The sequence below is a fragment of the Camelina sativa genome, chromosome 11 (genome assembly GCF_030686135.1).
Source record: "Camelina sativa cultivar CO46 ecotype springtype chromosome 11, ASM3068613v1".
In the NCBI taxonomy this organism is placed as follows: domain Eukaryota; kingdom Viridiplantae; phylum Streptophyta; class Magnoliopsida; order Brassicales; family Brassicaceae; genus Camelina; species Camelina sativa.
Window position 1 is genome coordinate 2,455,084 of NC_141890.1, and position 124,675 is coordinate 2,579,758.

The 124,675-nt window shown below is 36.7% G+C and overlaps 20 protein-coding genes, 6 long non-coding RNA genes and 4 pseudogenes across 52 annotated transcripts; 14 read left to right on the plus strand and 16 right to left on the minus strand.

The window, feature by feature from the left end:
- Positions 1-3,078: 3,078 nt before the first annotated feature.
- LOC104721232 (plant intracellular Ras-group-related LRR protein 4) lies at positions 3,079-6,032 on the minus strand. Its single transcript, XM_010439165.3, has 4 exons — positions 4,912-6,032; positions 3,820-4,733; positions 3,547-3,719; positions 3,079-3,445 (listed from the first exon to the last, which is right to left on the minus strand). The coding sequence occupies exons 1-3, from the start codon at positions 5,498-5,500 to the stop codon at positions 3,579-3,581; spliced, it is 1,644 nt and encodes a 547-aa protein (XP_010437467.2). The 5' UTR covers positions 5,501-6,032; the 3' UTR covers positions 3,079-3,445; positions 3,547-3,578.
- Positions 6,033-6,464: 432 nt separating this feature from the next.
- Positions 6,465-7,454, minus strand: LOC147933560 (uncharacterized). The gene is made up of 2 exons (XR_015572450.1): positions 7,227-7,454; positions 6,465-6,753 (listed from the first exon to the last, which is right to left on the minus strand). It is a non-coding gene; the product is annotated as an uncharacterized LOC147933560 (long non-coding RNA).
- Positions 7,455-9,146: 1,692 nt separating this feature from the next.
- LOC104721233 (thioredoxin reductase 1, mitochondrial) lies at positions 9,147-11,127 on the minus strand. Of its 2 annotated transcripts, XM_010439167.3 has the most exons (3): positions 9,899-11,127; positions 9,478-9,534; positions 9,147-9,333 (listed from the first exon to the last, which is right to left on the minus strand). In XM_010439167.3, exons 1-3 carry the CDS (start codon positions 10,977-10,979, stop codon positions 9,299-9,301), a joined length of 1,173 nt encoding a protein of 390 aa, XP_010437469.1. In that variant the 5' UTR covers positions 10,980-11,127; the 3' UTR covers positions 9,147-9,298. The 2 variants fall into 2 exon arrangements, with proteins under 2 accessions (XP_010437469.1, XP_010437470.1); XM_010439168.3 differs by having other exon boundaries at positions 9,250-9,534; positions 9,899-11,078.
- A 165-nt stretch (positions 11,128-11,292) lies between these two features.
- Positions 11,293-13,767, minus strand: LOC104721234 (ankyrin repeat domain-containing protein 2A). 2 transcript variants are annotated; one of them, XM_010439169.3, is made up of 9 exons: positions 13,627-13,767; positions 13,421-13,474; positions 13,110-13,243; positions 12,798-13,013; positions 12,534-12,682; positions 12,277-12,442; positions 12,008-12,100; positions 11,667-11,806; positions 11,293-11,563 (listed from the first exon to the last, which is right to left on the minus strand). In XM_010439169.3, exons 2-9 carry the CDS (start codon positions 13,455-13,457, stop codon positions 11,464-11,466), a joined length of 1,035 nt encoding a protein of 344 aa, XP_010437471.1. In that variant the 5' UTR covers positions 13,458-13,474; positions 13,627-13,767; the 3' UTR covers positions 11,293-11,463. The 2 variants fall into 2 exon arrangements, with proteins under 2 accessions (XP_010437471.1, XP_010437472.1); XM_010439170.3 differs by having other exon boundaries at positions 13,567-13,703.
- LOC104721235 (chloride channel protein CLC-e) lies at positions 13,674-17,491 on the plus strand. Of its 2 annotated transcripts, none has more exons than XM_010439171.3 (6): positions 13,674-14,720; positions 14,808-15,011; positions 15,089-15,552; positions 15,713-16,234; positions 16,332-16,540; positions 16,964-17,491. In XM_010439171.3, exons 1-6 carry the CDS (start codon positions 14,039-14,041, stop codon positions 17,007-17,009), a joined length of 2,127 nt encoding a protein of 708 aa, XP_010437473.2. In that variant the 5' UTR covers positions 13,674-14,038; the 3' UTR covers positions 17,010-17,491. The 2 variants fall into 2 exon arrangements, 1 of the variants encoding a protein (XP_010437473.2); XR_015572451.1 differs by having other exon boundaries at positions 13,966-14,720; positions 15,089-15,547.
- Positions 17,022-17,205, plus strand: LOC109127628 (uncharacterized; annotated as a pseudogene).
- Positions 17,409-19,275, plus strand: LOC104721236 (tetraketide alpha-pyrone reductase 1). Its single transcript, XM_010439172.3, has 6 exons — positions 17,409-17,884; positions 17,964-18,133; positions 18,213-18,401; positions 18,504-18,666; positions 18,754-18,946; positions 19,039-19,275. The coding sequence occupies exons 2-6, from the start codon at positions 18,041-18,043 to the stop codon at positions 19,184-19,186; spliced, it is 786 nt and encodes a 261-aa protein (XP_010437474.2). The 5' UTR covers positions 17,409-17,884; positions 17,964-18,040; the 3' UTR covers positions 19,187-19,275.
- Positions 19,248-21,031, minus strand: LOC104721237 (AP-1 complex subunit sigma-2). Of its 2 annotated transcripts, XM_010439173.3 has the most exons (7): positions 20,827-20,975; positions 20,636-20,674; positions 20,266-20,352; positions 19,979-20,179; positions 19,835-19,870; positions 19,636-19,722; positions 19,248-19,541 (listed from the first exon to the last, which is right to left on the minus strand). In XM_010439173.3, the coding sequence occupies exons 1-7, from the start codon at positions 20,827-20,829 to the stop codon at positions 19,470-19,472; spliced, it is 525 nt and encodes a 174-aa protein (XP_010437475.1). In that variant the 5' UTR covers positions 20,830-20,975; the 3' UTR covers positions 19,248-19,469. The 2 variants fall into 2 exon arrangements, with proteins under 2 accessions (XP_010437475.1, XP_010437477.1); XM_010439175.3 differs by lacking the exon at positions 20,636-20,674 and having other exon boundaries at positions 20,827-21,031.
- A 1,010-nt stretch (positions 21,032-22,041) lies between these two features.
- On the minus strand, positions 22,042-23,992 carry LOC104721240 (AT-hook motif nuclear-localized protein 25 pseudogene; annotated as a pseudogene). Its single transcript, XR_015572452.1, has one exon. The product of XR_015572452.1 is annotated as an AT-hook motif nuclear-localized protein 25 pseudogene (transcript).
- A 2,662-nt stretch (positions 23,993-26,654) lies between these two features.
- On the minus strand, positions 26,655-32,898 carry LOC104721242 (brefeldin A-inhibited guanine nucleotide-exchange protein 4-like). Of its 2 annotated transcripts, none has more exons than XM_087470996.1 (10): positions 31,431-32,898; positions 30,983-31,332; positions 30,480-30,902; positions 30,043-30,335; positions 29,649-29,922; positions 29,064-29,560; positions 28,661-28,982; positions 28,224-28,578; positions 27,473-28,134; positions 26,655-27,390 (listed from the first exon to the last, which is right to left on the minus strand). In XM_087470996.1, the coding sequence occupies exons 1-10, from the start codon at positions 31,456-31,458 to the stop codon at positions 26,800-26,802; spliced, it is 3,795 nt and encodes a 1,264-aa protein (XP_087327122.1). In that variant the 5' UTR covers positions 31,459-32,898; the 3' UTR covers positions 26,655-26,799. The 2 variants fall into 2 exon arrangements, with proteins under 2 accessions (XP_087327122.1, XP_087327121.1); XM_087470995.1 differs by having other exon boundaries at positions 30,983-31,322; positions 31,431-32,886.
- A 2,284-nt stretch (positions 32,899-35,182) lies between these two features.
- On the plus strand, positions 35,183-37,970 carry LOC104721243 (damage-control phosphatase At2g17340). The gene is made up of 12 exons (XM_087475328.1): positions 35,183-35,550; positions 35,820-35,885; positions 36,013-36,079; positions 36,172-36,240; positions 36,322-36,462; positions 36,569-36,697; positions 36,810-36,896; positions 37,046-37,120; positions 37,205-37,282; positions 37,402-37,479; positions 37,577-37,639; positions 37,742-37,970. Exons 1-12 carry the CDS (start codon positions 35,381-35,383, stop codon positions 37,820-37,822), a joined length of 1,104 nt encoding a protein of 367 aa, XP_087331454.1. The 5' UTR covers positions 35,183-35,380; the 3' UTR covers positions 37,823-37,970.
- Positions 37,971-39,007: 1,037 nt separating this feature from the next.
- LOC147933561 (uncharacterized) lies at positions 39,008-39,826 on the minus strand. The gene is made up of 2 exons (XR_015570557.1): positions 39,718-39,826; positions 39,008-39,546 (listed from the first exon to the last, which is right to left on the minus strand). It is a non-coding gene; the product is annotated as an uncharacterized LOC147933561 (long non-coding RNA).
- Positions 39,827-40,208: 382 nt separating this feature from the next.
- LOC147933562 (cysteine protease XCP1-like) lies at positions 40,209-41,828 on the minus strand. The gene is made up of 4 exons (XM_087475331.1): positions 41,254-41,828; positions 40,911-41,146; positions 40,675-40,812; positions 40,209-40,568 (listed from the first exon to the last, which is right to left on the minus strand). The coding sequence occupies exons 1-4, from the start codon at positions 41,714-41,716 to the stop codon at positions 40,353-40,355; spliced, it is 1,053 nt and encodes a 350-aa protein (XP_087331457.1). The 5' UTR covers positions 41,717-41,828; the 3' UTR covers positions 40,209-40,352.
- A 212-nt stretch (positions 41,829-42,040) lies between these two features.
- Positions 42,041-45,080, minus strand: LOC104721246 (CMP-sialic acid transporter 4). Of its 4 annotated transcripts, none has more exons than XM_087475330.1 (16): positions 44,962-45,080; positions 44,811-44,865; positions 44,652-44,721; positions 44,462-44,573; positions 44,235-44,314; positions 43,999-44,074; positions 43,802-43,902; positions 43,578-43,649; positions 43,438-43,486; positions 43,296-43,337; positions 43,013-43,134; positions 42,774-42,833; positions 42,629-42,677; positions 42,440-42,534; positions 42,246-42,293; positions 42,041-42,149 (listed from the first exon to the last, which is right to left on the minus strand). In XM_087475330.1, coding segments are annotated over exons 1-16 (1,059 nt in total). In that variant the 5' UTR covers positions 44,989-45,080; the 3' UTR covers positions 42,041-42,148. The 4 variants fall into 4 exon arrangements, with proteins under 4 accessions (XP_087331456.1, XP_087331455.1, XP_010437486.1 ...); XM_087475329.1 differs by having other exon boundaries at positions 44,811-44,871; positions 44,962-45,061; XM_010439184.3 differs by having other exon boundaries at positions 42,041-42,293.
- Positions 45,081-45,672: 592 nt separating this feature from the next.
- Positions 45,673-46,490, plus strand: LOC104721247 (uncharacterized). The gene has a single exon (XM_010439185.3). It carries the CDS (start codon positions 45,768-45,770, stop codon positions 46,209-46,211), a length of 444 nt encoding a protein of 147 aa, XP_010437487.1. The 5' UTR covers positions 45,673-45,767; the 3' UTR covers positions 46,212-46,490.
- Positions 46,491-47,380: 890 nt separating this feature from the next.
- Positions 47,381-50,779, minus strand: LOC104721249 (calcium-dependent protein kinase 5). 2 transcript variants are annotated; one of them, XM_087475339.1, is made up of 8 exons: positions 50,314-50,779; positions 49,205-50,049; positions 48,963-49,106; positions 48,721-48,873; positions 48,516-48,631; positions 48,253-48,420; positions 47,945-48,169; positions 47,381-47,843 (listed from the first exon to the last, which is right to left on the minus strand). In XM_087475339.1, the coding sequence occupies exons 2-8, from the start codon at positions 49,944-49,946 to the stop codon at positions 47,733-47,735; spliced, it is 1,659 nt and encodes a 552-aa protein (XP_087331465.1). In that variant the 5' UTR covers positions 49,947-50,049; positions 50,314-50,779; the 3' UTR covers positions 47,381-47,732. The 2 variants fall into 2 exon arrangements, with proteins under 2 accessions (XP_087331465.1, XP_087331466.1); XM_087475340.1 differs by having other exon boundaries at positions 49,205-50,020; positions 50,314-50,728.
- A 1,920-nt stretch (positions 50,780-52,699) lies between these two features.
- On the plus strand, positions 52,700-56,315 carry LOC147933563 (monosaccharide-sensing protein 2-like). 7 transcript variants are annotated; one of them, XM_087475334.1, is made up of 7 exons: positions 52,726-52,960; positions 53,083-53,141; positions 53,466-53,616; positions 53,800-54,366; positions 54,451-55,391; positions 55,483-55,670; positions 55,763-56,315. In XM_087475334.1, exons 3-7 carry the CDS (start codon positions 53,538-53,540, stop codon positions 56,205-56,207), a joined length of 2,220 nt encoding a protein of 739 aa, XP_087331460.1. In that variant the 5' UTR covers positions 52,726-52,960; positions 53,083-53,141; positions 53,466-53,537; the 3' UTR covers positions 56,208-56,315. The 7 variants fall into 7 exon arrangements, with proteins under 7 accessions (XP_087331463.1, XP_087331460.1, XP_087331464.1 ...); XM_087475338.1 differs by having other exon boundaries at positions 52,786-52,960; positions 53,083-53,255; XM_087475335.1 differs by having other exon boundaries at positions 52,796-52,983.
- Positions 55,675-57,348, minus strand: LOC104721250 (homoserine kinase pseudogene; annotated as a pseudogene). Its single transcript, XR_015572453.1, has one exon. The product of XR_015572453.1 is annotated as a homoserine kinase pseudogene (transcript).
- Positions 57,349-58,213: 865 nt separating this feature from the next.
- Positions 58,214-59,470, plus strand: LOC104721252 (uncharacterized). Its single transcript, XR_756953.2, has 3 exons — positions 58,214-58,347; positions 58,597-58,727; positions 58,827-59,470. It is a non-coding gene; the product is annotated as an uncharacterized LOC104721252 (long non-coding RNA).
- A 62-nt stretch (positions 59,471-59,532) lies between these two features.
- On the minus strand, positions 59,533-63,806 carry LOC104721253 (glutamate receptor 3.2). Of its 2 annotated transcripts, XM_010439192.3 has the most exons (7): positions 63,213-63,806; positions 62,727-62,972; positions 61,282-62,630; positions 60,907-61,184; positions 60,795-60,826; positions 60,315-60,709; positions 59,533-60,210 (listed from the first exon to the last, which is right to left on the minus strand). In XM_010439192.3, the coding sequence occupies exons 2-7, from the start codon at positions 62,965-62,967 to the stop codon at positions 59,761-59,763; spliced, it is 2,745 nt and encodes a 914-aa protein (XP_010437494.2). In that variant the 5' UTR covers positions 62,968-62,972; positions 63,213-63,806; the 3' UTR covers positions 59,533-59,760. The 2 variants fall into 2 exon arrangements, with proteins under 2 accessions (XP_010437494.2, XP_087331467.1); XM_087475341.1 differs by lacking the exon at positions 63,213-63,806 and having other exon boundaries at positions 62,727-63,187.
- Positions 63,807-65,097: 1,291 nt separating this feature from the next.
- LOC104727563 (zinc finger protein ZAT3-like) lies at positions 65,098-65,969 on the plus strand. Its single transcript, XM_010446658.2, has one exon. The coding sequence runs from the start codon at positions 65,112-65,114 to the stop codon at positions 65,967-65,969; it is 858 nt and encodes a 285-aa protein (XP_010444960.1). The 5' UTR covers positions 65,098-65,111.
- Positions 65,970-71,608: 5,639 nt separating this feature from the next.
- Positions 71,609-76,398, plus strand: LOC104721254 (protein NLP2). 3 transcript variants are annotated; one of them, XM_087475342.1, is made up of 5 exons: positions 71,609-71,811; positions 72,748-73,828; positions 73,950-73,997; positions 74,097-75,117; positions 75,207-76,398. In XM_087475342.1, exons 2-5 carry the CDS (start codon positions 72,902-72,904, stop codon positions 76,106-76,108), a joined length of 2,898 nt encoding a protein of 965 aa, XP_087331468.1. In that variant the 5' UTR covers positions 71,609-71,811; positions 72,748-72,901; the 3' UTR covers positions 76,109-76,398. The 3 variants fall into 3 exon arrangements, with proteins under 3 accessions (XP_087331468.1, XP_010437497.1, XP_010437496.1); XM_010439195.3 differs by having other exon boundaries at positions 71,682-72,513; XM_010439194.3 differs by having other exon boundaries at positions 71,682-72,200.
- Positions 76,399-76,937: 539 nt separating this feature from the next.
- Positions 76,938-79,554, plus strand: LOC104721255 (isocitrate dehydrogenase [NAD] regulatory subunit 1, mitochondrial). Its single transcript, XM_019233257.2, has 4 exons — positions 76,938-77,595; positions 77,945-78,184; positions 78,850-78,928; positions 79,031-79,554. Exons 1-4 carry the CDS (start codon positions 77,086-77,088, stop codon positions 79,303-79,305), a joined length of 1,104 nt encoding a protein of 367 aa, XP_019088802.2. The 5' UTR covers positions 76,938-77,085; the 3' UTR covers positions 79,306-79,554.
- Positions 79,555-83,624: 4,070 nt separating this feature from the next.
- On the plus strand, positions 83,625-85,273 carry LOC104721256 (uncharacterized). 3 transcript variants are annotated; one of them, XR_756956.3, is made up of 6 exons: positions 83,625-83,770; positions 83,851-83,896; positions 83,999-84,077; positions 84,182-84,231; positions 84,322-84,374; positions 84,944-85,273. It is a non-coding gene; the product is annotated as an uncharacterized LOC104721256 (long non-coding RNA). The 3 variants fall into 3 exon arrangements; XR_015571065.1 differs by having other exon boundaries at positions 83,647-83,770; positions 84,994-85,273; XR_015571066.1 differs by lacking the exon at positions 84,944-85,273 and adding an exon at positions 84,853-84,942 and having other exon boundaries at positions 83,647-83,770.
- A 2,691-nt stretch (positions 85,274-87,964) lies between these two features.
- On the minus strand, positions 87,965-88,903 carry LOC109127217 (uncharacterized). Its single transcript, XM_019231740.2, has 4 exons — positions 88,812-88,903; positions 88,571-88,703; positions 88,327-88,430; positions 87,965-88,201 (listed from the first exon to the last, which is right to left on the minus strand). Exons 1-4 carry the CDS (start codon positions 88,842-88,844, stop codon positions 88,166-88,168), a joined length of 306 nt encoding a protein of 101 aa, XP_019087285.1. The 5' UTR covers positions 88,845-88,903; the 3' UTR covers positions 87,965-88,165.
- A 16,423-nt stretch (positions 88,904-105,326) lies between these two features.
- On the plus strand, positions 105,327-107,022 carry LOC104721257 (uncharacterized). Of its 3 annotated transcripts, none has more exons than XR_756957.3 (3): positions 105,327-105,944; positions 106,142-106,531; positions 106,666-107,022. It is a non-coding gene; the product is annotated as an uncharacterized LOC104721257 (long non-coding RNA). The 3 variants fall into 3 exon arrangements; XR_015572455.1 differs by having other exon boundaries at positions 105,434-106,256; positions 106,371-106,531; XR_015572454.1 differs by having other exon boundaries at positions 105,348-106,531.
- A 1,962-nt stretch (positions 107,023-108,984) lies between these two features.
- On the plus strand, positions 108,985-110,130 carry LOC147933564 (uncharacterized). 2 transcript variants are annotated; one of them, XR_015572456.1, is made up of 5 exons: positions 108,985-109,360; positions 109,445-109,496; positions 109,606-109,689; positions 109,785-109,834; positions 109,938-110,130. It is a non-coding gene; the product is annotated as an uncharacterized LOC147933564 (long non-coding RNA). The 2 variants fall into 2 exon arrangements; XR_015572457.1 differs by having other exon boundaries at positions 109,211-109,360; positions 109,448-109,496.
- A 927-nt stretch (positions 110,131-111,057) lies between these two features.
- On the minus strand, positions 111,058-111,877 carry LOC104721258 (uncharacterized). The gene is made up of 4 exons (XM_010439197.3): positions 111,745-111,877; positions 111,514-111,646; positions 111,327-111,430; positions 111,058-111,224 (listed from the first exon to the last, which is right to left on the minus strand). Exons 1-4 carry the CDS (start codon positions 111,769-111,771, stop codon positions 111,174-111,176), a joined length of 315 nt encoding a protein of 104 aa, XP_010437499.2. The 5' UTR covers positions 111,772-111,877; the 3' UTR covers positions 111,058-111,173.
- A 108-nt stretch (positions 111,878-111,985) lies between these two features.
- Positions 111,986-114,341, plus strand: LOC104721260 (protein HIGH CHLOROPHYLL FLUORESCENCE PHENOTYPE 244, chloroplastic). Its single transcript, XM_010439198.3, has 7 exons — positions 111,986-112,484; positions 112,568-112,666; positions 112,946-113,140; positions 113,308-113,400; positions 113,493-113,588; positions 113,684-113,824; positions 113,935-114,341. Exons 1-7 carry the CDS (start codon positions 112,104-112,106, stop codon positions 114,109-114,111), a joined length of 1,182 nt encoding a protein of 393 aa, XP_010437500.1. The 5' UTR covers positions 111,986-112,103; the 3' UTR covers positions 114,112-114,341.
- Positions 114,342-116,241: 1,900 nt separating this feature from the next.
- Positions 116,242-119,220, minus strand: LOC109127218 (uncharacterized; annotated as a pseudogene). Its single transcript, XR_015570426.1, has 3 exons — positions 119,215-119,220; positions 117,874-119,094; positions 116,242-117,776 (listed from the first exon to the last, which is right to left on the minus strand). The product of XR_015570426.1 is annotated as an uncharacterized LOC109127218 (transcript).
- Positions 119,221-124,675: the final 5,455 nt, after the last annotated feature.

Here is a 124,675-nt window from a genome sequence, read left to right on the forward strand (position 1 = left end):
ATATATATATATAATATAAGTAGCAAATTCTTTTGTTACTGTCACACTGTAAGTCCAACTTATATACTGTGTTGTTACAACAAGTTTTGTTACATGTAAATTAAACAAAATAAATAATATCACTAATCATCATGATATATGTGTGTTGTATGTGTGCGTAATTTAGAAGTCTCCCTTATTTTTCTCAGTCATCGTAAGTCAAAGAAAGCATGTAATGAATGTATGGTCCTCTCATCTCCTTTACCCGTAAGCAAGGATGACTCGGTCCTCATTTTCATCCAAACCATATCCGAATGATATTATTATGCATGATTTATGCGTTGCCTCCATATTACATGTTTTCTTTTCTGAAATATAAATATTGTGATGATGATTTATATATATATATATGGGTTTTATACTTTATAATAGCCTTAGCAAATATGTATTGTCAAAACACATGTCATTAAAATCATATACGAAATTAAATTACTCAACGATTAAGATTTAACAAAGACGACACTATAAAAATGAACTATTATATTATATGTTAGGTCTCTCTTTCATCATAATAGCACTTCAGTTTATTTTCCTACATTTACACATATATGGTATCAGTGTATCACCTATTCATTAGAGGGGCTTTTTTGTTATTTGTAATGCAAGTTGGCGATCGAGGATAAACTTATGAATATAGATGGATTTAATTAACAAAATATCTCCCAAGATATCTAAAAAGTACTCCATGTTAGTTAAACAAACGTAATTTATTTTGCTAGATCCCTTTTTTTTTTTTGTAGTATGAGACTTACATAGGTCCCTTTTCACCATTATAGTAATTCGTTTATTTTGGTTTAATGTCGTACTATAGTTATAGAGCTTAGCAAACATAGATGGGTTTTTAACAAAATATCTCAAAATATCTGTAATGTACTACTCCATGCTAAACAAACATAAATCTGATTATCTGACGATAATTAATGATGTTAGGTCCCTTTTCACCATGATAGTGTAATTCCATTATTTTTGGCTTAAATTTACTAATAATAGGATTCAAATAGCTATGGACTTTCCAAAAACTGGATACTTGTGTCCACTCTACTAAATTCGAACTGAGACTCTGTTTTACCAAAAAAAAAAAACTAATTTCGAACTGAGATATGTACATTTTTCTGTATCAAAATAATTATTTCCGATTTAGACAATCGAATGTTACTAGCTAGACTACTACTGTTTTTTTTATATATATATATTTTTTTTTGTATAATGATGATGATACAAAAATAAAAGAAAAGTGAAAAGGGGGAAAAGGTGGAGAAAGAGGAATATAGAGAGAAGGGGAAAACGATAAACGTACCACCCAACTTATAGACACTAGAAACGCATGACAAGCCCGCCAAGTATCATATCATCCACCTTTCAGTTTCACTTAATGGAGGAATCTTATGCCTTATCTCTTTTCTCTCTACATGTTTATTAGTATATTGCACCCAAGAGGCAATTAAAGTGAAGAAAAGTTTCGGCTTACACTTTTCATCTTTTTTAACTTCGCTTTTTACATTTTTGTCTTCTAAAACTAGCTCTAGGTTTATCCAACTCTTCTCTCCTTTTTTTGTTTGTTTGTATCTTCTTGTTAAAGCCGAACGTATTTAAAATTTTGGATAAGCATTCCCAAACACAATAGACGAGTCCATTAATTTTTGATTTCTAGTTTGATGTACTCGCTTAATTGGTTACCTTGGAGTTTATTACAAGTTTTTGAAATTATTGCACGCTTGGATTCGTGAAATCTTGTTATAAGCAACATCAAATGAGAACACTGAAAAAGTTGATAAGACTAGTTTTCCCATTGATTTTATTTGCTTCAAACTCAAGTAGCCAAGTCCCTCAAGCGCACTTTTTCTTTAAAACACACATTATCATTTAGGTTTTTTTTTTCTTCTGGAATATAATGTGTGTCCTAGTGTAAAAGTGAAATTTTGCTTTCAAGAATATTTTTCTTCTAAGATGATGATCATTTCAGGAATATATAACTCTAATCAACTAATAAATTAAGAAGAATAAAGGAAAGTTAGATAGCGAGGGTGGTCCGAGGTTTTAAACTAGTTTTTTTTTCATGTATATCAAATCTATATATAGATATGTGTATATATATCATCATTTCAGTATGGGGTACTTTGCTCCTAACTATCTTTTTTTTTTTTTTGCCCTTATAGTCAAAAAAGTGATATATTTTGAAGATTCATTTCAATCCTTCATCTCTTTTTAGATGACTTAGTCTTCCCTAAACCCTTTTCCCCTACTTATTTTCAACGTTCACTTTATATATGTCCCTTTTAATTTTACTACCACTTTCTACCAGCCTTATCATCGCAAGTTGGGCAAATCCTATACCCAGACCTTTTCACTATGTTACATCCTCTGCTTTCATAAAAGCTACAATCAAGTTTGGAATATGTCAACAAAAAAAAATTAAAAAGAAGTTTGGAGTCTGTTCACAACGAAGTTAGAAGAATGAACTGAGATTGTATGCCAAACCTGCGTGTGGTTCGGAATTGGAACCTTAATTTGAACCGGGTTGTGGGTAATACACGAATTCATTTGGAGGGTTTCAACTTCAAGGAACAAAGGAAACAATGTGTCACGTGTCGTACTCGTGTTAATTAAACTATTGTGCCTCGATACTACAAAGCCCAGATCCAGTCTAATAAAGACTCTGTATGGGCCTAATGTTTTACACATCCGAAGAGATTGATCCACAGAACGACGTAAAAACATGGGTTTTCAAATGATGGAACAAAGCTTTTTGCTTCATTCATTGGTTCACATGTGAAGTCACATGTATACTGATAAGATAACACACAAAAAGAAAGACCATGTCTCGTGACGATTATACATTAGACAAAACAAAAAGCGCAAGTTGCATTATTACAAGTGAGTATTAATTAACCACTTTTAACTCTCTAGACAAAACCACGTTCATGGCCTACTCATGTCATGTCTCTCCTCTAAGCAAGTAAGCATCACAGCTCTATCACATCACATCTCTATCCATACACACAGTCACACAGTCACAGATACTTTTAGGTGCGAGAGTCGTTTAAGTTTCAAACCAAAGAAACAAAACCAGAGACGATACACTGAACATCAAAGTATCAAAGTGGTAAGAATTAAAAGAACACGTCAATCTACGAGGGACATGGTTCGGGCTCTGTTTTGGGATGGGCTCTATGGATTCGGCTATAACCGGGGGAAAGAAAGAGCAGATATGTGGAGACATGAATGAAACAATGATACATGTGAATATTGAAGAAAGAAACAAAGAATGAATAATGAAACATCTACAGTACTCGGAGTTGCAATGCAAATCAATGCTTCTCTCTCTCTCTCTCTCTCTTTGCATTGTCGTGTGAAGATAGCTGGATTTGTCTGCCACTTGAGCTGTCAACAGCATTAACAGAATTACCTGAAAAAAGGGAGGGAAAGACAAAAACAGGTGTTTATGTTATACGTAATAATGCACAGTGTGAATCTTGATTTTTTGAGTTTGGGAATCTAAAGTGCTACCTGATTACGGGTCAGAGACTTTATCAGCTGTTTTAGACGATCTCCATGCTGTTCTGTTTTCTCTTGTTGGACTTGGAGAAGAAGCACATCTGCACCCAGCTCTTCTTCGGCTTAACCATTTGAGATTTCGCGTTTCTCGTCTCCACAAGATCATTCATGTATTGAACAACAGCCTGAAAGTATATGAATCATCCGTGAGTGAATACCATTTAGAAGAATCTAGACCACATTATGAGAAACCTAGAGGAGAGAAGAGATAAAAAATGAGAGAACCTGAGGGCCCTTCTCAGCTATATCACGAGGAGGAACTTGTAATGGATTCTCCTGAGCACGAAAAACACGCAACTTTGTAAGCATTTTAAAGGATTCGGGTAGAACACGGATCTGGTTATTGCTTATATCAAGCTCTTCAAGCATCTCAAGGTTGCCTATTGATCTCGGTAGCGATATCATGTCAGCGAAATTGTTTCCAACATTCAGCTTCACAAGCGTAGTGGCAAAACACAAACTCTCTGGCACTGACTCAAGCTCATTGAAACTCACATCCAGCTCTTTGAGACTAGCTAAAGAAGACATCGTTGTAGGTAACTGCCTAATGTTATTGTAACGGACAGACAAGGTCTCTAGTGTAGTAATCTTCCCAATAGCTTCCGGAAGAGCCTTGAGTTTGTTATAATCTGCACGGAGCTCTTTCAGCGAGGAGCACCCACCGATAGAATGTGGGATCTCTTCAATATCATTGGTCTCAACGTCGAGCTTCTTTAGACTCACAAGAGAACCGATGGATTCAGGGAGAATAGGGAGGTTGTTACAGCTCAAATCAAGCTCCTCGAGTTTCACCAGTCTGCTAAATGCTGAAGGCAGAGATGACAACTGGTTGCTACCAAGATTGAGGTAAACCAAGTTCAACAATTCTCCTATAGACTCAGGAAGCTGACCGATTCTGTTTGAATGCAAATCGAGCTTTGTCAATGAAGTAAGTCCTCCTATGGTGTTTGGCAATACCACAATGTGATTCTCAGACATATCAAGTGAAATGAGACTCGATAACTTGCCAATAGAGTCCGGAAGCCATTCGACTTGATCCGTTAACTTGTTCTGTAGATTAATGTCTTGAGTAGCTTTCTTAGCTGATACCTCAATCAAACTAGCAAGTTTTATCAAACTCAGCTTCTCTCCATCGTTGCCTACACATAACAAATGATTCATTCACACACCACAGTTTACTAACATAATCTATATTTGCAATTCCTGTTGCTCTATCTAAAGGTTAAAACTTTAAACAAATTCCAATTCCAACACTTTCTATATCAGAAGAATCCTAAGTTGGAGAACCAAGAGAAGAGAAGGGTTAGTCCGACTCACCGGCGAATTTTCCGGCGGTAAGTGTTGAATCCAGAAACTGAGGTTTTCGAGGAGCTGCAAAACCATCGCCGTAGAGAGAAGGTTTAGTGTTGGTCATGAAGCTGTCGTCTCTAGAAACCATATCCTTGGGGCGAACAGGGGCTTTCTCAGAAAAATACAAACTTGACGGAGTCGTAGCCGTCTTGGGAGCCGGAGGAGGACGAGACGGAACAGAGCCGTTAGAGGAAGAAGGAGAAGCAATGCAATTAGAAGCTCTCTGAATGAAATCATCGAACATAGCGTGAGTAGCTTCCAGATCGAGAAGCTTCAAAGCTTCTCTCTTTTGCTCTCTGCTACGAAACTGAACAAAACCTCTCTTCATATCTTGCAACACCATGAAAAGCTCACCGGAAACTTCAGAGCTTTTCCTCTGTCTAGCAATGGCTTCGAAACAAGATTGGTCTTCTTTATCAACGTTGTCAATTAAACCCTTGGCAGCTTCAACTTCGTCGATTCCAGGTCTTGGTGGTAGAGATCTGTGAATTCTCATGATTTCTTCAACCACTTGCTCCGTAGAATCCAAACGCTTATCCAATTGCATCAAATCCATTACTAAACCAAATTGGAAGAAACGAAACAAAAAAAAGAAACCTTTTTTTTTTTTTTTTTTTTTTTGGCTCTCAAAGTGTCGATTTTTTTTTTTGTTTGAAGAAGAAGGAAAGATTGAGAAAAGAGTATTAAGTAGAAACCCAGAGGTAGTTTGTTCTTCTTGTTTCTTCTTATACAATAAATACAGCTGTTTCCATCACTCTCTGTCTCTGTGTTTAAAAAAGAACAAAAAAATTCTGCTTCTGCTTCTGCTTCTGCTTCTGCTGCTTCTTCTTGTGCTGCTTCCTTCAGTTCTTCAAGAAATAATTGATTACCTTTTTATTAATTAATATACTAGTTAGTATTATATTGTCATTTGTCACTAAATTAAAACTATAATAATGAAATTAATTTTCCTTGTTTAAGATGTTAAGACAGAAATGTTTTGGTTAATTAACATTATCAGTAGAGGATAGTTTACAAATATAAATAAGACGGAAATAACGTGAACCGTGGGATGGTGACCTATTGCTTATCTGTGGATTTTGTATATCACGTTATTCCCATTTTCTCCTTTGTACTATATATATACACTCTCTTTTTATCGTATGTATTTTGACCGTATTTTATTGAAATTGTCAAAACTCATTTCGAAAAGACAAAAAAAAAAATAAAGAAAAAAACGTAATACTCTACTATTTATTTATGCAGCAATAGATTCTGCGGAGATCAATGCCTATTTCCAGTTTTTTACTGTCCTTTAAAAATAAAATATGATTCGTTTTCGTTACCGTTAGGTTTTTAGTACAGTAGTAGTATTATTATTTTGATATCGAGGGGATACTAATGATGAAAATAAGCAATTAACTTGGAAGTTGGAATGTTATAGGGATCATCAAAGATAAATTAACAGTCCCATAAAATAACCCCTATGTGTATGTATAATAAAGTTGATCAAATCAAATACTAGTATAGTCTTATTTTCGTGAAATATCTAATGAGATATTATTCCAAAATAATTACATAGGTTAAAAAGAAAACAATAAATAATGTTGTTGACAAGATAAAAAAGCAACACATTTTTGCCCAAAGAAAAAAAAAAGAGGATAGGGGAAAAAATGGGGGGGGGGGGAGAAAGAGAGAAGAAAACGCCATGTGTGAGATGGGACACGTGTCGGGTATATGGTCGATGATGTGTTGTCCTTTAACCTGTATCCAGCTGTCACATTCATGGCCCCGACTTTTGCATATTGATATTGCATATGCACTGCATATCTGGGAGGTAATTTACAAAAAGATATATACAAAGTACTTTGATAAATATAATATGATATACAAATGGGTTATAAAATACAAATTGTATCATGACATACCAAATGAAAGCATACATGCAAAAAAAAAAAAAAGTTAACAAATAGTAACTCTTATTCTTAATAATCAATTATGGGTTATATATTCTATTTCTAGCAGTACAAATTCTTCTGCATGATAAACAATTAGTATAGGAATTTAGTGTGTCAGTATTCAGCAAATCTGATCCATTCATCATCTTTTAAGTGGCTTCACTCAGCAACGTCGGATCTATACTCGGTTATTACTTAATTATATATACTTTTTTTTTTTTTTTTGATACCATTATTTATTATTTTATGGGTGAATTAGGTGAATAACCTAAAAAAAACTAATAAAGAATATAGCCACATATTTGAAAAAATTAGAAGATTAGAATCAAGGGTAAGTTAAATTACCTTTAGTGGTGGTCTGGCGATTCTCCGGCGACACTCCGACGACACTCCGGCGACACTCTGGCAGAACTCCGGCGACACTCCGGCGGACCCCGACGACACTCCGGCGGCACTCTGGTGGTGGGTGGTGGTCCGGTGGTGGTGCGGCGGCCAGAAGAAATGTGATGATGGTAGGAGAGGGAGGTGGTTTGTGGTTGTAGAGGGGTATATGAAAGGGGTAAATTTGTATATATTTTATATTATACAGATAATATATTAGATATATGGTTAGAGTAGTTATTTAGTTAATTTTAGTTTTTTTTTGGTTATCCCTGCCAATTCCCCTTATTTTATAAAGTTTTTCTTCTTCTCTAGAAATTTCCATCAGAACAAAGACAAAAACAATTCATTGCAACTTTGTGGTGGTCGCGCGGACGCATTTTTTTTCATAAACAGAAACAATAAATATTATCGAAGATTTGATGATCATTACGACATTTTCTATAATAAGTACACACTTTACTCTTAATATGCATGTATGAATGAACGTGAACTACAACTGTTTCTGTTTGCCAGTTGTTGTGTTTTAATCTTACAGGTAATATCATCAGTCAGGTATTCTGTTATAGACGTAAAGCGAATCATTGCGGTTGCGGTCAAATTATGAGTACTACTACTACATGAGACGATACAAAACAAACCAAAAAACCTAACAAACTAAAGCCAACTACCATAACAGAGCGCCGCCGGCTTCTTGTTTATATATATTGGCAAAATGGCAAGTGGTTGAATACGATAGAAATGAGTTTCAAGAATCAGTCCACTGCTTATGAAATTATTATTGTCTGTGGTGTTTAAAATCTTTTCCTTTGTCTATCCTCACAATTCTTTTGAAACCAGTTGACTTTGCTGTTCGCTAAACAAATTTATTTTTACTGTTAAAAACTGTACTAGTGATTAACGAACGGTTGAAGTACGTTTTCTCACACAAAATCATCTTTGAATTCCCCCCCCCCCCCCCCCCCCCCCGACCAACTTCGGTTTTTATATTGTAGAACTTACTGAAACATATTTATCAGTTTAATAAATATTGGATTATTTTACATTGATAAATATGTTCATAAGATAAGACTACTGTGAAATTATGCATTTTTTTACCAAAAATTACAGCATGAAAACTTCATAAACTATTAGGAAAAAAAATATCAGAATAGAAATCTAAAAGCCTTATAAACCCAAAAATCGCGACGAAAATTATTTTCTTATAAAGTCTTACGAAATCCTATTTTCACATTACATTTTTTTAAAGTAATCTTTATGTAATTAACTTTAAAACTCTTTAAACCTATATCGTTGATTGCAAAAGTTTAATATTTCTAAAGTCAAACAAAAGACAAAACAAAGATAAACTGCCGACACAAAGAAAAGAAGACAAATTTCAGAAACCTTTATTTGTTTTTTAAAGTAAAGAATTAATTAAAGTTTCTAATCAAACAGCTTTTGTTTAAATTATCCAAGGTATAGTTCAATGACTACGATCTTATTGAGTACATCATTTTGATAAAAAATCTACATCCAAGTTTCACGTTCACGGTCTTATCTTCATATTGTTTGAAGAATATTGGGTTTGGGACTATTTTGGGAAAGATTTTATGAGCTCTACGTATATTTCAAGTTTTCAACCATGTGGGAGTTTCTATTTTTGTGGTTGGCACGCTTTGCTTTACTTTTGCGAAACGACGTCATTTGCTCAAGACCCCTTAGCCGACTTTTGCGAAACGACGTCATTTGTTCAAGACCCCTTAGCCGTCATCTCTCTTTTCAAACCTCAACCTTTCAAAGCCGATTCCTCTGAAAAAATCGGTGACCATAACTTCGAAAGTCTTTAAAAGCTCTGGTGCGTGTCTTAATGGCTCGGCTTCAAGATCAGACATATCTTCTAGATTTCTAGAAATCCACTTTCGTATTACAAGACTATACACATTATTATTATTAGTTATTGGATAAATCATATTCACTGAATAATATACGAACGTGAAGGCATCACTGAGAATCAAATCTTGGGACTTTTGTCGTAGCTAGTTTTACACTTACAGCTACAACTTTGAACAATATCCGTACTCATTTCCAACTGCAATAATTAAAAAATAAACAAATCAATGTCTCTTAACTTGTTCTAATGCTAAAGATCAAATCTCATTATTGTCCATCCATTAGGGATCAGCAATTAACTCAATGACCGAGCCTTCTGAAAATACTCCTCAATCACTCTTACCTTGCTGAGATCCGATCTCTTGTAAGTAATGCTCTGCATCCAAAGCTGCCATGCACCCTACACAATCATTCAAACCAAGTTGTGAAGAACTGAGAATTGTAAAGACTGTTACTTAAGAGAATCAAAGAACTCTACTAAGCAATGGAACAACACACTCAAGGAAGACTGTAACTCCAACACAAAAACCCTGCCTTGCATCAATTTGTGAATTGAATCACATGATATAGAAGCAACTAAACCTCAAGAACTTGACACGCCATACAGAGCCGATTAAAAAGGTACTCTTTTTGGAAAGATCGTTCCAAAAACAGAGATTGCACACAAATTCAAGTAGTTCTAAGCTAGTAAAAACAGTTTCGTTTCTCTTAGAATCACTATCGCAACCTGTGACTGTGGGAATAAAAAGCTAAGTGAGACTAACCAGTTCCTGCAGCAGTGATCGCCTGCCTATACTTCTTGTCCTGAACATCACCGGCAGCAAAAACCCCGGCAACACTAGTCTCCGTAGTACCAGGCTTCGTCACAACATAACCATCCGAATCCAACTCAACACCACCATCCAAGAACTTAGTAGCAGGCTCATGACCAATAGCAAAGAACAATCCAGAAACTTTCAAATCAGAAACATCTCCAGTAACCACATTCTTCACTTTCAACCCACCAAGCACACCTCTTTCTCCATCTCCATAAGCTTCCACAACCGTCGAGTTCCAAATCACATCAATCTTAGGGTTAGACAAAGCTCTCTGCTGCATAATCTTAGACGCCCTAAAAGCATCTCTCCTATGGATTATAAACACTTTAGATCCATACTTGGTTAAAAAGTTGGCTTCTTCCATCGCTGAATCGCCTCCACCGATCACCGCAAGAGGTTTGTTACGAAAGATCGGAGCAGCTCCGTCGCAAACAGCACAAGCTGAGATCCCACGGTTCCAGAAACCTCCAGAGCCTTCACCAGATCCAACGAAGCTAAGCCGTTTAGCCACAGCTCCAGTAGCGAGGATCACAGCGTCAGCGAGAACGGTTCTTGAATCTGTGAACAGCTTCAACGGTTTCGAAGAGAAGTCCACTTTTGTCACCGTCTCCGTGAAGATCTTAGTACCGAATCGCTCCGATTGTTTACGGAACTTGTCAGTGAGCTCTGCTCCGAGGATACCTGCTGGGAATCCGGGGAAGTTCTCGACGTCGGTGGTGGTTGTTAACTGGCCTCCAGGAGCGATGTCGTTAGCCATCCATCCTTCGAAGAGAAGAGGTTTAAGTTCAGCCCTAGCCGCGTAAATCGCCGCCGTGTGAGCCGCTGGACCACTGCCTACGATACAGAGCCTCGTGTTGTGAGTTTCGAGGCCGTTCATGGCGGCGGATGAAGAAAACGCGGAGGTTAGAGACGGCGGCTGCGGCTGGGGATGAGAAAGAGTGGATCCAACTCCTCCAGGCCGTGCAAAGCTTCGTGCTTTGCTTATCAGACTCTTTAAAAACCTTGAACGATTCATACAACTATACATTGGGAACTAGACAAGACCTTCGATATTATTAAAACCTTTGTTCTGTAGTATAAATTATACTATGTTAGTATTTGTTAAACCCTTTAACAAAAAAAAAAAAAAAATGTTAGTATTTGTTAAATGTGAGACTTTTGTTTATTAAAGATTTGGATTATTTTAGGCTTTTGCATAAATATGTAAGGACATTTGGGAATTTTGAATGATACAGTAACACAAGAATGGAATCACTTCGTGATCAAGTGATTCTTATCAAAACCAAGATGATGATTCTTGCTTCATTCAAACTAAAATTATCAAAACGAAGAAGATGAACTTCAGCAACTATTTCTTTCTTTATTGACTTTGAATGAACGACACAAATTTAGAAGGAGAGAAAAGCTAATCAGAAAAGAAGTAGACAGAAGAAGCTTTTGAAACTGGTTCAGGGCACACAAAAGACAAATCTCTCACAAAGACGATATGAGTGAGCTTTAGAACCAGAAGCTCAAAGGAAAGCATCCTTCTCAAGCAGCTTCACCACCTCGAGCTGGCTGTTGAGCTTGGCTACATCAATGGGTGTCTTTTCGTCTAAGTTTTGCAGAGTCCTGTAAGACCACACACATACATTAAAACATATATATATACTAAAACCGTGACACAGTGTTTAAAGGAGTTATTTCTCTATAAGAGTTGTGCTGTGAGACTTACACTGCAGCACCATTTTCTAGGAGAAGGCTTACACACTCTTTCCTCCCGTACCCAGCAGCGTAATGCAGAGGTGTGTTCTTGTTTTTGTCAACCGCGTTAACACTAGCTCCAGCATCGATAAGAACTTGAGCACATTTTAACTGTGGAAAGGGCCCAGTAGGGTCAAACTCAGTTCAATTAATAGCCAAGTTCATTTCACTGTTCTTTTATTAATTGTGTCATGAAAGTCTTAGGAGTACCCATGAATAATGATGATAAAGATTCCTAACTTCATTAGTGAAAATAGAAAAGCAGCAAAGTCGAATATTTAATTGCCCTGAAGTGTTAAGAGACTTGCATACCTCGCCGTATCCACAAGCAAAATGCAATGCTGTCCTTCCCTCAGAATCTTCTTCATCTTTGTTACCACCAGATGCCAAGGCAGCTTTCAAACCCTGATTGAATCAACATATCAAATGCAATAAAGAGTTCAACAAAACAAAGTTGTATAGGGTGAGAAAATGGACAAAAAAACTTCAGCCTGCTCCACCTAATTCCTTCGGTAGCACAAATGAGAAATACCAGATAGTCACGCATATAAACGTTTAACAAAGTACAAAAGCAGTCTAACCTCAACATCGCCAAGACTGGCAGTTTGATGAACAATAGACTCTTCTTCTTCTTCACCTTCTTCTGGTGCCTCGGGTTCAGCTGAAGCAGTCTGGTCTGGCAAGCCAGCAACAGGCATACCCATTGCTTCCCCCAGCTTTTTCAGCACATCTGGATCATTCCAGTACCTAATACCATATAACAATTCTTCCTCCATAAGCACAAATAAAATTATACAATTTCCATTAAAAAAAATTGAAAGAAGTTTGTATCACTCACTTCATCATGGCAGAAGGACCACCAGCATCTATCTCATCTAGTATAGGTTTCAACTCAGGATCTTCTTTCATCCGCGCCATACGCTCAGTAAAGTGCTCTGCTGTTTCAGGATTAGAGAAAGCATCCAAAAAAGGAGACATTTGTGGATCCTGTAGTCAAAAGAACAAAAAAAACCAGAAAGACTAAGAGATTCGTTTAAAGCCAGACATCGATAACCAAACTACCCGAATGAAAATCTAGAAGGAAAAAACTTCAATTTCTAACCTGCACCAAGGCGCTACCAAGTCGCTCAGCCATGGTCTTAAACTCAGGGTTATGCATAACTTGTTGCATGGTGTTGACATACTGTTGAGGATCAAAGTTAGGGAAACCACCTTCCTGAGCTCCTGCGTTTGGAATAGATCTCTGAAGCTGCTCAGCCAACTGGTTAAAGGCAGGATCTTTAGCTATTTGTTCAGCCATTTCTCTGATGCTTGGATCCTAAAAAAAAAAACACATCAAAAAACCCATCAATAAAAAAGAAAAAAGATAACTTTTTTTCAATTGTGCTTACTAGACAAAGGGGCACACACTTACATTGAGGATACTAGCCATATTAGAGAAATCAAAAGCATTGACATTGAAGCCAGGAAGAGCTGGTGGAGGTGAACTCCCAGAAGCTGATTCCGGTTTAGTACTCTTGTTCTCCTCCGTCAATTGGGTTTTCTCATCTATAGTAAACAAAAATCAAAATTCTCTAATCTCAATTGACAAAACAATGAAACCAAATCATCAAATCTGACTAGAAACGATTCAAACATCGCAGATCAGATTGCATATATGTACAAAGGAGATTTAAGAACAACACTAGATAAAAAAAAAAAAAAAAAAAAAAATCAAAACTTTACCTGAAGGAGGAGGATTTTTCTCTGAATTGGAAGCCATTAAATATGACTAAAGCCCTAAAAAAAAAAAAAAAAATACAAACAGGATTCAGCAGAAAGATATGGAAATCGAGTAGACAAGAAGAAGATAAAGAGAATCGAAGGGAGACCTATCAGAGAAAGAGAGAGAGATGAAGTAAAACGAAGAAGAAAGCAGAAGTTTTTTTTACCCGAGAAGACAATGTTGTTGTGGTGGCAAACGCACAGAAAACTCGACAAATACAGATAATCTTTTTTTTTTTTTTTTTTTTTTTTAAATATGAAGACAGACAGAGAGAAATGTAGTATTTATTTATTTTATCAGCTGGATTGGATTTGAGAAGACGACGAGGCACAGCAGCCACTGCTTCCTTCCATTGAAGTTTGAACCTAAATTAGCTAAAGGGGTGAGGTTCATTTGGTAAGTAAAAAATATTTACAAGCCCAAATCATCTGGTTTACCTCTAGGCCCAAGCCCACGCTTTCGAACCGGAATTAATTAGCTGAGCCACGTCAGATTCCCCCAGTGCCAGTAGTAATGTTAAGAATTGAATTATCCGTTAATGGATAAACACGCGTCACTTCTCGGAAGCGAAGCCGTTCATGGCAGCCACGCTGTCACTCTGTGCTGCTCTCCGATCTCCCGTCTCTTCCCGGAGATTCTCTCCGACGATTCGAAAATCCAACGATCCTTTTCCGTTCAGTGTCGTCCCCTCACCGTTTCCGTCTCCCGTCGTCACCGTCGGCAGAATTTTCCCGCGTTTTCCGGCGGCGAAGCAGCAGGTTGATCAGGATGATGAAGTTGGATTCGATCAAGAGCCGTCTCAGGAGCTAGCGATAGCGTCGGCGTGTTTGGTTGGTGTTCTCACCGGAATCAGTGTGGTTCTCTTTAATAATTGCGTTCACTTGCTTCGAGACTTCTCATGGGATGGGATCCCTGATCGTGGTGCTTCGTGGCTTAGAGAGGCACCGATCGGTACCAATTGGTTGCGCGTCATACTTGTTCCGACTATCGGCGGTTTGATTGTTAGCGTGCTCAATCAGCTTCGGGAATCTGCCGGAGATTCTGATTCTAGTCTAGATCGAGTGAAGGCGGTGTTGCGTCCTTTACTTAAGACTGTTGCTGCATGTGTGACGCTTGGGACTGGGAATTCTCTGGGGCCGGAAGGTCCTAGTGTTGAAATTGGAGCGTCAATCGCAAAAGGAGTTAATTCTCTCTTCAATAAAAGTCCTCAGACTGGTCTCTCACTTCTTGCTGCTGGCTCAGCTTCTGGCATTTCCTCTGGTTTGTTTCGTCTTCTATCAGAATACATTTTAGTGGTTTTTTTATTGTTTTAATGTTTACGTAAAGTCGATTATGTTTTTGTTACAGGGTTCAATGCTGCTGTTGCTGGATGTTTCTTTGCAGTTGAATCCGTTTTGTGGCCTTCTTCATCAAGTGATTCATCAGCATCACTTCCAAATACAACTTCAATGGTTATTCTTAGTGCTGTTACTGCTTCTGTGGTGTCCGAAATCGGTTTGGGTTCTGAACCTGCGTTTAAGGTTCCTGACTATGACTTCCGCTCTCCTGGAGGTATGTTTTCTACCTTCTCCTTTTGTGCAAGACAGAACCGGAAACCAAACTTATGAGATCTGGTCACTGATTTGCAGAACTTCCACTTTATCTTTTATTGGGTGCTCTGTGTGGTCTTGTCTCCTTGGCATTATCTCGATGTACGTCATCTATGACATCTACTGTTGACAGTCTTCAGAAGGATGCTGGGATACCAAAGGCTGTGTTTCCTGTAATGGGTGGCTTAACTGTTGGTATCATAGCTTTGGTATATCCTGAAGTCTTATATTGGGGTTTTCAGAATGTGGATATTTTGTTGGAGAAACGTCCATTCGTGAAGGGCCTTTCTGCTGATCTTTTGCTTCAGCTGGTAGCGGTCAAGATAGCTGCAACCGCATGGTGTCGGGCTTCTGGACTGGTTGGTGGCTACTATGCTCCTTCTCTCTTTATTGGCGGGGCAGCAGGAATGGCCTATGGAAAGTTTATTGGACTTGCTTTGGCTCAGAACCCCGAATTCAATCTCTCTATTCTGGAAGTTGCATCGCCACAAGCTTATGGTCTGGTACTGTTCTTATGTGGTTGATGTTTCAAAAATTGTCTTCATTTTAGAGTCTCTTGATTGAGAAATGAAAAATATCATTCTTTCGGGTTAACTGAGAAATTGATGCTAATGTTTTTGCAGCTTCATTGCAAATAACCCTGTTCTTCTCTTTGTTTTACAGGTTGGAATGGCTGCTACACTTGCGGGGGTTTGTCAAGTTCCTCTTACGGCGGTACTACTGCTATTTGAACTTACACAGGATTATCGAATTGTGTTACCTCTACTGGGAGCTGTAGGCATGTCTTCATGGATTACATCTGGACAATCAAAGAGACAAGAAACTAGAAAAAAAAAAGAAACTAGGAAAAGAAATAGCCAAGAAGCTGTACAGTCTCTGACGTCATCTGATGAGGGATCATCAACGAATAACCTTTGTGAAGTTGAAAGTTCTCTTTGTGTTGATGATTCACTCATCCAAGCTGAGGAGCTGCCAGAAAGTATCTTTGTTTCAGAAGCCATGCGAACAAGATTTGCCACAGTTATGATGAGCACTTCTTTGGAAGAGGCGTTAACTCGTATGCTGATGGAGAAACAATCGTGTGCTTTAATTGTTGATCCTGACAACATCTTTCTTGGTCTACTGACGCTTTCAGACATTCAGGAATTCAGCAAAGTAAGAAAAGAAGGAAACAAAAGACCCAAGGTATGGAATTTGAATAGTCTGTTCTGGCCTGGAAACTCTGAAATAACTATTTCTTGTGGTAACCTGATCAAATAATTTAAGCATTTTATTGACACAGGACATATACGTTAACGACATATGTTCGATGAGTGGAGGAAAATGTAAAGTGCCGTGGACTGTTACACCTGATATGGATCTTCTCGCTGCCCAAACTATCATGAACAAGCATGAAATTTCTCACGTTGCAGTCGTTTCAGGCAGCATTGATGCTCGCAGAATACACCCTGTTGGGGTCCTAGATAGAGAATGTATCACTCTAACGAGAAGGTATACATGCATCTGTCTTTCCTCAGTTTAACTGTTTTCCCTAGATAACCGTTTAATATATTTTAGAATGAGCCTAACTGTCTAACCGAGTCTTCCATATGGCAAGAGTGTGTAGAGAGTCGGTGTTACTATAACTTGGGCTGCCAGGTTTCCCATATTGGATGTAGTTGAAGTTAAATTAGTAAAAGAAATTTTACTTGCAACATTTTCTTTTAGTGAGTAGCCACGTCCAGTTTGCTACATTCTCTTTATTCTTACGACTGTCAACTGTATCTATAGTTAATACCAAAGCTATTAACCGAACGAACAAGTTTCCTCAGTTCATTAAAAACGTTTCTGTGCATTTCTTCTTTTGTTGTGTAGATGTTGCACTTGAGATGATACTAAATTTTTCTTAACTTTCTCTCTTGCTTGACCTGGCAGGGCTCTAGCAACCAGAATTTTCCTCGTCAATTCTCTGTATCCATAAACGGGCTTGCTTTGTAACTCTTCTTGAGCTGACTAGGGTGATGTCAATCTGCTCCTTCGGTGAGGTTCAGGGCCAATTTTGGTCTTTGTATTAAGATATTTGGGGAGAAATAGTTGGCTGGTGCAGCATGGATGTTTTTCTTCTCCATCTGTTGATTGAAGTGGTGAAAGCTCCCATATCCCACCTAAGGTGTTGAGGAATCCAAAGGGGATGAAACATGGAACGTGGTTCTGAGAAAAAATCAGAAACCGTCTGAGACCAAAGATACTGTGCTCTAGTGATCCTACCATTTGCATCTTATTTTTTACAGATTTGTTACTGTACCTTACTCAATACTTGTCTATTTTGTAAATTTCTTTCGGGCTTATATCACATTGAGAAAGTTTTTACTACTTGAAGACTGACAGTGTCAACAATTGTAAGGGTTTCCTTGTCCACTAATTTGTATTTTGAAGAACAAGAATTGCCTTATTTCTGGCGTCTATCTCTCTCTGTGTTACCCGTGAGGGCATGTTGATGTCTAATTATATAGAGATTTTTCTCCAAGAAAATCCTTAGAGAAAACAGCAGTCAGGCCATGGTATTGGTTAAACAACCATCTTAAAACCATTTAGGTAAAAAAGAAGCAACCCCACATGGGTTGAATGATCAACCTAATCTATACTTACCTCCAGCATGGTATAAGCTAGTACCCTCTGGACACGCATGAATACACATGCTATATAATCATTCGGGTGTGACTTTGTTGATACCGGAAAATGGATCAAGCAAAAGGAAAAGTCTGTGTTACCGGGGCTTCAGGCTTCTTAGCTTCTTGGCTTGAGAAAAGGCTTCTCCTTGACGGATATGAAGTTATTGGACAGTCAGAGATCCAGGTTTTTCTATCCTCCTTGTTTCCTTGTTTTGCTCCGTTTTGGTGCCTGTCATTACTCAGTTAGTTGCCTGTTTTGACAGGAAATGAGAAGAAACTTGCGCACCTTTGGAAATTGGAAGGGGCAAAGGAGAGACTACGGTTGGTAAAGGCTGATTTAATGGAAGATGGAAGTTTTGATAACGCCATAATGGGATGCCAAGGAGTTTTCCATACTGCTTCCCCTGTGCTCAAACCTACCTCTAATCCAGAGGCATGCATCCCATTACAACTTTTTTTCTTCCTGATCATAGTATGCTTTGTGTAACTTTTTCTTTCTTATGATCTGATAGGATGAGATCTTAAGACCAGTTATAGAGGGAACCCTGAATGTACTGAGATCATGCAGGAAGAATCAGTCCCTGAAGCGTGTGGTTCTCACCTCATCCTCTTCAACTGTCAGAATCAGAGATGATTTTGATCCCAAAATCCCTCTTGACGAATCAGTTTGGACTTCTGTGGAGCTCTGCAAGCGTTTCCAGGTATAATAATAAATTGAAATAGATCTTGCTCACCACAAAAATCATATTAGCTAACAGTTTGAGTAAATGCATTTCACATTTTGATGCAACATGGGAACAAAGGTCTGGTATGCCTTATCAAAGACATTGGCCGAGCAAGCTGCATGGAAATTTAGTGAAGAAAATGGTATTGACCTCGTTACTGTTCTACCATCCTTCCTCGTCGGACCCAGTCTGCCTCCTGATCTATGTTCTACAGCTTCCGATGTCCTTGGATTACTGAAAGGTACTCTCTTTATCACAGGACTCTTTATTTTGGATCCAGTATCCATCTGTTACAGTAGCTTATATAACCTGTCATTCAACACAACAGGAGAAACAGAGAAGTTCCAATGGCATGGACAAATGGGGTATGTTCATATCGATGACGTTGCACAAACGCACATACTTGTTTTCGAACACGAAGCAGCTCAAGGCAGATACATTTGCAGCTCTAATGTTATCAGCCTAGAGGAACTAGTTTCTTTCTTATCCACTCGTTACCCATCACTCCCTATCCCCAAGAGGTCTGATTCTGACTTTTTTAACTAAGTTCTTTATGAAGCCTTAATTAAATTTTGAAAATCACAGACGATGATATTCTCTCTGAAAATTTCAGGTTTGAGAAACTAAATAGGCTGCATTACAACTTTAACACCTCGAAGATACAGAGTCTCGGGTTCAAGTTCAAGTCCCTTGAAGAGATGTTTGATGACTGCATTGCATCATTCGTCGAGCAAGGCTATTTATCTACTGCTGTTCCATAACTCTTGTTAGACTAGAGATTATGTGCAAATAAGATTGGTCTGAGATTAGTAGTAATGTCGCTTCACAATAAAAGAATGGAATTTGAAAAGATGACGACAAATGTTACAAACGATCTAATTTAACTTGTTTGATGACCCAAATCAAAACATACAGATAGAAGATAGGGATGCTTTAAAATGAAAGAGGAAAAAGTTTGAAAAAATAATTCTCAAAAACATTTACTGTAGTCAGTACACAGGAAACATGATTTAACTGCAAGGAGTGCATAGATGATGAAAGAAACTACTTAGTAGCCTGAGCGATTATATTACTTATCGAACTGGCCTCCTCTTTTGCAACCTCCACAAGTTGATCCTTCAACATCAAAAACAGAGGAAGATTGTCAGTTGTTAAGACAAAACATAGACTAATCTTGTCATGTCAATGACTTAAGCAGAGAACATAGTACCTGGGCGGATATAATCCTGGCTACTGTTTTCTTGCTCGACTCTTGAAGCTCCCCAGCAATCAAGAGCTCATCCAATATGTAATATGCCTATGAAATTTAACAAGAAATCCGGAAAGTGTCATCAAGAAATAAAGATGCAGAGACTAGAGAATCAATTGACGAATGGCAGAGTCCTGGAGTGTTTGTAGAATGTTATTACCTTGTGGAAGTTAAAAATCAAATCGAGTTCACACACCTGAAGGTCATAATATAAAAGAAGTCCTGATCAAAATCTAAATGTTCTGGCTAAGGTAAAAGATAATGAAAAGTAGAAGTAGAGGTTCCAGGTGCTGGTATTACTCACACTTCCAAAATAGCGATCGAGAATCTCAACATAGTGATGAATGATCTCAAGGACTTCTAACTCGTTATCCTCCTGATCAATGCACATGCAGAAGTAGAGACTTGCATATCTTTTGTAAACAACTTTGTAGCCTCTCCATTCAACAAAATTGCAGAGCTTGGGACCTCGATTCAGAATCACTCCACTGAGTTCTCGTATAACCTATCCAATAGAATGTAAGATCAAACCTATGCTAGAGCATAACAACATGGTATTAAGCTCGATAAATTTTGGTATCCCATACATACCTTAGATCTTTCCTTCTGTGCATAAGGAGAATACCATTTGGTGAGCCTTACCTTTCCTTGCCGGCTAACAAGAAGCACAAAATGTATCTGAATGAAACCACACACAAAAAGACCACGCGGATCCTTGTAAGATGAGGAGACAGAGCATACAAAAAGATCCTTCTAAAACAATATATATAGTTCAGGTAAAAAGACCATGCGTATCCTTGTAAATCAGCAAGATAAATTATTCTATGAGAAAGCCAACCCATGTGGATCAACCAACTAGCATCACCGTTTATGGCATCACATACCAGAAGCTAACATTATCTTAAGGTTTGAAGACATTGAGCTAAATTAGGAGGATCAAAATCAAACCCCAGAAGCTAACATTATCAAGCATGTCATATCGCCTTCCGAAACAACCGATCTATTCGTGCGCGATGATTCAGAGAATGTGGGAGGGAAGAAGAGCAGATCCATGCGGAAATCGGATCAAACTAATTAACGAAAATAAGAGCGAATGGGAGATGCGAAATTCAAAATCCAGAAGATTCGGAGGGTGTTTATAGAGATTGTTACCATGATTTCGTGTCTCACTCAAGGCGGATTCAAATCTGTAGCAGCCAAATCCAGAACCTGAGATGATGATGATGATGATCCCCTCCTCTCCTCACAGCAATTTTTTTTGTTTCTTTTGCTCAAAACTGTGTCAAACAGGTGAGAGTGGTAGGGGTATAATAGTCATTTACAGTATTAAAAACGGATTGCATTCCGGGTCGGATCCACGTAATGCGATCCGACTCTGACCCTAATTACAATTTCTCTAATCATTTTTCTTCCATTCATTCTTACGTGTAACTTAAAACTTTCTTTGTTTTCATTTTACATTTTTCCGATTCCGATGATCGACTGAACCACCGTTGTTCATTTAAATGTAACAATTTCTATTTTTAACAGTTGACTAATAATAATGTTATTCTTTGCTCAATGAATATCCAAATTTTATTTCTTAACCGCCATTAAATAGATCAAAACACATAATAGTGCCATTATCTCTAGTTAAATTTTATCTCTAATCTAACTAGTATTTTGTACTAGTGAAATTGCGTTACCACACAAATGCAAGTCCACATAATAATCATTTTTAGCTTCAATTCTATTTTCTTTAATAAAAACAAAAAAAAAAATTCTAACTAAGAAAAAGAATCCTTGCAACTGGCATAGATCAACGACCAATGGACAATAATGAAGTTATGAACACAAAACCTTTCACATAAGCTAGTACCTATTTGGTTTGAAGTACACCATAGACTGATAGACCACCAGACTACACCATACCTTGGACTTAAAGAGAGGCATATTCTTTTGCATGCAGGCTTTTTTTTCTTCTTCTTTACATTTGTTTTTCTCAAGTTTCAATGTGTTTTGAAGTTGACATCATAGAAATTAGGGTTTTTGTTCTTCTCCCAAAATATTCTTTCTCCTTCTTTTCCAGACAGTGGAAGTTCAGTTGTTTTAATAGACTTTTATTATATATGATGAACTGATGACCAATAAATATAGAATTATTACTACATCATAATATATACCTTGGTCAATTGGTTGTATACATAGTATGAGACTCATCAAATCACACTTACATGTTATGACAATAATCGCAAGAGTCAGTTAAAGCTTTTAATATATGGATTGTGAAACATCAGTTAACGAATTTTAATTTCATTTACTCCACATTCTTCACCTAATATTTTACCAGAATATGGATTACCTTTATTACACAATAGTCCAAGCAAATCTCACAAAATAATATCTTCCTTTTATAACACTAACCGATTCTATTCATAATAAACAAAACACAAAAAAAAAAAAGGAAATTTAAGCCTTCGTTTTCGTTTTTCACACACCAAATTTTTTTGTAAAAAAAAAGAAGAACCCTAATATTCGCAGATCGCAACCGCTATAGCTAGTTTGAGGACAATTTCAAACGCACAAAAAAGTGTCACCAAAACGCCCAAACGCTAAAACGCGGGTCTAGCAACACCGCCACCTCCGCCTCCCCCGCTGCCTCCACCGCCGCTCATACCGAAAATATCTCCCCCGGAGAATTGAAAATTGTTCATATTCATTCCAAGATTATAGAAAGCGACTCCTCCTTCGTTTCTACCTCCGAGGTTTGTATCACACACTTGGGCCCCACCACCCGTAACCTCCGAAGACTGAGATGCCGCCGGCTGCACTCCGGTTGTTCTCGCCGGCGGAGTTTCTTCCTCTTCAATTGGTAACCTATCATAGACTGCGTTTGCAAACGAGGCAGCCATCAACACTACCGGACCCGAAGCAATCAACGAACCAGCCACATTCCCTCCTACCACTTGTCCTTGGCCTCCGGCTAGATACACCGTCAAACCTCCTGCTCCCGGCGGCGCAGGTGGCGGAAGCGCAGTCCCGGTCAAAGACAATATCTCAAACCTACCATGCAGAGTAATCACACCTCCACCCGCCGGAGCTGCCGGTTGGCGTATCGTGACGTTAGTGACCGCACCGGTTCCGCTTATAATACAAACGCCGCAGCCACGACGAGTTGCATAGGTAGAGACAGCCTCGGATATGTCCGAACCGGAGGTGACTTCAAGAACGTGAGATCTAAGGACGTTAGGACTATCTCTGGTTATAATCGTCGGGGGTTTAGGTTTGTTTTTGGAACCAGCAGGACGACCACGTGGACGGCGTCCGGAGGAAGAACCAGAGGCGGTGGCTGAGCTGGTTGCTCCACCGGTGGGAGTGGTCTCGGCCTTTGTATCGTCTGCTTCAGATCTGTTAAGTTCCATGTTATTTTGATCAGGTGGGGTTCTGGAATCTTCAGGTCTCTGTAGATGCAGTTCTTGCCCTAGAAGAGGGTGCATATAACCAGACATTGCTAACGAAAACAAGAAACTTTGTTTGAGGGGTCTTTGGATTTTTTCTGTTGTAGAGAGGGACAAAGACAAAAGTCTGCCAGAAAACTTAGTGATGAAGTGGTTTATCACTGAGATTGTTTCAGAGACTGAGTTTGATTTGACTTACATTAATGCTACAGACAAAACAAGAAGACGACAAGAGAGAACAAAACCCTACTGAATGAATAGTGAGAGAGAGGAGAGATGTGAAAGGGGGTCGGTGAAATTTGTCTGGACCCAGATCTAGATCTTCATGTGGAGTAATAGAATGAAACAAAGGTGAGAAAGAAGTAAAGCAAGAGCATCGAAACACTACTTTAACACAGCCCTCTTCTAAATTATACTAATATAGTAGTACATAATTATAAATACAAATATATTTGTGTATATAGTTTATTTGTCTCAAGATATAACACATCATCAGATAAGAGGGTTGGTGTAGTGGCTTTTCCTCGAGTAAAGCAAAAAAATCTAAAAAAGTTAAGATGTTGACGACTGAAGAAGGGATCGATGGATTCTGTGGGAGACAAAAGAAGGAATCTGGGTAAGGAGATTACGGAGAATAGAGAAATTAAATGAGAGGCCTTTTGTGACGGTGAAGGGATGGTTTGGTGATATGATGTGATGATTGTAGTCTTTGTAGATATGTCTTTGTTTTGTTCTCTTCTTTCAAAGCAAAAGAGAATAGGAAGCGAATGGGTAAATTGTGTTATTCCAAAGTCAAGTTAGGCTGCTTGATTTCAAGAACAATAACCGACCTTATAACTTTCTGTTTGTGTTTTTGTCGGTAATAACATAAGGATTGTCTCTGTTTATTTCAAATTCATCTATTACATTTTTGTAGTTTTACAAAATTTGGATTAAGATACGATTGCTCTTACCATTAGTCTAAGATATGTTTTGACACGACAAGTACCAATCATTTGAATAAATAACAAAGAGGTGTCGATTCTATATATGATCCATATATACATATATAGTAGTTATTTTCTCACCTAAAACTAATTTGAGACAATGATAACATACTCCAAATAGAATGTTTTTCAACCAAAAAAGCTTTGTGCTAGCTAGGTAATATAGATTTTTCCTTAATTCGGAAGCTATATATCTTATGACAATTGATTTTATGATTGATCATTTTAAAAAAGAGTTAATAATTATACATTCTTGAATGCAATTATAGAAGTTAATGGAAAGTGGACCAAGACAAAACATATAATTTTTTTGAATGTTTGGGTACTATAGTTTTCTTCTTCATTGAACTAATAGTCATAAAAGTACTAATAGTATTAAAAATATGGATTATTGTAGTGGTTGGGGGTAAAGTTTATATATAAGTTACACGTTTTGGGTACATATTTTAAGTGTCATTTTAACATCCACGTGGTGGATCGTCACATTTGTAATTTTACATATTGCACCAGAATGATCATTGAGGTTGAAGAAAATTTGGTTTATTAGAAACTTCGGCAGGTAAAAGGGATAGAGATTGAGAACATATCCATTTGATTGTTCTGCTTTACACAGTTCAGTCAGTTTGTTGGCCCTTTGCTAATGAAAAACTATTGTCGCTGTAATAAGGAGGTTCTTCAATTTTACCTTATCTTTTTGGTATATCTGAAATTAATTCTAGTAGTGTTCTTTTTAAATAGCGTCATAAAAGTGGAAATTTGTTACAAAAAGTTGCAACATTATGCAGACCTGGAGTAATAGTATTTATCTGAATTGGAAATTATTTTGGTCTTTCCTAGTTAACCATGCTGATATAGAAGAACTCTTCTATATAATCTTCGAATATTTTTCTTGAGTGATGTTGAAGTGATCGGACGAGTAAAGGTTTATAAAACAATTTGTGTGTGCAATGAGTAGAGGAAAAAAAAATGGGGCTTCACCATTGGCTATGATGGTGAAAAGAGTGGTGGGATTTCACATGATGGGCATTTGCCGCATTTTGCTTTCTTCCCTTTCTTGATTTAATTTAACCTTTTATATATCTCGAGCCACTCAAGAGCATGCCTTTGCTTTTATATATTAAATTATCCAAATTGCTAAACTTTACAGAGGGGGTCTGTTTTGTGTTTACAAACAAAGGAAGCTGATATTAATTTTATGCACATGCTTGCCAATGTACTACTTCGATTTCAACGACTCATTGTTAGAAAGCAAAATGCTCATCAAATACTTGGATTCAATTTCATTGTTCTACATTTTCCCTCAAAAGTATTGAAAGGGATATCTTAGATTAGGTATGTAGACAGTGCTAGAATGTGCACCATAGCTCGAGTATAGCTGAGCACAGCCAACCTGACTCCATCACCATTCACCACTCCACACGACGATGTTTGAATTATCTTTTGTTTAAAATTATCTGCTGCATAAATCTTTAGATGTTTTTGTAAATTGCTCCCTTTTACGTTTTGATAAAATTAGCATTTACGAACAAAAAGAAAAGAAACTGAAAAACAAAAGTTGGACAATTTTGGACGTCATGTCTTTCCAGAAACATTTGTGAAGCAGTAGAATGCCAAAATTCATCATATGTATCATCTTATTATAATACGCTTGGATAAATATATAAAATATGTCAAATACATATATATATATGATCATATAATCTTGGAATAATAAAAGATCAAGTCGATTTTTCGCTGTGAGGACTACGAGAAGCAGCAGTATTGTGGTTTAGAAAGGCAGCGATGAAATATTCGCGAGGTTGAGTACAATAATAGTGGCACATCCTCGTGCAAAAAACCTGATCATGAAGCTTAGGCATGCATTTATTGATCACACAGTGTTTGATGCAATGATCTGCATCCAATGCGTATCCCTCATGTGTTTTCAAAGTAGAGATCTCCCCACCGCTTAAGCACCATGTTGCGTTCATCAACATAGAAACCACTATCATCAGTATCACCACTCTCTCGTTTATTCCCCTTGCAGCCATTTTTTCTTATTTGAACAATTGATTTCTTACAAAAGAAAAAAATTCTTGTTCTTTTTCTTTTCGTGTTTGTTTTTAAGGGAATATGATTTTGTGAGGTTTTCGAGAGAGTATATGTAAGTGTATCTAACAATCTATTTTAAGTAAATTTTGTTGTTGTTTTAGCTGTCTCAATGAAGTTTGTTTTTGTAACCGAGAACAAAACCACTAAGTATAGCGCTTATTTGTTATATAATTTTAGAGTAGGACTGTCAACAGCTAATTGCATTAGTTCATAAACTGGATTTCCCTTGTTTTATTCTTTATTATAGTTTTGTTATCAACCAAAAATAGTCGTTTTCTCACCCTAAAATAAAACTGTACGTCTTAATGAATAAGACTAACAAAACTAATCCCCCGTCAACATTGTTACTTTTTTTGTGTGTGATAAATCTCGCTTTAACATTGTTGAATAAAGTATTGAATGTTTTTGCAGCTTCCACTATGTTAGATGAATTGAATTGCATTATTTTAGATTTTATTGCACTATGTTTTTATTGTACCCAACGTAAAAATTCATTTAAAGAAAACAAATATGGCCAAAATTTATTCGGGTAGACAGCCAAACCCCAAAAAAGATGTGGACGATACACAGATTAGTGGATGTTGTTTTTAACTTAATCCGCAAGCAAGCGACTAAGCCAAAATAGGACCAATGCACGATTTCAAAACATTGCTTAAGACATACGGAACTTGTGGAGAGCAGTGCTCAGTCCTCACAAGATCCACCAACAAAGGGAAGAAGCTGGACACGTGTCTTTTCAAAGACTCTGCTTCTAACGAACATAAAGCTTCGAGTGACGAAACAAGCAGCGCAGTTCTCGCTGTCGCTTCTTCTACACGATCTGATTCCATCGGAAGAATCCATAGGACGTGTCCTTTTTGTTGATGTTGTTGATCTGTGCATTTAAGGTAGATCTTCACGACTTTTGCGCATTCAGTGACTAGACGATACTCGAGATCGAGTTCTTTGGATACGTTCGGATTGCAAGCGACCATGTCTTGAAGGAACGTCATGTAGGATTTGTTAGACTCGTTCTCAAAGTTAAGTAGTTGAGGCTCTGTTAGGTTTTGAACTGTGCATGCTCTCTTGAACTTCCTGCGAAGGACTATGTCTGAGTTAAGTTCCTGCGCGTGAGACGCGATGCACGAGAAAATGTCTGCGAGGATATCCACGTGTGATGCGGACAATGAGAATTGTCTTTTTCTGTATAAATCACTCACAACCTGCAAAAGAAACAGAGAAGTCAAAAACAGAGTAAGTGACTTTAAAAAGAGAGAAACAGAGAGAGAGAGAGAGAGAGGGGACCTCGACGATTTGAGACAGGACATCGATGTGTTTCTTTGTCCTGGATACAACGTACGACATGATGTGAAGACTGTCATCATCGAGATCATCTTTGTTTACGCTTTGACCAGAGACTGTTTCAACATCTTCTATATCATCCATTGTTCTTAAGACTTTCATAAAACCCGCGAAAGTAAGAGAGGCTGCTTCCTTGAGAGCCAAGAAAATCTCTGTCCATTCATTTTCATAGGCGCTACGAGACAATCCATCAGCCAAACGAAGCAAGACAGAGATCCCAGAGCCTGTAGAGCCTTGAAAAGGACTCTTTATGAACCCTATGAGGATTGACAAAACACTTGGAAGCTGAGACCTTACAGAGCTGAAGAAGAAAACGAGTAGATCGACAAGAAGCTGCAACGCTAATGTTGATGTCTCAGAGTCCCACGTGGTTTCTTCGGTGTCTTGAGAAGCTGCTGATGATGGCGACTCAACGCTTTCTTCAAAGAGCATATCGGTTTTACTACGTATGTTGTTGTTAAAAACCGGGAGAATGATAGAGCTGAAGATTCCAGTCCAAAAGGGTCTTGTAAAAAGATGACCATGATCCGTCAGAATGTTGAAGAGTACTTCTATGGAACGCTTTCGTATTGCTGGTCTCGGATCCGAGGCTTGCTTAGATAAACCTGAACAGGTAAACATACTCAAGTCATTTATTAAAACAAAGGATATACAACTTAGTGAGTTAAGCAAAGAAGCCAGATTTGGTTGTAACCTGTAAGCAAAGGAACCCAATAGGATACTTGTTCATCCAAGTCGGTAGAAATCTGTGTATCGGACGAATCTTCCTTTAACGCAGAGATAGTATTGTTTTTGAGTTTCTCATTCAAGACAAGTCCTCCTTCTGCAAGTTTTGAAGCGCAGAAACGAAGAAACTCTATGGTGTTGAAGCCAATATCACCTTCAAACTTACTGTTTGTGAAGGTGATGAGACATCTAATGCAGTCTGCGTATACCGTTATCTCTGTCTCCGTTATGCAATGAAAATGATCCCGCACGATTTTCTCGATTGTCTCAAAAGCCAAAAGTACAATGTTCTTCCTCTCATCAAGCGCTGCAGTAGTAAATACCTAACCCAAAAATGATCATTAGATAACATTTTTCAAAGATGTATGTTAGGTTGAGAAATGTGCGTGGGTGTGTGTTACTTACCGTGAAGACATTTTTCCAACCAGACTTGACATTACTAACTCGACTAAGAACCATTTGAGACACACATCGGACTATAAGCTCTCTAATCTCTGCGGAACTACTTTTCTGCATAACAATGACGAATGGGCGAAGAAACTCATGCTGGAAATGGTAGTTTGCTAGCTCTTCACGTTCCAAGAACTTCATGGAAAGCTGACGAAGCGAGTCCATTACAAATATAGCAACAGAGAGATTCTCTGACAAGCCGACTGATACGAAGAAATCAGAGAGAACATTCCATATCCTGGACCAAACTAGTCGGATACGGTTCATGTTATAATGCCTGCCACAAGAAAGTAAATCAGAAAGTGACAAAGCAGAGCAATGGGATTAGTACAATAACGTTATAGAATTGGAAGTTTACGCTGTTTCCACTAGTTTCGTGAGGCTGAAGACACGAGGATCTGTTGGTGACTGAAGTTCTGACATGGAGACTTTGCAGAGAGCTTTCACAAAAGAAACTATAGCTTCACTGTTCAACCTTTGGCTATTAGCATATACATGGTTCAACTCAAAATTGCCTATTTGATCAAGTAGATTCAAATTTGCAATGAAGCTTTTGATCTGCTCCGGAGTGACTAGTTTGGGAACACTTTTCACAAGTGAAGTACTATCATAAGAACCTCCCCTAACAACAGCCATAACAGATGGATTCTGAAAAGATCCACGTTTCTTTAAATTCGGAAAACCTAGAGCTTTCTTCTCGTCTACCTCAGCTTTTTTGGTTGGGACGTAACGTGCCTCTGATGGTGATACTTCTCCTAGGAGTTGCAGATGTTCTATACGAGAAAGGCAAGTTAATATATGATCCCAAGAACCATGTAGATGGTTACCATCTTCTATGGCTATTGTTATTATCGCCTGCAATACAATGACAGATTGTTTATTTTCATAAGTTGGTGATATACAACATATTTAGACAGGCTGAGATATAGAACAAGGGACTTACTTTTACAGCATCAACATTTTTCTGCTTCATATCTGCAGCACAATGGAGATTAGTGAACTTGGCCATGGAAGTTACAAAAGCATCTCTCTGAGTTTGCATTCCCATAACTGCAGTGACGTGAACCGCATATCTGAAGCCTTGTAAGCAAAGAGAAGTTGCTAGTCTATCATCACTCTTGTCAAGAGTGACACTAAATGCAGCAAGCATTGGTCCCCAAGAGACCTCTAGTATGAATCTCAAGATCGAAATATCTGTAACAGTATGATACACTGACCTGCAGACCAACAACATCACAAACAGATTAATATTTTACTCAAGATTTCATAATATTACTTACAGAGTGAGAAACATATAACACTATGACACATAAAGCTGGTATAACAACAATGCTTACTCTGATTTCTCTGGCTTTGCTTGGAACTGTTCCTGAATATCCCTTATAAGACGTCCATTGGCACCATGAGGTTTTTCATCTGGTTGCATCCAAGAAACCAGATTGAGGATGCCGTCTAAGCCTAACAGTTTATTCAAGCCATTCACTTGTTTGTTTTGTGGGGCTAAAGTATCAGAGTTCATCTTGATTTCTTCTTTCACAACTCGATCATATAGAGAGCCTAAGTACTCTTCAGGTAAGTCTTTCCCATCATCTATTCCCCGATTGTTGCGGATGAAATCGGCTTTCGTCATCTACATAACCATTGAATTTTTACAAGGCATCAGAACAGTTCATACCATTTCTATGTATCTACTGCAGTCTCAGAAACAGAGGAATGAGCAGACGTTACACTTGTTATGGTCTCATACGTTAGTTCCAAGGAAAAGAAAACATACCTTATCCTTAACCATGTTGTTATGTGCATCTGTGTTTAGCATAATCACAGAGTAAGCAAGAACGTAAGCAGTGTCTGCACTAGTAAAAGAACCAGGGTTGCATTTCCAGTAGTGTTCTGCAAACTTCTCCATGATTCGGTCAATCTTTTGAGCTTCTCCCGGTAGCCTAAAGCCGCGTAGAAAGAACCTTATTGCTTCAACAAAATCCTTCTTTTCGAAATTACACGAGTCCACATATGCATGCATTACTTTGAGAGGAAGTTCATCTCTTTCACCAAGGTAATCACCAATCACAGTTCCATTTAACCCTGCTGTCTTCATCAGAAAGGAAGCTACTTCCTCAGGTGAACTGCCTATTTTCTTGCTGCTTATCAGAAATTCGATACCTTTCGATGGTTTCCTATTGAACAAAGAGATACCTTTCTGCAAATCACCAAAATCATTCGTCAGTGAACAGAACCAATCAAGACATAAAACTGATCTATCATCAAAGATTTAAAGACCTGCAGTTCAATTTTGTAAGCCCTTCGTTGCTGAAGCATAGAAGCATCATAAGCTTCTGGATTAGTAGTATCTGGCTGTGAGTCACAGTCAGATATAGTTCCTTCTAATTCACCAATTTGACCTGCATTACTGTCCATAGAAGCATAAACTTGTGAGCCTTTAGGCCAAACAGTCTCATTCACTTTCAACTGCTGGTCCATCCAATTCCCCATTGCCTTTGCTATGTTAACCAAACACTTGACAGAATCATTCCTGAAAGTACTATCTTGCGCTGGGGACAACGTTGTTGATGATCCAGTCGGTGGTCCTAGAGCAGTTTTGAGAAGACCGTTGACAATCCTGCAAGTATCTGATGGAATTATAAGAGCTTTAATACATTACATTTACTCTTAACGAGCTATGCAACAAATATTTATGTGACAGTTTCTTAGACTAATCTAATAATACCTTTCAAGTATGTTGGCAGAATCCACATCGCAGTCGTAGTTCACAAAGATATCAACAATCAACTGCGGATCTTGTGACATTTTATCTAACAAGTTGAGAACAGTCATCTTCTGCAAGTAACTAGGCTGAAGAACATTCTCAAGCACTCGAAGAACAATCATCGGAAAGAAAATGCCTATTTCAGCTTTCAAGACTGATCTAAGCTTTGATAACAAGCTCATGAAGATAGAACACTGCAGTTGAAATATCGACATGATTGACACCGCACTGTTCTTCAGTAGTGATAAGCATAAGTATTGCTTAACGGCATTGATGAAGCTGTCATTAGAGCGCCAAACAGAACCACCATTGTCAATAATGACTTTAAGCAACTCTAAAGACAAAGTCTTACCCCTCACCATGATCTGATCATCATTGTTCTCCTTAGACGAAAACCTCATAGACAATTTACACAAGTTCTTGAACAGAAGAAAAGCGTCCTGTCTCATCTTACTCATGTCACCGGTCTCTGAGTCACCTTCTCCGTTTGCTACGTAGCCTCGAAACGACGGCGAATCCGGAGTCATAACAGTTTCGGTCTCCGGATTTGCCAACAGAATCTCAATCACATCAGGTGGAGGAAGAGGACTTCCTTGTCCTGCAGCCATGACTTCATTCACAAACCCTTGACAGAAATAAACAAAGCTTCCTTCATTAACACTCTTGTCCGTGAAGGTTAATAGCTCGTTGACGTAAACGGTTTTGACAGAGACATCAAGCGAGTCTTCCTCGGATCTTGTGAAGATCACGAGCATCATCTGAGCTAACACCGATTTAGCACAGATCTGTGTCGTGCCGCTCAAGCCACCGAGGTAAATGTTGTAACAAGTCTTGACAACGTGTAACAAGCAATCACCACGGATCAATACACATGGAGATCTAACAGCAGCGAGGAGAACTCGGAGAACAGCGAGTTGAATCGGTTCCTCGGCTATAGCACCGACCTTGGAGACGGCGTTGACGAGTTTGAAAAGGATTGAATCTTGTTTAGAGGATTGGATCTCTCCCCGGAGGATCGAGAGAGAGAAGAGCTTGAAAGCGCAATCTAGAGAAGGCTCGACGACTTTCGAATAAGCTGTGTCGAGAGAGAAGAGAAAAGGTTGGAGAACGGAATCTGCATCTGAGGCGGCGAGGCCGGAGACGACGGAGGAAGGATCGTGGAAGTCGTCGGGGAGAGACTCGAGCTTGTCGAGAACGGATTTACAAGAGGAGACGAGGTACGTGTGTTTACGCCACGCTGCGTTTTTTATGATCTTGTCTAATGATGGACCTATGATCCGGCCACAACGGGTGGCACCGCCGAGAGTTTGTGACGTTGACATCGCCGGAAAAAATTCAAACGGTGAGGTTAATTTAGTTCATATCGGGAAAGAGAGAGAGAGAGAGAGAGAGAGAGAGAGAGAAGCTTTGAACGTACGTTTCAAATCGTGAAGTGCGGGATTTATATAGCTTTCTTGATTTTGCTGAATCGGTAAAAGCTTTCCTACTGAAGAGGGATAGCGCGTGGAAATAACGTCTTAGAGAAAGGCGCGTGTGATTCGGTTTGTGTTAATTAAACCACTCATCTCCCACGTCCCAATGGCATATATCTTAATACGATATGTAATAATAATGGTCACGTCGGATAATAATAATAATGGTTTTTTAAATCAATTGACTTTGATAAAACGTTACTTTCGAAACGTAATTGCGCTTATAAATTTCAAGCTTTTTTCGTATGCCTTTTTTTAACGTAACAGTAATGATGAGTATTGAATAGTAACGGTGATTTTCTTTTAATTCCCTCTCTAATTTTAGATTTTCGTCAAAATAATTAGCATAACTAGTCATGTTAACACTTTGTTGTAATATTGGTTGATGTATATGGATGTTATTATTAACTGTTGAATTAAAAAGTTAAAACTATATAGACTACCAAAGGAGAGAAACATATATATGTCTCTAAAATTCGGTTATGACTTATCAATCAATTCACTGCGACTAAAATGAATCCGACTTGTATAAATAAGTACAATTAGTCAAATGATTATTTTGGTTTTCTTTCTAAATTACCACATGCCATAGATTATTGTGGGTTTAACCCAACTATAGTCCTGTTGTTCAAGCGCCAAACATGACCTTTTGACCTCTTTAACATAGAATACAATGATAGACATTGATCGTCTTGCAATATTCTCTTTTTGTTTACAAATGTAAAACCGTAAGGAAATCGCAATATGCTGTTTAAGAAAGAAAAATATAATCGAAATATCTCGTCATTATTTCTACAAAATTATTTATTATATAGAATATAATGATATTTGATTGGTTGCATTAGTTTTGTATACATTAAAACGGACGTTTTCAAAGCAAGGATAACCCAAATGGTGATGGAAGGAAGATGTAACGTTTTAACTTGAATTAATCATCCAAATAAATAAGACCAAATGTGTCGTAGTGGGCTTATTCTTTGTTGAATTAAGTTGTCGTAGTGGGCTTATTTTTGTATACGATAATACAAAAATTGAGTAGTGTTTTCATCCGCAAAAATTGAGTTTGTGTTTGCGTACTCTCAAGTCTCAAACCATGATGAACTTGAGATAATTAAACCGAACCAAATTAAACCGAACCAAACTAAACCGACATTGACGTGTATTGTTTCATAAAAATTGGTTTAAAGCAGAAGCGTGTCCAATAGCAATAGCATGTTTCATATGTAGTTTACTTGTTCAACTACGAATCGACGATAGTCATGACTCGCGAGTACACAAATTTTAATGTCTTGTTCAATTTATTGTAACACTGGATAATGTCACACTCACACGCGTAGCATAAATTTAAAATTAATATAACAAAATATAATTATATACTTTTAAAGAAGTTTTGTAACTTATTGAATAAATTAATTATTTAATAGTATATATTACATAAATATTCTTTTAAATAAGTATTTTTCAAAATTTGTACAAAAATTATAAAAAAAATTCTCATAATTATGGTTTTATAGCTTTCTTAATTCTTTCAATAGTTTTTCCACTATCCAACAAATACAAGAAAACTTACCTATTATTTATTATATTATTTAAATTCATTATGAATATAAATATTAGTTGAGATGATTAATCGAAAACTAAAAACGTTTTTCCGAGGTGATTGATGAAGTCATATATAAAAATCACAAGAAAATGATTCAATTATACCAGTATAAGTGAGACCAAAACCTAACTTATATATATTTACAATTCACAATAATTTTGTTTTAATAAATTAATATAAAATATTATATATATATATATCATATCTTACATATATATATCATACACACATGTTGAACTTCTTACATAAAGTAAATAAGAATTACAAAAATGCAATTAAATATTATTATCTTTTATTATTTATTCTCTTTTTAATTGTCATTAATCATTTATTATGATGCTATAAATACTATGGAGGTGAAAAAAATAACATAAACACAAATAAATAATTGCAATTAATTAAAATTTAGTGCCTTAAAATATGGATATAATTATAAATATGAGAGTTACAAAAATTAGGTAGAATATGTAAGATGATAAAATATGTGAAAAATTCATAAAAATAAATTTATTGTGAATAAAGAACTGATTTTTTGGTTTGAATATAAAAATTTAAAAGTTAATATAAATATAAATACAAAAATTGAGTTTGTGTTATTCTCACTTGGGATAACTAAACCGAACCAAACCAAACAAAATAACCCACACACGAATGAAACCAAAGGTGAAGGCATCAAACATGCGAGCGCCCACCACACAGAGACATGTGTGTCATCATCGCTCTCATCGTGAAGGAATCTGCTTGATTTCATTTAGTAAGATTCCGATCTCTCTCTCACTCACGACACGCACAGTATAGTGTTGCTTTGGTGAGGATCGATCGAAGAACGAGAGAAGATGGAGAGCGACTCCGAGATGGTGGCGTTGCCTCTGTTACCGACTCCGATAGAATCAAACTACAGAGCTTGCACCATTCCTTATCGATTCCCTTCTGATAATCCCAGAAAGGCTACTCCCACTGAGATCTCTTGGATCGATCTCTTCTCCAATTCCATCCCTTCTTTCAAGTTCGCTTCTTTCTCTTCCCTCTCTCTCTTTGATTCTGTTTTAATGGGTTAAGTCAAGCTTTGATTTTTATGTTCTAAGAAGTTCATATACCTTTGAAATTTCTCGGGTTTTGGATTTTATCTGTCGATTGATCTGGATGATATTCGTATTAATTCGTTTTATCTATCAATCTGGTCAATTTGGCTATCCATGAGCTTTGTCTTTGTGAAATAATGAAGAAACTCTGATTGTTTATGGATGTTTTATAAAGTTGCTTTTTTTGTTGCAGGGAACGAGCAGAGAGCGATACAACCGTTCCAGATGCTCCAGTTCGAGCTGAAAAGTTTGCCAAAAGGTATCTTTTTGTTGTTGTTGTTGTTCTATAGCTTGGCAGGCTCACATGTGTTTTCATAGTTGCTAAAAAAGAAACACTCTTTCGCTTAAAAGCATTCAATTTTTTTCTGCGTTTGATTTCTGGTAAGGTATGCGGAGATTCTTGAGGACTTGAAGAAGGATCCAGATAGCCATGGTGGACCACCAGATTGCATTGTAAGTTTAGAAAACGCTTTCCTTGTTAAGCTTAGAGAGAGCTTTGTTGTTCATGGATTGGTTTGGAGTTTTACATTTTTTTACTTTTGCAGCTTCTCTGCAGAATCCGTGAGGTAATGCTAAGAGAATTAGGATTTAGGGACATCTTCAAGAAAGTTAAGGTATGGTTTTCTTGACAAGTGCTTTTCTCGTAAAGTGTAGTTTTCTCTTGTACTCTTTTCTGATCCGGCAAGTTCATTCAGGATGAGGAGAATGCTAAGGCTATATCTTTATTTCCTGAAGTTGTCCGTCTGAGTGATGCTATTGAAGATGAAGGAAAACGCATAGAGAATCTGGTAAGAGGGATATTTGCTGGAAACATCTTTGATCTGGGTTCTGCACAGGTATATGAGTGATCTCTTTCTTATTCATGCACTGTTGCTTTTGTCACATCTCTTTTGTTGAGTATCTTAATGAATGGTTCTTGTATTTCGTTTCCCCATATTGAAGCTAGCTGAGGTTTTCTCTAAGGACGGAATGTCATTTTTGGCTAGTTGTCAAAACTTAGTTCCACGACCATGGGTTATTGATGATTTGGATAACTTTCAAGCTAGATGGGTCAAGAAGCCTTGGAAGAAAGTCAGTTCTTTTAACTTCACTCTGTTTTGTCTGCTTAAAGACTTTTTCATGACTTAAAGAGTATGATCGCAGGACAAACTGATTTGTTTTATTTGTCTCCTTTTCATAACAGGCAGTTATATTTGTCGATAATTCTGGTGCAGACATAATTTTGGGTATCTTGCCGTTTGCTAGAGAAATGCTACGTCGAGGAATGCAGGTGCTTCCATGTCCTAAATTCATTCTGAGTTTTTTTCGTGTACAATTATGGGCATTATTGTTCTCTGGTTTGGCATTATGATTGCAAGAAATAGTTAATTAAGTATGTACTAAGTTGTTCGTTCCTCCTTTGCACCTTCCCTTTTGAAGGTTGTGCTGGCTGCTAATGAACTTCCATCTATCAACGATGTAACTTATATCGAGCTTGCAGAGATTTTGTCTAAGGTGATGAATAGAATCATTCGGGTACTCCTGTTCATTACATATTAAAAAAAAAAACTCAACCCTGACTGAGTCTTAATTTATCAGCTGAAGGATGAAAATGGACAATTGATGGGTGTTGATACTTCAAATCTTCTTATTGCAAATTCAGGGAATGACTTACCGGTATGGTAGTTAAAAGCTCTCAGAAGATGAATGCACTTTTAGTACCACCAAGTCACCAAGTCCTGTTTATCCATTGGCAATTGTTAAAATTTTCATCTCCTTTCCTATAATTGTTGCAGGTTATTGATCTTGCTAGAGTATCACAGGAGGTTGCATACCTTTCAACTGATGCAGACTTGGTCATCTTAGAAGGCATGGTAAGACCTTTTAGTCCTGTGAAGGTTGCGGAATATGTGTTATCTAGTCTTAGCAGGTAGGTTCCCTACAAACTGACTCCTTGACTGTTGTGGACAGGGCCGTGGGATAGAGACAAACCTTTATGCTCAGTTCAAGTGTGATTCCCTCAAAATTGGAATGGTAATTATCTTAAGAGTTTCGTGGTGTTGTTACATAGAAGAAGAGTTATGGGATCCTTGATTCATCCTCATTATAACTCCGGTCAACTCTTTTGTTATGCAGGTGAAGCATCCAGAAGTAGCACAATTTCTTGGAGGACGTCTTTATGACTGTGTCATCAAATACAATGAAGTCCAGAGTTAATTATATATTTCACAACCTCATTTTTACTGAACTCCTCCGATAATTTTATCATGTCATATAAAACAGCTCTTATTAGGCTTTGTAACTTAGAGATCCAAATCCTACTCTCTGTCGACATTCAGATCTAAGAATTTATGACTTTTTGAAATTCTTCATGAAAAATACGCAAAAGTACTAATCTTTCTGATTGGTCCTTATATTTGGTTTCATATTATGAGGACATACATGGTCGTATTTCACTGTCTAATTAAACATCATCACAAGTGAAAAAACACACTTTGCAAGTTGCAACATGAGCATTCTCTGGTCGTAGATAGAAAATCATAGCATGTCTTGTTCACTTTTGAGTTTAGTTTCTTGCTTCACTAGCTATAGTAGAAAATTGAGCTTAATCTCGTGAAGATAGGAGATGTACCAAGTGGTCCTCCCGACCCGACAGTATAACACGGCTAGTGTTGGTTGTTGTCACTGTCAACGAATGACGTCCCCAGAGATGTATATAATTGCCGAATGGGTGGGAGAACCACTTGGTACGTACATTTTTCTGTCTCCACGAGATTCAGCTGATTGGACGCGCTGGAAAAAAGAAGCAGATACGGTAGACAGCTATGTAATGAGGGCTATAATATAAGCGAACTTGGTTTCTCCCTGATGATGATGAGATAGTTAGTGATGATGATTGATGAAGAATGACGAAGGGTGGTGATGAGAATCATCTCGTGCTGGTAGATTCATCTTGGTTATCACTAACTATACATGACATCATCATCGGGTGGCCAACAATGTTGATATTAAGTTGTTTTCTTGTAGTGAGTGTTTACTTCTTTTAATGCTATATAATAATAATAATAAAGAATAATAATAAAAAAACGTTCTACATCAAAAGAACAGAGTAGTAGTATGGTTTGTCTAAAATATGTTTCTTACGTTCTTCAGAGTCAATCTCAATTTGTTGCGATCTTCTTTTTTGACCCATAATCTTTTAATATTCCCTTTGTTTCAATTTAAGTGATCTTTTAGCACAAAAAAATTGTTTTTTTTAAGGGATGTTTTCAGTTTTCTATGCAAAAATTAAATGTGTTTTTTTTGACCAATCAAAATTTACATTGTATTTTCTTATTGGTTTAATTTTGAAGAATATGTACATTAAATAAGATTATATGTTTTTATTAACTTGTGTGTAAAAAAACCTTAAACATTACTTAATAGTATGAAACAGAGAGAGTATTGATTACATTTATTTCTTCACCGATATAATTACATAATACATTACTAAAATAAAATTTATTCGGGGGCTACCATGAGTTTTCGTCTAATATAATTGACATAAAAAATAAGAAAATTTATATGTAAATAATTCATCGTAAAAAGTCAATATGATAATAGTTAATCCATATGTGAAGAGAGATGTTGGCTATAGACCCCAACAAACAGTGTTGCGTAATCAAGGAAGCGATTGTTTTATCATTTAAAATATGATTAGCACTAAAACTTAAACCAAGGTGGATTACCATCAAGACAACTGCTGCACGCGCAAAACTTGGTTGCGCCTACTCCCATACATATTCCCAACAAAAACCGTTCGCCACGACAAGTATTGTGGCATAAAACTACGTCACCACGATCGCGTTCCTCACTATTACAAGTATTATGGGTTTGTGTCTTGCTTCGTGTTATGTGACATGGAGGTGGAGGTGCAGTAGTTTTTGGAGATCTTGATATTACTGAGTAAAAAAAAAAGTGCAGTTAATTTTGATTAGATCTTAATAAATCCATAATAATAAATTTTGATTTATATGCTAGTTAATTGTTTGGCTTAGATTGTTTAAATCAAAATTCAAAACCGAAATGAAAAAAAAAAAAACTTAAGATTTATATGCTATAATGTTTATTACCTGTTGAAGTCAATATGATGATGATCATCACAAACATGATGAAACTAACATGTACTTTTTTGCCATTTCTTATCGTCTTGTTTTTGTTTCGTTTTATGGAATATTTATAAAGAATTTACTTTTCTATTTTAAGATATAAGCAAAAATAGTTGTTCACGTAGAAAAAATGACTAAGGAGAGAATGAATATTAGGATCACATATTGCTATCAGTCAACAATTTTTTGTGGGGGAGCTTTATGGTTGGATGTTGGGAGTTTTGGTTCATTGGTTTGTTTTGAAACATGGAAGTAGTTTTACAAATGCAACAATCAACAACGTTATACAATATCAAAAGAACAAAGCGTTTTAACAGGAGAAGAGGAATTCAAGGAGCTCGTAGGAAGACATAAATAAGTTACTAACTAATGTATCTGAAGCTTCATATTTGAGAACATGATCCTATTGAGAGAGTTATTGATGATGGAGGAGCATTTGGAAGACTCTTAATCAGAAAAAAAAAAAAAGGTAAGAGAACTCTCACCATATTATTTTATAATCTCACACATCAATCAATACAATATGATGTGCTTAAAGCGGGTAAAATGGAAATGTAATGAAAGATAAATTTTAAAGAAAGAAACAGAACATGAATCTATCACTTAGTCTTGGTGGGATATGAGGCCATCTTGTTGATTCCGCAGAGTCCCTCCGGTTTACCAGTGTTTCTCTTCATCCTAATAAACCCTTTCTCTCCCCATCTTGGTCCCCATGAGTTCTTGACGATAACATAGTCAGATCCCTTTGATGAACCGTAGCCAACCGCTGCTACACCATGGTCTAGGTCTGTTCCACATCGTCCATTGAACACTCCCTGTAAACAAACCATAATCCCCAAATCAGTTTTTGAGAGAATGCAACAAGATAAGATAGGATACATAGAACAAAGTTTAGATATCAGAATAATCTGTTATACATACCCCTTTGTAGAATTGGAAGTCTCTTCCTGAAGCCTCAATAGCCACACTGACTGGCTGATGAGCTAAAGCCTTTACTAAACTTTCATCGTTTTCTGGGACATCTTCATAGCCGCTGATCGTCACACGTTCCACATCCTCCTGTGTAAGATTCATGAATGTGATCAGTATTATAATTAATCTGTATCACAGTATGATTTTTTGTTTATTCATGTATTTATTTGTCTAGCGTTTGTTACTTTCTGCTCTTGGCAAATTCCTTCTTCCATGAGATAAGGGTAATCGTCTTCTTTGTGGAGACCACCTGTTGAAATTATGTACTGGAATGCATAGTCCATGAGACCTCCGTTGCAGCCACTGTTGAAAGTTGTGTCACAGTCTATGAGTTCTTGCTCTGAAAGCGAACTTAGATTCCCTGTTGTGATCTGGTTGATCCCCTCCACAGCTGCAACTGTTGAAAATGCCCAACAGCTACCTGCAGCAGCAACAAAAGAAGATCATTGTAAAGATTTATTCCAGTCTCTTGTTCTATTCCTATCTTAATTTGGGACCAAGAAAGGTGAAAGAGAGAAGAAATGTTACCACATTGACCCTGGTCCTTAACAGGAGTCACAGCGCCTTTCTTCCTCCAGTCTACGGATTTAGGCAAGTCAGTGATGTCTCTGTACCTGAAGTTAGTAGAGGGCTGCCTCTTTCTAGAGAATTGTGGCTTTGCAAGTCCTAGATATCTTCCCTTGAACTCTTCATGGGACAAATCCGCAAACTCGTTCAAACCGAGCCAGTAACTGTTGATCTCATTGTTCCTCTGGTCTATATGCATCAGGTTCTCTCTGAACACCTCGAACCTGTGCACTTTCTCCTCCACGCTTTTATAAGCCTTGCTGTGTTCTGACATCCATGACTCAAAGAGCTCTAGAAGCTTTTCAGTGGATGTCAAATGCTCCGGTGTGTATCCAACAATGGAGAAATCACGGGCAAGAGCAGAACAGAGGAGAGCTGATGCTGAAATGGCGACCAAAAGAGAGAATTTGGTAAGTGAAGCCATAGCTAAATCTGTTCACTGAAAGAAAAGGAAGAAGAAGAAGAAGAGATGGTGAGAAAGAGAGTAGAGGAATAGAGCTTATATACAAGTGGGAAACAAGCCAAAGTCTCACAGTATTGGCTTTGAAGCAAAGACAATGATTAATTTAAATAACCAAGTTCGCCGGTCTCTGAGTCTTCACGGTTGGAACATTTTTGGTTAAGCCTTTTGCTCTAAGCGTGATATTTTCCAACAAAACAGCTTCGCGTTCAGACAGTAAATGATTATTAAAATATCCGGAGGGAGGATTTATAAAACAAAGTTATGTATAGGCAATTACGCATATAATTTCTGAAATTTTTACTATTCTTGATAATTTTTGGTTTCGTACAAATGAGAACAGTAAGTTTCGTGACGGGAAATAAATCAAATACATAAGCACAATTGTGAATATTACCTACACGAAAAACAAAATCGTAATCGTTAAAAAGCTTCATCTCTGTACTAGAATAATGGCAATTTTCTTGGTAGATGTAAGTTTCGAGATCTTTACTATCGTAGCTTCCCTGCGGAATGCAAATATACTGAAACAGAGACGACCCTGCACAGTGCAAACACAGTAAAGCATTAAAAGAGAAACCTTTTACACAATCATTGGCTCTTATGTGCATGATAATGTTGGTGGCTACTTTTAATATCAAAATTTGAGATGATTGTATAAGTAAAGGCACGTGGTGGTTAACTTACGTTGAACCCAAGAAGAAGGCAAGGGAAAGATGGAAATTGAAGAGGAATACAGAGACAACCGCGGTGAGAAGCATCGCCACTGATGTCGAATAAACCTACATACCAATTGATAAAGTTAGACCTCGTGTACAAAAGTGACTACTTAGGGGAACCTGCTGACAAATGATAATGCACTTGCAAATATACTACCTTTACAATATTGTCTGCATACTTCATCACCATTGACACAGCAATGCCACTGCAAAATAACCAATAGAAGAATGTTTTAATGTGTTAACTTCCCGAACTTACGTTAAGAATAAGAGAAGAGTCTGGCCTCTAAAGTAGCTTTTACCTGAGAGCATGGTTAAGAATCATGAGTACTGTGATGAATGAGTAACCATGGAAGAATCCCCTAAAAATGGAAAACAGCCCACATTCAATACCAGACCAGATGCGACATAACAGCATAATAACTCGGCCAGTTGGAAATAATGAGCTCTAGAACAACGAGACTATAGAGAAGTAGTATTCCTTTACATGTACTATGTTGTAGCAAATCTGAATGGAGAGACCAGAAGAATTTGGACTTACTTATTTGCAACGGCATCGAAATCTTGGATCACTATAGCAATAGCATTGAAAGCCATCCCAAAGACATATAGCCAGAAGTTCTGTACATTAATATTCCTGGAAGGTCGCTTTTTTATAATGGCCTGCCAAAATGGAAAGCAAAACCTTTATTAAGCATAAGTTATCAGTGGAATGACCCTTTCATACTGTTTTAAACAACAGAGTAAATTAGTGTTCACATACACACACAGAAAAGAAATGAATCAGCTTTGAGTATTTAAAGTATACAGTCCTAATATCTCACCTCTGTGTACACTCCGGCGAAACCACTTAACAGAGCCATGACCTAGAAACGACAATGAATGATTATATCAATTGGTGTGGACATGATATATACTTCACAACTCTTAGTTGATATTAGCATGCAAAGGAGGCTAACAGCTTACAATTGCCATAATCCAGCCAGGAAGAGATGTCTGAAGAACACGATCAGAACTGCAAAAGCAATTTTAGATATGAGACCATGTATTAAAAAGATCAGTAGAGACCTTAAGTTCGCAGAGAAAAAATCGAATGCTACATTTACTTTGAATTCAACTGAGCAGTGGTGCATCCGCAACACAATAAAATGAATCCTGCCCACTGAATCTCGCTCAATCTGTTAGAGAAGATATAGTAAGCAAACTGATTAGAAAGAGGCTGTGCACACTTAATTTAACTGATGGGAATAAAAAACAGATAACGTATGGATTTCCAGAACGAATATATATTGAAAGCTACGAAATCCATTTCAATGAGTAAAAAACCTACTTTTTCTTCAGTATAATTCTGTACAAGACACCGGTACTTATGATGTTCAAGTTCTTCAATATCTGATAGCCAGGGGCGTCTACGTATGCAAAAATATAGTACTGCCACATGAAAAGGTGATACCACAAGTAGTTAGAAACATATTAACGTGAAAAACAGAAGTTACAAACATCGACCAATTCAAGACGACATCACACCTGTAACAAATTCTTGAAAAGATACAATGCTGCAGGAATAGGAAAGACTTTAACTTCGTCATATGTCGTGCTTAACCTGATTCAAAGAAAATTAAAATGAGCTATCTATAGTCATGTTCAAAGAGAGATACATGGAACCAATTCGAAACCACTGAATTTTAAAGGAAACTAATTGCACCTGAAACACATGGTAATTTCCCAGAAAACCATATTGAGGTGGTAAAAGAAAACCCTACCTATTGTCGTCAGTAACACCTTCGTTTTTCCATATTCTTGTCAATGCAAGGAAAGATAACGCACATTTCAGTGTCTCAACCTGATGTCCACCAAAGAGTAAAACAAAAATCACTATTTCAGCCTAATAATACGCTTCAGAGATAATAAACCACACAACTAAATCTCACTTGTAACATAACATCACTCAATTTTCAATACAGAGTAATAAAAAGGTTCAAAAACTCACCAAAAAGTTGGCGGTAGTAACACTATACTCATACTTGCCAGCTCGCTTCGACCACACGATGAGTATCGCTTGAGAACTCGTCAGAATCGTAAGTGCACAGGTCACTACGCCCCTGCCTCAACACAAGTAAATTTTAAACGAAAAGAAGAAATTTCGAAATTTTATGATGTTTAGAGGAATCAAAACTTACTTTCGTTTCCAGTTAACCCGTTCACCGGATCCAACCCCAAGAGTAGCCATAGCAATGTTACTCGAAGCAACTGACATGATAATCAAAGCACCAATGAGCACACTAAACGAATAAACAAAAGTGGAGATTGAGAGAAAATAGAAGAAAGAAGAAACTCACCGGTGTGAGATTTCCCCTTCACACTCTCGATATCAGAAGCGACGCCATGATCGTCCTGAAGCTTAATACCAAAATCGAGCATTAAAGAGATTACAAACCCTAAATTGAAATCCAAAAAGGAAAGAAGAAGTGAATAGAAGAAGCAACGAACCTCATCTTTGATCTTCCGGTACTCCATTGTTTCAATCTCCTCAGATCTCTCTACTCCGAACAATACATACTCCCAACTCCAGCTTTAAAAGAAAAAAAAAAGGAAATTTTGGAAAATTAAATGTATATAAAAAAAAAAAAAAAGTGATTTAACATTCTATTTTGGGCTTGATATTTATTGGGCCTTGGTCCAATACAATACCAAATTGGCTCGTCTCGGCTACTTTCCACGTAACATTACTTTGTTTTTTTTGTGTGTTTTTATAATTTAAATATGATTTAATTTTTGGTTCAACATGAAATTTGGTTGTTAGTGGAGTGGAGACAGATTCGGCTTCATTTTTTGATAAAAAAGAAAATAAAAATACTAAAAATCAAGCAAATCCAATTTAAAGGAAAAAAAAAAGCATTTTCTATACTGAGAAAATAAAACTAGAAAGAAAAACCTAAATTAAGTTGTGTATTGTGAATTGTGATGGGAATGGAACCCTACCTGAAAACAATGTATATCTATATTCACCAAAACTAAAATCTTTGTGCCTCCTATTTTCTTAAGATGCATACATAGTTACATACAAAACAACAAATAAACATAAAATTACATTGTAATTAAAAAAACAAAACAAAAAAAAAAAGTGCAAAATTTAATTGGCTGTGGGCATAAAAGTAAAATGGAGCCCACAAATAAAAATGGAATAAAAACACAGCCTGTGTTAGAGCTGTGTTCACTAATTATCATCTCTCACATTCACATAATCACATTCATCATCTTCATACTTCAATCTCTCTCTCTCCAAGAACAAAGCAATGAGCTCAATGATGGAGACTCTCCAGATTCGTAAACCCACTTCTCTACCCGTTTCTCAACGCCCTAACTCCACCACCACCGCCGAAGATGAGCCTGGACTCATCCGACGTCGTCTCTCTTCTCTCTCCCTCAACCTCTCTAACCAACCAGCGGCTATAGCAGCTAGGTTCCCGAGATCCAAATCTGTCTCCGCTATGGGAGAGCAAGCAGGGACCTCTGTGAAAGAATGGTGGGAATGGGGCTGGTCGTGGATCCTTTCAAGAAAACCCATCTTCATCAGAGATCTTGAGCTTAACAAAGACGAAGCTAAATCTATTGGTTCTCAAAACAGAGGAAGTATAATGCACGTCTTCTTCAAACTCCGGTCTCAGATCCGTAACCTCATGGGATCTTCTTCCTCTGATTCTCTTCCTCTTTCTTGCAAATACAAGCGTCAACGATAAAGAACAAATGATTCTTGAAAGCTTGCTTTCACAATATGGGGGTTGAGATTTTCGTGATATGTCTCTTCTTTTTTTAATTTACTTTTATGCAATGGAGTATAATGTATAATTGTGTCTTTTTTTATCTTCTTCTAAAAATTTTAATATTGTATTTTGCTTAGATCATTAATCAATTTATTTATTTATATTTGATGTTTTGTGGCTTGTGCAGTTGTATTTTTTGTATCTCTCTTTTAATAACCATGCAAATTATATAGAAATCCGTTATTTTTGTTTTAATCTTTTACGCGCCATATATGAACTTCCGTTGTAGTATTTCTTTCATATTGATCGTATAAATGATAATTGATGATGATAATAATAACAATGCAAGAATGTTATAAGGTTTAAGTATAGAGGTTCAAGAATTTAATCATGATCATACAAGTGTAAAAGTGTAGATCTATGAGATTAATTTCCACCAAATATTTCCCCCCCCCCCTATTTTGTGGGTTTTTAACGGTTGTGGTGTGTAAAAAAAAAAAGGTATTGACGAAACTTCGGTTGCATACAACAGAGAACGTGTGTGGCCGACATAACATTTGTCGGTGGCACCAATATCGTCGGTGGCGAATTCATATTTATTGCTCTCATCATAATTTTTAAACTAATCTTGATTTGAAGTCGGGGGTGGATTAGTTTATAGTACTATTAAAAAGAATTGAGTAATCTGACCCCAAAAATGATCGTATTTAGCTCAAACAACAGATGATTCTTTTAACGAAGCTAACCAATGTGACAATATCAAAAAGAGGTTAAGTAATATGATAAATTTATAAATGAGACCAAAATAATTTAATAGAAATAGTAGTATATGTTAAAGGTTGCGGCGTTACAAAGCATGTGAATATGAGAAGTGCCAGAATTTATTGTTTTTATGTAAATTATATTAAATGGTTTTGGTATTATATGTTGCAATTACAGATTGTAGCCAATGAATGATTGTTTTCGAACAGCCTTGAGTTTTGGTTTTATTTGAGTTTAAATACAGGTTACTTAGAAAAAGCACTTTGATTACATGATTGAGACTCGCTAGCTCATCATCTTCCACATCATAGACAATTCAAAATCAAAAGTGGTGTAGTCTGAGATTGATGAAGGGTCGTCATCGTCTGGAAAGAAAGAAAGAGTTTTTCAAAGTAAAATTGCTTAGAAATCACACAACATACAAAGACATTTTTGTTTTGTTTTTCAAATACAAGAGTGAACAGAGTTGAACAATTGAAGATGACTCACTAACTCCAACAATAGCCATAATAAACATACAAACAACAAAAGGGTAAAAAACAAACAAAACCTCCAAAGCTACTTGATGATTAATCACACAGTCGTTAAACATTAGCTCGAACCCTCCTCAGCGATGAATCCGGTTTGATCTTCTTCTTTTTTTCACCTTCTATGTAGTGAGCATTGAGATAGTGAATCTCATGAATAAGAACATTTTTGCAGTCACAATTGCACAAGCAGATTACAAAGCAGCCTCTACGCGTCTCTCATGCTAATGTTTAGACTATTTCTCATCGTTCTTCTTCCAACACCAGCATTTCCCTTTTGCATCATCTCCACAAACTCACCATAATCAATCTTTCCATCCTGTTCGGACCAACATAAAAACCAAAGAACTTTTTATGAGATGATACCTCAACATTATTAGTCCAGAGAGAATTGTGGAACAGAGTTAATGTAAGGCTTACATTGTTTTGATCAACTTCTTTGATGATGTCTTCAAGGAAAACATCAGCCATGCCATGTTCAACGCATGCTTGTTGCAGCTCATCGATTGTTATGTAACCGCTTCCGTCTTTGTCAAAGTATTGAAACGCAGCGACAAGATGCTCTTCCCTCTCCAGTTTGTTGAGATGAATAGTCGCTGCAATGAACTCACTGTAATCTATTGTCCCACTGTTGTCCACATCAGCCTGGTCAATACAAGAGTTCAGCATTAGAACCTACAATATACTTCATTGTCAGTGTATTTAGCAAAATAAGGTCAGATTTTTACCGCTTCCATAAGATCATGGATCTCTGTGTCTTTCAAGGTAGACCCATACTTTCTCAGGCCAGCTTTGAGTTCATCAAAAGTGATTGCACCGCTGTTATCAGTATCCATTGCCTGAAACATTTCTCTTAAACCAGCAATCTCTTCTTCCGAGAGGCTCTCAGCTATAACCTGATGACCCCAAAACAAAGACAACACAAACAATTTCATGAGAAGTGCAGCAGAGAACATAGAAGATAAGAGGGGTTAAGCACAAAATCACTAACCTTCAGAGCCATCTTCTTTAGTTTATTCATTGCAGAGAACTGCTTGAGACGAGAAAGAACAGCCGGATCAAGTGCTCGATCTGGTGCAACACCATTCTCACAGATCCATGGATGACCTGAAAAAAAAAGATTATAAACACACAAAGATATAAGTCTAATGTTGTTCAGTTGTTGCTATAAGTAAACCATTTATGTGAACACATACGCAAGACTTCATGAGCGGTCAACCGTTCTGCAGGCTTGGAGCATAACATTCTACGGATCAAGTCTTTAGCACTGTCAGATATCACAGGCCACGGGTCAGACTCAAAGTCGATATATCCCTTCAACACAGCATCAAATATCCCTTGCTGAGTTTCTGATTCAAACAAGACAAAACAATACACATATCAAGACTCAGGTGACTGGTTATGTCTAAAGAACTAAGAGACGGGTTAACGTGTTTACCTGCCCAAAAAGGCGGGACTCCACTTAGCAATATATAGAGTATAACACCAGCAGTCCACACATCAGCTTCAGGCCCATAACGTTTGAGCAAAACCTCAGGAGCAACATAATATGGACTTCCAACAACATCAGTGAATATTTGCCCTGAAAAATCACAAGAATATAGAAATCAAAATAAAGCTTCATTTAACTAAATAATGAAGCCAACCATTAACTATATAAAAGCTTTCAAACATTTTTACCTGGTTTGAAAAAGATAGATAGCCCAAAATCAATAGCCTTGAGGGAGAAATCATCATCCTTATTAACCAACAAGAAATTCTCAGGCTTCAAGTCTCTATGCATAACACCAAGAGAATGACACGCTTCAACAACCCCAACAATGATCTTAGTAAGCTCAGCAGCTTTCCTCTCGCTGTAATGCCCTCTCTGAATAATCCTATCAAACAATTCACCTCCAGCACAAAGCTCCATCACAATGTGAACATACAAAGAGTCCTCATAAGCTCCTTTGATGGTCACGATATTACCGTGACCAGCTAAATGGTGCATAATCTGAATCTCCCTTCTAACATCCTCAACATCTTCCTTGGAGATCAACTTCCTCTTGGATATGGACTTACAAGCGTAGTCAATCCCCGTGGCAACTTCTGTGCATAGATAAGTCGTTCCAAATTGACCTTGTCCTAGCTTACGGCTAAGAGTATAGAAATCACGAATGTTTGGTGTCTTATGACCAAGAACATAGTAAGCTTGATTGTCCGGGTTACGCCTCATGATTGGTTCTCTTAAAGGAATAACAAGAGCTGGATTTTTGCTGTCGTTGTTGTCTTTCTCTGCAGCGTTGTTGTTGGTAGGAGAATGGTCGTCGGAACTAGAAGAAACGTTGGTAGCAGATGTTTTAGAGTTATGACTATCTTCAGGCTTATTGTTATTGCCTTGGGAGATTTTGTCTTTCAAAGATCCACGGCATGAATTGCCCATGAAACAATGGGAATTGACCAAATCCTAGTTTAAAGACAGCAACTTTCACTATCTGTGGTTCTTCATCCAAGGAACTGTTCATATATATGATTTTGAAAAAACACTGTCACAAAGTCAAAACCTTGAAATAATCAGAACAAATCTCAGAAGCTAAACTAGAAGAAAGAAAAAGTAACGAACTTTAACAATCACAAGTAAAGAAGACGCAAAACCCACATCAGATCAAATAGTCAAACTAACGAGAAAATAAAAAGACAAAACACAAGAAGAGCTAAGAAGAAGTTTCAATGGAGATCTTTGATAAAAGAATCACAAAAACAAGAGAGAATGAAACAAAAGCAAAAAGGGAAAAGAGGATCTAGTTTACCAGTAGTAGAAGTACTCAGAACGGCGAAAGAGAAGGAAGAAGACTGAAAGAATGAATGGATTAGGAATCTGACTTAAAAGGAGAAAGTAAAATTTAGTAGACCAAAAAAAGGGGAAGCTACAATACTATTTTATAAAGAACAATTTATATTTCGAGATGGAAGTAAAATAAAATAAAATAAATGAATTAAAAAAAATAGATTTTTTTTAGTTAGTTTTGTTTGGTCGGATAAATAAGATTCGTTGGATGAGAATGTGATGGCTTTAGTTTACGGCGGCGATTGAGCGAAGAAAGGTCCTTGCCCTTAATTAGTGCTCACCAGCTACTCCTCTCTGACTCTCTCTCTCTCTCTCCGCGGTTTCCTCTCACCTTCTTCACTTTTGAATTATTAATACCAGTTCCTCTTTTGGTCGATACATGAGAATATTTGTTTTTTTTTATTTTTTATATAAAAATTAGAAAGGTTGTACATGAGAATATTATTAGTTCTTTTTGTTGGATAATCAAAATTTGAGTATTCGAATTATAATAAGTCGATGACGATGACCATTGACCTGCACAATCCAGCACTCTTCTTCTTGTTGTTATGTTTGTCGTTTGATTTATTGGAGTGGTGGTGTGGTGCACCATATTATTTATACTTATTATAGAGGAAAAAAAACCATAATGTTGGATACTATTTTGGAATCATTTTTTAGTACTTTTTACTTTTTAAGCTCACAAAAATCCCTATCGAGTTTAACAGCGAGACAATCGCAATCATATATTAGTGTAACACCACAATCTCTATAATTTTTGCTTTCAGGAATCTTTCCACTTTCACTATATTTGATTGAACACACACAATGAAGTATGTCGAAATGCAGATTAAAATGTACAAGGGTTTACGTTAAATTGATTGATATATAAATCAATTCAAAGTAAAGACACATAAAAACTAGACGGGTCATCTACCATTCGGTTTGTGTTTGGGCCTTTTATCCACTGACCTGGCCCAATACTCAAATACAAACATCACACACCATAATGGCCGTTTTATTGTATTGTTTAGACTTTAGACTTTAGACCCAATGATAAAATGTTACTTTCAGTTTCAAATTAGTGATACGGAAGAAACAAAACCCGAATTTTTGAATGAAAAAACCCTCGGATTTATCGAAGTCGACACCTTCACACGACTGACGGACTGTATCAAATTGGAGACTTTCACCCAAACAAACACATATTTTGGGATATATATATATATATATATATTATATCATTTTGCTGGCTAATTTCTTACCAAACTCTCCTGTTAGATCTCTCGATGTCGAACCAGTGAACACAAATGAAATGGTCCGTGATGTCCAACAAAAATAAATGAAATGGTCCGTTTCTTCTATTCTACGGAAGTTTAAGAAACCATGTCATGATGATTAATGATGATGTGGACAAGAATCTTTATATATTCGCATTCACATGCCAGTCTATGTAAAAAGATTCTGTTTCGTGTTTGTATATATTAATGTGGTGTGTGTGTCCCATTCGTAACGCTTATTATACAGTGTCCTTGTACGTTCATTTCCGGAAAAATATCTAAAAACTTATGAGAGTCAAATATATTCATATAACCAATTATGTAGATGCTTTTTTTTATAAATAATATCACTTTTAAGATATTTTCTTCTGAAAGTTATTAATTACCACGTACAACGAATTTACCAATCATCAATATAAATGCATTCCTTTTTCTTTCCTTCCCTTTTAATCTGTAAAGAGAAAAAATATTAGCAAAGTGAAGAAATAAAACTAATCATTATATTTGTAACATACGAATACGACTCACGATTAAACAAGTTAAAGTGTCTCATTGTGTTTGGACAATATTCTCCATTATTGCATTTTTTTTTCTTGATTAATTATGTAAAGTTGAAATGATTTGAAGATGCTTTCCCGGATGTAAACAAACTAAACTTTACTTTAAACAATAACTTTATTTTCAGAAAACTCAACTCATGCTTACATAGCTCAGATATTTGATCTCTCTCTTATACTCCGAAATAGATCTAAGATTTCAGAAATCAATCCTTATCTTTCTTCGTATTTACAAAAGCAAGTACCAATCATTTTCCCCAATCATGCCGACAATAAAACTCATAGGTTTTGAAGACACATCTACTACATACGAACTCCAAATTTATTATACCCACCTCTACAACTATGTTTTATTCTAATTGTATCAGATATTTAATAAATATAGAAAATACAATTAAAACCATATGCTATTTAGATGTCCCTAATTTATTAAAAGTTTGGACCTTTACTTCATGAATGCCAACCCAATATGGTAAAGAGAAGAACATTGTCGAGAATTTTGAACTCTAGAAGTTTTGAACGGTGAATAAATGACTGATGTTACAAACTCGTGGACCCAAATCCAAAAGATGACAAATTTAATAGGTTTATTGGTGTTAACTCTCTGAAAATGATTCTGTACGCAAACACGAGAGATAGATAGATAGATAGATAGAGAGAGAGAGAAAGAGAGAGCATATACAATAGACATACGTGGTGTGAGAGGACAGGAGCAAAGAGGCAGGTGTCACTTATCCCATAGGCTTGTCTCTCTGTTCACAGTCCTTTCGCAAAACACACACAAAAAAAAAAAGTAATCAATTTTATATTCTCACGGTTATTTCGAAATCTAGCTTTCGTTTTCTTTTTTTTTCTGATTTAAATTTTTAAACCAAAAGGGAAAATAAATAAAAATGCTTTTTTTTGATTGCGTAGTGACGCCATTGAAGCAGCAGCGGTTCACTGATAGTGGCTTGTTCTGCCTCCTTTTCCAAGTTTGCAAACCCTAGTTTTCCATCTCTCTCTCTCTTATATATATCATATTCTCTCCATTTGACTTGGTTTCTCTTCTCTTCTCTTCTACTTGGAAGAAGAGATAATAATAAAAAGTAGTCAAATTTTACTCAAAGTTTCGATTTTTGACATCTGTGGGTTATTTATTTACCTCTGTTTTTATCTTTCTTCCAGAACTCCTCTGTATCTTTTTACGTCACTAAAGGGTTTGTTATAGTCTTAGGTCATGCTTTTTTTTGGTGTTATCTCTCTCTGTTTATCTTTTTAGCTCACCAGTGAGATTGTGTCTGATTTCGATTTTTCAGGTGGGTTTTGTCTCACTCATCGTTGGCCAGTGACTCTGTTTTTCGAAATTCGCTAAAGATAAGACGGGAATTATGAGTGGAGCTGTACTTGTTGCTGTTGCTGCTGCTGTTGGCAACTTGTTACAAGGATGGGATAACGCCACAATTGCAGGTGAGATTGGTTTTGGTTGTTTATTATATGTTCGAATCCATAATTCTGTCTGTAGGATCGAAGAAAGAAAGGATTTTTTTTGATGGGGTGTTTGATACAATTCACAGATTCTGTTTCATCCTTTTAGCTTGATCTCTTTTGCTTTTGTGTGATGGATTTTAACCTTTAATTGGGACTCTGCAGGAGCTGTGTTGTACATTAAAAAGGAGTTTAATTTGGAGAGTAATCCATCAGTGGAAGGTCTAATTGTGGCCATGTCACTTATTGGTGCTACTCTGATTACAACATGCTCCGGAGGTGTAGCTGATTTGCTTGGTCGCCGTCCCATGCTAATATTGTCCTCAATTCTCTACTTTGTTGGTTCTCTAGTGATGCTATGGTCTCCCAACGTTTATGTTCTGCTCTTAGGAAGGTTGTTAGATGGATTTGGGGTTGGTATTGTGGTCACACTTGTTCCTATTTATATATCCGAGACTGCTCCTCCTGAGATAAGGGGTCTCTTGAATACGCTTCCGCAGTTCACTGGCTCTGGAGGGATGTTCTTATCTTACTGTATGGTATTCGGGATGTCGTTGATGCCATCTCCTAACTGGAGGTTGATGCTTGGTGTCCTTTTCATCCCTTCCCTTATCTTTTTCTTCCTCACAGTCTTCTTCTTGCCTGAGTCTCCAAGGTGGCTCGTAAGCAAAGGCCGAATGCTTGAAGCAAAGCGGGTACTACAGAGACTACGTGGTCGGGAAGATGTGTCTGGTTAGTCTTTAGATCATTCTGATTCTAATTTTTTTCAGTGAACAAGTTCTTTTCTATTGAATGTTCTTATGTGGCAATGATTAGGTGAGATGGCTTTGTTGGTTGAGGGTCTTGGAGTTGGAGGTGAAACAACCATAGAGGAATATATAATCGGTCCTGCTGATGAAGTCACTGATGATCATGATATAGCTGTAGATAAGGATCAGATTAAGTTGTATGGTGCAGAAGAAGGGCTGAGTTGGGTTGCTAGGCCAGTCAAAGGAGGAAGCACTGTGAGTGTTTTGTCTCGCCATGGAAGCACAATGAGCAAGAGGCAAGGCTCATTGATTGATCCTCTTGTCACACTGTTTGGGAGCGTTCACGAAAAGATGCCGGAAACTGGAAGCATGAGGAGTGCCTTGTTCCCTCATTTTGGGAGTATGTTCAGTGTGGGAGGGAACCAACAAAGACATGAAGATTGGGATGAAGAGAATCTTGTTGGAGAAGGTGAGGACTATCCATCCGACCATGGAGATGATTCTGATGATGAACTTCATTCTCCGTTGATCTCACGTCAAACGACAAGCATGGAGAAAGACATGCCTCACACTGCTCATGGTACTCTTTCTACCTTCAGACATGGAAGTCAAGTGCAGGGAGCTCAAGGGGAAGGAGCGAGTAGTATGGGGATTGGAGGTGGATGGCAAGTGGCATGGAAATGGACTGAAAGAGAAGATGAATCAGGGGAGAAAGAAGGTGGATTTAAGCGGATATACTTGCATCAAGAAGGTTTCCCAGGATCTCGACGTGGCTCAATTGTTTCATTACCTGGAGGTGGTGCAACTGGTGACTCAGAGTTTGTACAAGCATCTGCTTTGGTTAGCCAACCAGCTCTTTATTCCAAAGACCTTCTCAGAGAACACACAATTGGTCCTGCTATGCTGCATCCATCGGAAACACCTAAAGGGTCAATTTGGCATGATCTTCAAGATCCTGGAGTCAAACGTGCGTTAGTCGTAGGAGTCGGACTTCAAATACTTCAGCAGGTAATCTAAGATAGAGACGACATCAAACTTAGTGAATCACATAAAAAGAATCTGCATGGTAACTTTGTGTATTTTTTTTGTGACAATGCAGTTCTCAGGCATCAATGGAGTTCTATACTACACACCTCAAATCCTCGAGCAGGCGGGTGTTGGGATTCTACTATCAAACTTGGGGATTAGTTCTTCTTCTGCATCCTTACTTATAAGTGCATTGACAACCTTTGTGATGTTACCTGCCATAGCTGTTGCAATGAGGCTCATGGATCTATCTGGTCGAAGGTAGTTAAAACTGAAAACTTCCTTTGATTTTGATTCATTCACAATACATACAAAGCAAAACAAGCTAATGAAATGTTTTCTTTTTCTTGCAGGACCTTGCTTCTCACCACGATACCGATCTTGATAGCATCTCTGTTGGTATTAGTAGTCTCGAATATAGTTCAAATGAACAGCATAGTGCACGCGGTCTTATCAACCGTAAGTGTCGTGCTTTACTTTTGTTTCTTCGTGATGGGTTTTGGTCCGGCTCCAAACATCCTCTGCTCAGAGATCTTCCCAACTCGAGTCCGCGGAATCTGCATCGCCATTTGCGCACTCACCTTCTGGATATGCGACATTATCGTCACCTACAGTCTCCCTGTGCTGCTCAAATCCGTTGGACTTGCTGGTGTGTTTGGAATGTACGCAATCGTCTGTTGCATCTCATGGGTCTTTGTGTTCATTAAAGTCCCCGAAACTAAAGGCATGCCACTTGAAGTCATCACTGAGTTCTTCTCTCTTGGAGCTAGACAAGCTGAAGCTGCTAAAGTCGACTGAGAAACTAGAAGACTTGAGATATCAAGTTTGTGTAATGTTTTCCATCTCCATGTGGATTTGTTGTTGTCTTATTTACTTTGTGCAGTAATAATTATCTCTCTCTCTCTCTCTGTTTCTCTCCGATCTCATAACCTTTCTCCGCCGTGTCGATAACCGCAACCGCCGTTGGACCAGCTCCACTTATGGTGCAACCAAATGCTCCAGCTTCTAAAGCAGCTTTCTTCACAGCTTCCATCCCCGGAATCAAGGGTGCTCTCTTCGGCTCCACTACTTTATCAGACGAAAGCGCCTTCCCAAGACTCGCCACGTCACCTTCCACAACAGCAGCCACTAACGCCGCCGCTTGACTACTGTTCCAAACATGATCAGCCATTGGAATCTCTTTGGCTAGTGCTGCTCTCATTTTCTTAGTTGGAGCTTCGAAATCAGGGCTAACGAGAACAAAGAAGAGATCTTTCTCTAATGGGAACCTCAAAGGTTTTAAATCAAGCGGCTCGTAGCTTCTGATCAAAACGAATCCACCCATAATCGCCGGCGCTATGTTATCAGCGTGAAAGCCTGAGACTTTCGCTTCCGATTCTAATCCGGCGAGAACAAGCTCGTCGTTTCCTAACTTCCGGCCAAATAGTTCGTTAACTGCCACAGCTGCTGCGGCGGCACTAGCCGCACTGGAACCTAAACCACTCCCTAAAGGAAGACCTTTACGCAAAGCTAACGATAAACCAACAGATTTGATCCCAAGCATCTTCATCGTCGCCATAGCTGCGATCCCGGCGCAGTTCTGGTGTGGATCAAAGCTGAGTTTAGTTGTGGTTCCGGTGATTTCAGAGATTGAGATATCTCCGTTACGGACAGAGGGATCCACGTGGAGAGTGACGTGGTCACCGAGACCGTCGACGGCGCATCCTAAGAAATCAAAGCCTGGTCCTAGATTCGCAACAGTCGCCGGAGCAAAAGTCTTGACGGAGGTGAAAACTGGTTCTGGCTCGGTGGCGATGACAAGGCCTTGTGATTGTACGGTGGCTCTGGGTTTAAAGATGACTTTAGTGATGACTTTAGTGATTAAAGACTTTGAAGGTTTGGTTTTTGGGTGGAAGTTGAAAATGGGTTTTGAAGGAGATTGAAAACATAGGGTCGCCATTGATGGAACTGAAGCTAAACCTTCAAATCGCAATAACAAGGGAGACACCAAGATGAACAATATGATTAACCTAATCTTAAGGTTTATTTGTTAGGGTTTATAAAATGTTTTCAAAATCTAGTGAGTAGTAGTGACTATTGAGGTGGAGATCCATTTACCAAATTATTCAATATTTTCCTGAGGCAAATCACTAATAAGCAGTGTTCAAGAAAGCGCTAGGCGGTATCTGGGTGGTGACCCAACGCCTAGCGCCTAGAACGCTTAGTCGGAGCCTAGACGGTTTTTAGGCGGTTTAGGCGTTTCCAACATAAAACATTATATATATAATTATATTAAAATATATGTTATAAAAATAAAAAATTTATAAATTATAAACAACGATAAGAAAAATACATTTATTTAAGTTATATTAACAACATATAAATGTTTATAATTACGTATATAGATATAAAACATAATAATTTAATTATATGTAATTTAAAAATCAAAAATAAATATTAAAATAAAATGTATGTAATTTTAAGCGGGTTAGATGGTCATCTAGGCGTCTGCTGAGCGCCTAGCGCCTAGACGGCGCCTAGGCGGCCGCCTAGACCGCTTTCTTGAACACTGCTAATAAGCCATCACTAACCAACCTATTAAAAAACCAAACTCAACCGGTACCTTTGGAATCGTCCGGTTGATGATTACAGCTCGGTTTAGGCTTTTGCTTGCTTGCACATAGTTAAATAGAGTTACATTTTGTCTCCCATATACGTTGAGCAAAATGACCGAGACTCCGAGAGATATAACCGACGAACCTGATCTTATCTAGAAACTAAATTCTCCTAACTATCCGGAACTGAAAAGAACTGGTTTGAACCGAACGGACTACCCGAATTCTGAGGCTAAACAATTTGTTTATTAGGCATTTGATTTCTCTTAAATTTTATGTTCTTCTTCCTCGTCGAGAAGGTTTCATCGGACCTACACTCTAGCCAATCGCTCTTCTCGTTTTTGGTATGGAGTTTTCTCTCTTGTAGCATTTTTGTATCTGATTTGTAGCAATCTTGTGTATGAAGCTGATCAATTAGAACTCACGACAAAAAAAAAAACAAAAAACAAAAAAAAAACTGATCAGGGTTAGAATGATCTCTAATTGTTGTAGTTATGTGTGTAGTTGAGTAATTAGATTATTAATTTGAATGAGAATTTGTGGGAGTTATAAGCAAATCTCTTACAACACCATTGTTTTATATGTTCATATAGGGTTACCATGGTTGATTTTGAAAGATGTTTACGACGTACCAAAACGTTCTTGTACACAAGCCGACGGTTTCTAGGACTATTGATTTTAGTCGTGTCTCATGCAACAGCTACGGACTTTACAAAAGAAGCAGGTTTAGTTGTGGCAGGCTACTACTATATTTTTCTTGTGTGAGTGTTTGTTTGTTTGTCTCACCCTTTGTAGTTACTAGTCCTTGTTGTGTATTTTTCAGAAAATGTTCATTCCTCCGGATGTGTTTGTCCGTGTGCGCCACTCAACCTTATTAATGCAGTATCATTGCCTATCCAGGAAGTATCATTGCCTACACACAAATACGTCCCACCTAAAGATTGGTGGATTGTCTCTCTAGTATCCATTGTTGCTGTGATAACAGTGACGTTTTGCTTGTCCTCAATAATATATGCAGTACGTCCGCCAGTAGCTACTACAACTGAACACATCAACAAGGAATTATTAGCAGCGGAAATATTAGCAAAATTTGAAGAGGGAAACACAAACATGGATGATTACATCGAGTATTTAAGGAATACTATCAACGAAGTTCCTTGCTTAACACGAAGAAGCTAAATCCTCATGTGCTTTTTCATGGAAGTGTCTTTTGTTGGAAACAAAACATGTGTCTCATCTTATAACTCAATCAACTCAATCAGGTGTCATATTCAATCGCTTACCATTTGTTTATGGAGGTCTATCAAAATAAATCCACCATCATTTCTCTTTTACCTAGGCTATTGTGGAAATCTCTATTGCTAGTTTTATATAGATAACTCTCACTGTGTTCAATGATTGTAACTTCTTACTACTACTCAAGTGAAAACCCCAAATTTTGAATAAATATCTATGAATGTTAATGAATCCAATTACTATACTAGAAGGATTGGATAGTAACCATACTTATATACCTAACGAAACAGAAAGAGACAATTTGGGATTCTTTTCTTTAAACAGATAGATACAAAGTTGTAATTCCTTCTTTTAAGATCATATGATGTCTTACAAGTTTATGGTTTAAAATGTTCCGTATGCTTCAAGGCTTATTCTTGAAGTATAATCAAAATCTGTATTCTACTATATGTATGAGGTATGTGTCTGCATTGCTTCATCTTTCATGCCTGACGAAGATGGCTTGAGTAATGATGTATCTGTTATAATGGTCTAGAAGGCCTTACAGAATGATCATCGATTCGTTTACGCTTCAACCTTCTCTTGGTTTCCTCTTCTTTTTCATCGAAATAAGCTAGAAATGTCAGCAACGTTTTAGAACGCGAACTTTCTGGTGAAGGTACTGTAGCAGCTGGTGAAGGTACTGTGGCAGCTTCTTCCTCAGGCTTGTTGTGGCGGCAAAAGTCGCGGACTATCTTGAAGAAGTAGATGAAGAGAGCGATAAAACAAGCGATCCCACACACAAGGAATAATCCCCAGAAGCTACGGAGTTTAAGCTGTTCTGAATCCTCAACCGACTCTGAACCATTCAGGTTACTGCAGTTGGATTTTGAAAGCCACTTGTCATGGATCTTTTGAAGCTGTCCTGTCTCTGATAGACCTAAGATCGCGGTTGACATGTCAACTGCTAATGGAGAGTCTCTTGGGAATGCCTTTAAACAAAAAAAGAAACGCAATGAAGATGATCAAGATTAATGTTCAAACGAGCCGCAGGGAGAAAGAAAGAGATTCGGAAATTCAAATGAAAGGTACTCACAAAGCCCCAGCCGCTTCTGGTGAATTCTTGGCCTCTAATAGCAAATCCACAGAACTCTGAGAGGAAGAGATCAACATAAGGGCGTTCATCGACAATTGCAGCAACAGTTCCGTTTTGAAGAGCTGTGGCGTATTCTTTTGGGGAGCCGAGTGGTACAAGTCGAGATCTGGCGATGTTAAGCTCATCAATCATGTAGTTTTCAGCATAAGAACCTACCTGAAACCCAACTCGTCCATTGCTGCTGATGAGTGTGTCTACTCCTTTGATTGGTGAGTTCAGCTGTTGCACTGTAAGAATCGATGTAAGACTCGCTGTGTAACTTGACGTTATGATCAGTACCACAAAAAGCCAGATCAGCAGCACAAGACGACCGAGTGTGCTCACTGTATTCTCTCCTGCGAGTTTAGTTGCATAAAGATTTTAGAGACATCATCAAATGTACTGTAGTAAGTTAGCTGATGTTTTTTAGATGTAACTTACTGTGTGAGAAAAACATCGTCGAGAAGCTGAACCTGCAAAAATAATAATATCATGTGTGATGTTAAATGCCAATATATCGATATTATGCATCTTGAGTGACTGTTTTACTAACCAGAGAATTGTAACTATCTGTTTCCTTGGAGGTCCACGAAACTCATCATTGGTTCTATGTTCAAGAATCCATATTACTGATCCAACAATGAGGAAAAAAGCTGCTGTAATAGCCCACATTGGAGGTGTAAAAGGGCGTAAGAATGCCCACGGAGTATCATTTAGCTTAGTAACAGGAGCAACCACGACAAGTCCTGATTCTATGTATGGCTGAGTGAAATCCACAATCCTTGTTCGTTTTGTAACAATAGCTATGTCTCCTACAACAGCATCAAACACCTGAAAGCAAAAAATGAACAACTCACACAATCAGTTACAGTCAGTTTCGACAATGTTTTTGTAAACAAATGATATTTTCCTGATTCTTTTTACTCACTCCGGTAGTGACGTTGTTGACAAATTCATTGAAGTTTGGGTTCTTGTGACCGTCTCCAAAAAGGATGAACTCATGAGGAACTGGATAAGAAATCAGTTTGACTGCAGCTTCAAAGACATCAATGGCATACCCATGCACTTTGTTGCTTCCATCCACCCTTGACACAAAGTCCTTGAAGCTTGCTCTGTCCGGTACACCGATTCTCAATCTTCTCCCGTTGTTAGGAAAAACCCATCCACGTGGCGTCTCAGAAGTTCCACCAGGCCAAGTCACATTGTCCAGATGTTGGTTTGAGCTGGAACGATTAGAAGGCTTATTGTATAGTGACTCTGGAGGTATAATAGAGAGCCCAGAATGGTTGGACCAATACCCTATCTGCTTAACCCCTTCATCAACCATGTTAAAGATGTCATATGAGGGCCGTATCATTGATCTGTCAGGAAGAAACTGTATTGGACCTGTAAGACCAGACATCTTTGTATTCACAATATAATCACGTAATTGTGATCCTTGATCAAATATGCTCAATGCACCTAGATTCAGTGACCCTCCTCTCGTCATGCTGTTTAACTTTGGGTCGCTAGAGAAGGAAATGTTAGCTCCGCTATCTAAAAGTGTCTTAACAGCTCGAGCAACGATCCAGACACTATCATAAGCATAGAGTCCATAAACGTTTAACCCGATAGTCCCATTACTCAACTTGTTCCACCGTGCCACGAAATCTCTTTTCTTTCTTGAATTTGGCGTGTGACTACGGAGACTGAGCACACCTCTAATAGATTCAGCAATCTTGGGAGATAACGGGATAACAGAATCTAACAGAGAAGTCAACCAAGGTGTAGCTATCCAAACATAACCTTTCTCCATCATGCCAAGCTTCTGAGCTTCCTCAAAGATCATCACACCTGTTTTAGGGAAAGTGTTCACAATAATTACCCGAGACTCCATCCTTTGAATCTTAACCAACTCATCTATGATCTCACGAGGACTAGTAATCACCACATCTAAAGGAAGCACAGCCTTGTATGAAATCTTGCAGCGCCTTCCTTCAAGCTCATCGCCTAAAGCTGTTACACCGTTTCTACTGTTATCATCGTCGTTGTACAATGCAATCACATCTGACCAACCGTAGTAACTTATCAATTCTGCAATGGCACGCATCAGAAAGAGATCGCTAGGTGCTGTTTGTATAAAGAACGGGAACTGGAGAGGCGAGAGGCTAGGGTCTAAAGCTGTGAATGACAACATAGGCACATTAAGCTCATTTGCAAGATGAGACAGGACATGAGCCATTATTGATGTCTGAGGACCAATTATAGCCACAGCATCAGTCTCCATGAACTGCAATGCTGTGAGATTAAAAAAAAAACCAACACAAGGATAAGTAAAAGTTTAGTTTTCAAAAAAACAAGAATCAATGAAACAACAAGATGACTTTATATCACCTCCCATGATGGTGAGGAACCCGTTGCGCTTGGCATCATAGGTCATTATACGCAATTTAGATCCACCAAGGAAGCTAGGATCAGAATTGACATCATCCTCAGCAGCTTTCATGGCAACGCTTGTAACATCACCATGTAAAGTGCCTACACTGAAGATGGCTCCAACATCAACATTACGAGGCCTTGAAGCTCCATCACCAATAAGAAGAGTGAAACTCAATAGAACCAAAACCAAAAACATTGTTCCTGATACAAACAACAACAATCAGACAAAAACTTGAAATCAAATCATTAAAGTCACAAAAAAATGGGATTTTTTTTTTTTTTTTTATGTGGTCACAGCAAAAAGAGTATAACAACATAAAAGAAGAGAAAGCTAGAAACTTCTTTAAGAAACAAACGAATGTGAAAGAGAGGAGCAAAGAAAGTAGAGTATCTTTCAGCAGAGCTGTAAAGTGTTCACGAGGATTAAATAAAAACCCTTACCTCAAAACATAGACAAGACAACTAAAATGCAATAAATTAGTGGGAGAGAGATGCCAAAACCAAAACCCGGACCAAAATTAAGAAAAAAAAAAGCAGATTCTTTCGTCAGGTAGGAAAATCAAAGAGCTGAGAGAAGGCATGAGGAACAAGCAAAGAGAGGAGGACTGACTAAAATATACTCCTACTATTTAAGAAAAGGGAAGAACGAGTGGGTCTTCAACAAAAGGAGGTAACTTGATAAAAAGTAAAATCATGGGTATGTATGTATGCTTGAAGATTTGGGGAAAGTGTTGAGCTTTTTGGTGGGATGGGATTTGATTAAGGCTGAGAGAAAGGTAACTTAGATATATAGACAAACAAATGATTGTCGTCTCGTCGACATCGATCGATAATGAGCCATTATCTCTATCTCAACAAGTGAGAATGTGAAAAATCTTTAAACTGTAGTGTTTTTATTTCCAGTGAAAAAAAAAAAAACTTTTTTCTTTTTTTGTATTTGCAAGTTGTAACGAAGTGACCCTTTTTGTGCCCAGCCAAATAAAATAGGAGAAAGAAGATGATAGAGAGATTTTTTAATTATCTAATGGCTAACCTAAGCTTAGCTAGTCTATGATCGATCTTTTATTCGCTAATGAAATCATTAACCTATGCCTTTTGCGTCATGGAGTTGTTTGAGTATATACACTTTTGATTATTCAATTCAATAATTGTATAATGTTTTTATTATTATACTTGTGTTTTTGGATTCTGTTAAAAATCCATGATCCAATGACTCTTTTTTAAAAAAAAAATTGTTCGTTTTCTTTTGGAAAACTGAGATATACAGTAGTATTATATATTTTGTGGGTTTTGATACGACAATTGAGAAAGTCTGGATATTTCGAATATCTTTTGCTTCAGGTATTCCCCACATTTAAATAAAAACATCTTCCCATGTTCCACATATGACATAACTCCAAATATCTTGTTTGGACTATTCTTTTTATTTGTAAATTTGAATACCAAAAGGCCAAAACCAAAAAAAATAAATAAATAATTTCAGCTGCTTATGGCATTTTCTGATTTTCTTGTCCTCTACAACCGCAACTTAAAAAACCTTATTACCAGAATAGAGAGACAAGTTTATACAAAAAAAAGCAAATTTGTTACATTCTTGTTCTCATTTTAAATGTTTTTAGAAGGATTAACAAGAAAACGCAGGATAAAGCAATCTAACGGGTAAAGTCAGTATGTCAAACTGTAAAGAGCAAAAAATCTAGGAAATAAAATTAAAATCTAGATTTTTCGATGTATTGTTTAAAGGATCTGTTGGTTATAAAACCAAAAAGAAATATTGGCAATAAATCATCATAATCATGGGAGAGTGGGGATTTTTTTTTTTTTTTTTTTTTTTTCTGTGGAAGCTCCACCGAAATGGGTAATGGAAGCTCCAAATCCACTAATCTTCTTTATATTTTACTCTGTGAAGAGAGTATAACACATTAATATGAACAATACCCTGGTTTAACAACTTTAATAACTGATGAAGTAGTTTTGAGTTTTGACTTATTGGCCTTACCAAACCAATCTCCCCAATACCAAGAAAGCTCTTGCATTACTCGAGAAACTGGACTTTAAGGCCCATTAGATATAAAATTGGGCCACAAATAATAAGCACTTAAGCAGCAAAACTGACACATTAAAAAAAAACGTGGATTCAAACTGCGAGAGGATAAGTCTCCTTACATAGTAAACCGCTCTGTTCCTCAACTGAAGTTAACTGTCTCCCTGTTCCTCCATAACTTCTTTCCTACGTAACCGTCTCCGTCTTCTTCTTCTTCTTCTACTTAAGCAACTCCTTTCTCTAACTCCTACTCTTTTTTTTTCGTTTTCATCAATCACTTTCTCTACGTGATCACGATGACCAACTATAATTCCTACTATGATCCCACCTTTCACATTCCACTTCATCCTTCTAACGCAAGAAACCCTAATCCAAATCTCCAGTTTGCTTTATCTCCAAGTTACGATCACAGTCCTAAAAGGAAACGCACTAAAACCATTGCTTCATCTTCTAGTTCTTCACCAAAGAAACCAAGGTACACCAAAAAACCAGACCCTAATGCCCCCAAAATCACACGTCCATGTACCGAATGTGGCAGACAATTCTGGTCTTGGAAAGCTCTCTTTGGTCACATGAGATGTCATCCTGAGCGTCAATGGCGTGGCATCAATCCTCCTCCTAACTACCGCAGCCCCACCACCGCAGCTTCATCAAAACAACTAAACCAGAGATCACTAGATTGGGTCTCATTTATGTCTGAGGAAGATCATGAAGTCGCTTCTTGTCTCTTAATGCTGTCTAATGGCACACCATCTTCATCGAGTACTAGTGAACGGTTCGAGTGTGGGGGATGTAAGAAAGTGTTTGGATCACACCAGGCTTTAGGAGGACACAGAGCAAGTCATAAGAACGTTAAAGGATGTTTCGCAATCACAAACGTAAACGATTATCCTATGACGGTTACCACTTCTAGTGATCATGATCATCAGGGAAAGATTGTTATGTTTTCAGGGCATCATAAGTGTAATATCTGTTTTAGAGTGTTCTCCAGTGGTCAGGCTTTAGGAGGTCACATGAGATGTCACTGGGAAAGGGAAGAGGAGCCGATCATTGGAGTTGGAGGGGCTTTGGATCTGAATGTTCCTGCAACAATACATGATCTTTCTAGTTCAGACACATTCGGGTGTTCTTTAGATCTTAGGTTAAGTCTTTAATTAGTATATATTTATATAATATAGGGAATTTAGTTATATTGGATGTTTGCTTCTTCTAATTGGTTAATGTTGTGATTTGATGGTATGTAAATGTATTTAGGATATTGGTATATCTTCTATATATATGCTTAATAAAGAAAATGTAGTACTGATATTTTGGTATATTAATTTGGAATCTGATAAACATGAAAAGATACGTGGACAATTAAGAAATCTTAATTACATGCTCTTTGATTCTGTAACAAGTTTTCAGTATTCTTTAGTTTGGTGTATCATCTTACATGAAAAATAAATGGAAGTGCGATTCGTAAAAGGGTAACTATATATTGACACATCGTAACAAAGGATTGACATAAAACTGAAAAACAGAGTTGATCGCCTAAAACATATGAAATCCATAAGAACATTAAAAGTCGGAGTTAATTAGTGCCATTGTTACCAAATTTTCATTGTTTGACCTGATCTCAAACTCACCACGATCTCCAAGACCTCCAACCATTCTATTTTTTAATAACTCTTACCGTTCTATATATCATGGATAGATTAGATCTTAATCCGCTAAAGAATCTTAGTCTTACTTATTTTTAAGATAACCTTGTTTTTCACCAGCTAGCTTTAAGATAAAGTAGTATAATTTATAAATTAAGATTGAATCTTTAAAAAAACTATTACTAATCTGAAGATTCAGATGCAATATAGGTAAGCACGCGGAACTAATTACAACATGCGCGAACCCCTAATCCGAGACAGTTTTCAATTAATCTTCTCGAATCTGTTAAACAAATATTTTTCAGTTGTACTTCAAAACATTTATCAAAATAGTGCGACACACAACCTTCACGAATATTCAACTACGAACTCTATTTAATAACAATAATTATCGTTTACAGCGATGCTTGTTCGTATATTAATATACATCAAAAACAACAAAAAGAATCTTCTTATGAGATTTCCTTTAAAATTTAATAAATAGTATGTAAAATGCAATATTATCAACCAAAAAAAAAAAAATCTTTTGCGCATATTATCAAAGATGAATCTCTCTAGCTCTCGTTTCTTGATTGATTATACTGGCTCGTGTACGTCACACGCGCGTGAGAAATATGTAAATAAAATTGTTCACGTACATTTCATATGTCTACATCTGCAACATGTTGACAAAAAAAAGAAAGAAAAATATCTGAATCATAATACTTTTTATATGCTAGTTTGATTTGTTTTAAAATGGTAGATATGAAGGCTTACGTAAGCTGAAGTTGACCGATTTATCTCCTCACACGTTCTTTGCATCTCAAATTAGCACTCCATCCAAATAAAAATGGTGAACTATGCTCTAATTTAGTTTAGCTTATATATATAATCACATTAACTGGAATCCTGAAATACAACTAAACTCTATATTTCATAGAAAGCAATAACAACATTTCATAAGATATAAGTATATATCGTCCATATTTTTGTAATGGTTATAACTATTTTTTTTCGCTTAGCAAAATCGTCTAAAAAAAATTACATGATTGAGAATAGGCTTTGGCTTTGAGAAAAAGAAACAAAGATGATATATTTCTTGTTTTTTTTTTCCTGAAATTATTATATTTAATCAGAAACCACAACTTGAATACTATTATATGATCCAAAAACATTAATTGGGTTGACGTCATAAGAAAATGTCAGATGGATCCAACACAAAATATACATAAATGAACGAATTTGACAATTCCTGATTGCTGATGCTTGGCGATTCGGCAATACGATGTTGTTTTATTTTAATAGTATAAACTAAACAGAAATGAAACAAAATATTAATTATTACAATGTATTGGACTAAGCATATAGTATATGTCTTTATGTAATGTAAATTGTAACTTATTAATATTAAATTCAGATCCGTAATAGAACAAAGTAATAAAGAGAAACCAGTGAGTACTACAACATACAGTTAGGTATTAAAAACATTATGTACCAATGTATATGTGTATTATGCAGTGTATATAGCTAGATTTAACTATGTGGGAAGCACGTCATCGTGATTATTTTAAGAGGAAAACCTATATACATACTTATATGAATATATTGCACCATAATGATTTAGTCTAATCAAAATATTTTAAGTGGATTCTTGAGCGAGATTAATTTATCTTTAAATCCAGGCTTTATACCTAATCAAACTACAATTCTAAAATCAGAAATAGCAAATTGTTAGTATATAACAATAATCTCATTTAACTTCTAGTGTGATGCCGCAATGGGTGGCGACAGAAAAATAATATTAATCACTTGGCTCTCATTTAAAAAGTCATTAAACGGCGTGACATCATCTTCCATTATCGCGAGCTTTGCTTCAGAAAAAGTATTATATCTAATCTTAGTTTATTTTTCTTTGAAAAACAAGAAGTACTTATGAGTTATGACATAATTAGTAAAGTAGCTTACTTACTAATTAACATTTGCCTTAAGATTTATAGCGCCACTTGCTAATTTTTCTAAACAAGTTTGTACGTATATACACATATACATATATACTCTCATGATTTCGATATTTGTTTATAATATCAAAGTCTTTCATCTAAAGTCTAGTTAATTATAAGGATTAAGGAGGTTTCATCGTGTAATCAAGGAGTGAAATTATTGTTTCCAGAAAAGCGACATGTGTAGGGCCTGCCGGATTCAGACAAAGAATTTCAGTGATAGAAATTTTCGTGCTATTTTTTATATATATTAAAAAAGTATAGAGAGATATTTCGTGCACGACAATATATTGTTATCGTCTAGATTGTGATCTGAGGATTCAGACATATATGTCTCGTCTAGATTGTAAACTAAATAAATGAATTGCATATATACGATAAAACTGATAAGTTATCATATAAACACATGGATTCCAACTGAGTATTTATGAAATTAATGGAGATTAAAGTAAGAGGATTACAATGAAATGAAATCATTTGTTTAGTAAGGTTTTGGACGCGGCGAGTCGGGGATATCGGACGATGAATAAGGGACGATGGCTCCTCAGATCACTGAGAGCCGTTTGATCCTTACTTTTTGGAGCAAAGTGGCTAAACTACTTAACCCAACTTTCTCCCCGCTCTCAAAGCCTGACCCTTTGGAAATTAGTTTACATTATTCTATAATCGTCCTCTAATTTACTATTCTGAGAATTGATAAATTGAGGAGAACATGTGTTAAAGACTGGATTGGATGTTGGATTTGCCTTATATTTGGTCTTGGATCGGTACATTGAAATTCTCAACGTTCATGTGGTAGTCGCACATTAAACTTCTATTAAAAACGAACGACTCAATCACGAAATTTTTGGGATGAGTAGATGTTAATATGGCTTATTTTCACATGCATATAACTAAAGAGCACAAAAAAAACCATATCGTAGTTCTAATATATTAATAATATTATGTATATTTCATTTGAAATTTATTGTTATTCATATTTGTGGATATAATTTTGAGGTAAATTAGTGAGAAAACTCATCTCGTAGCATCGTTCTTAAATTTCCTTCTATAAGTACCGAATGATTTCTAAAACTTTCACCAATCTTTGGTCTACAAAACAAAAAATTCTAACTAACTCTATAAACCGAACATATAAATTCAAGTACATTGGTAATTATCGAAGACAATTGGTAGAGTTTAATGAGCAGCTCCTCATGTAATATTTGTCCGGCCTACAGTTGCTAAGTTTTATGTATAGATATGCTTCTTACACTATAAACAATCTCTTTACAAGTTTTCAAACAAAAAAAAAAGCTTTCTTCACCCACAAGAGTATTAATCTAGCATGATCGCTTTAATCGATGCTTCATTTTCTGAACTCTTTTTTTTTCATATATTTGTTTCAACATGATTTTTTGTTTCTCAATATTTGTTTCAACATGATATCTTGTCCAATTTAAGCTGTACGTGTGTTTGCAAAAGGAATGTTTTTCTTCTTCTTTATAGTAGAAGAATCCAATGCCTAGCTACCGCACAAACAAAGATGGTATAATATTTAAAACATTAAGAAATTTTCTATATTCAGTCAATGCTTTCAACCAATCAGAGATTTGGCGTTTGCTATAAAATGTTGTGTTTAATTACTAACTAAAACTGAGGAATTTAGCAAGCACAAAGAAGAAGTAACATCGGGTCAATTAAGTACTGAGACCAAGAACTCATGTGAGTAAACCTCAACCACTTAGACATTCGAGGCAGTCCCCATTATAAGTGTAGACAGACTTGTACTATGTGTTTGATCCTAGCTAGGTCTGTCTGGTCCAGTAGTCGAATATGATTCTAGTTGTACGTAAAATCGTTAGACCGCAAAACAAAACAACAAAACGGATGGGTACTTAAGATTTTTTACTTACAAAGTACTTGCAACGTAGGTAACATATGATTATCAGTTACACATTTAACTTGCAATACATTACACATTTTAACTTGCAAGGTTGGTTATAAGTTATAACTATGTACTATACACCAGTAACAACTTTCTTCATCACTTTTAACATTTTTGTTTTCTCTTTAATATTTCATACCGCACACATACATATATAGATTCCTAGTATAGATCTAGCTTTATGTAAAAATGTGAGATCCATATTTCAATCCTAAAATAACTGTTTTGGTCAAATACAATCTCAACGTTTGTTGTCGAGCTTCAATAATTCAAGTAATTAATTTCTAAATGATTACACTTTATAGCCATCATTAAAAATGGAAAGTACGTATATCATTATAGTTTATAAAAAAGTTTGCTATGATCAATCAGTGTGAGAAATCTTTATCATAAAAACAATTCAATTAGGCAATTAGCTAGTGAAGGAATCATTGTATAATCCGAAAAAAAAAAGAAACTATGTATTCCGTCTCTTCTTCCATGAATCGTCGGATCACATGGATGCCATTTGAAAGCATGAAATGAACTTTCAGAAAAGCATTAAAGTTTACAATTTTAAATTTTTAATGAATATATTAAGTAGTATAAGATAGTTTAAACCTCTTTTGTACTGAAATCAATACAAAGCTCAATCTTAAAGAAGAAGAGTAACTATTGGCTAATTATTTTAATTTGCATCTTATCAATCTATGAGCATAATACACTCACACATCTATATCCATATACACAGACATATATATACAGAGAGAATGAAAAAAAAAAACACCATGGCAAATACTGAAAGCACAAGAAAGATGAATAAATTAGAGCAATTAATTTATATATACAAAGGGCGTTTACGAAAATTTCAAACAAAGAGTTAAAAAACAAAAAAAAACTAGGGCTGAGGTCAGGAAAGGGATGATTGTTTTTAAGAGAAGTTAAAAGAAAGAAAGAATCTTGAAGGTCAAAATAATTAATGAAACCTGTTCAACATGACAGACATTGTCTTGTGCAAAGAATCTTTCTTCTCCCTCTCCCATTGATACAGATCAACAAGCTGTTTAACCAATCAAACAGAACAAAGTACACATTTGCTCACGTAATCAAAATAATTAATTAAATATCTGATATGTTTAAAAAATTTGGACGAATCTTTAAACAAGTAATAGGCCAAAAGACATCACCAACTACATCATTAGGAGAAACAAAACACCACCACAGAGCTCTTAAACACCCTCTCTTCCTCCTCTAATCTATTTCTCAAATTCTTATCTTTCTCTCTTTTGCAGAAGAAAACAGAGAAACAAAAGATCTTATTTTTAACTGCAGGTGGGGTTTTTTTTTTTTTTTTTTTTTTTTTAATATTAATGGAAATGTGAAGAGATTAGAACAGTAGAGAGATCTAATTGGATGGTAAAAAACGGGTCCACTTTGTTCTTGGGGAAAGATTCTGCACGCCCACATGGTGAGAATTAAAATAGACTAATACTCCCTATTTACCCTTCTTCCATCACCACCTACTTGCGTGTGTCCAGAAAGAGAAAGAGAGATAAAAAAGAAGTGGTGATGATAATATCATCTATTTGATGAGCTAAAGGAGTTTTTTTTCTCAGTTTTCTTTTTTTTCTTTTCTTCATCATTTATGTGTATTGTGTACCAATAAACAGAGACCAAACAAACAAGCCTCTCTTAATAACTGAAAAAAAAACCAGAGCAGAGCTTCTTTTTTGTTGTCCTGTCAGCTCTTATTTGTTAACTCTTACTTCTTCTGAGTGTTTGAAACCCAAAAGTCATTTTTTTTTTTTTTCTTCTCTGAAATTCTCTCTACTTGCTCGAGGAATCTTGCTTGATAAAGTAAGTAACTTTTTTTTTTTTCTTTCTTTTGTGTGGGTTATGTAGTTTAGTTACTAACTATTTCTGGGGTTTTGTCGGACGATTGTTTTGTTCTTTGTGTTATGGAGCATCAGAAGATTTTTTTGTTCTATGGAAACTGATGTCATGAAGCATCAGATTCTCAGTTTATATACTTTCATTATCTTCTTGTGTGTGGCATTTATTGTCTACTGGAAATTTCCTTTGAATTTGTCTTTTTAAGTGTGTTCAATAATTGGCCCTCTTGGAGAGTTTCCATGTCCATTGGGGAATATTGTACTTGAAAGCTGCTGATGTTAGTACTTGATGAATCCCTCCTCCTTTCAAGTCAACTCTCTGTAGCTTTCCTTTTTTATATATATTAATAGCCTCTCTATGATCTCACATCTCTCTTAAATTTCTTTTATATACATGTTTCAAATGCACTTTTGATCTTGCAGTTGACATAGACTGAGTTTTTCTTTGCTCTTATCTTGTTTCTGCTTTCTTTCTTGTTTGGGTTTTGATCATGTTTCGACAACCTTTGCAGATCGGTTATGTAGAACACCTTAAGGGGACCTCAAAGACGCTTGGTCTTGCTGGTTCTTGAAGTACAACATCAAAGCACAAGTCACTAATTATTTTTTTAGGGTTTTGGTGGATACGAGATTGGGTTGAAAACAAAAAAAGGAGTTTCTTTTGATATGGAAGGTGGTGGGGGTGGTGGTGGAGATGGCAGTTTCTTACCAAATTCTAGCTTTGGTGTATTCTCTGAGACGGCTATGGATATGGATTTCATGGAGGAACTCTTCTATGATGGATGTTGGCTTGAGACAACAGATGGTAAGAGCTTGAAGCAGACGTTGGGACAACAAGTTTCTGATTCTACCACCATGAGTGACAACAACAATAACTCTTTCCTTTATGGTTATCAATTTGCTGAGAACCCTTCACAAGATCATATCTCTAACGAAGAAACAGGGAGAAAGTTTCCTCCAATAACACCGGGCTTCCTCAAGATCGAGGATCTCTCTAATCAGCCGTTGAATCAAGTACCTTTTGACCAGTCTGCAGCCATGAGTTCTGCACAAGCAGAGAAGTTTCTCCTTGAAGAAACTGAAGGAGGAAGAAGATGGTGGATTGCTCCAAGAACAAGTCAAGGCCCTTCTTCATCAGTGAAAGATAGATTAGTACAAGCTATAAAGGGTCTTATGCAAGATAAAGACTTCCTCATACAGATATGGGTACCAATTCAACAAGAAGGCAAAAACTTTCTCACCACTTTGGAGCAGCCACACTTCTTCAACCCTAAATACTTAAGTCTTAAAAGATACAGAGATGTTTCAGTGGCCTACAATTTCCCGGCTCATGAGGATTCCACGGAGTCTGTGGGTCTTCCTGGCCGTGTTTTCCTCGGGAAGCTACCTGAGTGGACACCTGATGTGCGCTTCTTCAGAAGCGATGAGTATCCGCGCATCAAAGAAGCAGAGAAATGTGATGTTCGTGGATCATTAGCCCTTCCTGTATTTGAAAGAGGTAGTGGGACTTGTTTGGGTGTTGTTGAGATTGTTACAACTACTCAGAAGATGAATTACAGGCCAGAGCTTGACAATATCTGTAAAGCTCTCGAGGTTTTTCTCTTTCCTTGGTGTCTCAAAGTCATCCAGTTACATGTTTAACAAAATAACACTTGAATGAGAAGATTTGTTTGTGTATTTGTAGCCTAAAGAGGTTTCTTGTTTTTTTTTGTAGTCTGTTAATCTAAGGAGTTCAAGAAACTTGAAATCTCCAAGCAGAGAGGTGTGTTAAAATGGTCTCATAAACCAAACTTTTACTCTTCAACACACAGAAACTTTGAACTTTTGTTGCTAAATGTCATCATATGCCCTTTTGTTACAGTTTCTGCAGGTCTATAATGAATTCTACTATGCAGCATTACCTGAGGTATCAGAGTTTTTGACATGGGTCTGCAGATTATATGATCTACCTCTGGCTTTAACGTGGGCACCGTGTGCTCGGCAAGGCAAAGTTGGATCCCGCCATTCTGATGAGAACTTCTCAGAGTGTGTTTCAACTGTAGATGATGCTTGCATTGTCCCTGACCATCAGAGTCGTAATTTTCTAGAGGCATGTTCTGAACACCATCTGCTTCAAGGGGAAGGCATTGTGGGAAAAGCTTTCAAGGCAACCAAACTGTTTTTTGTGCCTGAAGTAATCACTTTTAGCAAAACCAACTATCCTCTTGCACACCATGCTAAGATCTCAGGTCTACATGCTGCTTTAGCAGTCCCACTGAAAAGCAAATTCAATGGTTCCGTTGAGTTTGTGTTGGAGTTTTTCTTTCCAAAAACTTGCCTTGACACCGAAGCGCAACAAGATATGCTCAAGTCACTCTCTGTGACCCTGCAGCAAGATTTCAGGAGCTTAAATCTTGTCATTGATAAAGAACTAGAGCTAGAAGTGGTGTTTCCCGTTAGAGAGGAAGTAGTATTTGGAGAAACCGGAGAGAATATGAAACCTTTGCCTTTGGAAGAAATTTCTCAAGAAGATTCTTCATGGATCTCACACATGATAAAGGCTAACGAGAAAGGTAAAGGTGTGTCTCTTTCTTGGGAGTACCAGAAAGAAGAGCCAAAAGAAGAGTTCATGCTCACATCTGGATGGGATAACAATCAGATTGGATCAGGACACAGTAACTTTATTTCAGAAACCGATCAGTTTCAGAAGGTGTCAAATTCAGGACTCAGAATCGACATGGATCCAAGTTTTGAATCAGCTTCTTTTGGTGTGGGGCAGACATTGTTAGGCAGTAGAAGACCAGGTGAGAAGAGAAGAACAAAAACAGAAAAGACTATTGGTTTAGAAGTTCTTCGACAATACTTTGCAGGAAGCCTCAAAGATGCAGCCAAGAGCATTGGTGGTAAGAAAACTTCTTGTTATTATGTTCATTTTATCAACTTCTCTCTGACAGTGAAGGATGATTCACACAGTTTCATTCTTATGTTGCAGTCTGTCCAACTACCTTGAAAAGAATATGCAGACAACACGGGATAACACGATGGCCTTCTCGGAAGATCAAGAAAGTGGGACACTCATTAAAGAAACTCCAACTTGTTATAGACTCTGTTCAAGGTGTTCAAGGCTCTATTCAACTTGATTCATTCTATACAAGTTTCCCAGAACTAAGCTCCCCGCATATGTCTGGTACTGGCACTACCTTCAAGAATACTGACCAGTCAAGGAATGTAACTGCTCAAACCGAGAACGGTGTTTCAGCACAGGGAACTGCTGCTGCAGCTCCAAAGTCACCTCCATCATCTTCTTGTAGCCACAGCTCTGGTTCAAGCACATGCTGTTCAACTGGAGCTAATCAAAGTAGCAATACTGGAAACACCTCAAATACTGTAACCACTCTGATGGCTGAAAATGCAAGCGCAATCTTGAAGAGAGCTCGTAGCGAGGTAAGGCTGCATACGATGAATCAAGAGGAAACAAAGTCCCTCTCTCGAACACTAAGCCACAAAACGTTCAGTGAGCATCCTCTTTTCGAAAACCTACCTCGGTTACCGGAGAGTAATAGAAGGAAGTTGAAAGCCGAAGGGGCCTCTAAAGTGAAAGCCACATTTGGGGAGGCCAAAGTACGGTTTACGTTGCTCCCTACTTGGGGATTCAGAGAGTTGCAGCATGAGATTGCTAGGCGTTTTAACATAGATAATATTGCACCCTTTGATCTGAAGTACCTGGATGATGACAAGGAATGGGTTCTTCTGACATGTGAAGCGGATCTTGAGGAATGTATCGACATTTATAGATCATCACAGAGCCGCACAATCAAGATCAGCGTTCATGAAGCTTCTCAAAACAAGCTGGGAGGTTCTTTTGGTAGCATCGGTCTTGGTCCTTCGTTATAAGCAAATCACTCAGGTATAAAAGGTTGTACCTGCAAAAAAAGAAAAGAAAAAAGACCAGGAGAGATTCAACTAATTTTAATAAATAGTGTGTTAGAAAAGTATTACTCACCATTTTATAGCAATGGGCATCGTTTTTGTAAACATATTTTTCAGTGCCCCTGGATCATACCCCATTTTGCAAGCAGCACTAGTGGACTGGTTTCCTGCATCGGCTTAGCAGTTTTTTTGTATAATAAGGCGATGCATACCAGAAACATGCTTATTATATATGTATGTATTTTTATTCTGTACATCATTTTTCATCTGGATTCTACTAAGCTCTGCAAGTAATGTTTAAAATTGGAATATCTTCACTTACTTGCATTCTACTAAACATTACAGTCAAAGCTTACTGTGTACTAACATTACGTCTCAGTAGAGATCTAAGTTTCTTTTTTTGACTCTTGCTATGTGAGAGTTTACTAATGTCAATCCAAGAGCATTAGACTGAGTACCAGATTCGCAACATTTGGTAAAAATGAGGAGGTTTTAAATGTAGAAAAGTCCAAGTGGTCCACTTGAGCACCAATTCAGTAAAAAAGCATTGTCCAGAAGATTCGGATTTTTGGGATTATTGAGAGACGAAGTGATAATTTTGCAAATGCTGTCTCATGTTCACACCTGATCAAAAATTTACCTGCAATTTTGTAAATAACTGAGGTAAAAAATTGAGCAATATCAAACTAATGGGGGCAGTTGTATAAATATCCGAATTGACGATTTAGCAAATATGGGTCTAATAAGCAAATATCGAATTCTTTTATGGAAATATCTTAATAAGATGAAGATTTTGGGGAGTAAATGTGTAAATACCTAAAATTTAACAATAAACGCTTTTCGTCCGCCTCCAGCTCCCAAAGGCCAAAGGGCGAAACTTCTTCTTCTTCTTCGATCAAATCTTTTATCTCAGATTCAAACCCAACATTCGCAGAGAAAAAATGTCTCGCCGATCGCTAACTCTACTCAAGAATCTCGCTAGAAACGCGAATGGATCGGGTATCCAGACCCGATCGGTGACTTACATGCCTAGACCCGGTGACGGAGCACCACGCGCAGTGACGCTGATTCCTGGAGATGGAATCGGTCCTCTGGTGACGAACGCCGTGGAGCAGGTGATGGGAGCGATGCACGCGCCGATCTTCTTCGAGAAGTACGATGTTCACGGAGAAATGAGCCGTATGCCGCCGGAAGTGATGGAGTCGATAAGGAAGAATAAGGTTTGTTTGAAAGGTGGGCTTAAGACTCCTGTTGGTGGTGGTGTGAGTTCGCTTAACGTGCAGCTTAGGAAAGAGCTTGACCTCTTTGCGTCTCTGGTCAACTGTTTCAATTTGCCTGGTTTGCCTACTCGCCATGAAAATGTTGATATCGTTGTCATCAGAGAGAACACTGAAGGTGAGTATGCGGGGCTTGAGCACGAGGTTGTTCCTGGTGTCGTTGAGAGTCTTAAGGTGAGAATTCCGATTTTTTGCTCCTCGTTCAGTCTTCATTTGGATTATGGCCTTATGATATATGAATTTTGTGGAATCTAAGCTTAGAGATTAGCCTTTTAGGTTAACTTAGATTGATCTGACATGTTCGTTAAGGGGATTTCATTTCAATTGCCATATAGTTGAAACTTAAAACAATGATGGATGAACATTTTATGCCTAATTCGATGATTATGGACTAGTTGCTTATCACTATTGTGTGAGTATACTTTTTTGTGTATATTTGCAGATGCATGTTGCTTATTATCTTTGTTTGCAAATGGTTTTTTTATACTATGTGTGATTTGTTCTGATCCTATTCTTCTGCTAGGTGATCACGAAGTTCTGTTCTGAGCGTATTGCAAAGTATGCTTTTGAGTATGCGTACCTCAACAACAGGAAGAAAGTTACAGCGGTGCATAAGGCTAACATCATGAAACTTGCGGATGGTTTGTTCTTGGAATCTTGTCGGGAGGTTGCTAAAAAATATCCGAGCATCACCTACAATGAAATCATTGTTGATAACTGCTGTATGCAACTTGTAGCGAAACCAGAGCAATTCGATGTCATGGTATGTTTCGGAGTTCTATACAATATGAATTTTCCCAGCTATCCATTGGCTCTCATTCTTGGATGTTTTACTCTCATTCTCAATACCAGTCATCTCTCTTCCTAGTTTGGTATCTCTGTAGTTTGCCTTGTTTTACGGTCATATTATCTTATTGGTATGAGACTGATGTTGTGTTCCCATACACTAGTTAATTGCCCCATTTGCATATTGGAATGTGACTGGTACTGTATTGCCACATTCTAATTTATCTACTCTCGTCATTTGCAAATCACGCTTTCAGGGAATATTTTAAAGTGTACGTTGGTGGGCTTTTCTATCTATTATTACTACTTTGCTCTGCTGAAAATAAGTTGAGGAAAAAGCTACATGTATCTAGCTCGGAATTCTCAGTTATTAAACAACCTTGGTTCCTTTGCTTTGCTAGTATAGCTACCTTTATATCGCTTCTAGCTCTTTGTTTTGGATAAGATCCAACTTAGCATGAATATACAAGTGCTAAATGCTGAGCCCAACTTCGACTCGCATTAACTATTGTTTCTTAGGGCAGTAGTTTTGACTGTTGCTATTAACCTTATCTTGCTATGTTCTCTCTCATTACTGTATGTACTAGTTTCCTTTGGCTTTTTTTTCCCTTTTATAACGGCAATTTATAAAATGTTTTGCAGGTAACACCCAATCTCTATGGTAATTTAGTTGCAAATACTGCTGCTGGTATTGCTGGAGGCACAGGAGTCATGCCTGGAGGTAAAAACATCCTGTATTGATAATCTCATACGCCTTTCGAGCTATATACATTTACTGGATAAAGAATGATTCTAAATCTGCGACATTAAATACAAAAAACAGGAAATGTTGGGGCAGACCATGCAGTATTTGAGCAAGGTGCATCAGCAGGAAATGTTGGGAAAGACAAGATAGTATTGGAAAACAAAGCAAACCCAGTGGCATTGCTTCTCTCATCAGCGATGATGCTTAGACACCTTCAGTTCCCGTCATTTGCTGACCGGCTTGAAACAGCAGTGAAAAAGGTCATCGCTGAAGGAAAGTGCAGGACGAAAGATCTTGGTGGAACAAGCACGACTCAACAGGTAGTTGATGCGGTCATTGCAAAACTAGACTGACTTTGACAAATTACGTGTTCCCTGTCTGCATAAATTCATCAAATTCCTGCTACAGATTTTGTGTGTTTGCCAAAATATGGGGTATGATCCAATCCTAAGCACACCACCGGTTATTTGGTTTTGTACCTCGAGTTTTATATTCTTTAGCCGTCTAAAATTTCGATAAGAAAAGAAACAAAAACATGTTCTAAATAATTCATGTTGCTACGTTTGTTTGTTGGCGGCTTTTGTCATTTCATAGTTTCTAAACCCCTGTTCGCGGAATATGCAAACTTTTTTATTGATCAGTAATTCAGCCAGACACATATTTTAGAGGGGTCAAAACAAAAATTTCTATTTTTAATGGGGTAAAAATGCAAAATTTAGAGGGTCAAAATGAAGTTTTATTTAATTGATGGGGTCAAACTGCAAACGTTTTAGAGGGTCAAAATGAAAATTTGTTTAAATGAGGCCAAAATTAGGGTTGGGCATTTCGGTTTAAATTCGGGTTCGGTTTGGGTTCGGTTCGGTTCGGTTTTGGTAAAACTCTAACCAAACTCAACCGAAGTTAGTTTGGTTTGGTTTGTGTTCGGGTCGGTTTATGTTTGGTTCGGTTCAGTTCGGTTTTAGTATGGTTCGGTTTAATTCGGTTTAAAAATCAATTAATGTAACAAAATGAAATTTGATTATGGTTTTATAATAGTTAATTAATCAAATAAATTAGAAAAACTAGAAAATTTAAATTAAATACCTAACATAAACCATAATTAAATCTATATTTATATTTAGTTAATTTTATTAGAAAGTTAAAATAAAGTAGAATATAAACCAAATGCAAGCGTTCGTGGGTAAGATCACATATTTATATTTTTAATAGTATTATTAATTAATTTAAAAAACAGATTGGGTTATTAGTTCGGTTCGGTTAACCGAACCGAACCGAACCATTTAGGTTGGGAAGAAACATAACCGAATGGTTGGAGTGTAAGATTGGGTTTGGTTTAGGTCGGTTTGGGTTCGGTTGGTTCGATTTGGTTCGGTTCAGTTCGGTTTAAATGCCCACCCCTAACCAAAATGCAAAATTTAAAGGGGTCAAAATAAAAATTTTAAATTTAATGGGGAGGGGGGGCAAAATACAAATTTTGGGAGGTCATTTTGTTATTTAAACTTAAGTTGATTCAAGTAGCGCATCAGTTCCTATTAATCTTAATCACAACACTACTAACCCTTAGCCCTTATTACTCAATGATTAACTAGACTCACTAGTCAATGATGGCAGACACAATCATAAAAAAATTGCCGTCCCCCAATCATAAAAAATTGTCGTCCCCCATTAGTGTGAATTCGAGCGGCTGATGAAGTAGAAGCAGATGACAAAGTTGCAGCCAAAACGAGTGAATCCACTTGCCGACGTCATACTTCCGAAGTACCAAAACCATGCTGGCCAAGATGAAGAGCTGCTTGTTGTATACAGTACAACAGCCATTGAATTATGGAGAGAGTGAATTCTGGATCCAAAAATCTTATTCTCGAGAGCCACCAATGTTTGTAATGTGTTGCTCCTTGTACATGACCAAACATGTATTTTTTTTTTTTTTTTTGCACAAAGTATGTTCTTTTAGTCCTCACATTGAGTATTTTGTTATTTAAGACTTTCTTTGTCTCAAATATTAATTAATAATATTTAAAATAATTTGCTTTTAAGGTATTTTAATAAATAGTATATCTTCAGAATATTAGTAATCAAACATAGCAATTTAAGATTTGCCATGGTGGCTGGTGAAGATGATTAAATGCTTTCACATACAAAAAAAACTTAAAATGTGACTGAAGAAGTGGAGAACAAATATTCATATCCAAGGCAATTAGTTTATCTAGTTAAGTAACCATTCTAGAAAGCGAATGTAAGATAAGATTATTATATGTATGAATTAGTGGAAAATGAAGTCTATTCCTCGTAGTTAATAATAATTAAATCCAGTTTTAGTTTTCGACAAAATCATCATTACGAGGGAATCAAGAAAACAAAATAAATAATGAGGAATGGGCTTCGGCAACAGGCCCATCAGTAAAAATGGGCCCAACTAAATTGGCCCAAGTAAAAATTAAGGGTGGGACTGTTAAGGATTGAGACGCCAAAGAAAGGCTTGAGCTACTCAGGAAAGAAGTTGAAAGAATGAAGACAGACAGAAGGTAAGTAGAAAAGTAAAGCACTTTGGAGGGTTTGAATTTTGACAGAATCGAAATCGTCAAAGAGCCCAAAGGAGGAGAAGAAGAGATGGGAAGCAAGGAGGTAATAATGAATCGACCTAAAAAATCCCTTACTCTTTTAGTTAGGTAGTTACTTGGTATTGATTTTTTTTGGGCTCGTAAGTAACTAACTAAAAGAGTAGTTAGTTACGACGAATCGGACATTCCTGTCTTTTGTTTTTCTCTTGTTGTTTGCATTTTGGTATTTTCTATGTTCAAGTCACATACACTTAAATTGCCATTTTATATGATGTCCACTGTTCTTTTTGGGAGTCAGCCATGTTTAAGCTCTCTCAATTCAAGTTATTTTTGTATTCCCCTTTCGCGTCTACTATTTAGTTGTCGTCTTCTGTTTACTGTTCTAGGCGCCTGTTTGTACTGTTTTATAGATTTTTCTTTCTACAGTGTATTTATAACCTTTAGTACTTATAGCTCGATTTCAGTCTCTTGCAAGGGACATTTATACCGTCCGCAATTTTAAACGACTGCTCCATCGATTGTCCCATTTGAGAGCGGCGTGCGTGACTCCCCCGCCGTGGTTGACAAGACATTTTACTACTGACGAATCCTGATGTTTCTGGATGAACTTGTTTCCCGATGAGCTTCCTCCGGACATTGGTAACTTGAAGAATCTGAAATTGGCTAACATCTCTCTCTCTCTCTCTCTCTCTCTATCTTGCGGATGAGATTCCTGTTTAGATTAAGGAATGTGGCTACTTGGGTGTTCTTGACTTCAAAAGGGAACCGAGTAACAGGTCCAGAGTTTGCCCAGCATGCAAGTGATTGGCATTGCAGGGGAACAACTTCTCTGTGGTTTGTAGCTTGGTGAGTTTAAGGTGTATGTGAACCTTATCTGGCCATCAGATACCGCAGACTTGGGTTGTTTGTTTCTCTGTCACTGTCAGATATTCAGAAGCACGTGAGAGAGAGAGAGAGTGTAAGGTTGAAGAATTTCCAAGTGTATAGCCTATAATTGCAGAGTTTTATGCATGTACTTGTGTACTCCGCTGCTGCTTCTACTACATTTACACAATTGTTGAAATGGAAAGATAAGCTGAAACAACAGTCTACAACTGGGATAAAATAAAGGAAACACAGTCCTGGTAGTCTTGAGAACCAAGCTGAGGAAGTAGTAGCAAGAAGCCAAGATTAAGGGACTTTCTATCTATCAATCACCTTAACTACTTTATTATAAGACAACAAGACGAAGAAGATTTGGTTATCTGGTTTTGTTGTCATTTGTACAGTTGAGTTTTGTCGTTTTGACATACCTTGTCTCCGTGTGCCCAATATACAACAACCGATAGTGGAAACATACAAATCGCGACAAGAGCATGAGAGATCATTACAGCTCTCCACATTGTCTAATTACTTGAAGGGTTCTTTGAATCTGAAGGCAGAGTACCCTACACAAATATCACCCTAACATAAAACCACACTAATTATTAATACCAAACGATAATGAAACATATTTCGGTAACATCTAAATCATGTTTTAAAATGCACCTGTATCTCGAGGACGAGGTTGTTGCCACGAAATACTAGAGCTATCAATCCAATAGCGTTAAAAAATGTGAACGAAGCTTTCATCGGTCGTCGCATATCTGACTTGAATATTTTGTGCATCACTTGTTAGTTATAGAGGCAAAATCCATATGATGGTGCAATACGCAACTCCCATAACACCACCAAAAAACGAGACTCCAAAGAGAGAATTCAGATTCGGAAACTGATGAGACATGATGATAATCGCAATGCAGCTAAAAACCATGAAGCATTGCACTAAAGTAAGTGGCGCAGTGATGTCTTCAGACATTATCATGTGCAACATCAATATGACATTAAGAAAATTGGATTCAATTATTTCTTTTTCATGACGAAAGAAGTTTCAGACCACCTGGACGTTCAAGCATACAGATATGCTATATTCCTAAATTCAACGGTCAGGATCTTATATAATAAATCCTGCAGCGTTCTTCAGTGTCCACGTCACCTCCTCTCCCCTCCAGCTCAGCTATTCCCGGTAAGCTTTGGTCAGGAAAGGAAAGGCCCATCAGTATAAGAAGGCCCAAATTGACAACAATAAAAGAACCCAAAAAGAAAAGAAGAAAAAAAAAAGAGAAGAATCGAAAATCCCTTTGGGAAACCCTTAAAATATATTCCCAACCAAATTCGACGAGGGCCGGCTGAGCTGAAGATGATGATGCGGTTCCTACGAAGCACCGTTGCTAACAAGGTAATCGAAAGATCTTTGTCTTCTTTTCTTTGTTCCCAGAAGGTTATGTCTCTTGTCCGTCTTAATTGAAAAATTTGCAGTCTTGTCGCGTGGGGAGGTTGCAGTATCGTGGTTTTTCATCCACCGGTGAGAATTTGCAATTTTTGCAGTAATATCTTTGTGCATCTTTTTGATCAATTCGTTTGTATTCATTCATATCTGATATTTTTGCTTCAATCAATTTGGTAGATGTGACTACCACCACCGTGGGCAAGAAAATTGTTGAATATTGCTATAATGGTGTTTTTGGGTGTTGGTTACGTGTTGGGTACGTTTTTTTGTTTTCACTGTAAAAAGTTTGGAACCATCTTCTCTACTTCTCTTCTTTTTAACAATGTTCGTTCGGTTTTCGTTTTGGTTTGCTTTCCTCAGGTGGTCTGACATCACCCCCCGTCTCAAAGCAAGTTCAAGAAGTTGAAGAGGTGATTAGATTAGGTTTTGCAATCTATATATAACCTTACATTTTTTTTTTCTTTCTTACCAATCCTCTCAGATAATGATTCTTCTTGCAGAGCCTCATCAGAGACGAGAAATTTCTGGATGAACAAGAAGCCAATATTAAGAGGTCACTTTCTATCTATCCATTACCTTAACTAATAAATTATTATAAGATAAAACAAGACTAAGACTACTAGTATAATGTTGTGAATCGTGAGGACTGGTAACATAGATAAAGATGTTCTTTTTTACCAACAAAATATCTTTTGATTGCTGCTGCATCTTGGCTATAGAGGAAGAAATGTTTCTGGGGTTTGGTATGTTCTACATATACAACATTGCAACAAGCTCCTAAAGCTACCTCTTCCTAAACTACTAATCGCTCATATATCTAATTTATAAAACTACAAGCTGAGAAAAACAAAAAAAGTTCACATCGCCGCCAACTCGTCCTCTATTTTTCTCCTTCGAATCGCTTATACATTGTTCTGCTATAGTAGCAAAACATGATTCTGTGTTAGTCAGATGCCTCTTCAATTTAACTCCTCAACTCATCAATTTAACTGCTATAAAACCAATACCAAAACTGATTTTAGAGGGTTTAGCTAGCCAAGAGACTGCAGAGTGCCAAGAACAGGACCATAACATCAGCTTAGGAGTAAGAATCTTAACGTATATGAATTATGTAACGAGCAGTGAGCAGCATTTGGATCCTATAGGCTGATGTTGCTCTTTGAGAATCACAGGAGATCAAGACAAGGATAAGGATATATATATATATATATATATATATATATTCGGGATGAGAATGCAAACACAATAACTTATTTTTTGGCAGTACCGAGAAAAGAGTTTGATGATGTTGTGTTTCTTCCTTTCATAGTTGTGTGAGGTGAAGAACTTGTATGGTTGGTTGCACTACAGGTTTGGGGTTGTATAGTTACGAGGAATATTGTAGCTATGTACTTATATTTGTAACAATATTTGGTTTGCTACATATTTGTTTCAAAATTTTTTTTGCGCTTATAGGGTGGTTGCAAAACATCGTTTGTGAGAAACCGTAGCAAATTAGCTATAAATTTGCTACAACTGTTATTGTGTCCCTTTGCTTCAATTTTCTCTCAAAAATATTGTAACTGATTGTTACAAATTTCCACAAAATAGGTCGTCGCTAATAGTTACAAAAGACTACATTTAACGTGTAACAAATTTGCTACAAAATTGCCATCAATAAAACAGTGTAAAATATTAAGTTGTATAAAATTTCTATATTGCTATAATTATTTCTAAAATTTTAGTTAGATTATAGAATATATTCAATTCTCTAGACTCAACATAAAATGGAAAATTTGTTTCAACGAACTTGTTAGTAAGTGATGAAGAGACAAATATAAAGAGAGTTCAAAAAGCATGACTATTTAAATAGACACACCTATTAAAACGAAAAGTTGTGATGAAAAAATATAAATAAAATATAGTGAAAAGACACAACTCTACAATGAACGGATACAACTGTTTGAATTTAAAAAAAAACAAATAAAAACATTTTTTTTACGAAAAAGTACTATGAAAAATTGCAAGTGTTGTGTGTGCATTTGATTATACCTACAAACTCATATAAATTGCTTTTAAATAGAAGACATCTTTATTACCATATTCAATAGTCAAATCCAAAAGCTTATTATATAATCCATTTAACTCTTCGAAAAAGACTCTACGTATAAAATTAACTAAAAGTTGTAAATTAGATTCATCATTCCAAAAATCTTTTGTTAAATCAAGAATTGGAGGAATCTCTTTACTTTTAAAAGAATGAATGCTAGAGAATAATTTAAAGAGCTGTAAAAACCGTTGAGATTGAAATTTTATATTATTTGGTGTTATGGCAAAAAAAATGAAAACAGTTCAAACAGACAAATATATATATATATATATAGATTTCAAAAGATACGAATATTCGAATAGACACAACTCTACAATGAACAGTTGCAACTTTACAAAAAACCGTTACAATGAACAATTGCAACTTTGTGTAAAACACACAATTTAAATTTTCTACATATTTTTTTAGAAAATTATCCAAAAAGTACGATTGAAAAACACAACTTTGGTGGCATTTATTCGGATTGCTATTATATATAGGTATTTTTATTAATTTTTTTATATAAAATTAACTAAAAGTTGTAAATTAGATTCATCATTCCAAATATCTTTTGTTAAATCAAAAATTGGAGAAATTTCTTACTTTTAAAAGAATGAATGCTAGAGAATAATCTAGAGATCTGTAAAAACCGTTGAGATTGAAATTTTATATTATTTTGTATCATGGCAAAAAAAATAAAAACAGTTCAAACAGACAAATATATAGATTTTAAAAGATATGAATATTCGAATAGACACAGCTCTACAATGAGCAGTTGCAACTTTATAAAAAAAACCGTTACAATGAACAATCGCAACTTTTTGTTAAATACATAATTTAAATTTTCTACAGATTTTTTGGAAGATTATCCAAAAAGTATGATTGAAAAACACAACCTTTGGTGACATTTATTGGGATTGTTACCATATTAAAAAGTCAAATCCAAAAACTCACTATGTAATCCATCTAACTCTTGGAAAAACACTCTAGGTATTTTCATTAAACTTTTATATTTAAAATTTAACTAAAATATGTAAATTAGATTCATCATACAAAAAAACTTTTGTTAAATCAAGAATTAGAAAAATTTCTTGACTTTTAAAAGAATGAATGCTAGAAAATAATTTAGAAAAATGTATAAACCGTTGAGATTGAAATTTTAGTTGATTTTGTGTCATGAAAAAAAAATGAAAACAGTTCAAACAGACAAATATATATAGATTTCAAAAGATACGAATGTTCCAATCAACACAACTTTACAGTGAACAATTGTAACTTTTCATAAATAACCGTTTCAATGATCCATCACGACTTTTCAGAAAATATCCAAAAGGTACGATTGAAAAAACACAACTGTTGGTCGCATTTATTCGGATTATTATTATTATATAGATTTCTACATTATAATTTGTAAGAATAATTAGTAACTAATTATTACAAACTTTGTTATGATAGACAATATTGATTATATTTGTTACACATATATTGTTATTTATTTATAGCTAATTACCACAAAAATAATTAGTAACTAATTATTACAAATTTAGTCACGTTCCTAAATAGTGAGTATATTTGTCACAAAAATATGGTTAGTTATTAGTAGCAAATTACCACAAACTTTATTAGTATCTATGGTTGTCACTTTTTGTTACAAATGGCTACAATTTTGCTACAAAAAATTTTTATTTTAATTTTGTTACTAATTAGTAACTAATAGTCGCAAATATTTGTTACAAATTTGATTTGTGACATTTGTTGAAGCTATATCATCCAAATTTTGTTGTGTTGGTAATGTGCGGGTGGAACCATTAAAGCACCAAGACAAGACCCTCAGGCAATAATAACAAAAAAGTTCAAAGATACCAGTGTGCAACAAAGCAGAAAATGCAAAACAAGTTTTGCCCCGAGCTAGAAATGGAGTCACAGAAAAGAATCAAAGAATCTTATTTTAGTCAACCATTCATGTGGCCTTTCAGCAGCAGCATTAATTATGCAGGGAAAGATAGATAAACAACAAAGTGCTCAGAGGAGGATATAAAATGAAGAAGCGATATGCAGGGGAAGGGAAAATAAAATAAACAAAAGTGCTCTCAGGAAAACCATTAAAACAGGATCCATACATTACATATTGCATCTCCATTTAACTACGAGTAGTAGTAGTAGTAGTATTTAACAACAAACCCATAAAAGCATGCAACCAAAGGATTACACCAAATCCACATACTAGTCCAAAATAAAAGTAACATTGGATTAGACTGAATTGCTCCGCTCATGGCCTAGATTTTACGCTCCTTCTGTGCCTGCATCATTGCCTGCAACATAACCAAAGTTATGGTGATTTTTTTTTACATACTAGAAAAATAAAATTGAAATGAAAGCAAGTCTTAAAAGTAGGGAAAAAAAAAAAAGAGATTGGGGATCAAACTTTTTTGCTTACCTTATGATAGCGTTCAGATGTATCATACAGCTCCTTTGAACGCTTGACGTGCTCGTTTCGCATTCTGTCTACTTTGTGCCAATGCTCTCTTCTCTTGTAAACATCTGTGAGAGTAATCAATTTGATTTTGGTAAAAATATACTAGTTAACAACAACAACAATAATAAACAAAAGGTTCACAATTGGGATTTGAAACTGAGAATAATAATTAAAAAAAAAAAAAAAAAAAACCATACATACTTACTTGTTAAACCATGGGTATAAAATCCACCAAGAAATAGTAGAGAAAGAACCAAGAAGTCCTGCTCCTTCCACCCATTCTTGACGCTCGAGGACAGTCGGGAAGAAGCGATGGTCGAATACGCTCTTCCACAATACTACAGATTTCGATTCAAACAATATTAATAATTTTTTTTTTAAAAAACAACGAAATTGTTAAGGGAATCCAATCCGGACGAAACGAAAGAGGAATAATTTTTGCTCACCTTTGCGAGAATCGTTTGCGTGTGCTTCATCATCTTGTTCTCCTGCGTCGGTCTGATGTACAAAATTCCTTTAGGGTTTCTGCTTTCCCAATCTTTTTTGTTATGGAGAGCTTACGAGTTTATTATAATAAACAGGCCCAAATTGACTTACTTTTTTCTTTTTCTTTCTAACTTTACGTTGCGTCGCGTGGTTAAAAATTGTTTGACTCGGAGTTTTTTTCTTTTTTTTTACCAATCCATAAGTGTGTGTGTTTTTGTTGGTTTAAGCTTCATGACCTCTCCATAACAATCAGGCCTTCCAATAGCTTTTTTCGTAATTTCCAGTACGTAACAAGATATCTGATATCGAAGCCAAAACTTCCACCGCCCTTTCTCCACATTGGTGAAGTCGTGAAACCTTGACGTAGCTGTTTTCACACATTGGTCATGGGTATGTTTATCAGTCAAAAACTAACATGTACGTAGCTTTTATCATGCATTCAAAGTTCGTCATTTATGTAAAATGATTAGTTGCCCCATCAAAAACAAAACGCGAGAATAATATATATGTTATCGATCAGTTTTTTTTTTATATAAAAAAAAACTATTAGCAAGGATCGATGAGCAGTAGCCAAAATCATTTTAGTTATTATGGATAAATATAGTATTTTTTACACATTCCTAAAAAAAATGCTTACAAGAAGAAGTGACTTCGAAATAGTATAAGCGAATGACAAGATTCATATAACAAAGAAAATTTTCACTGTGCTGATATATTTTCTCGATAGTGTTGATGATGTCTTTCTGGTCAGAGTGTGCTAGCTAGTAGTTTTCTTCGATAAGATTTGTTTTTCAGAGTGTGCTAGCTACTCTAATACTAATATCATAATTAGATCACCTCTTACCCACCAGTCACAGTATGGTAATGCATGTTGGATCAAAGATAAGATACCCAACTAATTAATGACAAAAAATGATATCAATATTAATTTATTTTAACAACGAAAGAAACTGAACTGGGTCTGGGCGAGTGGGAATCATTTTAATGTTTGTGTCCGATCATCCGGTTCCTCCACGATTACATTTCAATCACCACCATCGGAGACACAAAATCATTATTTAATTTGTATCTAAACATCTGTCTTTCCTGAACTAAGTCTACTAGGTTAGCTTTTATTATGCAACGTTACCAAAATGGTCCCTTGATTTAAGCAAGTCACAATGACAAAGAATACAAATCAATCAATTAAGCCATCGTAGACTGTGACATGGTACACGAAGCTGACACCTTTCATGGCCGAGGGAAACCACCCAAATCTCTTGATGACCCTCATTTCTTTTATCTTAAACAGTTTCCATCTTTTTCTGCTTTTATTGTTCAGCTAGCAATTTCAGAATCAAGATATATGGCCCCAAAAAAAAAAAAAAAAAAACAAAATTAGCAAATTATTTGTTTGAGTTTGCTGCTTTAATTATATCTGATTATTTATTCATTTGTGTCATGAACTTTCTTTTTATGTCGGTTTGGTTTTTTAACCGACTTAGTAATCTTCTTATACGCATTATAAGTACGGGACTAACCAGCGTGGACACTCATAGATCATTTAATCAGTTGGAAAGTTAAGAAAAATGGACCATGCATGTGTTCACAACATATGCGACGGTATACCTTGTAAATATGTAGGTATCAATCGGTGGAGCCCGAGTGTTGGTATATAAGATATATATATTTTTTTTGTCAATAGAGTATTGGTATTTTTTTATTTGTACACAAATACGTTTTTTGGCTATTTTAAAACACATATTCTTAAAATTTTTTTTTGTCAACCATTGAACTATAACTGGCCGGTCCATTAGCTAAATTCCTACATTCGTAAGAACTGGGATTCGATCCCGAGTGTGATGGTGCCTTCTACATATAGACTTACCTCCTGTCACTGCACTAAGGTCACTTCACCTTTAAATGTTTATTATGTTCACAAACTAATATTTTCTCAGCCAATTAGGATTCTATATATTGCAGAGTTCGTATTTACCTGGAGAGTAAATTATCACATTAAAAACACCTAAAATATTTATTACTAGGTGCTGCGCGTAAAATTGTTATCAAGCAAAACTAATTACTAATTGTGACTATTTCAAAATTTTGTACTTAATGGGGGAACTATATACAATGTTTATATGTAGTTTAATGAACATACACTTGAATTCAGGTGATAGTTCAGTTAGGACATGATGTAAATTCGTGACAAACAATCCAAACACTGACGTCCAGCGATATCAATTTACATTTGACGACTAAACTAAGGTCATGAATGGATGCAGTTTTTGATTCAGTTTTTTGATTTGGTTTTTGGTTTTTGAATTTTAGATTTTAGTTTTAGATTTTGCTATTAGGTTTTTGTTTGAAAAATCCTAAAAAAATGGTTTTTGGTTTTTAAGAAAAATAAACGTAGAAAGAGTAAAAACTAGATTCTCTAAATTATAGGAGTACTAAAAACTAAAATCGTGAATGGAAGAGTACGACGAAAAAGTTATCCTAAATGCTAGAGAATCTAAAATTTTAAAATCTTGATTGGTTAAAAATGAGTTTTTGAAAAACAAAAACCAAAATCTCTTTTAAAATCTACAAAACATTCAAGGCCTAAGTAATCAAGCAGCATAAAGAGATATTAATTTATATCATAACGGTGTGTCCAGCATTCAACGACGGTTTGGGCCGAGTATGTACTAGTCGATTATGTTAGATAAAGTGTATACTCTAATGGTGACTACAAATTCAACAAATAGTGATTAATTAAACCAAAAGTATCACTATATATATCAACTACATTAAAAAAACTAATTGATAAACTTATATATAGTCAATTCGGTTTGCAATATATAGTCAAGAATCTTTTGGTTATTTGAGTGATTGTACCACATGTTTGTATTACTTCCTGTGATGTCTTTTTTTAGGTTCACTCAACTTTTAAAAACTATTCGACGATAGCCTTTATATGATTGAATGCTTAATGATTTACATATGTGATAGTACAATATATATAGTGAGTTACAAGAGGAACTAGGTTAACATATAATTATATATATAGCCTTTAGCTTACACGCTCCGGCAAGATGGAGGGACTGCAGCAACTCCAATCTTGGACACAAAATCAAGAAACTAAGGTCGAGGCAAAGGTTTGGTTAGGCCATCTGCAAGCTGGTCGTGGGTTGAGACATGAGAGACACGCAGCGCACCAGCTTGAACGTATTGATGCACAAAGTGAAAGTCGATAGCTACATGTTTCATCCTCGAGTGAAAGACAGGATTGGCAGAAAGATAGGTTGCACCAACATTGTCACAGTAGATCACCGGGGGAGCTGGAATTGGAATACCAAGGTCAGTAAGAAGTGTGCATACCCAACTAAGCTCCAAAGCAGCTAGCGACGACCCTATATTCAGCCTCCGTCGAGGAGCGAGCGACACTAGCTTGTTTCTTTGACGACCAGGAGATAGGATTGCCACCAAGATACACAATGTACGCATTCGTCGAGAGGCATGTATCCATATGACGAGACCAATCTGCATCGGAGAATGCATGGAGACTGAGGGGAGTATTAGCACGAAAGAAAATACCTAAAGTTGAAGTGCCAACCAAGTATCGAAGAATCCGCTTAGCAGCTTGCCAATGGAGATCCGTGGGACGGTGAATGAACTGCGAGAGACGGTTAACAGCATAGGCAATGTTCGGACGCGTGAAAGCAAGGTACTGGAGGCTCCCAATGACAGCGCGATACTGGCGAGGATCATCATGAGGAGAACCAGAGGTAAGCGTGAGCGTGGGAGTTGGTGCCATCGGTGTGGTGACCGGACGAGCGTTGAGCATGTTCATCTTGGTAAGGAGATCGATGATGTAGCGACGCTGCATGAGATGGAGACCAGTAGATGTCCTCGTGGCCTCAATACCCAAAAAATATCTCAAGTCACCGAGATCCTTAAGTGAGAACCGAGCGGCAAGATGAGCAATGAACCTCGTGACTATAGCGTTATTATTTCCAGTGATGAGCATGTAGTCGACATAGACGAGAACGTAGACAACATCCAAACCACACCGATTAACGAACAAGGAGGCATCAGCAGTTGCTGAAGCCTAGTTGAAGAAGATAACCTCGCAACTCCTGATACCACGCACGTGGAGCCTGTTTGAGACTGTAGAACGCCTTCCAAAGACGACACACGTAGTGAGGACGATCTTGGTCGACAAACCCCGGTGGCTGAGTAACATAAACTTTGTCATGGAGAGAACCCTGTAAAAAGGCATTGTTGACGTCAATTTGGCGGATTCGCCAACCTTTACTCACCGCCGTCTGAGGAACAGCACAAACCATCATTGATTTAATCACTGGACTAAAAGTCTCGGTAATGTCAAGACCATACCGTTGATGGAAACCTTTCGCCACAAGTCGCGCCTTATACTTGTCAAGGGTACCATTAGGAAGATATTTTAGCGTAAACACCCACTTACAGCCGATGATAATCTGAGATGGTGAGGGTGGAACCAAGTCGGACGTTCCATTTCGAATTTATGCATTAATCTCATCACACATAGCCTGCCTCCAGTTTGGATCCTTGAGTGCCTCCGCGACAGTTTTAGGTATTATCGGTCGAAGAGGCGGAACAGTGGCGGTGAGAGATAGTTTGGGATTGGGCTTAACGATATGGTTCTTAGAACGTGTCTGCATCGGATGTTGGTTTGCAAGAGGTGGAGGTGGACTTGCCGGTATTAGGGAAGGAACAGGTTGCGGTGGTGATGCATGGGAAGAGGACGACAAGGAAGACGGAGTGGAGGAATGGGTAGATGAATTGGTTGGGCTTCGGCTTAATGGGCTCCATGCAGTGGAAGGCAAGTTTGGGCTTGATGGAGTGGAGTTTGTTGTTGGGCCTAACGAAGACCGTGAGTCCAGTCCAATAGAGGAAGGATGTGCGGGAGAGAGAGGTGATGTAGGAGGAACCGAGGAGACAAGTGACGGTGCTGGCGTTGGTGGTGGCGATGCCATGGGGTGAGAATCGTAGCGTGGAGGCGACGACGACGACAAGGAAGGAGGAGGAGGTGTAGCCAGTGACCGAAGCGGCACCACCGAATGACGTACGCCCGCTGTAACTTCCGGAACGGACACCGACGTTGTAATGGTAGAGGACGACATGGCAAAGGGGAAACTCTCTTCAACAAACCGAACATGGCGAGACGTGTAGATGCGTCCCGTAGGCCGATGGAAGCAGAAGTATGCACTCTGCGTGAGAGAATAGCCAAGGAAAACACAGTCCAAGGAGCGATTGTCAAGCTTGTGTGCCGCATATGGACGGAGCCACGGGAAGCACAAGCAGCCAAACACGCGGAGCTTCTGGTAGTTCGGTTGTTGACCAAAGAGCTTAGCATACGGGGACACATCACCAAGCACCGACGTTAACATGCGATTGATAAGACAAACCGCAGTGCTAAACGCATAACTCCAATAGCTTATGGGGGTGGAGGGAGTGCTTAACAAGGTTAAACCCGTCTCGACAATGTGACGATGTTTCCGCTCCGAGAGACCATTGTGTTCCGGCGTGTGCGGAGGTGTCGTGAAGTGGGAGATGCCATGAGAGATAAGAAATGAGCGCAACGCAATAAACTCTCCGCCATTATCAGAGTAGAGAGTGCCAATCCGTCTTTTGAATTTATTTTCGACGAGAGAAGTGAAAGCAATGAAGGTGTCACGGACATGAGATTTGAGTTTAAGTGGAAAGAGCCATGTGTAGCGTGAAAAATGATCAACAATAACTAAATAGTATCTGTAGTTGTCAACAGAGACAATGGGGGATGTCCAAACATCAGTGTATAGATATTCAAGAGGATGTTGGGAGAAAATTGTATTTGAATAAAAAGGGAGTTTTTGTATTTTATTGAGTAGGCAACCAGAACATGATAAATGTGTTTGTGAAGAAGAAGAAACAGGTAAAGAAAAACGATGAATAAGAGACTTTAATATTGCAAAAGACGGATGGCCAAGTCGCGAATGCCATGAGTTGATGTCCATTTTCGGTGAAGGTGTTGCAAAGAGAGACATCACAGGAGGAGTCACGGTCGGCCACTCATACATCTCATTCCTTGCCTTGCCTTGTAGGAGACGCGCCTCCGTGCTGAGATCCTGCACCTGAAAATGAGCAGGAGCAAACGTAACAGTGACACCATTAGTGTTACACAACCGATAGACCGATATAAGATTATTCTTAACGTCAGGAACATATAAGACATCACTCAAGGTTAGAGGACGAGTAGGAGTAGGGAGTAAAGCGGAACCAGTGTGGGAGATGGGCATGCCAGAGCCATCCGCTGTGGTAACCTCCTCACCCCCAGTGTAAGGCTGGTGTAAAGCCAAGTTGTTCAGGTCGGAGGTGAGATGGTGAGTGGCGCCAGAATCCATTATCCAATTACCTGCATTGTACGGCGGAGCAGTTGCCAAATGAGCACGTGGCTGCCAAGGTATGGACGTAGGGTTCGAACCGTATGCAGCTTGCGGAAGTTGAAGTTGAGAGCAACGACGCGCACTATGACCATGGAGACCACAAATTTGACACTTCCCTTGATACAGACGTGGAGAGTAGTGAGGACGGGAGGACTGATTTGGCGACCACCCGTTGTTGTTGTTGCGGGAGAAGGACTTGTCATGTTGACGTGAGTTGTTGTTGTGTCCACGATATGTGGCCGCATTCGCTGTGGCAGGAAGTAAAGGAGTAGCAGCTGCTTTTGCTGCCAGCTTCGTCTCAAAGTTAAGAAGCTTCTCATGAACCTCGAGTAAGGAGGGAACGGAGTCACGACCTTCAATCTGATCGACCACTGTCTTGTAGTCATCAGGGAGACCCTCGAGGATGAACTCAACTTGTGATTCATGCTCAACCGGTTTCCTGAGATGAGCAAGTTGATCAAAGCGAGTTGTAAACCCTTGGAAGTATTCAGCAATACTTTTGGTGCCTTTGATCCAGTGTTTGAGCTGTTGCCGGAGTTGTTGAACGTGGCCGTGGCTTGGGTATGCATACGTGGTCGACAAGGTCGCCCATATATCAGCAGCAGTTTCAGCTTTGGAGAGAAGAGGCTGAATGGAAATGGAGATCGCACCAAGAAGTGCACTATAGAGTAGTTGATCTTGGCGCTTCCAGAGAGCGTAATCACCGTTCGGAGTGGTAACACCATTGGTAACAGAAGAGTGAGGCGGGATAACCCCAGTTCCATCAACGTATCCGGCGAGGTTGTAGCCTGCGAGAAGAGCAAGGACTTGACGGCGCCACATCAAAAAATTGGTGGGAGTGAGCTTTGTCACGTTGGACATGTTGACATTCAACAATGTAGGAGAGGAGGAGACAATGATGGTCTCAGATTCAGTGGCCGGTGATTCAGAGGTAGACATGATCAGAGAAAGCAGAGAAAGCAATCGGAAAAGAAGAAAGGAGAAGAAAAAAAGAGCGGCGGCCAAAAAAAATTTTTTTTTTTTTTTTTTAGGGTTAGGTATCGGGTTGCTCTGATACCATATATAGTAAAACCTCTATAAATTAATAATGTTGGAACTAAGATATTTTATTAATTTATCTATAAATTAATATTATTATTTTATAGTGTAAATTAATAATTATTAATTTATAGATATATTTTTAATTGTTTATTTTTAAAAAATTATGAATTGGAACAACTATAGCAAAATAAGATTAAACTTTCGGATGTTATAAATTTTATGGTTTAGAAATTGAACTTGTAATATTTAGAAAGCACTATTTACAATAAATTACAAATATTATAGACAAATTGACTTATACACATGAGACACATAAATTCAAATCTATGAATAATAATATCAATTCTCCTATTTTAATAATCTGTCAAATTATCAAATTGTAAATGATGCATATCTAAAAATTAAAACTTTAAATTTAATTATTTGTATGACATGTTATAAAATATTTTAGAGATATCATTATAGGTTGAAAATACAACATTACAATTGTTCTATAGAATTGAGCTTTAGGAGAAACATACACTATTATATCAGTATATATATTTAGGAGAAACATACACTATTATATCAGTATATATATATATATATAAATTTACATAATTATTAATTTATGATATTATTGGAACCATATTTTATAAGGAGATTTCGAAAAATTATTATCTTATTATCTTATCAAATATTGTTAATTTTTACACTGACCCGATTTAGGACCAACAAAATTTATTAATTTATAGTGTTTATTAATTTATAGAGTATTAATTGAATGCTTAATATATAGTGAGTTACAAGAGGAACTAGGTTAACATATAATTACATATATAGCCTTTAGCTTACAGCCTTTTCACTCGATCTACTTTTCTGCAACGCATCAGAAACGTGCGTGTCAGTATATACGAGGGGTGGGAAATTTAGATTATTATTTTCCTTTTAATATTTTTAGTTCCTTTTATAATTTCCTAATTTACGAGGTGAAACCTCCAAAAAAACAAGCGACACACACTCGGTAAATAACAATAATAATAGCCAGCAAGTCACTCTAATATAAACATACTATTAGAGAGAAACATATACTATCATAGTTGAAATAAGGAAGGAACCTTCTCTCTATGAGTCTGTATTTGTAATAGTTGAAAATTGGAATATGGACACTTCAAAAACGCAAACGCATTAAATAAAATAAAAAAATAAACAGTCATTATAATAATCCGTTTTGGCGCTAAGAAAAAAAAATCAGTTTCATTTTCCTGTATGTGTTGTACTGTTATATATGCTCACGGCTAGTCGTCTAGTTATTTTTCTAATTTTTTTTCTTTCTTTGAGCCTGCGAAGTGCGATAGCAAAGGAAATACTCGGCAGAACGATACCGGTTCAGGGATAATAAACCATGTACATTAAGTTGGTTCAAATGGCGCATCAGTTCCCATTAATCTTAATCACAAAACTCTATTTTATCGGAAATTCTGTCAGTTTACAAGAAAACCATTTCAATTTCATTTCCATTTAACAAGAGTTAAGCTAGCAATTTTGGTAACTTTACACCATGAGGTATATAAAGGAACACATAATTTTGAGCCTAATAGTCTAGTGGCACGTATACGGGTTGATGCATGACCCTGTCTAGTTGATTTTTTTTCTCTCTTAGTGTGTTTTGTGGATATGGTTTTAATTATTGTATTAGTGATAGAAAAAATGTATTCTTAATTTATTATGGTTGATATCGTTACTACTATTCTCAATTTATTATAACTCGAGGTTGAGGTCGTTTGCATGTATTACACGCGATACTCTTAAACTAACATTTCTATATTAAACATGTCCTGTTTAATATATAACCCTAAGTTTCCTCCTCTGCCGGCGTAAGGCATATATGTAATTGCAGTCTCTCTTTTTTTCGTCATATGTAATTACAGTCAATAAGGGTTTTGTAGTGGTATAAATTACATTAATACTTTAGCCCATTTTAAATTTTAGTTACATGCATATACTAACAAAACAACAAGTGTATTCTCCAGAGGAAAACTTTGTATCATAATTCAATTAATGCAAAGCTCAAGTTTTTATTTTTAAGGGAGAAAAAAAACATTTATAGAAAGTATTAAAATTTTTGTTTTAACAAACTCTCAGTACACATTTCTTTTAACAGATCTACTAGATTTTTGTTTTCATGGCAATTATATTCATGTCTACGACTTTAAAGTATTAAAATCAAAACTGTGATACTATACGTATACCGGTCAAATTTCAAAAAGATTTATATAAATTATATATGCGCCTAAAGATTTCAGAAAGATTCATAGCATAAATAAAGTAGTACATAGTTAGAAACATATAATCTATGGCGTCCATAATATTAATTTTATGTATAACAAGTTATCTCAGCTCATATTTCTCTAAAGTGTAAAAATCAAATCTTAATTAAGAAAATACTTAATGTAAATTCTCTATAAATTAAGATTATTATAAATGAATAAAATATCATAGTCCCCTGGTGACGAACGCCGTGGAGCAGGTGATGGAACTATGGAAGCGATGCACGCGCCGATCTTCTTCGAGAAGTACGATGTTCACGGAGAAATGAGCCGTATGCCGCCGGAAGTGATGGAGTCGATAAGGAAGAATAAGGTTTGTTTGAAAGGTGGGCTTAAGACTCCTGTCGGTGGTGGTGTGAGTTCGCTTAACGTGCAGCTTAGGAAAGAGCTTGACCTCTTTGCGTCTCTGGTCAACTGTTTCAATTTGCCTGGTTTGCCTACTCGCCATGAAAATGTTGAAATCGTTGTCATCAGAGAGAACACTGAAGGTGAGTATGCGGGGCTTGAGCACGAGGTTGTTCCTGGTGTCGTTGAGAGCCTTAAGGTGAGAATTCCGATTTTTGCTCTTTGTCTAGTCTTCTTTTGGATTATGGCCTTATGATATATTGGTTTTCAATCTGAATTTTGTGGAATCTAAGCTTAGAGATTAGCCTTTTAGGTTAACTTAGATTGATCTGACATGTTCGTTAAGGGGATTTCATTTCAATTGCCATATAGTTTGAAACTTAAAACAATGATGGATGAACATTTTATGTCTAATTCGATGTTTATGGACTAGTTGCTTATCACTATTGTGTGAGTATACACTTTTCTTTTTGTGTATATTTGCAGTTGCATGTTGCTTATTATCTTTGTTTGTAAATGTTCTTTTTATACTATGTGTGATTGTTCTGATCCTATTCTTCTGCTAGGTGATCACGAAGTTCTGTTCTGAGCGTATTGCAAAGTATGCTTTCGAGTATGCCTACCTCAACAACATGAAGAAAGTTACAGCGGTGCATAAGGCTAACATCATGAAACTTGCGGATGGTTTGTTCTTGGAATCTTGTCGCGAGGTTGCTAAAAAATATCCGAGCATCACCTACAATGAAATCATTGTTGATAACTGCTGTATGCAACTTGTAGCGAAACCAGAGCAATTCGATGTCATGGTATGTTTCGGAGTTATATACAATATGAATTTCCCCAGCTATCCATTGGCTATTCATCACATTCTCTCATTCTCAATACCAGTCATCTCTCTTCCTAGTTTGGTATCTCTGTAGTTTGTTGTTGTAAGCTTAAAGTAATTAGGAGATAAGGCCATGTATATTTAGGAGAAATCTAAATATACATAAGGATAAGGTCAGTTATATTTAGGAGGATCTAAAATATATTTGGGAGTTATCCAATTGGGTTTTGGTTTTGTGTTTTCCTATATAAGGAGGTGCTAGCTTGTAGCACAACTTATGAGTTTGTGAGCTTAAGGTTTTGAGATATTTTCCTTAAGATTAATAAGAGAAATATTCTTATTAAAGCACTTGTGTTCTATACTTGGTTTCTACACGTGGTATCAGATCTTCTTCAATGGCAGGAGAAGACGTAAAAGCTTTGATGGAAGGAGGAGGAGAAGATAAAAGCTTGATGATGAGTCAAGAGGAAAAGAAAAATTCTTCTCAGGTTCCAGAACTGTCACCATCGACAGACGGAGGTTCTTCTTCTATCAAGTGCCCAATGTTGAATTCGAGCAACTATATTGTATGGTCAATGAAGATGAGAATCCTGCTTAGGGTTCACAAATCATGGGATGTAATAGAAAAAGGAATCTTTGATGAGACAAAGAACGATTTGGCAATCGCTCTTATCATACAGTCTATTCATGAATCTTTTACTCTCCAAGTTGGAACTCTAGAGACTGCAAAGGAAATATGGGAAGCTATCAGATCGAGGCATATTGGAGCGGACATGGTTAAGGAAGCAAGACTGCAAACCTTAATGGCTGAGTTCGACCGCTTAAAGATGAAGGAGACAGAAAGGATTGATGAATTTGTTGAAAGGTTATCTGCAATTTCAACAAAATCAGCTGCTTTGGGAAACGAGTTGGCCGAACCAATGATTTTCAAGAAGTTCTTGTCAAGTCACCCTCGAAGGAAGTTTATTCATATCATAGCTTCCCTCGAGCAGGTACTTGACTTGAATAAAACTAGTTTCGAAAATATTGTAGGTCGACTCAAGGCTTACGAAGAAAGAATTGGTGAAGAGGAGTCTGAACAAGATGATGATCAAGGCAAGCTTATGTTTGTTAACTCAAATCCTTTTGGAGGCTAAAGAGGAAGGGGACGAGGAGGTCGCTCTTCCAGGGGCAGAGGAGGACGTGGCAGGTTTAGTTTTCAACAAAAGGATAAAGATAAGGAACAAGACATGTCGCATATCACTTGTTTCAGATGTGACAAACAAGGACATTATGCATCAGACTGCCCTGATAGACTACTCAAGCTGCAAGAAGTAGTGGAAAAAAAGGATGAGGAGACCCACATAGCTGATGAGTTGATGATGAATGAAGTAGTGTTCCTTCAAGAAGACAAAGTAAAACCAAGCGTTTTTTAGACCAATATCGACAACACTAACATATGGTATCTGGATAATGGTGCAAGCAACCATATGAGTGGTGTCAAGAGTTTCTTTTATGATCTGTGTGAGGAAGTGACAGGCAAAGTTAGATTTGGAGATGATTCTCGTGTTGACATCAAGGGAAAAGGTTCCATACGATTTGTGTTTGAGAATGGTGAGAAGAAAGTGCTGCACAATGTCTACAATATACCCGATTTGAAGAGTAACATTGTGAGTCTAGGCCAAGCTACTGAGGCAGGATGCGAGATACGAATGGTAGAAGATAAATTAATGCTCTATGACAAGTCTGGAAAGCTACTTGTCACTACAGCAAGATCCAAAAATCTTCTATATAAAGTGCTGTTGGAAGTTGATAGCATTGAGTGTCTACAACTTGTATCAACAAATCAATCCTCCTCGACTTGGCACGCACAACTGGGGCATATCAACACTGATATGATGAAGCTGATGATCAATAAAGACTTAGTGACTGGCATACCTAACATCAAGGTTGAGAGACAAACATGTGTATCTTGTTTGCTTGGTAAACAAACAAGAGATTTGTTCCCGCGTGCGACCATGTACAGAGCTACACATCCTCTCAAGCTGATCCACGGCAACCTCTGCGGATCGATCACACCTGCAACACCAGCTCAGAAGAAGTATGTATTTGTGCTTGTTGATGATTTCTCGCGTTACATGTGGACAGTCCTTCTGAGAGAAAAGAGTGAATCACTCGACAAATTCAAGAAGTTTAAGATGATTGCTGAACAAGAAACAAAGTGTGTAATCAAGACACTTAGAACTGATAGAGGAGGGGAATTCACTTCAGCTGACTTCTATTCTTTCTGTGAAGAAAGTGGAATCATGAGGCAATTGACAGCTCCATATTCTCCTTAACAGAATGGAGTGGTTGAAAGGAGAAACCGAACACTTATGGGAATGTCGAGAAGCATCTTAAAACATATGGATTTTCCGAATTATTTGTGGGGTGAAGCTGTGAGGCACTCAACATATCTGATCAACAGAATTGTAACAAGGTCTCTTGCAGAAACTACTCAATACGAGATGCTGAAGGGAACGAAACCGAATCTAGATCATCTAAGGATTTTTGGTTGTATCGCATACACAAGAACATAATCCGTGGGAAGAAAGAAATTAGACGACAGGTCGAGAATCTTAGTAAACCTAGGAACGGAGCCTGGATCCAAAGCCTATCGTTTGCTCGATCCAACTAGTAAACGAATCATTGTAAGTCGAGATATTCGTTTTGATGAAAACAGAGGATGGGACTTGGTCACACTCCGAGTTTTTCTATTTCTGTTGGTGGTTTTGGAAATAGAGGTGTTCGTCTGATCGAACACGAAACAGAAGAAGAAGATGGTGATCCGAAAATTGCAGAAACAAAGTCGAATAATGATCTTGCTGAAGAGGAAGATGGTGGTGAATCAGATAATGAGGGATATGATGAACAACAACAGCCATTGGTACGAAGATCTGCTAGATTTCGAGCTGAGCCAAAATATTTGGCTGATTATGTCACTCAAGATGAAGAACTAGAGCGTCTTTTGCTGTCTATCAATGAAGAACCCTGGGATTTCAATGAAGCATCTAGGACAGAAGTATGGGTAACATCGTGTGAGGATGAACTGGCATCAATTGAGAAAAACAAGACTTGGAGTCTAGTTGATCTACCATATGGAGTTAAGCCGATTGGTCTAAAATGGGTGTTCAAAATAAAAAGGAACTCGGATGGAAGAATAAACAAACACAAGGCTAGATTGGTGGCAAAAGGGTATGTTCAGCGGTATGGGATTGATTATGATGAGGTCTTTGCACCTGTGGCTCGCATGGAAACAATCCGATGTATTATAAGTCTCTCTGCATCATATGGCTGGAAGATACACCATCTGGACGTTAAGACAGCTTTTTTGAATGGAGAACTAAAAAAGGAAGTGTTTGTCACACAACCAGATGGTTTCTTGGTTAAGGGAAGTGAGAGGAAGGTATACAAGTTGCACAAAGCCCTTTATGGTTTAAAGCAAGCTCCTAGAGCTTGGAATGCTAAGCTGCATATGACTCTCAAGAGTATGAAGTTTCATAGTTGCTTTAAGGAACCTTCGCTATATTTTAACAATGAATATGGAGAACTTCTTATAGTGGCGGTTTATGTAGATGACCTGCTTGTTACTGGTTCCTCACAATCTTCGATTTGCAAGTTTAAGGAGAAGATGGCGACTAGGTTTGAGATGAGTGACCTTGGGTTACTTACTTACTATCTTGGCATTGAGGTGAGACAGCTTGAAACAGGAATTGTGTTGAAACAAGAGAGGTATGCGCTGAAAATATTGGAAGAGACTGGAATGAGTGAATGCAACCCTACTCAAGTACCAATGGACATGAACTTGAAGCTGTCAAAATCTCAAGGTGAAAAATCCGTTGAAGGACTCGAGTATCGCAGAAGTATTGGTTGTCTCCGATACATGCTACACACACGGCCTGATCTAGCTTACAGTATTGGGGTTTTAAGCAAGTACATGCAGGAGCCTAAGGAGTCTCACGGAGCAAGCTTGAAGCAGGTTCTCAGGTATCTTCGAGGGACGTGTTCTTTTGGTCTTTTCTATAAACGAACGAACAAGATATGCTTTGTAGGTTACAGTGACAGCTCGTATAGTGTGGACTTGGACGATGGCAAGAGTACCACAAGACATATGTTTTATCTCGGTGATTCACCAATTACTTGGTGTTCACAAAAACAAGAGATTGTAGTTTTGTCTTCCGGTGAGGCAGAGTTCATGGCTGCTATTGAAGTCGCTAAGCAAGCGATCTGGCTGCAAGAACTACTTGAAGAAGTGACTGGTGAGAAGAGTGAGAGGGTTGTCATCCGGGTTGACAACAAGTCGACGATTGCGCTTACGAAGAACCCGGTGTTTCACGGGCGTAGTAAGCACATTCACACTCGGTTTCACTTTATCCGTGAATGTGTTGAGAGAGAGCAAGTCAGTGTTGAGCATGTTCCTGGGAGTGAGCAGAAAGCTGATATCTTGACTAAGGCTCTTGGGAGACTGAAGTTTAAAGAAATGAGAACTCTAGTGGGAGTGTTTGATGTGAGTGAAGATGAGCTCAAGCTTAAAGGGGAGAATGTTGTTGTAAGCTTGAAGTAATTAGGAGATAAGGCCATGTATATTTAGGAGAAATCTAAATATACATAAAGATAAGGTCAATTATATTTAGGAGGATCTAAAATATATTTGAGACTTATCCAATTGGATTTTGGTTTTGTGTTTTCCTATATAAGGAGGTGCTAGCTTGTAACACAACTTATGAGTTTGTGAGCTTAAGGTTTTGAGATATTTTCCTTCAGATTAATAAGAGAGATATTCTTATTAAAGCACTTGTGTTCTATACTTGTTTCTACATATTTTGCCTTGTTTTACGGTCATATTATCTTATTGGTATGAGACTGATGCTGTGTTCCCATATACTAGTTAATTGCCCCATTTGCATATTGGAATGTGACTGGTACTGTATTGCCACATTCTAATTTATCTATTTTGCGTATCAGGCTTTCAGGGAATCTTTTAAAGTGTACTTCGGTGGCCTTTTCTATTTATTATTACTACTTTTGCTCTGCTGAAAATAAGTTGAGGTCTAATCTACATGTATTACAACGGGGCGGAGCAGACACATATTTTAGAGGGGTCAAAACAAAAATTCCTATTTTTAATGGAGTAAAAATGCAAAATTTAGAGGGTCAAAATGAAATTTTGTTTAAATGAGGCCAAAATGCAAAATATAAAGGGGTCAAAATGAACATTTTAAATTTAATGGGGACAAAATACATAATTTTGGGAGGTCATTTTATTATTTAAATTTAAGTCGATTCAAATGGGGCATCAGTTCCCATTAATCATCACATGTAAACCAACTCAGTCTTGTAATCCGTGTCCAATATCATTCTCAATTGTCTAAAACAAAGTCTGTGGACTATAGCCTCAATCGATTAATGATCTCTAAAGGAGACAAAACTACTAGCCCTTAGAACAAGTCCATTGGCAGCTTTAGCAAGACTCTTATTATAATTGAGATTAAAAAAAAAATCAAAAATGCTAAAGCAATAAGAATTGCCTCTTATTTAGTCTCTTATTTAGTATGTTTTAACATCAACTCTTGTTGGGAAGAGTTGATGAGGTGTCTGTATGTAATTGGTCTAATTTATTATATCAAAAACAATTTTTTTTTTTTTTTCTCTTCATTCTCTTTCTTCTCTCCATCTCTTCCTGAAACTCTCTCGAAGCGTAGAGGAACCTGAAATGGTACATGCCATTGGCGACTCTTCCCTCTCCAGTCCAGTCCAAATTGGGATTCACGATTGACTTCGTTTTCTTCTCTCCTATTCGTCGCGCTTCTATCGGTTCTCAGCGGACTCGTTTCCCGTACCGACTCAGCTTAGCAACCTTTCCGTCGTGAGCCTGGTCATCCTCACTGGCATCACAGCGCTGAGTCTGGATTTGCCAGAATAAGAAGAAGAAATTGTTGATTAATTTGGCTTTTTAGAGTCACCGAATTGCAATTGAAAGTGTCTAGCTCATGCCTATGATCATAGCTTTGTTCGTGAATATGGTTATTAGATTGGCTGATTTTGGGTGACACATTGAGAATTGAAGTTCCACATTATGAAACTTGTCTTGTTTATGCTCCATTCTACTTGGTTTTAGTTGTGCTGGTAAGGCTGTGAAGTATGTCGCATTCTAGTTGATATAGATTGTAATGGTGGCTTTTAAGAAGTGAACTCGGATATAACTTATCTGTTTTTGTTTCAGTTTTGGTTATGATCATTGTCTTGTAATCATTTATAAGTCTATAAATGTGGAGAAAGCAAGAATCTTTGGTGTTTAATTTGTTGTTTTTGTTGCTTTGCAGATCACTTGTTACTGAGTTTTACTAAAAACAAAGGATGAATCAAAGCATCCATCGGTGTTTCAGGAGCTTTATCGATTCAGCTACCTTCTCACCATTGTTGTTCTGTTTTCGTTATGTGATCAGTTTTCCTTCCCCTTCTCTGTTTATGCCTTTCTGATTTTGTAGTGTGCATATGTTTTATGGTTAATGCTAATCACTTGTGCTGATATGAAGTCAGTATTATGCATAGGAGTTTGGATGTTACATAGTGGAGGTTCTGATTCGTCCTGCTTGCATACACTCCCCTATATCTGTACATCATGAGTTTGTGAGGTGGTTTTCTATGCTTGTTACTTCTAGTGTAGATTTCCGAGAAAGCATAAACAGACTTTTCATCAGGGAACTCATCAGGTTACTTCTAGTGTAGTAATCTTTTTTTTTTTCATTTTTTAAACAGAGTTTAATTTTCAAGATATGAAGGCAAGGACTACAACTAGTAATCTTTGCATTGCCTAGTCTGATCTTTGTATTTTTCGTATAAACAGATGAGGAGGGTTCAGATGATACTCATGGGAGAATAACGCAGCAATGGATTTCTTAAAGTGGGTATTTGACAACACAATGGTCAAGGCCACAGAAGTGTTTGTGAAGATTACAAAGGTTGTGAGCGAGCTTTTCAATAGTTACAATGACGATGGTGTTAACAAGAAGGGGAAAGATACCAAATTCAACAATTGGCTCGAGGAAAAGCTGATGACCTCGCTCCTCCTCTCCATTGTGGTTCTACTGGTCGTTATGATTTCTAGAGCCTGCAACAATAAGTAAAAATTATATTATACTTAAAACATTTTTATTTTGAAAATGATATTTTTTCAAAAATAAGAACTTCAATTAGAGTCTTATCATTGGAGAGGTATATTTTTAATTAACCTTCTACAAGTTCTTATTTTTTAAAAGTATACAATTTAATCTTAAAAAAATTAAGAGTCTCAAAATAATAGTCTTTCCAATGGAGATGCCCTTATTACTCAATGATAAATGACACAATTAAAAGAAAGTTGTTGTCCCAATTTCAGCGGCTGAGTAAGTTTGGACAGCTGAGAAAATATTCATAGTAGTATAAATTTTTAAGTTTATATTTCAAAATGTTGATTTTACATAAAGTATTCAAATATCAACAAATATAAATGTTTGTTCTTGTATGTATTGCTTGTACATGAACAAATTGGAATATGACCAAACCTAAGCTTAAGGTATGTTTTTTTTTTTGGTTTTTTGCACAAAGTATGTTCTTAAGCTTCACATTAATTTTTTTTTAAAATTTTAGTCCTCACATAGAGTATTTTTTTATTTAAGACTTTCTTTGTCTCAAGTATTAGTAGTTAATACTAATATCTAAAATAATTTGTTTTTATGATTTTTAATAAATAGTATATCTTCTCAACAATAGTAATCAAACATAGCAATTTAAGATTTTCCATAGTAGCTGGTGAAGATGATTAAATGTTTTCACATACAAAAACTTAAAACGTGACTGAAGAAGTGGTGGAGAAAAAATAACCATTCTAGAAAGCGTACATCTTTAATATTATATGCATGATGAATTAGTGGAAAATGAAGTCTATTACTATATACATTGTTTAAATTAACGGTCGTGGCAATAATGATAATACAAAGGAAGGAAAAGTAATAATAAATATATTTTCTAATTATCGAAAATATTTGACAGTTTTAATTAATGGTTTTCTATTGCTTAGTGTCTACCATGTCTTAGGTTCGACAATGGACGCGGAAAAGTTTGGGATTTTTCTAAATAGTGGAAATGACGCCGGACTGTGAAATACACTTCTCTCCTCCCAACCCGAAAAATTACCACCGCAAAAGATACTAAACCGGTTGAATCGGAGTAGCTATTTTTAGCCATAAAAAAAAAAGTTTGGTTTTCCTCTACAATCTCAAACCTTGTCCGATGTCGTCGGAACTGGAACTCAATGGATCCTGGTGGCAATGACTCTGTCGTTGGTTCAGTCCCACTGTAAAGGAAGAGTAGATTACAGTATTTTTGATTATGCTGATCAAGATGAACGCGGTGTTGAAAAATATTCATAATAGTATAAATTTTTAAGTTTATACTTCAAAATGTTGATTGTACATAAAATATTTCAATATCAACAAAGATAGATGTTTGTTCTTATATTTGTTGCTTGTACATGACCAAACCTAAGTTTAGGTATGTTTTTTTGCACAAAGTATGTTCTTTATAAACATAAACTTCACATTAATTTTATTTATTTATTTTAGTCCTCACATAGAGTATTTGTTATTTAGGACTTTCTTTGTTTAAAGTATTAATTAATAATATCTAAAATAATATGCTTTTAAGATATTTAATAAATAGTATATCTTCACAACATTAGTAATCAAACGTAGCAATTTAAGATTTGCCATGGTGGCTTGTGATTTTTGAAGATGATTAAATGCTTTCACATACAAAAAGCGAACGTTGCTACTTCGTCTTTAACATATATGTAAATAAGATTATCATATGTATGAAATGAATTAGTGGAAAATGAAGTCTTTTACTATATACATTGTTTAATTAACCCTCGTAGTTAATAATAAATTAATAATCAATCCAGTTTTACTTTTCGACAAAACCATCATTACGAGGGAATCAAGAAAACAAAATAAATAATGAGGAATGGGCTTCGGCAACAGGCCCATCAGTATAAATAGGCCCAACTAAAAATTTCCTTTGCTCTTTTAGTATAGTTTACTTGGTATTAACTTTTTTTTTTTTTATCGATGGTTCTTTGATTGGCCGATTCATCGTCAAGTGCGGAAATAAGTTTTACCATCAAATCGAGGAGAAAAAGTTTACTTCTTTCGCAACACTTATCGCCGGATTTGGACTAAACCGTAGTCAAACCGGAGACAGTTCCGGGCGCTGGTTGTGCCACGTGGACGGTAAGCTTTAGTGGTACGGTCATCTTTTTTTACTTCTAGGGCTGTGAACAGGAAAGGCCTAGGCGACAGGCCCATCAGACCCAATTAGATGAAACCGACAACATTTACAACAATAATAATAAGAACCCAAGAAAGAAAAAAGACGAAAATGAAATTCCCTTGACGAAGACTTGGAAAACCCTAAAGATTGATTCCCCCCCAACACACCAAATTCGACGAGGGCCGGCTGAGCTGAAGATGATGCGATTCCTAGGAAGAACCGTTGCTAATAAGGTAACTGAGAAATTGATCTTGTCTGTGATTCTAGAAGGTTATTATATGTCTCTTGTCCGTAATTATTGAAACCAAAATTTGCAGCAGTCTTGTCTCATGGGGAGGTTGCAGTATCGTGGTTTGTCATCCGCCGCCGGTAAAAAAAAAAAAATATAGATTTTTGATTTATTTATATTTTGCTTTAAGAAACTTGGTTTAGTTTATGTCTGATATTGTATAATCTTTTGCTTCAATCAATTTTGTAGGTGTGACTACCACTGCCTCCATCAGCAAGAAGATTGTTGAATATTGCTTTAAAGGGGCGTTTTGTGGTGTTGGATACGTGTTGGGTAAGTTATTGATCTTTTCACTGTAATTTATAAAGAATTGGAAAAATCTTCTTCTTCTTCTTCTAATTCTAACAATGTTCGTTTTGGTTCTTGAGGTGGTCTGACATTAACTGGGAACCCAAAGAAACTTCAGTACGCTGAAGAGGTACGTACACACAAGGAAATAACAGTAGCATTTTTGCGTTTTGTAACATCATCTCTATCTATATAACCTCTATTCATTCATGATTCTTCTTGTCATGTTTCAGGGGGTCCTTTCCAAAATCCAAGAAATAGATGAGTTGGAGGCAATATTGGATGGGTGACTCGTTTATTATTATTGTTACATTGAAACTTACTAATTGTCAGATTTCACTTGTGTCCAAAACTTTGTCCGTCCTACTTTTGCTTGTGTAATGTTCAAACTCAATGTCTGTTTAAATTAATAATTTGATTCAAGTATACGCATGGTTCTTTTATGCTCACAACCTCGTACCTTGATTTAAAAAGACATCATTATAGGTAAAATAACACCGATTTATAAAAAGAGACAAAACTAAGGAGGTCACAACAACACAGAAGGTTATTTGTGTTCTTTTAAACGCATGCTGATACTATAACAAACATGGCACATACAAGATCCACAAGTATTGTCATGGAGGTTGTTGTGATGAGGTAGTTTGGTCCCAAGACGGTGTCTCTGACTCTAACTCTTAAGAGAAGACATAAGAGAAGAAGAAGAAGACACCATAAGAGAAGACACCGGTTTGAAGAAGCTTGTCGTCTGAGTAGTGTATCCCCCGGGAACAATAACTGCAGGGCAGAAGGCAAGTTGCTCATTTGTCAATGTTCTTGTTCAACACCATACGCCCAACTGGTTGAAGAGGCAAGATATCCTCAGGCCCGGTCTCGCTCACATCGAGAGGGTCAAAGTCGAACTTGTCTTCAATTCATCAGCTGGATCAATGATGTTGTTAGTTAAATGCAACACTTGATATATGGCTTGCGTTAGTTATCAGCTTCACAAGCAGAGTTACGACAACACCATCGAAAGAAGGACTTGTTGGCCCTGACCACCTTCAGCTGTACCATCCATCCAGTTGTAAAATGTACAAGAAATATTTTTTACCGTGCTGAACAAAAATATTCTCTAAATCTAACAAGAAGGAAGTATAAAGGAGTGACAGGACAGGAGGAATGAAAACGATATCATAGAAGTCGAACTGAGAAGACAGAAAACCCTCCAGCCCACCTCTTATTTTTATACCCTAACCTCTCTATCATGGCCTTTCAGTAAACCACCCAAAAGACTTGTGTTATAAGAACAGGAACCCAATGCTCTCTATATACAGAAGGGAAACAAGTGCTACTAGAGAATCCAACAAGATAGGCACACGAATGACGAATATATATATAAAGAGGAAGGAACAGACACACACCATATGTTCGGACATGAAACAAAATACATAAGTCTAAATAAACATAATATAGAAATTGCCGGTTGCTCAAGAAGTGGATTCACCATTGAGAATCACCCTCATCGCTTCCTTGTGTGCCTGAAACAACATCATCATGATCAGTAAAACTAATGGTCAATATGCACACAGGGGAACAACAACAATAAAAGAGAGTGGGGATATATTCAAACTTTGTCTTACCTTCTGAAATTCGACCAATTTAGCGTTTACGCCATCTGCACGCTTGATGGCCTCGTCGTAGGTTCTGTCTATTTTGTGCCAATACTCTCTTCTCTTGTAAAGATCTGAGAACAACAATCAAATTAGTGATTTGAAGCGAGAATTATCAAAACCCCCATCCAAAAAAAAAGAGGTTCAGAAACCATACTGAAAAGAATGTGGCCAGAATATCCAGTAAGAAATGCTTTAAAAAGACCCAAGCCTTTCTGCTCCTTCCACGCATCCTTGACGCTCGAGAACAATCGGGAAGATGCCATGGCTGAAAAGGCTCTTCTACCGTACTACAGATACAGAGGTTTCAATACAAATCACGAATAGCGAAATCGGAGTGATCATTCCGATAAAGTACTAATCTTTTTATTTTAGCTTGCTTCTTTACCTTTGTGAAAATCGTTCGATTCATCATCTTCTTGCTGCTTAAGCTCCCGTAATTTAGGATTTTTTTTTTCTCTTTTTCTTTTTGGTAATAAAATTCTAATCTTACTTATAATAAGAAAATTTGCAAATACACTAAAAATAATAATAGTTCACAAGTATCATAAACAGGCTAGGCCCATTAGTTTAATCAGGCCCAATTTGACTTACAGCTGGTTTTATATTATCATATACAGATTAATTCCGTGGCGACTAATGAAAGCCAATCCACGAGCTGACGTGGCAAAACTCACATCATCTAACTGTCGTCTCTCTCTCTCCCTCTCTTGAACTCTTCTCTTCTCTTCTCTTCCACTAGTGACGATGGCTTCTCTCAGGCTCCCCGCTCAGCTTGTTACACGTGGCACTCTCAATCATCATGACTCTTCCGGACCTCTCTCCTGGCGGCGCTCTCTCACACCGGAAAATTCAATCTCGCTCTTCCCATCTTCCTCATCCTCCTCCTCGTCCCTTAACCGGGAACGATCAACGGTAGTCCCGGTAACATGCAGTGCTGCGGCGGTTAATCTTGCTCCGGGGACACCTGTCCGACCCACGAGCATCTTGGTGGTTGGAGCCACCGGAACTTTGGGAAGACAAATCGTCCGGCGAGGTTTAGATGAAGGTTATGACGTTAGGTGCTTGGTCCGACCAAGACCAGCTCCCGCCGACTTCCTCCGTGATTGGGGCGCCACCGTCGTCAATGTACGTATTCACATCTTCTCTCCTTAAGTCTTTTATTTTTTTTGTCCAAGAGAGAAACTAAACCGGAGTTTTGTGTGGTGTAGGCGGATCTTAGTAAACCGGAGACAATTCCGGCGACTTTGGTAGGTGTCCACACTGTTATTGATTGTGCAACTGGACGTCCCGAAGAACCCATCAAGACGGTAAGCTTCTTAATTACCTCTCTCTCTTTCTTTTTGTTAAAGCTTCAATTTTGATTTGGCCAGGGGATTTTGTAATTCTTGTTGTTAAAGATTCAATTTTTGATTTTTGAATTTGACTGGCTTGTTTTGTAATACTAATCGAGAGACTTTGACTGGCGTGTTGTGTCTAATACTCTCTCACTTTCATGCCTTTGCTATGTACGTTTGAGTGTTGGTTGGATAGAATCAGGGAGGGTGGTGGTTCCAATGTGATTGAAATTTAATGTGTGTTCTGTTTAGGTAGATTGGGAAGGTAAAGTTGCTCTGATACAATGTGCAAAGGCAATGGGGATTCAGAAATACGTCTTCTACTCTATCCACAATTGCGATAAGCATCCCGAGGTTCCTCTCATGGAGATTAAGTATTGTACTGAGAAGTTCCTTCAGGAATCTGGTTTAAACCACATCACCATCCGGTTATGTGGTTTCATGCAAGTAAGCCTCACTCCCTTAATCTATCTGTCTCTTGTACCTTTTTGGAACTTATGCATCTAGTTGTCCTTCTTGACCGTTGTGGAAATTGAGTACTTGATATTATATGTGTGTGGTAATAATGGCTGATTGTTGTCTTATCCAGAGTATTCTTCTATACCTCTCTGCAGGGTCTTATCGGTCAATATGCAGTTCCAATTCTTGAGGAAAAATCTGTTTGGGGAACAGATGCACCAACTCGTGTTGCTTACATGGACACACAGGTGAGTAGACAATATAGATGTAATTCATTTCTTTGTGTAAAAGGTGGGTGAAGCACACAAAATGTTTATACATGTTCCTCATGCTACAACAGGATATTGCTAGGCTGACACTTATAGCTTTACGCAATGAGAAAATCAACGGAAAGCTTCTAACTTTTGCTGGCCCTCGTGCATGGACAACCCAAGAAGTAAGCAGGGTTATAGTTACTAGTCTGTTGTATGAAATGGATAGAGAAAATGTTATTAAAGCGTAAGCTTTTTCATTACCCTGTTGTCATGTCAGGTGATAACACTATGTGAGAGACTTGCTGGGCAAGATGCAAATGTCACAACCGTTCCAGTTTCTGTATTGAGAGTCACGCGTCAGTTAACTCGTTTCTTCCAATGGACAAATGATGTCGCGGATAGACTGGCCTTCTCAGAGGTAAAATTTGGCCTTTTATCACCTAACGATGATAGTTTTTGTTTCATAGTTTGCTTTTCAGATAAACTGAAATCATGCTTCTAATATATATGTGACACGAACACATTCAGGTTCTCTCGAGTGACACGGTGTTCTCTGCTCCGATGACCGAGACTAATAGCCTACTAGGTGTGGATCAGAAGGACATGGTGACTCTAGAGAAGTACTTGCAGGATTACTTCAGTAACATATTGAAGAAACTTAAGGATCTAAAGGCACAATCCAAGCAATCAGACATCTACTTCTGAGTTCTGACCTTGTGGTGGTGATAAGATTCAACACTATTTCAAAACTGCATTTGCATCCATACTGTGAGCTTCGTTGTATCTTATGTTCTTCAATGGTTATTGTGCTTCTTCTTGTAATTAAAGAGAATTATTGTAATGTAAATGTGGCTTGAGGTGCCCAGAGAAATTCTTTGTTGCCTTGTGGAGAAACCAACAGGTGAAAAAGATAATGAGATTCCTTTTACGAACCATCTCTGTTTTAACCTTTGGTAGAAGCTAGGCCTGTGAGCTTCTTGTTACTATTTTTTCTTCATCTTAAAGTCTTCTTCTAATTTATTGGTTCTTGTTACTGTGAGTAAAAGAGAGAGAGCTTTTGCCAAATGAATAGTAAGATCAAATAAATGCCAAGTCCTAAGTCTCAATGTAACTTGAGAACTTAGCAAGTGGAACAAGATCATTCACTATCTATGGTTGAAATTTGCTATCACTTTTGTAAGAATCCGAAAAAGAAATGATCCATTGGATATCAACTTCTAATCTAGACCAGCAAATTCACTTTTAAGATCAGAAGTAACAAGTGTTTGCAAAAGGTGTGTTGAGTTGTTAAATCAGTATTTTAAAATCTTTTAGACCTATTATCAATATCTTTTTCTAGTGTCGTTTTGTAAAAGCAGTAATTCATACATACACACTAAAGATAAACAACAAGACATTGAGATGGTACGATCACGTTTAACAAATCAAAATCTGATAATTAAGGAAATATAAAGAGGAAAAGAATTGTCGAATCTAATTATAGGGTTAGGTCGTTGATCATCATTTAGGTTGTCTTGTCTATGTCTTTTCGTATAATATTTTCATTGATTTTATTCCATTGATATAGTACAGTATTAAATAATGAGAGAAGAAACAAAACATCTGTGTTCTCCCCAAATTATTTCTGGCCTACCTCGACAGCAACCCCGATCACTTAAACCAAAGATAAACGGTCTAGTTACATTTTATACACATTATTCTCTTCTAATTAATACCGAAACTCTATATAGTTTATTCTATAGTTTAGTTTAGTTTAGTTATCTATCAATCTATCATGCATTATAAAATCTATACATTGTTCAGAAGTGGATGCGAAGTTTTTACTGTAGTTAATCATAAGTTCCTAAGTTTATTTTTGACGACATTCATATATTCTTTATCCGTTAAATTCCTAAACAAACGACCTTATCTGTAACATATTACTCTTATAGACGTTATTTCTTGATTTGATTACCGAAATGTTGATATATGTATAGTTCTTCCCTAGTTAAAACGCATCATAAAATCGTGGATGCTAGCTGGATCAGCGGATGCCTTATAAAGTTTTGGGTTGCCACTATATTACAACGTGTACTTATTACTTTCTCAACATTTCAATTTATACTTTTCACTTCTTTATAAAATAACATAAACTTAATTCACTCTGCATATAACAACACAAATTTTTTAAAAATTCTAAAACAACACCTCTCCAATTGAGAGAAAAAATTACGATCACTAAACCTGATTAAACCACAAATCACAATTACTCTTATGCATTTGACTCAAACACGCGACTTGACAACAACCCAACAAAATATATCATTTTTTTTTAATCAAACCACGATATATCATTCTAAATGAGTAACCGAAGAAAGAAAAAAAAATCAATTTAGGGATTTAGGTTTCTTCAAACATCGACCATCTCAACTTTAGGAAATCATGAGCTCTTCAGATTTGAACCGTTCAGCCAATCGGGAAGCTCGTCGTGGAGTTCCGATAAGTCTTGATTAAAAACAGAGAACATTGAAGACAGAGAACATTGACAAACAAGTCTTGTTTTTGAAGGAGGAATTGGGTCATGAGATGGCTATGATAGCTTTAAAAACAGTAGGTGTTGCAGTATAGTTGTGAGCTCACTTGTATGGTTGTGGGGAATAGTGTAGGTGATACTTGTCTCATTATGGCTATGTGGAAGAGTGTAGGTGTTGTTATGGCTTGTTGCCGTGTAATATTGTTGTTATGTATGGTTATGGTCATTAATCCAAATGTTGTGTTGTTAAGCCTACAAATTCAATAAGAATTGGTCTCAGATGGTCTCAAACGATATCATCAAACATAAATCCTCAATAAGAATTGATCTCAAATGGTCTCTTTCAATATCATTAAACATAATCCAACTTAAGAACCAAACATAGATCAGCAACAAAAACTTGCAACTCCTAAAACCAAAACAGAAACCTGCAACTCCTAAAACCAAAACAAAAACCTGCAACTCCAAAAATCAAAAACCTGCAACTCCTAAAACCAAACCAGAAACCTGCAACTCCTAAAACCAAAACAAAAACCTACAACTCCTAAAACCAAACCAAAAACCTGCAACTCCTAAAACCAAAAACCTGCAACTCCTAAAACAAAATCAAAAACCTGTAACCACTTCCAAAAACATGAAGCATCAACACAACTCTTAGATATTGATTTCTTGTGTGAGTGTGTGTGGTCCCTGTGAAAGTGTGATTGTCTCTGCTGCTTGAAATGTTGATGGACCAGCCCCATCAAACTTTGTTCTCTGCTTACTACTCTTACTTTTTTTTTCCTTCTTTTCCTTCTTTTCCTTCTTTTCTTTCGGTTTCTTCTTTTCTTTCTTTTCCTTCTTTTCCTCCTTTTCTTTTGGAAATGTAGGACATCCAGCTGAATTGTGACCTGCTACACCACACTTGCTACAATGCATGATTCTCCCTTGCCTTCCGAGTTTGTCTGGATCATTTTTGCTCTCACCCATATTCTTCTTTGGCTTCTTCTTCTTTGGTTCCTTTTTCTTTTTCTTGGGTGATTCATTTTTCCCTTTAATCTGATCATAATTCTTCTTCTGACCCTTCTTTTTACCAGGTAGATTTGGATCTGGAGGTTTGGTTATCAGTACATATTTGTTGGTCATCCAAAAACGTGGACCTCTAACTGGATCAGGACCTTTATCATACACTTCTTTCCATACATGAGTAGTAAAGTATGGGGACACAAAATCATCAACATCCTTGTTAGCATCCAAGATTGCTGCATAAGCATGTTCACATGGAATCCCTGTGATTTGCCACTTGCAACATGAACATTCCCATTTACTTGTTGACAAGTTCACAAAATGTGAGTTCCCATCTAAATAAACGTCAAACCGCCCATGTGTTCCTTTTGTGATTTTACAGTTCATAGCATCTTCTTTCTCAGCCTCCAGTATCTCTGTTGCATACTTAGAGAGCTTTTTTTTCCATTTTCCTATTTTCAGATTTCTCTTAGTAATCCTTCCCATTGCTTGCCTTCTTATAGTTTCCAACATTGGAACTAATGCCTTTGCCCTTGCCTTGACAATTGTAGAGTTAAAAGACTATTGCATTGTTGTCCACATCCTCACAACTACTTCCTAACCTATAATAAGCTCTTGACCAACTTCGTGGATTCTCCTTCATCACATCATCATAAAGAGACAGATCATAGACTCTAATCTTGTTCAGGTTTGCTTCAAATTCAGCATGGTTATAACTCCAAGCTAGGTGCCACACCATTTTTTTTAGCAAGTCTTTATCACCACGCCAGTTCTTCAAGTTATCCACAATATGCTTGACACACATTCTATGCTCAGCATTTGGCAGCTTATTTTTTACAGAACTTATGATTCCCTACATAATTACATAAACAAACAAGCAAAGATGTAACTCCAAGCTAGTTTAAAATGAAACAAGACAAATATTTAAACAGTGAGACCAAAACACTTACTTTAGAACGATCTGATATGATGACATAATCCTTCCCATCCTTTAGATTCAAATCAGCCTTAAGTAGTTTAAGAAACCACAACCAATTATCAGCATTTTCAGTTTGTACTGCTGCCCACGCAATTGGATATATCTGATTATTCGCATCATGTGCAATAGCAGTCAATAGGCAGCCTTTAACGGCGTGTTTCAGAAAAGTTCCATCAATCCCAATGATAGGCCGACAATAGTAGAATCCTTGTTTCATTGCTCCAAGACACACATAAAAACGTTTAAAAACATCTGTAACAACTTCACCATCATCATTAGGGATTGTATCAACTATTGCAGTGGATCCTGGATTTGAAACAACGATTTCAGCTGCATAACCTCTAAGATGAGCAAAATGTTGAGCATATTCTTGTTGAAGCCACTTCAGAGCTAGAAGTCTCCCTCTTTGAACTTGTCCTATAGAACTTAGTATGTTCCATCGCTCTTTAATATGCCTTTGAATATCAAGAGGCATATACTTAGGTTGCAACCTCAATTTATCAAGGAATAGCCTTCCAATGACAGGACTCTTCAACAGCTTGCATTTACCATTAGATTTACATCTATGATATCCACAATTAGTCCTCACAACCCACAATTGTCGAGTCTTGTCATATGCGGCGTATACTTTCCAATTACAATTTTTATCTTGACCACATACAAAGCTCATTTTGTCCTTCCCCCATCTGTTTTGCTTAATGTTTTCCCTCGACTTCAAAGCATGATTTAACACAACCTCTTTGAACTCAACCCCAGTGAAAAATGTTCTTCCAATAGCTAACTTCTCGTTATTTCCCATCCTAATTTTCCTATCTCTAATAACTATCGGATCTTCCTCTTCATTTGAACTCTCTGGGATAGTATTTCGATTAATCCTAAAGTCATCAAACCAGTTTGCTACTGATTCCTCTATCTCGAACTCAAACCTGTCAACTATGTCGTCTTCTTCATCTTTCTTCTTTGCTGCTTTACTCTCCCTTTTGTCATCTTCATGTTCAGACTTGTCTCTCTTTCGTTTTTTGTTGCTTTGGTTTGCCTCATTCCTGACTTCAACAACTATGTCATCACCAGCCTCATCACTTCCATTGTCTTTGTCTTCTCCATCATCTCCGCTCTTGTCTCCATCATCCTCACTCTCGACAACATTATCCTCATCGTCTCCATCATCCCCACTATGTTCAGACTTGTCTCTCTTTCGTTTATGTTGTTTTATAAAGAGGTGAAAAGTATAGGTTGAAATGTTGAGAAAGTAATAAGTACATGTTGTAATATAGTAGTAACCCTAAAGTTTTTGTAACCAACTTTTCTATACTATCATTTCTTCCTTAGTTGGTGAAAATTCATTTGTATCACCAACATGATCTAAACAAATCCGACTTAAGAGTCTTATTAGACTATGGCCCAAAACATTAGAATTCCACGAGAAAGTAAATAAATCAATCAAATATTATTTACCATACGTTAGGTACAAAAAAAAAACTAAGTCCATATAAAGTAAAAATACTAGGCATGCATTATTGATTGATATGTCTCACTACACTAATGCCAAATTGCCAAAGGAACGTTTGTTCTGTTTAGAACTTTTTCAGATATTTTCTTTTGTTTCTCTCTCAACTTGAAAGTCGAACGTAGGAGGCAAAAGAATTTCAATAATAGAGGAGAAACAAAAAAAATAAAAATATAGACAGATGGAAATATATAAGTGGGCATGATGAGGGAAGTGATCTATATACTCTAGTGGCAGAGAAAGAAGATAAAATCCAATGAATGCTCTTCACAATCAGATCAGACCAGTCCTTATTTTTCTTTAATATATATACTTTCTTAATTATCAATTTTTATATTTACATATTGGGAGGGAACAGTTGCTTTCTGTTGGATATTCTCTTTTTACATTTTTTTTTTTTTTGCACTTTTTCAGAGATTAGTTTCGGACCCTCCATAACCCTAGGGATTTACTTTGAATTAAAAAAAAAATTTTTTTTTACATTTTTAACCTATCTTTCACATAAATATTGAATATTTTCCCATACTTTCTCAACCGTAATTCTTATGATTTTATAAAGTGATTACTACCTAAATGCGTAATGAATTTAGAATTTTAAATAGGTTAAATATATACGTGAAAGAATTTAGAATTTTAAACACCAAAGCATGAAGGTCATTCCACACCATAAAAACAAACAATTAAGCAGAGAGTGAGGAGAAACTCAGGTTCCAAGGAGGAACACAAGAAAGTCAAAGCGATTCTTTCGAGTTGAAATTTCTACTTTTTTTTTTTTTTCCTTTTACAGGTAAAAACGAAGCTTTTCTATTTGTTAGGTTTACGAGAATATACTCTTTGGTTTTTGGACCCTTTATTAAAATGTCTGCAACTAACTACTGTATTATCGATTCTCGTAATTTATTTGTTTTTCCTTGACAAATAATATTCACAAGAGTGAGGCATTGAATTGAATGATGTAATTTTTTATAATTTGGACTCGCCATGTGATCTATTGCGGCATTAATTAGTATATACTATATAGTAAGAGATTCATATACACATAGATTTTCAAAATTATTTATGAGACACATAAGTGGGTTAGTGGTCACACCTCCGTGGTTTCTCTATCAAATCTATAAAGCTTGAACTTTAATTTGGTTTAATCTTTACAACTTGAAGACCACTGGACCAGTGAAAGAAGAATTTCCATAAAAACTTTTTGATTTGCTTCACTTCAATCCCAAGTGAAAGTTATGAGAGGACCAGTGAAAAAAACTACTTAATTTAGTAATTTTTTTCGAAACCTCTTTCTTTTTTCAAGCTACTCCACCCCAAAATGTTTTATAATTGACAGTTTCCTATGCACTTTTTTAAATCAAATTTATATTAAAATCTGAATTTGCAATATGAATTTTGCAGTAACACGAATGAACCTACTTATCTGGGAAAATAAATTAAGACTTTACTATAATTACTAAAAATACTTATCACAACTATGTAACGATAGCTTTAGTAAATTTCTTATATGCTGTGTGTGTAAAAGCAAGATATTTCGTATATTGTTAAAAAGCAAAAATTAGCTCAAAATAGCTCACCCACCATTGTCATTTGTAGAAGGAGAGAGTTTCTTGCAGTGTCACAAGAAAGCCACCCAAAGCATTCGCAACAATGGAAACATTTCCCTTATAATTCACAACACTTGGATTTTCTCCTTTTCCTTATTAAAGAAGGTTTTTATTGAAAACATAACTACATAAGACACCCCAAAGTCATAGCACATGAAGGTTTTGTTGAACCACCAGACAAATTAATATTCCATAAGTTAAAAAGGTTCTTTAAATAAACACTGTCGTATTCCTTCAAATCAATTATAGTTATATCTCGACTCGACAGCATCCCCAACGAGAAATTTCTTTTTAGAAAAACAGTCATTCCTAATAATTCTTATGTAATGTCAATTAAAAAGAAGAATGCTTGATCAAAAACCCAAAAATTCCTTATTGACTAATGTCAATTATGTTGTAACGTATGCATAAAATGACTAAAAAATTAGTGTACGTCGTAGACTATAATACTATAGTACTACTATATTATACTATACACACATAATTAAATAGATATAAAAAATCGGAACATGTGTATAGCGAACTTTTTTTATAGCCAGTGAAATGTATGTCACATGTCACTGTCGTCGCCCAATTATTCTGTGCCGTATTCTCCCCCTTCTTTCAATCCTTTCTTATATGTGTTGTGTTTATTCGTCCTATAAACCCTAAATTCAGTCTACTTCCATTAATGACCATCACAACAATAACAACAGATATATTTTACTTACCAGAACTTTATTATTATATATACACGCTAATAATGTATGACCTAATCTATAGTGACATCTACGATTGCGTTTAAGTATACATAAATCAGAAGTACTCATCCTCTACAATAGAGTTACATAGTATTGATTTGCATATGAAATCGTGATGATCAACGATTGTTGAATAAGAGTAGTTTGAACCGTTATCTTAACAATAAGTGCAAACTTTGTTTTTGCTTGTCACAAGAACTCAACTTTTTACCAACTTTAATTTTTCAGAAATTTGAAATATATTCTCTACACTTAGTTTTGCTTAGTTACATCAAAGGTTTATAAATTTTGGCCAGAAACCTGCATAATCCGGTGTGGTAGCACATTACATATGAAAAACTGTAACCCAACTGAATAGCAACACAACACTTATAGTCTCCGGAATATGACTAAAGGTGATAGTTTCATTATGTTTTATGCTTTATTAAAAAAAAAAGATGAATCTCAATTGATTGACGTTTTTTCTTTCTTTTTTGGTCTGCGATTGACGTTTTCCTTCTCTGTATTTTCAGCCATAAACAAGTTGAAAGAAAAACAGTCATTTAGCTTAAAAGGCTGAAACGTTAGTACCGTTTGGTACCTAAATAAGTCAGATATAAGGAGAATATCTATGCTATTATCATTACAACAAAACCACAACATTGACAACTTTTTCTATATTTATATTATAGGCCAAACAGCAGTATCTATAATACTTTTACTTGCAATAAAAAATTTTACTTGCAAGGATCTATAATACCTTTTTTTTTTTTGGTTATCATCACAACTGATCGCTAAAGCAAATATCAAGTAAAATTAAGATCCTAATTGACAACATTGACAAAATTAAGACTAACGGCGAGTGGATGTAGAACATATAATGTGCATAACAAAGAAACTGGAAGTCTGGAACTTCATAAGCCAAAGAAAGACAAAAAAAACGATGGTGTTTTCTAGATTCTAGAATGGGCAAATTAAATGGTGTTGAGCTTGAACGTGCTTAACTTGATAAGCTAAAGAAAGTGAGGAAAATAAAAAGGTGATAGGGACAAGAAGAAGAAGACGACGTCACGATGCATTAAATTCAATGTATAGCATAGTACTGTAAAATGTATTCCTTTTTAAAAGTTACTTCTACATTTTCATTTACAAACACTTCGAGTATAGTAGTATATAAGTATTTACTTCATCACTCTTTCCCCAAAATGTAACAATCAATTGCCTTATTGAAGTTGGGTAGGGGACCAAAGTAACTTTCTCAAAATGTCCTTACATCAGAATCAACAGGCTCTTCTTATATTCTGCACCTAACATCCCTAAGATTTTGGACATTTGTCAAATAATTTTGCATGACAATTATATATGATCTCCACTATTTTGGATTTCAGGTAAAGCATGAATACTATTTAATTTTCCCTTATGGAAACTACGTATATATATACTTATGTTATCGAGTAATTGGGGTTTTGTTCGCATTCCCCGTACCATTTATTATTAGAACGTACTAGAGTATTGTACAACCGTTCGTATGAATTCGTAACCGTGAGGCGTGAATACTCTATATATACGAGTTATCAAGGGAATGATAATCTTTCCGATAATTAAACCCATTTTTGCTAAGAGAGTAGTACCAATTACTAATTGAATTTCTTGTCATGCAGTGAATAAGATTCATTTGGTCTTACAATTAATGTTTTAAATAGGAAAGTAAGTTGTTTAGCAACATATGTGTACAATTATCCTCAATTTTGGGTTAAAAGCCATAGAATTTTGCTATGTAGAACATTCACATGGCCAACTATAATTTGATAACATCACATGCACTATTTTGTTTTTGGTTGAAATCATAACGCTAAATATAAAGATGTATAGAAGCTTCTATCCTTCGTATCAACTCAACCATTGGCCTATATAATAGGAGTGCTTTACTTTCTATTTTTACTTTCAGTTACCATGTGCCACACAGTGCAATAGAAACGCAGACAGATTAACTAAAGAACCCTTAATTAAATGAAACACCAGGTTTTATTTGTCATAATTTTGGAAACAATAAAGGATCTAGCATGCAGTAAAAAGGCAAATATTATGAAGAAACAAACAAAAAGACAAAAAAAAATTTAAAGTAAAAAAAGAGTTTGTTAAATAAAAAGTTAAAAGAAAATAGAAGGGACAAAAAGGGTTGCTTCTGCACCAAGTTATTCTGCGTATATAAAATTTTATATATCGATTTATAAGGCTTCGATGCTAAGTATTCTTATCGGGTGTCAAATATCCTGATGCTTTGTAAATTTTTGTTTTATAGTTCGTCACCATTTTTTTGTCGCTACGGGCCTGATTTGTTTTGTCGTGACAATGTGCATAGTCATTGGTAAATGTTCTAGACTGTTCCTTCTAGTCAATAACAAGTTTAAAAAAAAAAATCGTGTGCTGTTATAAATTCGATTTAACAAAAATATCAGTTTTGTGTAAAATTTAGTGAAGTAATCTGAGGAATGACGACAGATTTTGTAGAAACATGTCGATCTTTCGTATTTTTTCTTTAACATACATGCAAAAATATGCCTAACATAATGCAAACAAAATTCATCGTGTTTCTTCAAATATCTGATGATAGTAACATAACACCTTAGGACAAAATTTGACCCTAACCAAACACCTTAGGAAAAAGGTTTAGATGTCGATATAACAATTTCATTTTAAATTTCACTAACTGTTACGATATAGTTATATTTAAACAAGCGTTTGAAAATGAGTATTTGGAGCTCGAATGCTTATAGCAGTAATCGGCACGTAAAGATTTAATTTATGACTACATTGCATGAAATTTAAACCTCTCCAGGATTCCAGAAAGACTCTAAGTGCAAAGGAAACTTCCGACAAGAAGAACAGTGCCGACGATAAGCATGAACAAGGTGTGTATTTATACTGGGATTATGTTAAATT

Coding starts and splice junctions, on each gene's coding strand:
- LOC104721247 (XM_010439185.3), top strand. CDS start 45,768: ATGAGCTCAATGATGGAGACTCTCCAGATTCGTAAACCCACTTCTCTA.
- LOC104721243 (XM_087475328.1), top strand. CDS start 35,381: ATGGAGAGCGACTCCGAGATGGTGGCGTTGCCTCTGTTACCGACTCCG. Junction 35,551..35,819: donor AATTCCATCCCTTCTTTCAA/GTTCGCTTCTTT, acceptor TTTTTGTTGCAG/GGAACGAGCAGAGAGCGATA. Junction 37,480..37,576: donor TGGTCATCTTAGAAGGCATG/GTAAGACCTTTT, acceptor TGTTGTGGACAG/GGCCGTGGGATAGAGACAAA.
- LOC104721242 (XM_087470995.1), bottom strand. CDS start 32,791: ATGTCAACGTCACAAACTCTCGGCGGTGCCACCCGTTGTGGCCGGATC. Junction 29,561..29,648: donor AAAATGTTGATGCTGTAAAA/GTAAGTCCCTTG, acceptor ATTGTATTGCAG/GCGATAATAACAATAGCCAT. Junction 27,391..27,472: donor TCCTGTCTCAAATCGTCGAG/GTCCCCTCTCTC, acceptor TTTCTTTTGCAG/GTTGTGAGTGATTTATACAG.
- LOC104721236 (XM_010439172.3), top strand. CDS start 18,041: ATGGAAGATGGAAGTTTTGATAACGCCATAATGGGATGCCAAGGAGTT. Junction 18,134..18,212: donor AACCTACCTCTAATCCAGAG/GCATGCATCCCA, acceptor ATGATCTGATAG/GATGAGATCTTAAGACCAGT. Junction 18,402..18,503: donor AGCTCTGCAAGCGTTTCCAG/GTATAATAATAA, acceptor ATGGGAACAAAG/GTCTGGTATGCCTTATCAAA.
- LOC104727563 (XM_010446658.2), top strand. CDS start 65,112: ATGACCAACTATAATTCCTACTATGATCCCACCTTTCACATTCCACTT.
- LOC104721254 (XM_087475342.1), top strand. CDS start 72,902: ATGGAAGGTGGTGGGGGTGGTGGTGGAGATGGCAGTTTCTTACCAAAT. Junction 73,829..73,949: donor ATATCTGTAAAGCTCTCGAG/GTTTTTCTCTTT, acceptor TTTTTTTTGTAG/TCTGTTAATCTAAGGAGTTC. Junction 75,118..75,206: donor TGCAGCCAAGAGCATTGGTG/GTAAGAAAACTT, acceptor CTTATGTTGCAG/TCTGTCCAACTACCTTGAAA.
- LOC147933563 (XM_087475337.1), top strand. CDS start 53,538: ATGAGTGGAGCTGTACTTGTTGCTGTTGCTGCTGCTGTTGGCAACTTG. Junction 55,392..55,482: donor GACTTCAAATACTTCAGCAG/GTAATCTAAGAT, acceptor GTGACAATGCAG/TTCTCAGGCATCAATGGAGT. Junction 55,671..55,762: donor ATGGATCTATCTGGTCGAAG/GTAGTTAAAACT, acceptor TTTTTCTTGCAG/GACCTTGCTTCTCACCACGA.
- LOC104721258 (XM_010439197.3), bottom strand. CDS start 111,771: ATGATGAATCGAACGATTTTCACAAAG. Junction 111,647..111,744: donor ATCGAACGATTTTCACAAAG/GTAAAGAAGCAA, acceptor CTGTATCTGTAG/TACGGTAGAAGAGCCTTTTC. Junction 111,431..111,513: donor TTCTGGCCACATTCTTTTCA/GTATGGTTTCTG, acceptor TGTTGTTCTCAG/ATCTTTACAAGAGAAGAGAG.
- LOC104721255 (XM_019233257.2), top strand. CDS start 77,086: ATGTCTCGCCGATCGCTAACTCTACTCAAGAATCTCGCTAGAAACGCG. Junction 77,596..77,944: donor GTGTCGTTGAGAGTCTTAAG/GTGAGAATTCCG, acceptor TTCTTCTGCTAG/GTGATCACGAAGTTCTGTTC. Junction 78,929..79,030: donor CACAGGAGTCATGCCTGGAG/GTAAAAACATCC, acceptor TACAAAAAACAG/GAAATGTTGGGGCAGACCAT.
- LOC104721232 (XM_010439165.3), bottom strand. CDS start 5,500: ATGGATTTGATGCAATTGGATAAGCGTTTGGATTCTACGGAGCAAGTG. Junction 4,734..4,911: donor TACCGCCGGAAAATTCGCCG/GTGAGTCGGACT, acceptor TGTTATGTGTAG/GCAACGATGGAGAGAAGCTG. Junction 3,720..3,819: donor TAGCTGAGAAGGGCCCTCAG/GTTCTCTCATTT, acceptor ATATACTTTCAG/GCTGTTGTTCAATACATGAA.
- LOC104721235 (XM_010439171.3), top strand. CDS start 14,039: ATGGCAGCCACGCTGTCACTCTGTGCTGCTCTCCGATCTCCCGTCTCT. Junction 14,721..14,807: donor AGCTTCTGGCATTTCCTCTG/GTTTGTTTCGTC, acceptor TTTTTGTTACAG/GGTTCAATGCTGCTGTTGCT. Junction 15,553..15,712: donor CGCCACAAGCTTATGGTCTG/GTACTGTTCTTA, acceptor TTTGTTTTACAG/GTTGGAATGGCTGCTACACT.
- LOC104721234 (XM_010439169.3), bottom strand. CDS start 13,457: ATGGCTTCCAATTCAGAGAAAAATCCTCCTCCTTCAG. Junction 12,683..12,797: donor TTGGTAGCGCCTTGGTGCAG/GTTAGAAATTGA, acceptor TTTTGACTACAG/GATCCACAAATGTCTCCTTT. Junction 12,101..12,276: donor CCAGTCTTGGCGATGTTGAG/GTTAGACTGCTT, acceptor TGATTCAATCAG/GGTTTGAAAGCTGCCTTGGC.
- LOC104721249 (XM_087475339.1), bottom strand. CDS start 49,946: ATGGGCAATTCATGCCGTGGATCTTTGAAAGACAAAATCTCCCAAGGC. Junction 48,170..48,252: donor TCCATGATCTTATGGAAGCG/GTAAAAATCTGA, acceptor TGTATTGACCAG/GCTGATGTGGACAACAGTGG. Junction 47,844..47,944: donor AAGAAGTTGATCAAAACAAT/GTAAGCCTTACA, acceptor TGGTCCGAACAG/GATGGAAAGATTGATTATGG.
- LOC147933562 (XM_087475331.1), bottom strand. CDS start 41,716: ATGGCTTCACTTACCAAATTCTCTCTTTTGGTCGCCATTTCAGCATCA. Junction 41,147..41,253: donor TAAGGACCAGGGTCAATGTG/GTAACATTTCTT, acceptor TTGCTGCTGCAG/GTAGCTGTTGGGCATTTTCA. Junction 40,813..40,910: donor GAATTTGCCAAGAGCAGAAA/GTAACAAACGCT, acceptor AATCTTACACAG/GAGGATGTGGAACGTGTGAC.
- LOC104721246 (XM_087475329.1), bottom strand. CDS start 44,988: ATGGAGTACCGGAAGATCAAAGATGAG. Junction 44,872..44,961: donor ACCGGAAGATCAAAGATGAG/GTTCGTTGCTTC, acceptor TTTGGTATTAAG/CTTCAGGACGATCATGGCGT. Junction 44,315..44,461: donor TTACTACCGCCAACTTTTTG/GTGAGTTTTTGA, acceptor GGTGGACATCAG/GTTGAGACACTGAAATGTGC.
- LOC109127217 (XM_019231740.2), bottom strand. CDS start 88,844: ATGATGAAGCACACGCAAACGATTCTCGCAAAG. Junction 88,431..88,570: donor TTATACCCATGGTTTAACAA/GTAAGTATGTAT, acceptor TTACTCTCACAG/ATGTTTACAAGAGAAGAGAG. Junction 88,202..88,326: donor CATCTGAACGCTATCATAAG/GTAAGCAAAAAA, acceptor GTTATGTTGCAG/GCAATGATGCAGGCACAGAA.
- LOC104721260 (XM_010439198.3), top strand. CDS start 112,104: ATGGCTTCTCTCAGGCTCCCCGCTCAGCTTGTTACACGTGGCACTCTC. Junction 112,667..112,945: donor CCGAAGAACCCATCAAGACG/GTAAGCTTCTTA, acceptor TGTTCTGTTTAG/GTAGATTGGGAAGGTAAAGT. Junction 113,141..113,307: donor GGTTATGTGGTTTCATGCAA/GTAAGCCTCACT, acceptor ACCTCTCTGCAG/GGTCTTATCGGTCAATATGC.
- LOC104721253 (XM_010439192.3), bottom strand. CDS start 62,967: ATGTTTTTGGTTTTGGTTCTATTGAGTTTCACTCTTCTTATTGGTGAT. Junction 62,631..62,726: donor GTTCCTCACCATCATGGGAG/GTGATATAAAGT, acceptor TTAATCTCACAG/CATTGCAGTTCATGGAGACT. Junction 60,211..60,314: donor CCAGAAGCGGCTGGGGCTTT/GTGAGTACCTTT, acceptor TTTTGTTTAAAG/GCATTCCCAAGAGACTCTCC.
- LOC104721233 (XM_010439167.3), bottom strand. CDS start 10,979: ATGTATAGTTGTATGAATCGTTCAAGGTTTTTAAAGAGTCTGATAAGC. Junction 9,535..9,898: donor GATCACTGCTGCAGGAACTG/GTTAGTCTCACT, acceptor ATGATTGTGTAG/GGTGCATGGCAGCTTTGGAT. Junction 9,334..9,477: donor AGAGATCGGATCTCAGCAAG/GTAAGAGTGATT, acceptor TAATTATTGCAG/TTGGAAATGAGTACGGATAT.
- LOC104721237 (XM_010439173.3), bottom strand. Junction 20,353..20,635: donor GATATGACATGCTTGATAAT/GTTAGCTTCTGG, acceptor GGTTTCATTCAG/ATACATTTTGTGCTTCTTGT. Junction 19,542..19,635: donor CCAGGATTATATCCGCCCAG/GTACTATGTTCT, acceptor TTGATGTTGAAG/GATCAACTTGTGGAGGTTGC.